Source organism: Ochotona curzoniae, unplaced genomic scaffold, assembly GCF_017591425.1.
Source record: "Ochotona curzoniae isolate NIBS_2020 unplaced genomic scaffold, NIBS_Ocur_1.0 contig_517, whole genome shotgun sequence".
NCBI lineage: Eukaryota > Metazoa > Chordata > Mammalia > Lagomorpha > Ochotonidae > Ochotona > Ochotona curzoniae.
This window is the reverse complement of record NW_024466454.1, coordinates 414,741-558,919: the sequence shown is the minus strand read 5'-3', so window position 1 is coordinate 558,919 and position 144,179 is coordinate 414,741. Positions and strand designations below refer to the sequence as shown.

General features: G+C 48.1%; 2 protein-coding genes across 2 annotated transcripts in view; one reads left to right on the top strand and one right to left on the bottom strand.

The window, feature by feature from the left end:
• The window catches only part of CUNH11orf58 (chromosome unknown C11orf58 homolog), a 14,421-nt gene extending 2,145 nt beyond the window's left edge, over window positions 1-12,276 (top strand). The window contains exons 2-5 of the mRNA XM_040989041.1: window positions 4,065-4,148; window positions 7,435-7,495; window positions 9,349-9,458; window positions 10,298-12,276. Coding sequence (XP_040844975.1) covers window positions 4,065-4,148; window positions 7,435-7,495; window positions 9,349-9,458; window positions 10,298-10,531 — 489 coding nt within the window. The 3' untranslated portion in view covers window positions 10,532-12,276. The remainder of the gene's footprint in view (window positions 1-4,064; window positions 4,149-7,434; window positions 7,496-9,348; window positions 9,459-10,297) is intronic.
• Window positions 12,277-28,993: 16,717 nt separating this feature from the next.
• On the bottom strand, window positions 28,994-97,137 carry PLEKHA7 (pleckstrin homology domain containing A7). The gene is made up of 20 exons (XM_040988935.1): window positions 97,026-97,137; window positions 96,297-96,401; window positions 93,200-93,272; window positions 91,587-91,687; window positions 82,296-82,471; window positions 65,051-65,500; window positions 52,507-53,029; window positions 51,580-51,666; window positions 49,092-49,145; window positions 40,745-40,813; window positions 40,503-40,583; window positions 39,621-39,770; window positions 38,988-39,089; window positions 34,066-34,174; window positions 33,753-33,976; window positions 33,415-33,423; window positions 30,666-30,854; window positions 30,463-30,580; window positions 29,735-29,838; window positions 28,994-29,203 (listed from the first exon to the last, which is right to left on the bottom strand). Exons 1-20 carry the CDS (start codon window positions 97,122-97,124, stop codon window positions 28,994-28,996), a joined length of 3,033 nt encoding a protein of 1,010 aa, XP_040844869.1. The 5' UTR covers window positions 97,125-97,137.
• Between the last annotated feature and the right edge of the window lie 47,042 nt (window positions 97,138-144,179).

Genomic DNA, 144,179 nt, shown 5'->3' with positions numbered 1-144,179 from the left:
GGACCAGCTCACTTACATATGGGCACCGGTTTGAGCTCTTTTCAAAGAAAAAAAAATGCAACTTTTTGAAAGGGGAGGTATGTGCAGGCCTCACAAGCATGTCTTAACTGCTAGGTCAAATGCCCACCCCAAGTACATTTTTATAGTAGATGATACTAAAGATGAAGATAACTTAGTGGTTCCATTGGTTTGATTGGAGTGGAGAAAAGGAAGCTAATTTGTAAGAAGTATAAGGTAATATTGTAATAACTGATACTTCCAATAATGTTTTAGGTTCATGTGTGTTTTCAGAATTCTACTCTTCTGCCAGGTGTTTGGCGTTTGCATGCTGAGGTCTTTGATGGGAATAACCAACCATAAAGACTTAATTATTTTTTAATTACAAGTTGTAAATGACATAGTTACATATAAAGACATTATGAAGACATTTGCTCTGTGTTTTTTGTTTTTTGTTTTTTTTTTTGTAAAGACTGGTGTTTGTTTTCCATCAGTCTCACTCCCCATCTGCTTCAGAGACCACAGATCAGTTTAAGACCATTCAGTGGTTGCTTTTTAGACAATTGTTTTAACTTTGTGTAACTAGTTCATAGACTACTGTCAGTAATCTAATTTTGTCATAAATAATGTAATAAGAGCAGAGGACTTTCGAAGGAAAGGCTTTTTGCCTCAATGTCCTTATTTATTAAATTCACTGTTACAAAGAGCTCTCTACAGAATGTGAATAAAAAGTGATTTGCTGGTTTTGAATTTCAGATTACTTTGGATTTGGGGATATTTAGGCTTGTATAATGAGATATTGTGGGCATGGGATCTAAGCCTAAACATGAAATTCACTTATGTTTCGTATATACTTTATACCATAGCCTGGAGATAATTATATGCAGTATTTCTGGTGTTTGTGCATTTTGATTATAACCCCATCACAAGTTCAGGTGGAGAATTTTCCACTTGTGGTATCATGTCATTACTCAGAAAGTTTTGAACTATTTCAGATTTTCAAGTTAGGGATACTTGTATGTATTACTTTGACACTGTTAAGACAGTCTTTTATAGAAGCTTTTATAGATGTAGATTAAAACTAAGTTCAATGTCAGAAACAGACTCTGAACAAAAGATTTATTCAGAATCAGAACTGAAGCTTCACTGAGACTTTGAATTTGTTTATTTAATTTTTCAAAACCTGATGAGCCAGAAATAGTTAAGAACTAAATTACTTGTAAAAAGACGAGTAGCAACATGGAAATAAGTAGAGATTTGGAATTTAGATAGTAACCAAAATAGAGGGACTACAGCTGAGTCCAGTATGGTACAGATGTTTTAATTTTTGTGTGTCCAGGAGAAATAATTATCATTTTTCATATTCTTTCGGCCTTGAATAATTTTTGGAATAAAGGGGTAGTGAAAAACAACTTTACTAATAGTTTTGATATTATATGTACTCAAAAGTTAGTATTCTCTGAATAAAGGTGATTGCTCATCATCAGCTGTCAAATTCAGAACATTGTAATTTAAGATTTCATATCGATTCTAATAGACATAAGCTTTAATTGTTACTTTTAGTCATTGCATTTGTACCATTAAGATATAATGGAATATTTTTTGAAAGCTTCTGTTATAATTTTGTATGGAAGAGGGGTTTGTTATCTTTGCTCTGTAATTGTACAACATTTTCATTTTTATATTACAAATTCAGATAGGATGATAATGTTTTCATTTCTGTGTTATCATTCTAGTCACCTTTGTATTTGCATCTGCCTTCACCTCTTGTCTGCTAACTGAAGTAGATTTTGGCACATATACATTATAAAAGATGAAATAGACATACATTCCGTTAGAAAAATGTGATAGTCTTGTTTTATTACAAGGAAAATCTTTTCTATTGACTGACTCTTCAATTACAGGTACCGTTTTCCTTTTTCTTTCCTGTGTCTTTCATTGATTCTCAGGTTAGAGAAAATGTCTTCTGGTGCTTCGGCATCCAAAGAATGGTTGTCTGAGATTCTTGCACAAACTGTTGGTGGCACCATCATTAATGTGGAACATAACTTTTATTGTTTTGCATTTGCCTTCTCATTCACATCATGGAAGAGAAGTGAAAAAAACTTTTCATCTGTGTGACATGAAAGCTAAAAGGAGACAACAGAAACCTAGAGGGATATATTTGAATTAGAATATGATGTAAATACTTAAATTACTAAGCAAGAACACTGAACCTGCTTCATATTTAAAAACTGACCGGGGGAAAAAAATTTACAGTTGCAAGTAGACTTAAGTTTTTAGTACTTGTTTTTATGGAAAAAACAATCAAATAAATAAAATGATGTTTTAAGAATCTTTTTTACATTGCATTTGAAATCCAGAAACATACAAACATATCCTGTGTAGGTGGCAGATCTTATAGCTACTGGCTTAAAACATTTGCCACATGCCCGTGATAGCCAGAGTTGGGCTAAGTTGAAGCCAGGCTTCTATAACTCAGTCTGATTCTTCCGCATGAGTGGCAGGCGCCTACATGTTTGAGCCAGTGTCTGCTGCCTCCCGGGGTGGACATTGTCGGGAGGCTGGAAGCAGAGGAGCTGGGGGTCGAAATCATCTTAGTTTCTGTATCAAACATCTGCCCCCTATTTTATTAATATTTTAATCATTTTTAGCATAATAAAAATCAGAATTATAATGAAATTTTAAATTAGTTTCAGGAGATAGGAGAAAATACTATTACTGGGATGTTTCTTAGATTAAAGGATTCTGTGGCCCTGTTTGATAACTGCAAGATAGAATGAGCTTTAGTTTCTTTTAGTACATTTTTATTTGCAAGGCACTGTGACAGAGGAGAGACAGATGAAAAAGCATCTTCTATTCACTGTTTTATTCACCAAATACCCTCAATAGGGATAGGTCAAACCAAAATCAGTAGCCAGGAACCCCCTGTGGGTAGCGGGAACTCATGTACTCGGGCCAGCGGGTACATTGCTGCTCCCCTGGTGCGTCTGCAGGACACTGGACTGGAAGCATGGAGTTGCCCTTGCTCCGATATGGGAAGCAGTCATCCCAAGCGGCAACTTAATGCACTGTGCTACAAAGGCTGTCCCTTTAGTTTATTCTTTTAGAAAACAAATTTTCTTGTCTTTGGGAGACCTTCAAGAAAAATTATGACATTAATCTTCACAATACCTAGAGTTTACTATCTCTGGCAAAAGATACTGAAAAATTGGTTCCAATGCATCTTGATGATATACTGTTCATCAGAGCTTCATGTAATGCCTGAATTCTTAAAATGTTAACAACTGTGACAGCCTTTTGGATTCAAAAGGGACTATTTGCTCTGAATCCCTGCAAGGCTATTGGATACTGGGTATTAAAATGTGGTCCTCACTTCCACAAAGTTAGCATCACTTCTGACTTAGAAATTCACAGCCTTGAGCTCGATCCCAGACCCCATGAAAGTGAAACCCTAGGGCCCGGCAGCATGGCCTAGCGCCTAAAGTCCTCACCTTGAATGTGCCAGACGCCGCTTCTATCCCGGCAGCTCCACTTCCCATCCAGCTCCCTGCTTCTGGCCTGGGAAAGCAGTCGAGGACGGCCCAAAGCCTTGGGACCCTGCACCCGTGTGGGAAACGCGGAAGAGGTTCTGGGTTCCCAGCTTCAGATTGGCGCAGCACCAGCCATTGTGGTCACTTGGGCAGTGAATCATTGGACGGAAGATCTTCCTCTCTGTCTCTCCTCCTCTCTGTATATCTGACTTTGTAACAAGAATAAATAAATCTTTTAAAAAAAATAAAGAAAGTGAAACCCTAGCCCAGTAATAAGTTACTGCCAAGCACTGGAGGTCATTCTGATACATAGGAACTTTGGAGACACTCTGGGAACAACAGGGTTCTGCTGCGTGGAGGTAATAGGGCTGTTTTTGAATCAGAATGTGATGCAAATGCATAGATTACTAAGCAAGAACAGGGAACTTGCTTCATGTTGAAAAACTGACAGGGGAAAGAACTTAGAGTTACAGGTAGACTGGGTTTTTCAGTACTTATTTTTAAGGAAAAACTAATCAATTGATTTCTTTTCAGCTTGGATCTAGCAATTGGGAGACAGCAGACTTAGGTAATGAAGAGAGAAAACAGAAGTTCTTGAGACTTATGGGTGCCGGAAAGGTAAGCATCGGCTGCTTCGCTTTTTTTTTTTTTTTAACATTTCTATGAAAATAATGTGTTTTAAGTGTATGTTAAATGAGAAGAACTGAAATTATAGTAAAAGACATAGAGAAAGCGCCTTTCTGCCGGTTCACTCCCAAAATACCCCTGATGGCTGAGTTTGAGCCACACTGAAGTGGGAACCTGGACTCACTCCAAGTCTCACACAGGTGAGTGGGACTTCACTCTGAACCGTCGCCCAAGGCGTGCTTTAGCAGGACGCTGGAGTTGAGTACAGCCAGGACACAAAGCCAGACACTGCTGCGGATTGCTGGGCTTCCAGATGGCAGCTTGCTTGTTGAGTCAAACACCTGCCCCCATGTTGTGCTATTTCGGACTACTTGGAGAATCCTCACTGCCTCTGGCAATGAGGTTTGGCAACTGCAGAGAAGAGAACTTGGTACAAGGACACTGGGGAAAAGGAGATGAGAAAGCTTTTGATTTGGCATGTTAGACCAATTGATAAAAAGTACTTCTAGGCATGTCAACTAGCAGGAACCTCTGCGTGGAGTCATATGTCTTATAGCTAGAGAATATCCCTTATCAAAAATCTAAATTTTAAAACATTGAATGTATCTTTTTTTTTTTTTTTAAAAAAAAGGATTTATTTTTATTGCAAAGCCAGTTACATAGAGAGAGGAGGAGAGATAGAGGGGAAGATCTTCAGTCTGTTGATTCATTCCCCAAGCGGCCACTATTTGGTTAATACAAGTTACAAAAAATAGATGTAAGGAAAATAACCTATTGGAAAAAATTTTCTCTCACAGATTTGTTTTTACATATAAATTTGAGAGTTTCTAGACAGTTATGTAAGCAGGTAACTTTATTTTCATAGCATTGTCCCAGTAATCCTCTTATAAATTAAATTAAAAAGTAATAGCAAACTCTTTTTTGAAAAAGCTCAAAACAGGGCCTGGCGTGATAGCGTAATAGCTAAAGTCCTTGGTTTGAACATGCCGGGATCCCATATGGGCGCCGGTTCTAATCCCGGCTGCCCTGCTTCCCATTCGCTCCCTGCCTGTGGCCTGGAAAAGCAGTTGAGGATGGCCCAAAGCCTTGGGATCCTGTACCCACGTCGTCCCAAGACTCAGAAGAAGCTCCTGACTCCTGGCTTCAGATTGGTGCAGCACCAGCCATTGCAGCCGCTTGGGAGTAAACCATCAGACGAAAGATCTTCCTCTTTGTCTGTCCTCTCTCTATATCTACTTTCTAATAAAAATAAACAAATGTTTAAAAAAAAAAAGAAAAATCTCAAAATGAAGTTGTACCATTTGTTTATGTTACATACATGAGAATGCATCCATGCCTAAAAGGCATAATTAACTACCTATCACATGCTTAGGTATTGCACTTGGTCCTAGGGGCATGGATTAATAAAATATGTTTGAAGCTATCAAACAGGAAAGTAGCACTACAGAACTATAATTGCTATTAGGTAGCCATGCAGGTAGTGCTGGGGAAACCACAGAAGGGCAGCTGTCTTAGCAGAATAAACAAATGTTCCAGAAACAGAATTGATCAGGTTTTACAAAGATAAGGAGAAGTTAATAAGAGTTTTAACAGTAAACGTTTGAGACATACATATATAGGAAACATCGGTGGAGTATCCCATTGATTTAGATTTCCAATAACTTGTAATTTTTCATAGAAAGTAGTCAAATTTCTCTTTGTTCAAACAAATGCAAAGATGCTAAAATTATGTAAAGTAAGAGTTTAAAGGGCGTGTGCAGCCTAGTAAAATGAAAACAGTTCACAGTGACCATCAGTAAATAGCTGTTCACATACGTCAAATTCTTTGCTGTCCAGTGCTGGTTGAGATTCTCTTCCTATAGGCTGCTTAGTGCTTTTTGCTTGAAGAGGTGAGCAGAAAGCCATGATTTAGAGAATGGGGCTAGTACATACACAGACATGAGTGTGGGCAGAACTCATGAGGGAGGGTTTTATTCTATTTAGATTTATGGTCACAAAGTACAGCTATAATTCAAATCTTGGCCAGCATGCATCATTGCTCACAAGGGAACCAGCTGAGAAAGAATATACCAGTGAGTATCACCAGCCTAAAATAACTCAATACCATTATTTATTTATTTATTGAAAGATTTCTTAAAGGCAGATCCACAGAGACAAGGAGAAACAAAGATGTTGTGTCTATTGGTTCACTTTCCAAGTGGTCACAATAGCTGGAACTGAGTGATCCAAAGCCAGGAGCTTCTTCCAGCTCTCCCACACAGGTGCAGAGTCCCAAGGCCCTGGGCCTTCCTGCTTTCCCAGGCCTCAAGCAGGGAACTAGATGGGAAGTGGAGAGGCCAGGATACAAATGAGTGCCAATAAGGTATCCTGGTGGTTGTAAGGCGAGGATTTAGCCACTAGGCTATTGTGCCAGACCCGATACCATTTATATTCAAGTCGTGTTAATAGGATGTGTGTTTGACAATATAAAATAGCACATTGAATGATTTACTTAAACACTGAATTAGACCCTTTCAGTTACATAATTTTGTATATGGAAAATGTGTCCACCGTTAACAACAGGAAGATATGTTTTATCTTCCCAGATGGTTAAGATTGCTCTGCAAAGGTCCTTTTGATTTTTCCTTTCCCTTGTTTTTACACATGTATTTATCTTCATGTACTTGAAAAGCAGAAAATAGAGAAGATAGCACAGCTCCTGGTTCACTCCCAGAACGTCCACACCAAATGGACCAGACTAAAGCCAAGAGCCTGGCTGTGTCTGTGTTTGTGGCTAGGCACCAAGGGCTTGCATCATCAGCTGCTGCCTCCCAGAATCAGCAGGAAGTTGGATTAGAAGCAGAATTGAGGCACAGATTGATATTCTGATGCGGGATTTGAGTATTGCAAGCTTTTGATTAACCTGCAAAACTCCTCCCTTAACCTGTATTTTAGTTGCTAGACTTTATAAAACTAAACATGAGCCAAAAAGAGTTTATAAATGAAAGTAATTAAGTACCCTCATCAGTTGGTAATCTTGAATCAAGTTTATTTTTATGGGTTTTTGTTTTATTTAATGATACTTACTGTTATCTGACCTACATATTCACTTACGATGACGTTTGTCTGTGCCCACAGCCTGTCACTGCCCTTACTCAGTCGTCAGCTCCATAGAGATCTTAATTTGGTCCTTTGTCTTCTATATTCCAGAAGCCAAGAATAGCTTCTTTCACATCATTGACATAATGATTATGTTAAATTAGTGGTCTCACATTCTTACATTTTCTGCCTCTTGTAGAAAGAACATACTGGTCGTCTTGTCATAGGAGATCACAAATCAACGTCTCACTTCCGAACAGGTAAGAAAGTAAAATGTAATGTAATAAAAAATATATGCATGAAAATACTTAGCAAATGCTGAATTTGGCATATGCAACAATTGTATGTTTTTGGTATATCCAATGTCTTGTACTTTTAATAAAGTATATTGTCAGTATGATATTTTAATAAAAAAAGAAACTTTATAACTTCAGTTTCTATACATCATCTTGCCAACCATGATATGTATGGAATTTTTCTTTAAAGTATGCAACAATTGTCATTTATGTATGTATATATGTTATATTTATTTTGAGTTTGTTCATCAAGTTTTCTGAAAACTGATGAATACAAACTAGTTGGGGTATCTATAAAGAAAGAAACTTTTAAATTGTAAAGGAATAAGCTTTTGAAATGCAAGCCAAAAATGAGTTTGGATTTTAATTCAAATTAAAAATTTTTCTTTTGAGTGAAAGTTGACCCTCATCTTGTACATTATTAGTAACAGGCTGTAATGGCCTAGATTAAGTAAAAAAAAATATTTGTAAGAGTTAGAGAGGAGGAGAGAGTGAAAGATATCTTCATCTACTAGTGCAATGCCTAAATGGCCACAACTTCTGGTGCCAGGAGCTTAACCTGGCCTGGCTGGCATTGTAGAAATTAGTGATTTTTCTGGTGAGTTACTTCAGATTGATTTGCATTGTTACATAAAGAACAAGTATCCCTCTGCTTTACAGAATAGAAAAACATTTCAATAATTGCTGCATTTACTTTTTTTTTTTTTTTTTTTTTTTTTGAGATTCATTTATGTGAAAGGCAGAGAGTTACTGAGACAGAAAAATCTGTCTATTGGTTCACTACCCAGTTGGATGGGCTGGGCTGGGCCAAAGTGAGGAATCAGGAGCTTCATCTGGGTTTTCCAGATTATTAGTAGGGAGCTGGACTGGTGAGATTCAAACCATCACCCAGATGAGATGTTGACACTGCAGGTGGCTTAACCTGTGCCACAGTGTTGGCCCTGCATTCAGTTCTTTTGTTTGTTTTACCTAGGAGGTTCTTTTATTCCACTAAGGTAGGAACTGGAGCAGGAGTGAAGGGAGAGAGAGAGAGAAAGGAAAGCATGGTGGCAGGAGGGGCTAGCAGGATAAGGGACAAGATAAGAAGGAGGAGGATGGGAGAGGGAAGGGAAGCTGTCTCAGGAAGCTGCATCATGCTCAGGGGGAGAGAGAGGAAGTGGAAGTTTGCATTTACTTTTAAAATTGGAGTTTTATGAATAAAAATGCAAACTATCACTGTTGTGGTGCAGTGACAACAACCCAAATGGGCATCAGTTTGAGTCCAGCTGCTGCAAAGTACTGGACACAAGAAGCTCCAGTAGTTATTAGAGCGTTCTCGTTCCTGATGGTAGGTTCATGGGTGATTATATGGTTTTCTACATCATAACTTATGTATAGCAGAATGGATGTATATATGATGTTGGCATGAAATAACATTGATACTGCTTCAGTAAACTAGTATACAAAAGAAGACAAGAGAGAGTCATAATAAAGGTTACTTTATCTATTTTCTGAGAAGGATTGGTTTGTATTTATTTTCTGTTCAAAGATAATGGTTTTGTTAAATTTTTTTAGATGGTGAAACTTATAGGGGAATGATTATTTATTAGACTGCAGGTTTTTTATCTTCCATGTGTGCTTTTGTAGTTTAACAGGTTAGTAATAGTAAATACTTCCTTAGCTTTATTGTGTATTAGGTAACCATATTCAGTATAAGGAAAATAATCACAATTAGAAAATTCAGCCCTGAATATGATAGCATCTTTATAGGTTTTTTGTGTAATCAAATGTTTTTATTAATTTGACTGAAACATAATCAAAGTGCACTGGACATACAGGGGAAGAAGACAAGAAAATTAATGAAGAACTGGAGTCTCAATATCAGCAAAGTATGGACAGTAAATTATCAGGAAGATATCGACGACATTGTGGACTTGGCTTCAGTGAGGTAGTAATTACCTTATTTTCATTGATGGAAAAGACAATTTCAATTTGATATTGATTTCTGTTAGGTTAACCTACCAACCAAGAATTTGAATGTAAAAAGCTGTAATAAAATTACATAAAGCATTTTTATTGCTTAACTGACTCCCTATAAATAATCAGATTTTTTTTTAAGTTTTAAAAGTATTTTCTGATACCAGCTTACTGTAGCTCATGCTTGATCATTATGACCCAGTTTTAGTAGACATAACATGCTCACATGTTAGAAAAAGTGTTTTATCTTATTGGTGGTTTTCCTCCTTTTTTTTTTAAGGTTTATTTATCTTTATTGGAAAGTCAGATATACAGAGCGGAGGAAAGATCTTCCGTCTGATGATTCACTCCCCAAGTGGCCACAACGGCCGGATCTGAGCCAGTCTGAATCCAGCAGCTAGGAGCTTCTTCCTGGTCTCCCACAAGGGTGCAGGGTCCCAAGGCTTTGGGCCAGCCTTGACTGCTTTCTCAGGCCACAAGCAGGGAGCTGGATGGGAAGTGGAGTTGCTAGGATTAGAACCGATGTCCATATGAGATCCTGGTATGTGATGTGCAAGACGAGGACTTTAGGCACTAGGCCACACTGCTGGGCCCTACAGTGGTTTTCAAACTAGGGGAGAAGTCTTCAGAGTCCTAAAATGCTACTCAAGGACCAATGTATGAATTATGTGGAGAAGCCTGAATCCTCAGTCTAGTTCTTTCTTCAGCCTCCTGATGGGCTGTTTTTAAGACTTTGGTAAAAATTAAGGGTCTTTCCTAACTTTACACTGGCTGATTATTTTTAAAGTAGACTGCTAATTGATGTTTTAGGTAGAAGATCAAGATGGAGATGGTGATGTGGCTGGAGATGATGATGATGACGATGATGATTCACCTGACCCCGAAAGTCCCGATGACTCTGAAAGTGATTCCGAGTCAGACAAAGAAGAATCTGCTGAAGAACTCCAAGCAGCTGAGCACCCTGATGAAGTGGAAGACCCCAAAAACAAAAAGGATGCAAAGAGCAATTACAAAATGATGTTTGTTAAATCCAGTGGGTCATAACTCCAATACTTAGTCTTTGTATTAAAAGTAAGCCTTATTGTTATAATGCACAGTGGAGGACTGCTTCTAGAGCACAGACCTTTGTATTATAATTTTTAAAAAGGCCCTTTTAAATAATTACAGAGTGTTTGCTTTCAAATGTCATGGGTTACACTTTTATGGGCATGACTATAACCATTTTTGTAAAGAGTAAGAGTTGTATAAAATAAGAAATAAATACAGTACTCAACTTCCTTTCATATTAGCATCGTCAGTGCTCTTATCTCCCCTTTAAATGCAGTAACAGGGAGATGCTTTTTGTTTATAGTAGCTATTTCGTTGTTTTGGGGCTTTTGTTTGGTTTTGGTTTGGTTTGGTTTGGTTTGGTCCTTCATATTTTTCCTCACAAAAATTTTATACTGTGATGTATTTGTGAAAAAAATATTCTTTAATTTGCTATGGTAGAAATATTCATCATGGATATTTCTGCTGCCAGTCAAAATTAAATTAATGTTGATAGCAGATTAAGTACTTAATTTACTGTTACTGACTCAGCTCTCCTCTGTTGGACCAAAGCAACATGTGAACAAGTACTTTTCATACTTGTCAGGGTGGAATGTTATGATCCCAGGCAGTGTTTATATAATTTGGATTGCATTGTATGTTAGGTTTTTGATAAAATTGGGTCAACTTTTACAGCAGAAATGATTTCTCTGATCATTTAGTCCTCTATTTAGAAATGCGTAAAACTGGATTTTTTTCTTTTCCTCCTTTCTTTTTTTTTTTTTGGATAAAATGTGACCAAAGTTATTTTCTCCTAAAGGTCGAAATAAAGAGAAAGCAGTTTCCCATATTTGGTTGTGATACCTTTATCCTCATTATCTAAAAATGAGGGGCAGGCTTACTGAACAAGAAACTAAAGCAAATTCTGTTCATTTTATCTCAAAGCTGTTATTTTGATTCAGTTACTGAAACTGTTTCCGGTTTTATTGCTGCTTTTGTTAGCATAAGATTGGAATCACTGGACTGCTATCAGGTGGTTATAACACATACTCCATTATGGGCTACTCAGTGCATCTTTGAATAACTGGGTCCAAAATCTTAATATTTCCAAGAAGTTAAAAGGTGTGAGTCAGACCTGTTAGTGAGCTGAACTATTATACATCCAGATATGTGCTATGTGTTTGATGTGCTGAACTTTTCAAAAGCAATTATTCCTTTGTCATTTTGAAATTTAGAATGTTAGAGGAGTATGCCAACTAGAAATGATTTCTGGTTTATAGATTCTTAGAATTGAAGTTTGAAATTTCTAAAAACTGCTCACATTGTTTAAAATAGGTGCTATCCTTATGTAGAATGATTAGCTTGGGCAGTAGACAGTATTGTGACATTTAACAAATACTTGGTTTGAAGAGATTTCAGTTAACAGTTTTAGTTTGACCACTGGTTTTTCAAAACTCCATGCTGTGGGATTTCTTGTTCTAACCACTTTGAAGTAGAAAGTAAAGAGTGATTTCTATTTAAAAATGAAAGTGAGGACCAGTATTATGTTTTAAAAAGTATTTTCATCACTTTGTTGTTTAAGTATGCTGGGTTGTTTTTATAAGTTTTTGTTCTAATGTATAAATTGAAGCACCCTCTTCTGAAATAACTACTGGAGGCCTTTCTTCATCTCCAAATAGAGAAACTTTGGTTTCAGTTCATGATTCATGTATTACTGGGTATTAACAAGATTAAGAATTGGAATAAATTTAGATCTGTTGGTCCATTTGGCGTAGTGTCCCAGCACCACATCTCCATGACTGTCTCTTAAGCATGAATTTACCAGTTGGGCCGGTGGGGGGAGGGGGTTAGAAAGAAACTGATGCCTTGACATCTTGATAAACCTAAAGTTATCGGGTGGAAAAACACAGGTTATTTATAGAATTGAGTGCACTTTTCCGAGGGCTGACCTATACTCAATTGGAGTCTGTACTAGTGACCTAACAGTCCTTATTGTGAAGAATGTTTTCAGAGACACAATCCAGTGGTGTTTCTACTATTCCCAGTTGTCTCTCATAACTACATCTTAGGCACAGGACTATAGAAACATGACTTTGTCTCCACCGTAAGTAGTCACATCTTTGATTAATGTTCAGTATCCAGAAACCACTTTACCTCTGAAGTAACAATGTAGAAATATTTGCTGACTTCATGGCTGTTCCTTTACACCTGTTAAAGTCATGATGAAGTTGTCAACAGCTACGCAGCCCTCATCTAGATGTCAGTTGATCTATCAATTTACTATTAAATTTGTTAGTCTCCTAAAGTACCTTCCCCAGGGTCCTTTGTGGAAGATCCCAGATGGATCCAGTTCCCTCCAGGTTATTTCTGGAGAAATAGCCAAATGGATAAATAGTGGTTAGAAACACTGCATATTTACTTCATCTTTTGTTACTCTCCTTCCATTCTTAAAATGTTTTGAAACTAGTGACTTTAATCTTACATTAAGGAGACCTTCAGGCAGAAATTCTTAGTTTACAACCATGGACAAATGCTCCACTGTGCTGTAGACACATCCAGTTCCATCGTTTCAGTAATAAACAATGACCTTGAGCATAGTCATCTCTCAGTATCCTTATTTTACATACCTTCAGTATGTATACCAAGGAAAACACACAAACCACATGTAACCAGGCACAGAAGGGGGCCCTGACCAAGGGCCTGGTACGGTGAAGTGTGTAGTGTGTGTCAGCCAGTATCAGGGTCTCCTCCAGATGGGGAAACTAGGGCATATTCCTGTTTGCCTCACCCCTGCACCACATCAGGTGCTGGTAGGACAGGAGAACAATAACCTGCAAAGTCGGGTGGTAGAAGGGGTGTTTTCCTGTGAGAGCCCACTCTCCCTGCCTCAGGGTAGGGAGCAGGAGTGTGGGGCAGTGCAGTTTGCTGGAGGCACCTGGGGTCAGGAGTCAGCCCTGCTGGAGCTCAGCTGTCAGACGACCTCCCCGCCTGCCCCATGCGGCTTTGGTGAGAAGACACGCAAGCCCTCTCTAACCAGCCCGCACTTCCTAGAACTTCAATGAAAAGGTCAAGGGAATTCTCCCCTTTAAATGGAACGGATATTTCTTGGGCCCAGAAAGAATTATTTATCAGGTGTTCACGGCACTCCCCATGCCTTTACAGGGCCCAGCCGTGCTCTGAGGCACAACAGACAACTTTCTTCCTGAAAGCTCAGTTTATAGGGCAACTTCAAAGCCCGGGTCCTCGGAGCAGGGTACAAGGCTCTGGTTTTGGGATTGACATCAAAGGGATGTGCACAGGTTGATCTGATGTTAGGTGGACAGCCGCAGGGCTGCAGGAGGAGGTCTCCAAGGACTTGCCTGTCCCGAGCACCTAGCCTGGCAGCAGCCTGTCCTTGCAAGCCCCAACTTCAAAAGCTCCAGGCCATTGCTCTACCCACTGCAGCCAACTGCCTGAAATGATAGGGTTCAAGGAACGAAACACGGGCAAGGGGTACCACATTATCCCAAGCCTGGTTTACCAAGACAGGGAAAGGAAACAGAGTTTGAAAATGACAGAATCGTCTTAGCCCTGATGCTCTCGGCAATCAAGTACAAGGGTGAAGCCAGCACAGTGGACAGCAAACAGGTGTTGCCCCACCAACAGGAGATGCTCTCACACCCCAATTCTCAGGTAAGAAAATCGAAACGTAAGGGAGTGCTGGCACAATTTCACAGAGTGAGTAAGTGGAATGGAGTTCAGCCATCGCTGCTCTTACCTACTGTTCAAGGAACTTACAAAGGAGGAGTCAGGAATCCTTTCTGGGCTCTGCTGTATAAAACATGACAGGCAGGTCATCTGAAAAAGAGAAGGCTCCCTGGCAAGCAGGCACTGAGTTAATTTATTCATCCATTCATCATCTAAGTTCCTTGCTCCTCTGCAGCTGACATTGTCCAGGACACTGGGGATAATTCTGTGGATCTCGCCTGAGATCCTTGCTGTCTCTCAGAAGGGAAACAGGCAAGACGCCAATACATAAATAAGGAATGTGATACATGTTAAGTGACTACAACTTAAATATACAATCTATTTTTTCCTAGAGCTTCCTATGGGACTAGGAACCTCAGAACTTACTATGTATTTACTGAACCCTTACCACAACTCTACTAAGGTAACAGTACAATCCTTACTTGATTGCAGAGGAGCCTGAGGTGTGAGAAGGTAAAGTAACCTTGCCCAGCATCACAGGACTTGATTCCAAGCAGCCTGGCTTCGGAGCCTTGGATCATGAAGTCTGCTCTGAGCTGCCTCCTTTCCACGCTATCAACGCACTGATGGGGGGCTAGCCAGTGATGGCCACATAGAACGGGATGGACCATTTGAAGCTCAGTACCATCTTATTCTGTCTAGAGAGAGGAAACCTTGGCACAGCAGCATGGGCTCAAGATGCCCAAAGAAGCTTGCTCCCTCCTCACCCACGATAAAGCAGTGATCCTTCCCATGGGAAGGGCAGCTGGATTATTCCAGTTTTCCTCCACGTGTCTCCCAAGCCTGATCAGTATGACTGCAGCATGACGTCCCCATCCTAGTGCTCACAAATCTGGTTTCCAAGCTCCAAAGCCCATTTCTATGTCCAGTGTGACTCAGCAGACAATGCTGCCTGCCAGGCCCAGAGGCACTGGGCACTGGGCCCTTCCTGGTGTCCACCAGTAGGGGCAGCCTCAGAGGACACAGCAGGAAAGCCTAAAGGTGACAGCCAGAACAACCTACATGGGACACCTCAATGGATCTCAGAAGAAATTAGAACTGTGGGCAGAGATGGACCCAGAAAACTTTTTTTCCCTATGACTCCCACAGGCCTATAGATCTGGCAAACACACAAGAATAATTGTATAGACACTCAAACCCTTGGTTTTCTCAGACTTGATTGTCCAGTTCCTTCCAGGGACAGTTCTGCCTCTGAGCCCAATTTCTGAATCCAGAAAAGATTTTACCATACCAAAAAGGCTTTCCATACCAAAAAGGCTTCCACAGACAAGAGGGACAAATGACCAACAACGAGCCAACAAGTGAGCCGTGTGCGTCACTGGAGCCTCGCTGAGTCACAGATAAATCCAGGGTCCCAGGCCACGATGGTGAAAAGAACCTGCTGAAACCCCAGCAACCAGCAAAATGTCCAAAGCCAGCAGATCACTTAGGGAGATGCAGCCCAGAGGAAGCCCCTGTGACTGGCTCTCCAGCTCCCAAGTAGGACAGGGACAGGGTGTGTGACAGCGGACTGTTACAGCAGCTATCTGACTTCCGGATCTCAGCTAGGACACCTGGCCACCTTTAATCCACCCCAGCTCTGAGGCAGAGTGGGAGAGACGGGACACAGCAAGCAAAGAGGCCCTTGCCCTGCAGGATACACATCTGCTGCACCAGAAGAGCCCCAGCGAGTACAAAACTCAGCCGTGCAGCCTCTTCCTTGTGGCCCAAGCAGTCCCCAGTAAGTACAGTGGAGTCCCTCCTAGGGCCTGTGTGTGCTGCTCCAAGGCCCCGGCTGAGCCTCTCCTGGGCTGGTCCACACCCTCCACCGCCATCTTCGTCCCCACTCCAGCCTCATCTGCATTTAACATGCCTTGTTGGGCTGTGGCAGAGAATACTCAACAGACTCATATTAAAAATGCCCTTTAAAATTCAAAAGCTTTGAACTGAAGAAATACCTCAAGAAGTTTTCATGGAAAGTTCAGCTGCACCAGTTCAATTCACTACACTTAGATGCACCTTTTCAAATAATAGGGAAAAAATGTAACAGGGTCAGATCCAATCAATACGCTTGTTCAAACAGAATTGCGGGGACTGTGATGTGTGCGCATTTTGTACTCTGCCTTTGTACCCCGCCACTCGCTCTGAAGAAAGGTTTCTTTGCTAGGGGAGCAATGAAAGTGGTAGCCTTTGGAGTGGAGGCGGCAAAGCGACGGCGTGTTTACCGGGTAGGGAGGGGCTGCCAGTTTTCATGTCTTCCCAGCCTGGCCTCTTTGTTCTTTTCATAACAGTGTACAACCCGCACGGGTAAGTCCCCTGCACACCCTGGTGTCTGTTGCCGAGTCGCAAGCAGAGCTCCTGGCACCTGCTTGCCAGGTCTCAGAAATGTGGTTTGTGGATTAGACAAATGATTTGCAGCTTCTTGCCTTGGTGAGAATCCAAAAGGACTTGTCACCGACTACTGTACTGCGGGTGTGGAGAATTCCAAGAGCCCAAAATGAGCTCCTGCCTTGACCAAGTCCCCTAGAGGATGTCTATGGGTCCCCAGATGACTCCCTGACTCTGGACTACCACATAAAACAGCCAGAAAAATTCTAGAGAGCCCAGCTCCCCTGAAGGCAGCCAAGGGGTTTGTGCGTGAAGAAGGACTGGCTGTGACTTACACTCCCACAAACGGACACCAGGACAGGCAGGGCAGTCAACGGTGGGAAGGAACCAAAATGTTTGTTTTTAGTGCTGTCACAAGTCTGGGCACGTCTACTTCACACATATTCATGGCCTGTACAACTATAATCATGTAAATAATCATGGGTCTGTAGCTGAGTCATGATGCTTCCAGATGTTCACATGGGGATTAGGAAAAGTTTTACCCCCAGCTCATCTTCTACCACCAGTTTTTGAAATAGCGATTCTCGCCGGACAGACATCCTGGACAAATAGCTGGACTGGGCTAAAGTCAGAACTGAGGAATGGAGGTCCACAGATGATGCAGGAGTGGCATAGCCCATCCCCTGGCCCATGGCAATCCCACTGCTCAAGGCTGAACTCAGGCCTGTGCTCTCCCGTAAGAAAATGAAATTGGAATCACAGGGCCATGGGGAGCCTCCTAGAGTTGCCCTCATGGCAGGGTGCTGGGACAGCCTAGACTTTCACAGAAGGTTCTGTCTGACCTCAAGGATGCAGGGTCCTCCCAAGGGGCTGGGACTGAGGTTGTCTTGCAAACAGGACCAGATGAACAGGCCTCTTCTGCTCTGGCATGGCCTCTACTAAGTCAAGGCCAAGGGCCTGACACACTCACTGTACATGGAAATTTGGGCCACAGTTTGTATGGGACAAGTCCCATCTCCTTCCCAAGGGAACATTCTGGAAACAGCCACGAGTCAAGAGTTCCCACGTGTCCCCTTAAACAGGACTGGATGTGTGAAATGCAAACTGAGACCAATAGGAAAAAAACAAAAAACAGAAAACCTCTGATGTGTTTTCATGGATAAAATGTCCACAGATGGCTACCCTGTGGGATGGGTATTGCCTGCTGTGCTTTTTATTAGTACTGTTTTGTTTCGGGGCGGGAAGTTGTGGACCTTTGCACTCAGTTATGGAACCATTTGTTTCCCTTTCATCTGTTAGAGAGACAACTCCAAAGAATTACAAACACAGAGGGGCGTTATTTAAAATTCAAAAAAAAAAAAAACCCAGTAGCTAAAAAAGCAACCATATCCCCTGTTAATAATGCCTTGGAATCAACTTTCCGAGTTAAAATAGCTGGAAAGCCACTCCGCACCTCAGCTGCTCCTCTTGGCAACAGACAAAATCTACCATAAAACAGAGCCCTGAACCGAGCTGGCCACTTGCCTTTCGTTTCAAGCATACATCACAAGTCAAAATGAGTTACATCCAAATCCCGTTTGCAATGGTCCGTCCCTAACCCGCTTCCCCGGAATGAGCCAGTGGCGTGTGGGCTGGAAGGAGGCCGGGGCAGTCCCCACGCTATCCAGGATTGGGTTGTCATCTGTCTGCCAAGCCAGCTCCACACCGGAGACCACAGTCCCAGCAGCTTCCCAGCCTGGGAGGGGTGGGGACCACCCCGATGAGTGACAGGAACCCAGCCAAGGACTCCAAAGCAAGATTCCCTGCCCCCAGAGCTCCCACATCAGTCAAGTGTCAAGGAACTGTGGACAGGAGCAGCTTTTCAGACACAAACGCAAGTGGAGCTGAGAGCTAATGGTGGAGAGCTTCCAGAGAAATGGAAAGAATACCAGCACTTGGCCACTCCCCAGAGAACATACTTGGACAGAAACTAGAAACAAGCCAGGTTAATATTTTAATGTGTACATCACGTGTGGGGTATTTTTTTTTGCAAACCTTTACATTGTTATTTAAATTAATTTCTTTTCTTATAAAATATTCATTTCATTTCCCAACAAAATCTTATAAAGGCAAAAATAAAATTTTATTTTGGCAAATGTCATGAAGTCGATACTGGCAGCATATGGAGTTAGTTAAAAATAGACAGCAACTTCTAAATAGAGTTAAGATTTTTTTTTTTCTGAACATAGTCAAAAACACATTTTCATGTAAAATTGGGCTCCACCCAATGCAGTTTGGTTGCTTTTGTTTTTCCTCCGAATACAGAATATCACCAGAAGACTTAAACCAAGGACCACAAACACTGCTCCTGGCTTGGCAGCCTCCTCTGCCCTGCAGGCTGGAAGTCACATCCTGGCACTGTGGCCCTGTGGGTGGCAAGCCAGCAAAGAAGGCAGGGGCACACTGCCTGCCCTCTTGCCACCAGCCCCCAGGCCTAGGAAAGCTGACCTGGTGTTGTGTGAGTGGCAGCAAAAGTCGCCACCACAGGCTGGCTGGATGCTCTGGGTAACTGCCCCCTAGTGTGGAGATTATTGCTATGATCCAATCCAAGTTGCTTCCCTTGATCCCTCCCTTTTTTGCTTTTTCTGGTCTTCAAAGCATATGTCTTAAAACTAAAGCAAACTGAGGCTGTCCTTCCGAGGGCACCTCAGGGATGGGGAACCCAAAGCTCTTGGACACTCTGCTGCCCTGAGCCACACCCAAAGGCCACGGTACCATCTTGGTGGGCATCACCCAGAGCCGGTCATCGGGTGGTGCCAGGGACACCTGCGTTCTGCAGCCAAGCTCCCCCGTCTCCCAGACGGCACACCGATGACCCCAAGATGTTCTCCACTGGTAGTACACTCAAGTCCAAAGGCCACCTGAGTCTGACGAACTTGGCCTGCCCTTCTCCCCCCACCCGCACCCAAATAGTACCTGAATCTATATGTGCAGCTACAAAATCCTGCATCCTCACCTTGCCAGCCAATCGGTCCTTGAGCTGAATGTTAGAAAACATATTCTAAGATACAGTGTGTCAGTATGTTACAGTATCCAAAGTGCTTCTGTCATAGGTGAAAAGGAGTCTGAACTATAACAAGTGGGTGTGTGTGAGGCCCTAGCTCTAGGCAGACTGTCCATTAGTTGGGAGGCTGTTCCTTCCTCCAGCTGGAAGGGATCTCCATGGAGGCAGGAAAGGTTGATCTCCGTGGAGGTTTGTTCCTCTGGGCCCCTGTGCCAGGCTTCTCCTCCGCACGTTAGGTCATGGATCCGTCGCTGCCTGGGCTGGCAAAAAGCACAGCAGACAATGAGAGGCTGGCAGGAGCCCTTCTCACAGCCGGGGAGCCAGCAGTGGGTGCATCTACACACGCACACGTATGACAAGGGATGGCAGCCGGCTAACAGGCGGAGCAGCAGAGCAGGGACCTCGGGCAATGCGGCCGCTGCTGGGGGACACCAGCTTCCAAGATGCATGGACACTGGGCCCTAGCCTTCCTCTAGCCCCTCTTCCACTGCCAGGAAATGCAGCAGACACTTGGGTCCCTGCTTGGGAAGGGCAAAGGGCCTGAACAAAGACGTGATTCAGCTCTGGTCCTGACCCCTTCTTCCACTGAATGACTCCGAGTAAAGGGGCTGGAGGGACCACATGCTAAGGAAGACTGCTGGAGAGCGAGAACCCACACAGGCAGCTCTGAGCTGTACAGACTCCTTTGCATCCCCAGGGTGCCCGCGGAGGTGGGGGTGGGCGAGCAGAGCCTCTTGACTGCCTCACTCTCTTTCGAGCAAACCCCCACACCCCAGCAGGTCCTGGCAAATCCCTGCAGCCTGGAGCATTTTCCTTGGGGCTCCTCAGGCTGGAGAACACCACTCTCTCCCCAAACCCCTCACAAGCCCTCTCCCTCCCCATCCCTCCTTTCACTGTCCTTTGCAGACACTGAGAGCAGCTGGGGTGGTCTTGGGCTCACAACACAGGGGTTTTAAACCCTGAGTTCCTAAGCTGCCCCTGCCCCTAGGCAGGACCCTGAGATCTTGGAAGGTGGGGGGTCTATTCACATGGTTGTGTGAAGCAAAACAGGTGCTTTGCCCAAGGCCTGGCACACAGTAGGCACTCAACAATGCTAAGGATAAAGTAGAAAAACAAAGGTGGGTAGAAGCCTACACCACAGTGAGGTGGAAAGTCACAGAAGGTACTAGACCAAGGCTTCCAGTCCCCTTGTCCAGGTACGGCAACAGCCCCAGGCCAACTAGGCACTCAAGGGACCAAACCCTGGGCCTCCTGCCTTGTGGACCAGGAGCCTTCCCCATCGCACCAGGCTCAGATCACCAGGACTCAGCAAAGCGGATGGATCGTGCAGTGGGGTGCCCCTCCCAAGGCATTCAGTGACCCTCACCCCCCCCACACTCCAATTCTGTGTGACCTGGAGTGACCTCCAACCCTTCCCTGGGGCTCGGTTTTCTTATCCGTAAACTGGGCCTTTTCTGGTCTTACAGCTCTTCAATTTTAGCAGTTCCTTTTCCAGTTCCCACCCCAGGATAGCAGTACCAGCCCCTGGAGTATCAAGGTGAGTGGGGTGCTGTGCTGGCTTCACAGAGTTCAGGGGGCACAGCAGCCTGGATCACAGTTTCCATTGTGTCGGGGCCACTGAACATGGAGTTGGGGAAAAGGCACCACTTCCCCACCTGCCTGCAGTCGCGAAGGTCCCCCCAGCGGCCACTTTGCAAGCAGAAGGAAGGAGGAAGGAAGGGTCAGCAGGTGGCGCTGCACACGCGCGGGGAGCGGCGGGATGGGGCTGCGGGCCATGCTCAGCACCGGGCGAGGGGCACGGCAGGTGGGGGCTCTTACTTGGCAGCTGTTAGACAAAGGTGTAGTGGAGTCCGTTGCTTAAGGGGGGATAAGGTGGCACCGTCCTGGAGGACGGGAGGAGGGCCAGGTGCTGCGCTAGACGGGCACACAGGAATTAAGCGGTGTGTTAGAGTCCCCAGTGACAACCGCGCGGCAAGTGGACAGGGGGTGCAAGTGGTGAGGCCTGGCCTGGGAGGGGGCAGGCTGGGGAACCGGCCCAGATGGGATGGGTCCCTGAGCCAGAAGAGGGAGCCCAGAGTGAGTGAAGACATCCACAGCGAAGGCTGCCTTTGGAGCTGCGAGGGGAAAGGCTGCTGGCTGTGCTGGTTTGTCCTTGAGTCAGCGGGCAGCAAGGAAGCAGAGGCTGGCAGACCCGCAGTCAGGGCAAGCACAGGTGAGAAGGGGTCATCTGTCTGGGGAGGGACCCTGGGCGTGAGGAGGAGCTCCTGAAGCTGCCGACCAGAGCCCCAGGGTGGGGCTCATGTCGCTGGCCACCCATGCCGACCACCTCAGTCCATTCCCTGTGTCCTCGGAGGGCGTGAGGACAGCACGGGTGTCAGGGACTGTGCAGGATCAGGATGCAGGACGGCAAACAGGATTCCTACAGAGACTGTGCCCCTGCCCTCCCCAGCCGGCACAGCCCAGGGCGCTGTGGGCCCCCACGCCCTCACTTCTAGACCTCTGACCAGGTTTGGAGGACTGACAGGGGCTAGGAGCCCACGTAAAGCTCTAGGGCCATGCCGTCAGCGCCACCTGCACGTTCAGTGGCCTCTCCCTGGGGAGGAGCAGGACTGGGTGCACAGGGGCAACAGACTGCCTACACGCAGACACATCCATGCACACATACACACATGCACGTGTGGACACACATGACCCCACCCTATGTAGGAGGCCTTTATTCAACTAGCCAGTTAAGTCCTGGCCTTAGGCACAGGGATACCGACAGTCAACTGTGGCTCTGGCATGGGCAGCCCTGGGAGGGCTATGCAACCTCCACTATCCTCTTCATCGTGCCAGAGACTTGAGCTTGGCACCCGCGCTGAGAAACTGCTTCTCTGCTCCCCATCACAGAGGAAGTCCAAACACCCTCTTCCCCTCTCGGGGACCTCCTGCCCCCCCCCCCATATTGTTGGGCCTCACTGCCCCCAGCCCCACTGTGCTCACACTACCCTCTGGTTAAGAGCACACACTCCCAGCCTTCAGCCAGCAGGCCTGATGCCTGATGTCCCACTGACTCCCTGGCCTGGACCAAGCTGTGCCTGAGCCCCAAGGAGCAGCGTCCACGAGTTGAGGCAGCCCCAGTCTCACCTGCCACCTGCTTACTGCGCTGGGAGGCCTCGGAGGCCAGCGCATAGGAGATGTTGATGATGCGTTCCTGCTCCTGCAGCTGCGAGTCCAGGTCGGCCACACTGCTCCGGTCCTGGCCTGATGGCGGCTGCAAGTTGCACATACTGCAGGGAGAGAGGGTGGGGGGCGGGCCGTGGGTCCTAGGCACCCCTGGGTCCCCAACACCTTGTGAAATAGGACCAGTGGGGTGGGGAGCATGAGGCAGAAATTGTAGGACCTCCTCCCAGATAAAGATGTGCACGTGTTCCCCTCGGTCACCCCAACAATTGTCTCGTTTCCCTTTTCGGAGGGCCACAGGCCTCACATCCAGCTAGAGGATCTGATCGGATTCAGATAGGAAATGGCCAACCCGGCTCTCAAAGAGTGGCTTACACACCAAGGGATTTCAGCTTCCCAAGCCACAGAGGCCTGGGGGGACAGCAAAGCTCCTTCCCAGGACCCCAGGGCAGCTCCCAGGAAGGTGGAAAAGTTTCTGTCCCTGAAAGGACAAGAATGTGGTTCCCTTCCCTTTGTTACTCCCCTAACCCCAGATACAGGGAAAAATGAAAATATTAGTGTGGAAACAATGGTATTACCCACTTTCACCCTGTAGCCCTTCATCCTTTGTACCCTAATCAATTAAGTAACATTATTAAAACATAATTAAAAAAAAAAAAGAATGTGGCTCCCACGTCCAGTCTGATGGTCTGTGCAAGGGAGCATGAACCCCAATGCTGGCATGGCCACAGCTGCTTTCCAACCTTGTCCACGATGTGGGCATGCTTAGCTCCACTGCCCACACTTGCCAGGGCTGCCTGGGGCACAGATGAAGGGAGCAGGTGCTTCCCCAGGGTGCTGGAGCTCACTCACGGGTAACACGCCGGCTACTAGCCTGCTCCCTCCAACCAGGGAACCTGAGGCTGAGGCCTGGCGCCCACCATCTGTCAGCCTGATCCAGGGCCTGCGTGGCGGGGACAGCACTGAGGTTGCGCCCTGGGAGCTATCAAGACTCAGCAGCTGGGGCTGACCTTGACCGGGCGAGGATGTTGCGGATCTTCTCAGCTTTACGATACCGAGCCTGCAGCTCCTCGAGGCTGGGGGGCTCTTCGGGGTCCAGCTCTACATAGCGTTCCGGGATGGAGACCTTCTCCGGTTTGGCCAGCTGGGAAAAGAACCAGCAGGGTTGAGAGGGCGCCAACAGCTTCCACAGAGGTTACGGAACGCGCCCGTACACAACGCTTATCCGTTACGGAGTTGGGATCTGAACCTGGATCTCACTCCAAAGCCTGTGCTCTTTCTGCTACGCCGGAGAATCCTCTAGCAGCCAGCAGGAGGGCTGGCAGACTCCGGGTGCTGTCCCAGAGGTCCCTGAGACATCTCCAGCAGCAGGAACCCAGCAAGGGCTTCCCACAGTGGGGGGGCCCTTGTGCCAACTGCTTCCTATGCCTGGAGTGCACTTTTTAATTGGTGATGTTTTTCTTTGCTTTTAGACGTGTTCTTTATTTGAGAGAAACAGAGAGGGATCTCCCATGCACTGTCTTTTTTTTTTCCTCCCTAAAAGGCTGGAACCAGCAGCTAGAAACTCCATGCAGGCCTCCAACACAGGTGGCAGGAATCCCACTCCTTACGCCACCACTGCTGCCTCCCGGAGTGCCCATTCCCAGGAAGCCGGAACTGGGAGTGGAGCTGGGATCCAGATGCTGGCACTGTAGGATGGGATGTGGCCACAGCCAGGAGCATGTTGGGCGCTGTGTCTAATGTGCACCCCTGGGCGATCTTCCCTGAGTTCAGGTGACTCAGCCCTTCGATGTTCTAAAAGCCTTCTCTGACTTTGTTTTCTCAACCCCGCTGTTCTGTTTCTGGCCACTGATGTCTCTTGTTGTCCACTGCGAGGACATGACACTTACGGATGGATGCTGGACAGAAGGAAGCAACAATGCTTTTTCTCTCTACAGAACTTTACTGATGGAGACAAGAGGGGAACAGGCTGTATCTTCTGCCATTCAGGAAGCCAGGGCCCAAGAGGGCACCTCAGCCATATCTCACTTAAACCCAGCAGCAAACTCAGCTTGGTGAACTTTCGCTTTGGCTGGAGAATGCTGAAGGCAACTTCTACCTGAGTAAACTTTGACCTCCTTCAATTGCTCCTAAAAACAAGCTGAACCCAATCCCAGGGCAAATGCCATCTTAAGATTTAAGCCTCCCAGCCTTTTCCACTAGGCAGCATGATGGCAAGAAATAACTTCTTCTGTTTCATTTCCAATGAGAGAAGATCTAGGGGAAGAAAGATTACATTGTAGCAGGAGGGATTTAGGTTAGAGATAAAGCGGGACTTTTCCCAAGGGCTGGCAGGCCAACAGGGACACTACAGGACCCACTTCCCCTGCCAGGACCGCAGGTGGATGCTTCTCTTGTGGATATGTTTCGGGTGCCAAGAGGACAGGCTGGGGCCTGGCCTGGTGAAGCCCGAAGCCCCAGCAGCCTCCACGGGTGTCTGTGTGCTCACAGCCCAGGGAACTCCAGGTGGGCTGTGTGCACTGCTGGCCAAGCTTGCTGCCTGTGAGTGGACCTGCCCCTCCTCCAGGCGGCCTGGCAGCCTGGCTCCCCTTTGGCACTGGTTCTCACACCAGCCCCATCCGGTTTACTGAGCTCCTACCTACATCTACCTATCACATGAAGACATCTCTGCTCCAGAAGTGACAGGACAGGTCAAGTCCTTGTACCAAGGTTTCTGGAGGGGTGGGCATTTAGCCTAGGGGCTCAAATGCAGATACTGTGTCCTAGTTCTGTATTGCAACACTTGGATTTGATTCCTGGCTGCGGCTCCTGACTCCAGGTTGCAAATACAGACCCTGGGAGGCAATGCTGATGGCTCAGGAAGCCATTTGTGGCCCATCGTGTGATGCATTTAGCATGGGATTCATCAGCACATTTTATGGTGGCCCCAAAGTGTGTGCCAGGCCTGGTGTCAGGCGGCTAGGGATACAAGGGTGAAGCCAGCAGCCACAGCCCTGCGGAGCATACACATAGCTCAATGCAGCCCTCAGGGGACCACCTGGGTCTTGGCCTTGAGTCTTTCGTCCTCGGTTCCCTTTCTCTTCCCTTGCAGGGAGACCTCCAGACAGGTAGAGACCCAGGGTGTCCCTGTTTTCGCGGACTGCCCGTCATGATGCATTTGCACCACCAGAGGGCGCCAGAAGACTTCAGCCCAGAACTGTGCGCAGTGTCCTTGTTCAGTCAGAGTTGGAGGTCTGATTGGTCAAGTCAGCTCCATCAGTCTGCAGGCACCCGGCCCCGGGGGTGTTGCAGGGAACATCTGACAATTACTGCATCACCTTCCACAGGTTTCCCAATCGTGCCTATCCAAAACTGCAGGAACAAGTGGACACAACCCATTTTTCTGGTAAGGACACCAGGGTACAAGAAAGCTCAGTTGACAGCCTGCCCCCAACCCCAGGAGGAGTGCGGAGCCTTCACTGAAACACTGGGGCTCCTTTCACAGCCTCAGAGGGGCCATCTGGGCCCCCTGCGAGCCACGCCTTGTCCCTAGTTGGGAGGGGTGGCAGGCTGGAGAGTCCCCAGGGAAGCCCTCCCTCACCTCTCGGCTGATGTCCAGGTCATAGTCCTGAGGTTCCAGGTCCAGCTCGGTCACAGGCGTGGCCTGCACCTTCAGCCAGCCGTCCTCCTCCTTGTCCTTTCTCTCCCCTTGCACGGCCCGGTCCAGCAGCTGCAGGTCAAACTCCTGCTCACGCTTCCACTGGCAACAGAACAAGAGGGTGAAATGCAGCCCACTTCCTCCCCAGCCCGAGTGTCACTCTGGTCCCGTTTGGACACGCCTTGCCTATGGGTGAAGGGTCTTTGGGAAGAAGGGCCTGGAGTCTGGTGCTGTGGTCTGCTCCAGACGCTGTCTGCTCTCTGGTCTCACCCCAGTCCCCTCACTGAGTTCAACAGGGCATGGATCAGAGACCTCCGACTGCAGGGTCTCAGCAGGCCTAAGAGGGTGGCCCCCGACAGAACCTGAGAACATTAGGGCAGGCACCTGTCCCATCTGCTCAGAGGTGATGGGACAAGCAAGCGCTGGGAGACCCTGCAGAGCAAGTGCAACACCCACTTGCCTTTCTGTGGGGAGTTCCCATCAGGACGCCATGCCAGCCCTGCACCCACTCAGGGTAGGGGAGGACCAGGCAGAAAAACCCAGGGCTGGGCGGCAGACAGAGCCATGGGGGTAAAATAGCATCTTGTTCGAGATGGGTGTTTTCTTGAGGGAAAACCCCAAATTTGCGTAAAATCAAAACACCACACCCAGTGCCGTGGGATCTGTGGCTGTTTGGTAGCAAGTCTCTTTTCCCAAGAGGGAAAACCTAACCCAGGTGTTCCGGGAGATCCAAGCATGGCCGTCCAGCTGCAGGACGGCCCCTTGTTCGCCCAGGGCCTGCGTCTGTCCGCATGAGCCTGGGACTGCTGAGCAGATCACTGGGAAGGGAAGGGCTTCACAGCTTCCTCTTGAGCGGAAGCAAGGCAGACACTGATTGACCAGGGGTCTCCTCGTGGCCCCCATGCCACTCACCACTTGGAACCCCTGCCAACCAAGCAGGACTGCCGCAGGTGCCCTGTCCCCCCAAACCCCAAACCTCTAGCCCAGTAGCACATTCCACCCATTCACGCACAAGCTCTCCGTTCTAACTCCAAACCAATGCATCTGCCCTTTGTTTGCCCAATAATTTGGCAGGATGAGGCAGCTGAAGTTCCAGGCATGAAAAAATGGACTGAAGCACAAAGAAAATGCACATTTTCATCCACGCTCCCAAGTGCTCTGAACAGAGAGGGCCTCTGGGCAAGCCAGCCTGATTGCAGCCACAGACAGGAAAGCTGCCTAGACTCTCCTAGTGAGCCTAGGAAAGAACCACGCCAATCCACAACCATTAAGCAACTCATTTATTGGCGCTGATGCACAGACTTACATGAGCCTTTTTCAAAAAGAAAAAAAAACTGACAATGTATTTAAAGGATGATTCTGCAATAACCTCTACATTGGCGACATCGGGTAGTAAAAGGTGTTACTGCATATGACATTTGGTTACAAAGTTTTAAAGTGAGCAGCTCTGCACCCTTTCATGATAAGAGTGTCCTGGGTCTTATCCCGTGGGTGTCTAACAGCTGCAGAGAAACCCTCTGAAAATCCAGACTACGTTGCTATCTGTTCACATTATTAAATATCAGGAACACACAAGGTTTCCCGTTAAGAAGTGGTGGGATAGGACCGGAGGAATTAAAATCAAACAACCTCAGACTTGGGAGAACTTATTCACACGTGCAAACTCTGAAGTCCGTGTCTACTACTCAGGTATAAGGCATGGATTGGGGTCAACACTCTGTGCCCAGACCTCCGCCAATGACTGTGGTCTCCAGGCAGCGGTTGGGCTCAGGCTTGGGGGACGGCTTTGGGCAGGAGTGAGCAGGCCTGGAGGAGGGCAGCGGAAAGGCAACTCACACACCTGCTTGCTAGGCTAGGGTGACAAAAGCTATGACAAGCCTGGTAATAAGGAGCACCAGCCAGTTAGAGAACGTTAGGTGCACAACGGAAGCGTCTGTAAACACAATCAGGCAGGATTAGAGAGGCAATGAGCGGTCACACTAAAAGCCGAAGAGCTTGTGCCATGAATTAGGGGAAGGACAGTCAGGCTAGAGGTCTAGGAGACACAGGATGTCCAACAACACGGAAGAATCACGTGGAATGTCTCCAAGTGGGATCGCAGGTGATGGGGGGCTGTAGTGCCGGGTCGCACCGCTAGGGGGCAGCACCGACTCCCCCAGCTGGCCCGTCAGCACCACAGGTTGTGGGGCCAGACCCGGCAGCAGGTCGGCTGAGGTTTTGGGAGGCTGGTTGATTCGTTTGCGCTTTTCCTCATCAAATCCTATCCCTGTCTCCCTTCACCGGCTTGCATCCCCACACTGCCCAGTGCTTCATCTCTGCCGATCCCCAGTGCCTGCAGAGATCCCGCTCCTGGCCTGGCTCCGAGAACATGCCAGGTGTGTCCTCAAGGTCTTGGGGGGGTCTCTGCCTTGGGAGCCGCACTCCTGTTCTGGACCCAGGTGATGCTCTGGCCTGGGCCGTGCTGCACAACCGACTCCTGTGGGAGCGTTTGCAGCCAGAACCACCTGTGTCAACCAGCGGCCCATGGCTCGGGCTGTGCTGTCCTGCTCTTGCTCCCCGCCCCAGCCCTGCTGCCTGGCCCCTCCTAACATACTGAGCCCACGTCCCCGGGGAGTGGAGGGCTGAGGTAGCGCGACGCAGATGGGCCCGTCCGCTCTCCGTGGCTCAGCGTCTTCTTGCGCTCGCGGACCAGGGCCTTCTGGTGGCGCTTCATGCGCTCCAGCTGCTCCTCCGCGCTCATGCGGCCCCGCTGCTGGTCCCCTGAGTACAGGCGCTCCAAGGCACTCTTGGGTCTCTGAGGAAGGGGAGAGACACACAGGAGCTGTGCTGGGAATGGGCGGTGGCCACCCTGTGGCCTTGTCCCCATTGTTGTTCGCTTGCTCTTCTCAGGCTGGACCGCTCTCAACCACACGGACCCACCCTCCCTCCAGGCACCAGGGTGCCCTCAGCCGTCCCGGGCTCTCCGGGCAGCACTCCATTCTGCAGATGCGTATGCTGAGGCCCAGGCCTATCCAAGTGGACACACATGGCCAGCAATGAGGCTGCACTCCGGGAGGCAGACCCCTTGGATTCCCTCCCAGGTCCCTGACAGGCAGGCTGAGGGGTGGAAGGTGTTTGTATGGATGAGGGAGGGGTCCCCTGGAAACAGAGAGGGGGCAGTAGGGGACAGGGACCCTACCGGACGAGGGGAGGGTGGGTAAGGTATCAAGGCCACCCCGGATGGCATCCCCATGGCTCGCCGGGTGCATTGGCCACTGTGACTTCAGAACCCCTTCTCTGTGCCTCTGGAGGGGCAGGGAGGCCCTGGCTAAGGCTGGTCACTCACAGGGGAGGGTACCTTGCTGCTTTCGGCGTTGAGGCCCCTCCGGAGCGTGACGTAGGGGGCGATGGTGGATGACTGATGCAGCCGTGATGTGGACCCCGAGAGTCCTTCGCGAGCCGAGGGAGGAGCACAAGCCAATTTATGGTGGGGCGGACGGGATGTTCCCCTTTCTGTCCCCCCTCCCCAATTGGACCCCTGGGGGTGGGAGAGCAAGGCCAGGTGGGGAGGATGGGGGGCGTCTGTCCCCACTGTGGGCTCCCCTGGACTTCTCTTCCTGGCAGACAGGAGCCCAGCACTGCATAGCAGGTGGGCAGCCTGAAGGAGGGGCACGGAATCCTACACATCCCAGCTCGGGCAGGCAGCGACGATGACACCAGTCATGGAACAGCCATGCTGGCTCAGACAGGCCTTGCAGAGCCACAGAAAGGCCAGGGGACAGAGCTGCAGCAGCCAGCAGGAGGCAGTGCCCAGCGGCCCAGCCTGCAGGGGCAGAGGCCCTGCCCTATCCTGAAGGACTGACTGGCAGCTCACCCCCTAACACTATTCTGAACACTAGTGGAAAGTGCTTAACCATTGCCAGGCCAGATGCCTCTGGTCTCACAGCTCCTGCCTACCGTCAGAGGTATAAAACAGGGACAGGACCAGGATGCGGCCCAGAGGCCAGGGCCTCCCTGCCAATGTGGTGAGTGGTGATGGGGCCCTGCAGGACTCCACCCCAGGGCTTGCCTTACCTCTGCCTGGCAGCGTCTGGTACCTGTTGTCTAGGCCCACGAGTCCCAGCGAGGACTGGGCCACATCCCCGCCAAGGGTTGCCAGCTCAGGCTCACTAACGTATGACCGGAGCTCCACCTGTGGGCAGTCCCAGGTTGTCACACCTGTCCAATGTCTCACTCTCTTCCCTCCACCCACACAGCAGGCCACCCTTCCGGCTCACCCTGGAGTCCCCGTTCACACACTGGCCCAGCTCCCGGTCTCGCTTCCTCTCGTCCGACTGCCGCTTGAGGCCCCGCACGGACGTATGCCGGATGATGGTGGCCTCCCTGGGCAGCGGGGGCACAGCTGGCGGCTGGTCCTCAGGGCTGTACAGCTCGGGGAGTGGGGGCCTGGGAGGTGCCTCGTCTTCCTGCTCAGAAAGAGAATCAGAGTCAATGCCCGTGGAGGTGGGTGGGTTAAGTAGCATGGCCACAGTGTACACCCGAGGGCTGGGCCTGGCCACCTCAGGGACCACCTCAGCCAAGGCCACAGACACCTGCCTTGGAGGAGCCATGAAGAGTCAGCATGGGGAACAGCAGGTCCAACCGCCACCTACAACTTGGCATTCCATACCCATTCCGTAATGCACCTGGGGAAGTAGCAGAAGGTGGCTCAAGTGGTTGGGCCCCTGTCGCCCACAGGGGAGAGCTGGAAGAAACGTCTGGCTTTTGACTTCTGCCTGGCCTAGCCCTGGCTGTTGCTGGGGAATGAACCAGAAGGTGGAACATGGATTTCTGTCCCTGTATCTCTTTCTCTCTATAACTTTGCTTTTCAAATAAATAAAAATTTCCCAAGTGCTACCTATATATCCAGTGTTCCCAAATCCAGGACCCAGGCCTTCTGGGTCTGTGCTCTTGGCACTGAAGAAAGCCACCTGCTCCCCTTACTTGGTGCAAAGCAGGGGCAGGGGTTGGAGGGCTGCTCACTGTGCTGATTTCTAAGCGGGTACACACCCCACACACACACATAGAACAGCCATCTCTCCCACTCCATGCACTCAGACGCGGGAGCCCTGGCCCGGCGCACTGGCTCCTGTGGCAGCATCCGCCTCCTCCTGCCCTTCTGATCGGAATGTGCTTGGTGACAACACATTTCCTCCTTCCTGACGCCGCCAGCAGAGGCGGCCAGGACGAGTGACTCACAGCTGCCATGCAGCCCGCTCCCTGGCATGCAGTCATGAAGCTGCTTCCCCCGTCCACAAGGCTCCTGGAAGCCTGCATGTCATTTCACAGCAAGAGTCAGGCACCTTCCCCTGGCTGCCACAAATCGCCCCCACCCCAGGGAGGGGCACTGTACCCCCTCCCGCTTAGCTCTCCTCCTCCCGTCTAATACGGCTTTGCTTTCAGAATCTTGCTCAAAGGCAGGCCAAGTTTGATCAGCATTTTTTAAGGAAACAGTACACTCCACTGAGATGGGACAATGAAGCACCTGCCTGCGGCACCCAGGGCCCAGGAGAGGCCGACAGGACTTTGGCTTCACCACCAGCCAAGCGAATTAGATGGACTGTCTCCAAAGGCAGGAAATGGAATGACAGAGGGAAGGAGGGAGGCATCTTATTATGTACATATGTGTGAGACTATTATCTAATAAAAGATGACATTAAATTCAAGAAGACAAGTCAACAGCTTGCAACAGCATAGGCGAATTTCAAAAAAGAATGTGGAAGAAAAGATGCAAGCTGAAGAAGGACTACAGTCCTCTGTATCGGCAGAGGTGGAAGGGGGCTGGCCTGGTGACACCGCACACTAAGCCTCTGCCTGCAGAGCCGACACCCCATCTGGGTGCGGTTTGAGTCCTGGCAGCTCTACTTCCGATCCAGCTCCTTGCTTGTGGCAGCTGGCAAAGCCCTACTTGTGTTGGTGTAACACAAGTGGGACCCTTTATTATCATTTGTTAAATTATTGTCCTCTGTCCTTTTCCAGGGTGGGCGCTACTGTCTCACAGCTATCAACACTCAAATCCGGCTTCCAGCTCCACAGAACGGTACAACTGATCATCTCACAGGTACTGCCAGTGAGGGCGAGGCAGAGAACCACACGGGACCCTGACTCCATACCAAGTTCAGAAGGTTCTGCCCGAGAGTCCTGGGGGGCCAGGCTGTGTGAGGATGGTCTGTGCAAGAGAAAGCTGGCGAGGGGACCTGCCTGAGGGCACAGTGAGAATGCCAAGGCTGGAATCGGGTGCTCAGCTAACATGTTCTCCCTTTCCTCAACTGGCCCACTTGCCCGCTGGCGGGCACCCTGCCCTGCCTCAGCAGCTGTCTGCCCGTGCCTGCCCCTCCTGTGCTACGGCAAGGCTCCGGTTTGCTGTTCTGATGCAGGGCCGAGAAGAGCGCTGAGATCCTCCAGCTCTGAGCCCTGGGCCCTGGCCGGAAGCAGGTGGATGGCAAGGTCTAGTACATGAACTCACCGGCCTTAACAGAGATCCCGCATCCAGGTGGTGCCCAGGCAAAGCTCCCCAAAGCCCTGCAGAAACCCACCTCCAGGTGCCCTCAGCCACGTACTTGGGCCAGACCCCTTACGTCCTCCAGCTTGGGGACAGGAGCTAGCACGTTTCCTCACCAAAGCTTCCAGGTCCTCAAAGTCTCCTGTGTGACCAGATTGTGCCTCTCAGTGCCAGGCAAGCCAAGGTGTATGGGGCCCTGACAAGCTCTTGGGCCACAGATGTGAGCTGGGGTTGAGGGTCTAAGTAGGCAGTAAAGGGCATGGGCTCCAAGTGGAGATGGCCCACAGGCTGTGGCTAGATTCCCCAACCCTGAGGCCCTCAGCAAATGTCAAGAACTTGGGGTTCCATGCTTCCGTCTGTGGGATCAGGGGCCCTGCCCTCCATATCCATGCGCCATGGTAGGGTTTGGCACAGATCACAAGTGGTTGTCACAGCAAGCACAGGGTGGGGCATGGACACTCTTGGAATTTCCTCACTGCCTGCACACTCTGTGGCTGCAGGAGAGCCCTTGGCAGGTTTGCACAGAGCCCTGCACGGCGACGGCCTCACCCACAGCCACGGACATTTCTGCACGGCAGTCACAAATTCCACCCCATCACCCAGCACAGTCACTTCTCGCTGGGCTCCAATTCTCCCCACTGCAAAATGGGAGGTTTTTGGCTGAGTCATCCCTCAGTGTGTACCCAGTCCTGAGGGTCTGGGCACAGCAGCGGCGGCAGGCAAAGCACACTCAGGCTCCTTAGCCACTCCCGACTCCAATCATCTCCCTTTCCTGACCCAAGCCTTCCAGAGGTACCTGGATACTCACAACGCCATTGCCGGCCTTGGTCTTGGTGGGGGACTGCAAGGGTGACGTCACTTTCCTCAGCTGGGGCGGGTGAGGTCGGTAGGGCACGTAGGTTTGCAGCTGGGGGAAGAGTCGCACCTCCAGAGGGGTCCGCACGGGGCTGGAGGGAGGGCTGGGCTGCGGGGTCGGCTTGCTCTCTGCAGGTGCAGCCGAGAGTGAAGGCACAGGCGGGTGAGGGAACAAAGGCACCGTTTTCCTCTCTAAGGGGCAAGAGGGAAGCAAAGACGGTGTAAAACAGACAGCTCCTTCACCAGAGGACTTCCCCAGGCAGGGAAGTGATCACACTCACCCGGGTTTTTGACCGATTCCACCAGGATTCTGAAGTTCTCTTTATTTGCACTCAGACCTGCAAGGACATCTTCAATCCTCCACAGATCTTTCTGGATCTGTGATTTCTCCTGAGGAAGACAGGTGGATGGTCCATTGGTTTCATGGTAGCCAGCCAGAAGTTTCTTCTGAGCCCCTATCCTAGCATTTCCCAACAAATCCTTGCCTAGGGCAACATTCCCTTCAGAAAGTACACGTGGGTAAGTACAGGCAGGATAAGACCATGGTCTTGGCAAGAATTTCAGAGTGGCTATCACCTATGAAGGTGGCTGTTTCTACTCCCTGTTTAAAAAATGTATTCATTTTTATTGCAAAGTCAGATATACAGAGAGAAAGAGAGGTAGAAAGATCTTCCATCCGATGATTCACTCCCCAAGTGACCACAATGGCTCGAGCTGCACCGATCTGTGCCAGGAACCAGGAACTTCTTCCAGGTCTCCCATGCCGGTGCAGGGTCCCAAAGCTTTGGGCCGTCCTCGATTGCTTTCCCAGGCCACAGGCAGGGAACTGGATGGGAAGTGGAGCTGCCGGGATTAGAACCGGTGCCCATATGGGATCCCAGCGTGTTCAAGCCAAGGAATTTAGCCACTAGCCCACCGTGCCAGACCCTGTTCCTTTATCTTTTTTAATTCATGTATAGGCCCTGGCATTGTGGAACAGCCGGTTAAGCTGCTGTCTGCCATGCTGACATCCCATAAGAGTCCAGGGTCAAGTGCTGGCTGCTCTGCTCCCTGCTAATGTGCCGGAATAGACAGCAGAAGATGGCCTAAGTGCTTAGACTCCTGTCACCCATGTGGGAGACCTGGATGGAGTTCCTGGCTCTCAGCTTAGCCAGGCCCAATCAGGAAAATCGACATCTCTCTAACTCTGCCTTTCAAACAATCTTAAAAAAAAAAAAAAAAAAAGAATCCATGCAGCATTTTTTACCATGCACATTTTGCATGACCCGACTGAAGGAATCCACTTAGATGGGCTATCTTGGGCAATCAGCTCCACAGACATGGACCTGAACAGGGGCTGCCAGAGATGGACGAGAGGGGACCGTCACGTGTGCCGGCCCTAACCCACCTCCAGAGCACTCCCACTCCTGCTGTGGTGTGTTCCTCTAATGCTCCCATGAGTAAGAGAAGAGTGTCAAGACCTGTCTCCACGTCCCTGCCTTCCCACAGGGGAAGGGACCCCAGAGCTCCGTGATGAGTCAAGGGCAGCTGAGGAGGGCACACAGGGGGGGTTTCCTTCTTGTACCCTCATACCACACGGGCAGGGAGGCTCCCACCTGCTGGCATCAGCACAGGCCTACACAGCCTGTCCAGACAGCAGAACACAAATGCCCATCAGTGTCCTGTTCTACCTCTACCTCTTACATGGCTTCCTGGGCGCCCAGGGGTTACAAGATTCTTGGGAAGTAAAGCCACCCTAGTTTAGTAAAAAAGGACTGATTTTCTCACCACTGACCTTGGCCATAGGGAGCTGAGCTGCCAAGTCCTGGGACAGAGAGGCTGCGCGTGGGCCCACGAATGCAGTAGAGGGTTCATGATGCAACGGGGCTCAACCAGCATGCCTGGCCTAGGACTATTTAAGATGTAGTACAGATGGCTCCAAGCACGGCTCTGTCACTTCCCAGGGCACTGAGCACTCGGAAACAGGTGAGCAGTGCCTACGGCTAGGCAGGAATCCAGCCCCAGACTCCTGGCTCTGGGCCAGCCTCTATGCTAGTCAACTGACAGGTGCCAGGCTCAGTCCTCCAGTGACACTGTGGCAGGACCTATGACAGTGCCATGTGCATTTTGGCACACTGGGCTTACTGCACATTAAAGCTCCATGAAATAAGACACAGTGGGAGTACAAGTGGCCACTAGTATTTGGCAAGATGTTTAGGCACTAATCATTAAATCAATGCACATTAAACCTGGATGTTACTTATAAGCCAGGAAACTGGCAAGAACTAACAGACTGGTGGCATGGGCCCAGCATCATAACCTAGTGGCTAAATCCTTGCCTTGCATCCACCATGATCCTGTATGGGCTCTGGTTCGTGTCCTGGATGCTACACTTCCCATCCAGCTCCTTGCTTGTGGCCTGGGAGAGCAGTAGAGGATGGCCCAAAGCCTTGGGATCCTACACCCACGTGAGAGACCTGGAAGAAGCGCCTGACTCCTGGTTTCAGATCAGCTCAGCACTGGCCATTGTGGCCACTTTGGGAATAAACCAGTAGATGGAAGATCTGTTTCTTTGTCTTTCCTTCTCTCTGTAAATCTGTCTTTCCAATAAAAATAAATAAATCTTAAAAAAAAAAGATTGGTGGTATTAATGGCTGGTAAGAGTGTGGGCAAACAGGGCCAGCCCTCCCACTCACTGGGGAGGGAGGATCAATCAGTTTACCCTTCTTGAAGGATCTGGTAGTAGCTGTCATCTCTGAACCCATTTCAACCCTGAGTCCCTCCTCGAAGCCAACCTTGAATAAATGCTTCTCAAGGTTTGAAAAAGCAGCTACCTGGATGCTCACTCCAGCAGCATTTACCAAAGTCACACGTGGAGATACAACTTAAACGTCCATGAAGAGAAATGATTAAATAAATCGGGGAATAACCAGACTATGACACAGTACGTAGTTGGGGTGGCACGGTGACATAGTGGTTGAAGCCAGCATTTGCAGCATCAGCATCCCATATGGACATCTGTTGGGGTCCCAGTTGCTCTACTTCTGATCCAGCTCCCTGACAGCATGCCTGGGAAGCATGCCTGATAGCATGAACAATGGCTTGGGTCCTTGGGCCCCTGTACCCACATGGGAGACCCAGGGGTTACAGGTAGCTCCTGGCTTTGGCCCAGTCTAGCTTTGGCCACTGTGGCCAGCTAAGAAGTCAACCAGTAGATGGAAGATCTCTCTCTCCCTCTGCCTTTCAAATGAATAAATAAATATTTTTAAAATGTACATAGCAGCAGAGAATTAATTGAACTTAATTGACAGGCTGGTGCTGTCCAGCTCTGGGGTTACGGACATTTTGTATAATGTGGGACGTTTGACACAGGAGCCACCAAGTGCATGTGGCTAGCATATACCTGCAGTGCGTCTGGTGGACGAGAGGATCACCTTTTAAATTTTAGCATTCTAAAGATTTATTTTGATTTGAAAGGCAGAGTTATAGAAACAAGTAGAGACAGAGAGAGAAGGAAACTTCCATTGATGGGTTCACTTCTGAAATGACTACAATGAACAGAGCTCAGCTAACCCGAAGCCAGGAATTTCATCTGAGTCTCCCACTGGGTGTAGAAGCCCAAGGACTTGGGGCACCCTCTGTTGCCTTCCCAGGAGCTGGACTGGAAGTGCAGCAGCTGGAACACAAACCGGTGCCCATGTGAAATGCCAACGCCACAGGTGGAAGCTTAATCTACTACGCCACAGCACCAGCCCTTACATTTTAGTTTTAAGTTGTATTTAAACAGTCACTGTGTTAGGTAGCATGAATGGGGGAAGTGGAGGGAGAGGAGAGGAATCTTTTCTGGAAGGATTTCCACAACAGGAAGTCATGATCCAAAAAGAAAGTGAGCAGTTGAAGCCTGGGCATATGGCAGCAGCATCTCATACGGGAACACAGAGTCCCGGCTCTGCCACTTGCGATCCATGCCGGCTAACGTGTCTGGGAAAGCAGCAGAAGGCGCTCCAAGTGTTTGGACTCCTGCTAGCTGTGTGGAAGACCTGGACGGAGTCCCTGGCTCCTGGCTTCCGCCTGGCCCAGACCCAGCCACTGTGGCCATTTGCAGAATAAACCAGTAGATGAAAGATGTCCATGACTCTGCCTTTCAAATAAATAAATCTTTTTTAAAGAAACTAAGTTATAAAACAATGTGTGTGAACCTCTTTAAGCAAGCCCTGCACCTGCTCCCACTTTGATACATGATACAACTCTGTGTGAGTGCTTACTTTCAGAACCCATGAACATGGCGTGGATGAGAACATCGCAGACTGCAAGTACTGATTCTATACAGATGTGGGGGATGGGGGCAGATAGGAAAGAAGAACTTCGATGTTTTGTGTAGATGCTTCTCACTGGACTATTTAGAGAGGTGTTTATATATTATTCACATCATTACAGAAATGTGAAGAATGAATAGATAAAACAAAAATCTAAAAAACAAAAACGAAAAACAAAACAAAAAATCTACTGCTAAAATTCACACAGATCACTAGAGTCCAAGAAATTAGGCATAACAGGAGGAGATGGTTTGGGAGCTGGTACTGACAATGGATAGCTTGAACAATTAGGCTGACAATATGCACCGAGTGTTTTCAAGCCACTGGGTGCAAGACTGGCTGGCTACCCCGATGGAGTAATGAATACTGGGAGGCTGGGGAACCCAATCTGTAAGAGAAACTCCACAGGTGCTGCCATTATCTCACCTTTTGGGGAGAGGAAGCTTTCAGTGGGAGGAGGCTGTTCATCACCCAGCCTGGTAAAGGGCCCAGCAATACAATGACCCTGGAGACCACAGGGGCCTGGCTGGACCGACCTCCCTCCACCTAGCAGGGAAGCACCTGATAGCATTCGCCTTTGGTAACCGCAGGAGGGCAGGTAGTTGGGGGCTGCTGCTGCCTTGTGAGTGATGAGCAGGGAGCCCAAGCTGGAGCCAAGACTCCCAGGCGTACTGAGCCCTCTGGATACCCTGTAAGGCACTTGGGATTGGTGCCTGATCAGAAGTACATTGGCCCCCAAACTTGTAGAGCAGAGAGGCAGCAGGAGTTGGGTAAGGCCCCTTCTTCAGTGTGGCCCCATGGAAGAGCTTGGGGTGTCCTCTTTATAGAGCTGGAGGGTTCAGGCCGAGGGAGAGAAGGCCCCGGCAGAGAAAGCCTCCGAGCTGTGGAGGTGGGAAGAGCTAAGTCACCTGGAAGAAGAAGGCTTTTCTGTGCTGCTCCTGCAGGGCCTGTTTCAGCTGCTCCACATCACGCTCCAGCTTCAGGTATTCGTTCCAGGCATTCTCCATCTCCTGTTGGGCAAGTAAACGCTGCTGGGTCCCTGCCTGCAGGACACCTCCTGGGCACCTATGCTGCTGACCACTGCTGACCCAGCCAGGGGAAGGGGAGAGAAGGGGTAGGGGTGAGGGGATGGAAGGGATGCAGGAGAGGAAGAGGAGGAAGAGGAAGAAGAGACCCAGGAACAGAGGAGGGGAAAGAATACAGGATCTGCTCATTGGTACTCTGGCCACCTGCACACCATCAGATTGACAAATGAACAACTGGACATTCTGACAGCTTAGAACAACCTGCAGAGATCAGGGGAACAGACCTATAGGCTGTTCTGAGAAATCTGGTCCCTTGGGTATCATCAGCTTGGATGGAGACAGCCATGGCCGCTCTGGACAAGCCACTATCAGGACGTGGCCTGGAGGAGCCTCGCTCTTCTGAGACTCCTGTGCTCGGCTGCCAGGTCAGCTGTGGCTTGGGCAATGAGCCAAGTAGTCGCCTGTCCAGCCCATCTGGGAGGGGCAGTGCCTGAGCCCTCTGCACTCTTTACGCACCGTGGACTCCCGGGAGAGCTCAGCTCGGATGTGGACAAGGTCCTCCTGCAGTAACCTCTGCTGGTAGGCAATCTTTTCCAGATGCTGGGGCTGGTCTCGGTACTGCTCCATCTGCCGGTGTAACACCTCCAGCACCGACTCCAGCTGGTCCTGCACCGGGGAAGCCCCAAGAGGAACAGGCTGGGACCAGAGGCCTCCCTCTACCCCGCATGAAGCCAACAAAGCCGCTGGACCTGACCAAGGTGGGGAGGACCAGAGACAAGCTGGAGTTGAGGGGGAAGGCGCTCTGAAGCCAATTCTGACTTAACTCACAGGACAAGTCACCTAACAGCTCAGCCTCACACCCCCACCTAAATCCACAGCCAGTAAAAGATGAGGACAAACCACTGAGTGGGAGGAAAACGCTCTAGGCCCTTGGAAGAAAGGGACAGACTATACTTCTTCAGCAACACAGCCTTGCTGAAATACAAAAAGAGCAAAGAAAGCAAGCACTGGTGGCCCAAAGGCTGTTCCTGCTGTCCTGCTTCCCATCCAGATGTGCTGCCTCCAAGGCCCAGGTCCAGGAGGAAGGAGTTTTGGGAGCTGAGCTGGTTACAGCTGTAGGCACATCTACAGGCAGCCAGGCTCCTTGGGTCCGGCGGCCTGGAGGGCATCATACAAGGGCCTCTCAGGAGAGATGGGCCAGAGGGCGGGCTGAGGGTGGAGCTTCACACAAATGGGCAGGTGGTCCCTAGATCTCCAGGAGTACCTTTTAAACCCAGCGACACTGTCCTACATAAACTACCCCAGGCTGTCCAATGCTAACTCAAAACCAGCCTGTGTCTTAGGAAAGCAGACAAGACATCCCCATCTGCGCTACGCTCTTGCCACACTGAAGCGCACTTTATTCTCCTTGAGAGCCCGGATCTTGTCTTCCAAGTCCTGGAGGATCCTGTCTTGTTCACAGAAGACACTCAGCTTCACCTGGAGGCGGGAAAGGTTGGAGAGGAGCTGAGAGGTTGCTTCGGGTGTGCGACGGGAAAGGCTCTGGCCAGAGCAGCACTGGGGCCTGTCAGAAGCTGCCCGCCCTGGGTCTGGGTTGGGGGTGACGATTGGGGTCCCAGCCTGCCACCCTGCTTACTCACATCAATGTCACTCTCAGCGATCTTCATGGGCTTTAGACTCCGATCCTTGACAAGGTCCCGGCCTGTCATCTGGGAGGTGAACAATGTGAAGGGGATTTAGTCACAGTGTTGAGGGTCAGGACATGGGAAGCTCTACGATGGGTGCATGCCCCAGCAGTGCCAGGTAGGAGCATGGCACAGAAGGGGCAAAAAGGCGAGCAGTAGCTGCTTTCTTTCCTTGCTGATTTCCATTTCAAGGTAAAACCGATACCTTTCTGTGATCCTAGGAGCACTTGTAAGTGTCTCGAGTTAAAGAAAATGCAGACGTTCAATCTACAGGGCCATCAGTTTGGGAAGAATGTTATTTACTCAGAGTGAGTGTGAGAAACCAGCATGAATCTTGGGAGATTTGCCGCTGATAGGATAGAGGTGAGCTCCTGAACCTGGGGACAAGCACAGATCACAGAAGTCCATCACTGCTGCCCAGGGGGAGCGGGTGGACCTGCAGGCCAACTCCGAGCAGCCCACTTTCCCTGGAGGAGCCCTCCTCCCTCCCCCCACCCTTCTAGGGAGAGGTCCTGACCAAGGGGAGAAGACTTGCAGGGTTTTTACTGGATTCTTAAATTGCTGAAGCCGGTACGTACTTACGTAAGTCATAAGTTACTGTGTCTTCTCAAGAAAAAAAAACCACAAAGCAACAGACAAGTCATCCAAACTTAGGGGCCAATGAACTTCACATTTCCCATCCTTCACCTGACCAGGGTGGACAATTTGTCCATCTCACACTGACTCCTAAGTGGCTAAACCAAACTGTCCATTCTATAGGCTCACTTCCCCTAAATCTGCCTCTTACTAAAAGCTGTGTGGAGGTAAAGGGAGGTCACTTTTTAACAGCTCACCCTAATGGCCGAGTGAAGGTCAGGCGTGGCCAGGTCTATAGGGCACTCCATTTCCCTGACCTCCATAGCCAAGACAGGTGGTGTCCATGCTCTGCAGAGGGTCTAAGAGGCGCAGCCAGAGTCTGTGCACTCCCTCCCTTACTCCATTTAGAAGGCCCCGCACATCTGTGAACATGAATCTGGGACGAAAGGCTATTGGCAGACATCCACCTCACAGCTCAAACCAACCATATGCTCATATTCCTTCTCTTTGTGAATCAGCACATGAGCAAAACCAAAGGCCAAAGGTCAGGGAGTATGGCCTCTCCACACCTGGGCTGATGACTGATTTGGGGCTTCAGACATGCCCCACCACTCCCCATACTTCCTGTGGTCCCACAGTAGAGGGCTGGGGTCACGGTCTTACTGATCTTGGTCCTGAACCCAAGGCCTGCATAAGGGAAGGCATTCCATAAATGTTTACTGAACTGCCCATGGGTCAAGGGGAAACACCCTTGGGTCTGGGGAGGAGGGTTCCCGAAGAAATCAGAACTCCAGCCAAATTCTGCTCTTCCAACCAGCAGGTGATGTGTACACATAAGCATACACACAGTACAGGACACACGGGCTCCCACGACAATCCACGGACACTTCTGTGCTGTCCCATACCACGAGAGATGAGGGAGGTGAGGAAAGAGCATGGAATTCACCCTGGTGAACCACACACAGCTGAGCTGCCCAGGTGGGACCTGGGCTTTCAACTCAGGGCAACCCAGAGGAGAAGGCAGGGAAAAGCAGTGAAGCCCTCGTGGTGCTCACATCCAAGGGGAGAACAAGGCGCTCGTCCCCTCTGCAGGAGGGCTGATCCTGGACTCACTGCTTGGATAGAACTGCTTACAAACTAAGATATGCTTTAAGGATTTTGTCTGTCAGTGAAATGTTCCCTGCAGTTCACTAAAGCTTTTTATAGCCGATTATCTCTTTGATACTTAAACAATAAAGCCGGAAATCTACTTGAGCAATGCCCCATTTATCCAGCAACATCAGAAAAGAAGTGAGATGCTCCATACTCCATGCATAAAGACAAAAAAGCTCCATTGGAGAAAACTGAATCACTGAACTGTTCTGGTGGCAAGCTTTCTAAATTACGCCCTTCACTGCCTCCGTAGGATACTGCATGTACACCCCTCCTCTCTCTCTTCCCAAGGATATTATCACTCCCTCTCTTCTAAGACTTCCTCTGGTTCCCTTCAATGTGCTGTTGGGCATCAGAAGCACTGAGAGTTCCGAGACCAGATGCTGACTTAGCTCTCTTGAACTGCCCATCAGCATGTTCCTCCCACGTGTAAGTCAGCCGTGGGCTCAGAAAGGTCATGTGTGTCATCTACTCCGCTCACCCCCAGCAGTCACCTCCCTCAGGGACAGTGGACAGACAATAACGACCTCCCAGCCTGGCCAGGGCCTTGCACCTTGAGGCTGTTTGGCAAATACTTGCCCCAGCAGTTTGTGAGCAGTTGAGACTAAGGGGGCTTGGCTCTGTTTCCCACAGAGTGAAGGCCTCAGGTGTTAGGACCAGACTGTGGGATGCTGTTCATGTAGCTGCTGAGCTCCAGAGAGCTGAGGCTCCTGTGACTTCAAGTAGCTCCAGCAAGATGACGCCACCAAAATTTCCTTTCAGAATTGTGCTCTTTGGATAGCAATGTTTAAAACATGGTGGGTGAGTTGCCCCCAACATCTCTGTCACAAGGCGGGGTGGAGGTGGGGGACATCCATTGATTTGGGGAGGGGACTGTTTTGGTCTAGTCCAGAGACATCCACATCCTGTCCCAAGACAAAGCCACCTGAATCCCAGAACCCTAGTGGGATTCAAGGTAACTAGTAACAGCCACCCCTTCCCAGCTCACGCTCAGCTCTGTCTGGTAATTCCTGGTCATGGAAGCAGACAAGCACAATGGACACACGACATGAGCCGTTGGCAAGCCAGGCAAGCGCTCCCACCCCTTGGCAGCACAGAGAGATGGAGTCACAGGATGCCACAGATGAGGGGCTTGGCCTGCTGCATTGGCTGGAATGCCAGGGAGAGCATCAGTGGAAGGAAAAAAAATCAAAATGACTTGCGGGAAGCCTGGGACGGTCAGGAGAGCGACTGGTTAAGCAAGTGATGGAGTCGGCACTGAGCCAGAAGCAATGGAATGGCCCGCTCCGAGACCCGGATCAGATCATCTTACGCTCCTCCTGGGCCGACAGCCCCGTGCTGACTTCTTCAGCACTTTGTAAAGCACGTTGATCAAAGGCTCATTATTTTTAATCTGTTCCAGACAAAAAAGGCAGATACAACAAAATGTAACAGGTGAGACAGTAAACGACACTTGAAGCAGCCAGAATCTGGGTAACTGATGGGGGACAGGGGATGGGGGGTGCCAGGAGGAAAACATGGAATGAGCACTTCAGACAACCCGTCTGAAACCTGGTGATGCTGCCTCGCAGTGGCCAGCACCTTCATGACCTTCACTGCCCTCCTAGGTCCCATGGGCACTATGCACAGGCTGGCTTTTGTGCGGGTGCCAACCTCAGTACCTGCTTCTTTCCTGGCTCTGCTTCAGGGGCCCAGGCGGCATCACAGAGGAGAGCTTTGCTTCCTGGTTGGTGCTCTCTTGAGTGCAGAGTGGGGCCATGCCCCTCCTCACTCCTGCCCACCGTCTCTTTCACCCCAGGTTCTCTGCATCTCCAACACCTGCAGTGTACCTCAATGATGACATCTTAGCACTGGTTTCAGATGCTTCCAACTCCTTCAGGGACCACAGCCTCCACCCTCTAGGACAGCAGAGTTAACCCTTGGCTGGATACCTGAGTCATCTGGTATGCCCGAGTCCCACTCAAAGAGATTCTGCTGTAATTGGCCTGGGATGGGCATTAGTGTTTTAAAGCCCCAATGGGTGATTCTAACAGGTGCCAGGAAGGTGAACAGCTGCTCCACACAGAGGGTCTCACACTGTAGCAGGTATCAGGATTAACAAAATGGGATCTACCTCTCAAAGTTCCCACTGAACAGGTCTGGTGTGAGACCCAAGATTTTGCATTTCTAACAAATTTCTTGCTTTTGCAGATGTTCCTGGTCTGGGGACCACATCTGAGAATCAAAATAATTCTTACAAAAATATTTATTTGAAAGGCAGGGTGAGGGTGAAAGGAAGAGGAGAAAAGAAGGAGAAAGAGGTAGAGAGACACAAAGAATGAACCTTTTATTTGCTGGTTCACCTTTCCAGATGGCTACAAAGGCTGGGGCTGGCCAGGCACTAGCCAGAAGCCAGAAATTCCATCCTATCTCCCACACGGGTGGCAGCAGCCCACTCGGGCCATCTTCTGCTGCTTTCCTAGGTACATTAGCAAGAAGCTGTATCAGAAGTGGAGTGGTCAGTATCTGAACCAGCACCCATATAGGATGCTGGAACTGCATAGGGTGGCTTAACTGGCTGTGCCATCACACCAATCCCCAAAACAATGTTTCTAAACCTGGTTGCAGACTGGGAACGTCCAAGGCCCTTGCTCTTGTTGCTTTAAGAATAATACCTGAATATGACCAATTGAATCACAGCTTCTAAGTGCTAAAAAAAAAATAAGCATCTATATTTATTTTAAAAGTTCCCCAGTAGTTCAGGGTTCATCTCCAATTCACAGACCTCAAATTTTGCACAAAAATTACCTTATTGCTTGACAAAGAGGCAAAATTCTGGGCACCACAGATTCTAACTCAATAGGGAACTCCAGATCTGCATTAAAAAAAAATTCCTATGTGATCCTATAGGATGTGGGTTCCCAGGTCACAAACTGTCAGTCCCAGCTCCAGAAGCTGACTTAGGAAACTGACAATGGACACAGAATCCCTGACTTTAGATTCAAATAATCAGCAAGATTCAGAGCTCCATGGACCTAGAGCTGCCACGTGATTCTCCAGAGATGACCACTGCCTTCTCCATCTCCCAAGACATCACCTGAGCCTTGGCATCACAGATGCCCTCGTCCACCTCATGCCCCCAGGTATGCTCCCCAGCTATATAAACACAGCTCAGGTGGTCAGCAGCAGTAAACTCCACACCCCACCCTTCTGAGTCTGCTGGCGTGCAGCTTCCACGCCGGGGAACGCGACACCATGAACACAAGTTCAGGGTAGGGCAAAGCACTGGTATGTGGAGCAAGGCAGGTGTGAAGGTGGTCTCTGGTTCAAATCCCAGGTGAGTAACATTGCAGAGGTCACTTCTCTGATTCTTGGGTACCTGGTCTCTAAGTCAGGGAAAATAGTTTCTACTGCTCGGGGTTGCTGGGAGGGTCGAAGGAGACAAATGCACGTCAAGTGCCCAGGTGCTTCCAGGCAGGAACAGAAGCTGAATCCACATGGAACCCTTTGTACTCTGGCACCACCAAGGAAAACTCCAGAGAAGCAAACTTGTTTCCCAAATACACATTAGGCAAGGCAATTTCTAAGAGACTGACAGGCGCCTGGGTATGATTGCTGGGAACCAAGGAAGGAATGCTTCCTCACAGAGAAAAAGTTCCACATTGGGAAGTAATCTTCACTGATTCTGGAAGCTGAGCCAGTTGATCAGATGGGAAGATGGGCTCTGGATCCTTAAGCCCTTGGCCCTTGGGACAGGGACATGGAGAACCCCAAGTCAACATGGCAGGGGTCAGCAGATCAGATGCCAGGTGAGGACATGTTCCATCTTCAGATGCAAGGACTCAGAAGTGAACTCTTGCCAGCAGGTGGCCCCAGAGGGATTATGCTTGGCTCTGCTTCTACTCCCACAGTGGTCCACAGGATCTAGATCTGCACTCAATCATGTCCAGAGGCCCTCTTTTCAGATCACTATCATTTGCCTCACTGGTACACTGAGACAGGCAGTTTACCACACCTGGGGTCCTACCAGAAAAGCCTTTGGGTCCAGCTCGGTGGCGTAGCAAGTAACACTGGCATCTTTATGGATACCAGTTCTATCCCTGACTGCTCCACATCTGATCCAGCTCTCTACTGAGGCACCTGGAAAAGCAGTGGAGAATGGCTCAAGTACTTCAACTCCTGCACCCAAGGGAGAGATAGGAGACCTGGAAGAGGCCCTTGGCTTTGAAACAACCAGCATTGGTCACTGTGACCATTTAGTGAATGAACCAGCCAATGGAAGATATCTCTGTCTCTAACTTTCAAATAAACAAAAGGAAGGAAGGAAGGAAGGGGAGAAGGAAGGGTTGTGTTTCTTGCACTACACTGAAAGCTCTCTGCTTGAGACAGCCATCCACCTGCCTTACCCTCCCTGTGGGCCACACACCACAGCTGGACAGTCTCCGCCTCTCCTGACCTGTCCTTGGCTCCTTCAATCTTCTCTCATGGAGCTTCATTACCTGGTTTGGGTTTCTTTACTCCCTGCAACCTGCTCCTCACTAGGGGACTCTTCCCTCCTGGCACAGGGATGCTGGGGAGAATAGGGGACAATGTTTGTTCTGCAGGAAAGGCAGCAGCAGAAGGTGGCACATCCAGGGAAGTAGAATAGTGACCATGTGGCCTGAGCCCCAAGAATGTAGCTTCTGGCACTGGAAAGCGGCCTGCTCTCCTTTGATTTAGCAGGTAGATTTGGGTAGTGGATACATGTAAGCCATGGGTCTACCAGCCTCCAACACACCTGAGCTGGTTCCAGCCCACCCCTGTTTTGGACCCTGAAGTAGGACACCCATGAGGGAAGCCTGCATCTCAGCTGGGTCCAAGCAGGGCAGAGCAGGCCTCCTCACTGCTGGCAGGTGTATCAGAACTGTGACACACACATACACACACATACAGTGCAACACCTATGCTCCTGTGTGATGCAGGTGTGCCTAGCCTGTGCGGGAGACCAGCCTGCAAGCATGGCTTAAGTAGCAGTGACATTTTGCAGCCGACATAGCTATTTTCCATGAGACACAGCGACTAATTCCACAAAAAAAAAATTCTGAGTGCACACACAGCACCTCGCTGGTCAGATGCAGCCTGTCTCCAGCCTGTCTCCAGCCCACCCAAGCACGCCCCCAGGAAGTACACGGCTTGGGGTCTGCAGCAGAGAAAGCAATATTCCAAGGTCTTGAAGAGCATGGGTTTCTTCTCTCCATGGGGGGGTGAAGAGGACTTGCCTGTCCCTGTAGGATGCAGCAGGGCGGACTGGGCCACCCAGCCATGGGGGAGTCCCGAGTCCTGCAGTCTCATTACCTCCCATTATCCACTTAAGCTGTGTTACTTGGCTAACAAGCAAGCTGGAAGACATCTAGACCCTGAGATAACCTCTTCATCTACCTCACATGCTAAAGCCAGGTGTGCCGTTTTGCTCCCTTCCTGATCCCTAAAGTAGAATTGGGGCCTCCGTGACCCACCTCCACCTTCTCTCCAAGGCCCTAGTTACACTGCCATGTCTGGACTCTCCTTGCCTCCCAGGGTTCCTCCCCTCCCCCTTTAGTTTCAACTGAACTCAGACCTCCGGCTCTTCCAGGCTGGACACTCATGCCCCCTCCTCCCAGAAGCCATCCCGGTGCTCTCACCAACACTGCCTCCCATCATCACAGCTCTGGGAGCTGAGCCGACTTGGCATAAACATGCATGTCTGTCATTTGGGGCTGCTTCCTTTCCCGGCCTGCACTATTTAAGGAACTTTCTAAAGACTAGGGAGCCTTGGTGTTCCTCTGGCATTCCCAACTCCCAGCCCATGGCTTCTGTAGAGCTGGGGACAATGCAAGTGTCCCACAGTTCCCTAACTGAGCTGGCTGACTGGAGCTTCTCCATCTGCTGCTGCCTTGGGGCAGAAAGCTCAGAGCCCTGCTGCCCATCCGTATCCCTGGGGATGCAGGAAGGCCTCTCGGCCCCTCACCCCTGCTCACAGCCACTTCCTTTGGGCCAGCTCACAGGGAAGCCTTCTCACAGTGGGTGTCTGCAGACGGCTGCAATCAGGGAATGGCAGTGGCTCTCTGAGGCAAAAAGCCTCTTGCTGCTACATGAGGCTTCTTGGACCCTCTCTGCTTCCAAGGCTGATTTGGATCTTGGGCCTTATCGGCTACAGGGGTGACCCAGGGTTCATTTGCTGTGACCTAATGGGAAGGGGAGGTGAGAAGCTACTGACAAGGCTCAAAGCCACGCCATCCCAAGTGGACTTTGCTCCCTGAGCAACAGCACCAGAGTCCACCAAGTCATTGTGGTCCAACACGCTGAACCAGCCACATACCCCACCCCCACTGGAGGCCCCTACGATGGGACTGGTCACTTCTGATTCCAACCCCAAGAAGAAGGAACTTGAGATGGTGCATTGTAATCCATGAGCCACCGCAAAGGTCAGAGTTTGAGGCTGTGAGAGAGTGCATGGCTCTGGCTCAGAATGCAGACGCCTTCACCTGGTAGCTGGATCCACCTGCCCTGCCTGGCCTTGGGCAGCACCCTCCAGGGGCACGTGCCCTGGGGAAGCAGGATCCCTGGCCTCACTTACCTTTAGATCCAGGTACTCCAGGTCTTTCTTCAGCTGGAGGTAGGTATCATCAGCCTTTAAAAGAAGCAGAGTGGGGAGGGCAGGAAACTGTTAGGAACACACAGGGTTTGCAGAAGTCAGAGCTCTGTGTGTGATTCAGCGACACTGCACAGCCTTGGGGACAGCAGACCAACACATCACCGGGGCCACGGAGGTGACACACTTATCTTGGCACAGCTTAGCGCCCTTGGCAGCATGGCAGACCCTGCAGGTCACTGTGGGGGAAGCCAGCTGGGCCTCGCATCAGTTGGGCAGGGCAGGGGGAGGGCAGGTAATTATGAGGAGCTGTAGCAGCCATGCAGCTGGGCTCAGAAGATGGAATGAGTAGGTACACTTGGAAACAGCCCTCATATCTGCTCCACCTTGAGAGGGGCACCCTTCATGTGCATGAAGGTGGACGCCTCGATTGGTATGGATGGTGCTTGAAAAGCCCAGGAAGGTGAGTTGGGGGGGCCCCAAAAGGTCCTAGTGTGACAATGGGTTCCAGCAGTTGCTGGAGGGTTCCTGGACTTTTGGCTGTTTTTTTTTTTTTTTGGTTAGCATGGTGCCAGAGTGACCATTTCAGGAGCTACTGCAGAAAGGTTTGGGATCAGCTCTATCCACTGCACAGCCCAGCCAGTCCATCAAGTTCTGTGCCATCACCAGCAACAGCAAAAACTAAGAAAAGCCAGATTTCCTAGAACCCTGCTCCCTCGTGGAGCAGGTTACAGACCCAGTGGGCACAGGAAGGGGCTGCCGAAGTATAAGGACAGCCCAGGCAGCACACCCTCAGTGGACAAAGGGGCTGGGCAGGGCAGGGGGCGTGCTTGCAGCTCTGATGCAAACTAATCCCATAAATGTACTCTGGGAGCAGGAGTGCAGGCAGGGTTTTAGGCATCAGAAAGCCTGTGGCCCACTGTCAGGGACACCTGGTAGCTTGCAAGGACTTACTTCTGTCTCTAAAGGATACCCTAACCCATGCCTATGTACTCAGCCGGCCCAGCCCCTCCACTCTTTGCACGACAGTAAGAAGCACAGAGCCGAGGAACACTACAAGAAATCACCCAACTTTATGCCTTATGGGCATGCACCAGTCCACTCTTCCCGAGTGTCCTGGGTCTCACTAACACAGGACAGACAGTGAAGGAAGTGGCGGTCCTGTCACCCTTGTCACCAACAGGGACCTTCCCTGCCTGAGGACAACAAACCCACTGGGACATCAGTCTACACTGCCCAAGGTCTCCCAGCCTCCCTAAAACCTGCTCTCCCCAGCCCAAGGTCCTAGTCATGACCGAGAACACCAGGCAGGCAGGCAGGCCCTGACTCTGGCTCCAGTCTGTAGGCTTCAGATGTGTGCCCTGCATGTGATCATGGTTCCATCCCTACCTAACTCTGCCCAGGTTCCCATGAACTAGCAGAGCACTGTCTGGAAAAGAGAGAATATCCTGCTTTGTCCATCCAGTCTGCTCAACATTTCCCATGTCCTCAGCATCCCCAGGGAGGCCATAGTGGCCACAGGCGTAACAGCTGCCATAGCCCTCTAGACATGACCGCACAGCCAACCTGGCAGTCACACACACACACACACACACACACACACACACACACACACACACACACACACACACACAAGCCACAGGCCAGGGCTCCCAGCCCCATGCAGCCCCTCCCCAGCTCCACAGCATCTGGCAACAGCAGCCAGAAGCAGACAGGCAGGGGAGGAAGACGACAACAAGGAAGCGAGTGTAGACCAGAGCACAAGAACAAGGGACCACAGGGCTCCCCGACCCGGTCCTGTAAGCCCACTGGCGCTGACCTGGCAGGAGGGCAGGGTCAGCTGGTGTTGCAGTAATTGGCCCACGGCGAAATTCCGCACACTGGCCAGCTTGGCCTGGTGCCGCCGCAGCCGGGCGAGAAGCAGCGAGAGCTCCTCCAGCTGCGAGTGCGCAGACACACGGGGAGGAAGTCGGTCACCATGGGGTCACACCACCGGCACAAGCACACTGCTCACCCTGCACATATTCACCCCGTCATGGGGGCAAGTAACGGGGCTGGTGGGAGGCCATTTTGGTCAGGGAGGCAGTGGCCAGCAGTGCAGCCTCAAGTGGGCTGCAGGCCTTGAATGCAGAGTTAATCAATCCAAGATCCAACCACTGAAGCAGAAAAGGGAAGCACTAAGAGGAGGGAGACACAGAGGCTTCCGGGAAAATACTACTTGGAAAGGGAACACAGGCCCAGTACTCCTCAACGATCCTGCTCTCCACGCCCAAGCCCTTCTAGAATCTGGGACAGACCCTGTGTCAGCCTGGGGACCCTACACACCATGGGACATCTGTGGGCATTAGTGTCCTGCGGTGTCAACAGGTTCACGGCTGCCCTGTGGACTGCGTCTGACAGGGGGAGAGAAAGGCCCTTCCATGTAAGCTGCCCCATGTCTGCTGCCTGAAGGAGAAGATGAGGAACTGCTTACCGATTTGCCATGCAAACTTGGGGCGCTGACGGTATGGGTCATGTAACCCACGGAGGGCATGGAGCGGCGGTCCATGTGAGAGGAGTTCTGCAAGCAGGGACATAACAGGTCACACGGAGCACCAGGTTGGGACCACACGCTCTGCCACCCACACCCAGGGAGCCTCCACCATGTGCCACATCACCTCTCGGACTGCTCCCCATCTGTAGCATGGGAACCCACCCTGCCTCTCTGGGTCAAACCAAGATCAACTGCAGAAGCCCCCTTGGAGAGTTAAAATCTAAACTGAGAGAGGCTGGCACCATGGCATAGTAAGTGAGCCCACCCCTTGCAGTGCCTGCATCCCACATAAATGAGTGTTCAGGTCCCAGCTGCTCTACTTCTAATTTCTCTCCCTGCTTGTGGCCTGGGAAGGCAGTGGAGGGGATGGCCCAAGTATTAGGGCCTCTGTATCCACATGGGAGATCTGGAATAAGCTTCTGGCTTCTAGCTTCAGCCCAGCCCAGCATGGGCGATTGCAGCTATTTTGGAAATTAACCAGCAAGTAGAAGACCTGTCTTACAAATTGGCATTTTAAATCAAGTAAATAAAATCATTAAAAAAAAAAAAAAGACTTAAATTGACTGACTGGATCTTTTCCTGCCTCCCAAGCTGTAAGGAAGCTGATTTGTAGTTGTGTGAACTTGTGTGAGGCACTTGGCTTATCAATACCTCAGAGTTCCAATCTGTGAAATGGGTATAATCTGGAGCTATCTCAAAGGGTTGGGGGAAAAAGTCCAATCTTTAGGACTGCACCTTATACCTAAAAGCACTGCTGAAATATGACCAATCACTATGACCCCAGATTGTTCAAATGCATGTTCAAACAAGATGAGGCTCAGCCTGGCACATGAGCCGGTAGCCTGGGTGGTGCTTCCCAAAGCTCACCTTGCTGGTGTGGCCCCGGGCCTTCCTGGGAGAACTGCCGAGCGAGATGTCCACGCTCCTTCTCTGGTCCGGCGGCTTCACAGTGACCCTCTCCGCTGGTGTGTGTGGCCGCCGGGACGGGAAGGCCTTGGGTGGCCCCGGGGGTGGGATGTCCGAGGGTGAAGGAGGGACGGAGATGGAGCGGGGCACCTCCAGCATGCTTCTGCTCCGGCCCTGGTCAGCGAACTCCGGGGAGCCGGCACAGATGGGTGCTGTGGGGCTGCCGTGGCGGAACTGCTGGCGCTGCTGCCACTCATACAGCTGCCACACGGTGCCATCCCGGTGTGCCCGGCGCTCCTCGCTCGACATCTTCAGGTGGCTGGCTCGGTCCTGGGCATACTTGTAGTCACTGGGCAGGTTGCGGGGAGGAGGCGAGGAGCTCCCCGAGGGGTGGTGGGTGCTCTTGGGGAGAGTCTGGTAGCTTTCTGGGAAGGACAGGGACTGGCTGGGACCCTGGCGAGGAAAAGTCTGGTCCAAAGTCAGGCTGAGGAGAGAGAGGAAGGACGGGTCAGGCAATCAAGCCAGGGCTCAGGCAGGCTATAGGAACACAGCAAGGTGAACACACAGGTCTGGGTATATGGGGAACCCTGGAAAAGCCCTAAATGAATTTGGTGGACATTCAGGGCTACGACCGCATCTCCTCTCGGTAGAACTCCAAAACCCTTTTCTGTGCCAGCCCCATCCTCTCCCAGGCCAGCCCCATCCTCTCCCAGGCCAAGTGACTCCACCTGCTTACTCTCCCTTTGTCTCCTGCCAGCTGTCAGCTCTTCCAACAGACGATCACACAGCTGGGAAAGAGCTGCCAGTTCTGCATGTTACCTCCATGCCCCTCTGCCTGGACTCCCAGCTCCAAGTGCTGGAGGTTCCTACAGATCTTTACTGCATTGGTTCAGAGTTTAACCAACTTTCTCCCCTCAGACAACTCTGAGACCCTCCATTCATTCAGTCCTTTGCCCCAAATATTTCATGCCTTCCAGCTGTTCACAGAATGAAACCTCAGCTCCTTAACCTAGCAGGTTTCTCAGCACTCACCCTCAGCCCGCAGTGCCCTCTGCTGTTCTCTTGCTGCTCTGGCCTATGAGGTCCAGGACTAAGCTGGGGCAAGCCAGGCACCCAGGGCTCCAAATCCAAGGGTGTCCCCATCCTGGGAGGAAAAGGTGTCTCACAAGCATGAAAAGCTCACATCCACGGAGATCTTTCTGCCTGCCTCTCTTCCTCTTCACAAATCTAATCTGCCTTTCCAATAAAGATAAATATTTTAAAATAAAATAACATACATAAATAAAAGGCAAGCTACTGAGATCAGGCCTTCCACAGAAAGACAGGTACTCTCTGATCTTGGCAGGTACATGCAATCTGAGAAAGGAAAACCTATGTAAGCAGAACTCCGCACAGCGGTTACCAGAGGCTGCAGAGTGGAGGATGGGGACACTAGCGGTCCAAGGTGCAAAGGTCAGATGAGAAAAGAGGAATAAATTTTAATGATTTATTTATTTTTATTGGAAAGGCATATTTACAAACAGAAAGATTTTCCATCTGCTTGTTAATTCGCCAAGTGGTCACACCAGCCTGAACTAGCCAATCCAAAGCCAAATAGCCAATTGCACAGGGCCCAGGAATAAGTTTTAAGAGGCTGTCCCATAATGTGGTGACTGTAGTTAAATGCATTGTATATAGCCACTTGACTTTAAATGCTCTTTTTTTTTTAAAGATTTATTTTGTTTTTATTGGAAAGGCAGATATATAGAGAGGAGGAGGGACAGAGAGGAAGATCTTCCATGCGATGATTCACTCCCTAAGTGGCCACAACGGCTGGAGCTGAGCCAATCTGAAGCCAGGAGCCTCTTCCAGGTCTCCCACGCTGGTGCAGGGTCCCAAGGCTTTGGGCCGTCCTTGACTGCTTCCCCCGGCCACAGGCAGGGAGCTGGATGGGAAGTGGGGCTGCTGGGATTAGAACCAGCGCCCATATGGGATCCTGGCACATGCAAGGTGAGGACCTTAACCATTACATCATCATGCCAGGCCCAACTTTAAATGCTCTTAATACAAAAGAAAAGAAGGGGTGGTCATTTGGTATTATGTTTAAGATGCTATATAAGATGCCTACATGGCAAAATGGAGTGCCTCATTCAAATTGGAGTTGCTCTGCATCCAAACCAGCTTCCTGCTAATGTGCACCCTGGGAGGAAGCAGGCAAATGGCTAAAGTACTCAGGCCCTTGCCACCCACATGGCAAACCTGCACGAGTTCTGGGCTCCTAGCTTCAGCCCAGCACACCTCTGGCTATTGTAGGCACTTCGGGAGTGAATCAGAGGATGGTGGATTGTATGTGTGTGTCTGTCTCTGCCTTTAAAACAAAATCAAAATAGTTTTAAGCATTCTTAAAGTAGTTTAAGCGGTAGATATGTTAATTAGCTTACATGCATATACCAGAATATACCACATTTACCCCTTAAATAAGAAAATGACTTATCAGTGAGAGATCACATTCTTGAGATGCAGGTTGTTGGTCTCAGGGTAGACATGCAGAGCTTTAACAAAGCCCTTTGTATGGTTCCAACACTGTGGCTCTCAGACCTAGGGAGCGTCATTTACATCCCGAGTCTTATTCTCCTTACATATATTATGGAGAGAGGAACAACCACTTAAAAGTTGTGGTGAGGATTAGAAACATCTGTCACTCATATATCATAACCTTTGCAATTACAGGAGTACCTGCGATAAGACCCAGCTATTCCACTTCCGGCAATACATCCAAAGGAAATGAAATCTGAATACAAGAAAGGGATCTGCAATCCTATCCTTACAGCAGCACAACCTTCAATAGCAAAGAGATGGAAACACCCCCTTATGCCCGTCCAAAGAGGTATGGATAAAGAAACTCCATGGAACACTACTCCGTCATTACAAAGAATGAAATTCCACCATTTACAACCAAATGGTCCCCACTAGAGACCATTATGTTCAGTGAAACAAGGCAATCCCAAAAGGACAAATATCATAATTCCTCTCTGATATAGGGCAACCTTCATGCAAAATATGAGATCAATAGCCCCGTCAATCCCGTTTGTCTACATCTTAGGAGGTTTGATATTTTTGCTTTTATTTTCACTCACTAGTAAAAGTTTTTGTTTTGTTTTGTTTTTTTTACTAAATTTTGCACTGACTCCTAGGTCATACAATAGCATCTGTTTCAGGAAGGTCTTTGATTCTCATTTCTTCAGGGACACATTGGTCATTCAGTAACATGTTATTTTAACTTCAGGTTGCTGTAAATTTTCTATTTTTCTCTCTGTTACTGATTTTATTTTATGGCTTTTCATTTAAGGGGGTGTATAGTAACTGTGCAGCATAGATTACCACATACAGATGTGAAGATACAATGCAGTGTGCATCTCTACTTCCAAATCAAAGATGGACTCCTAATGAAACTGTTGAATGTGTCTTGACAATAGGATGCTGGACTCTGCCATTACATGCTTACAAAGTCAGGATACAATTAAATAGAATAATGCATTAGGACTGATTGTGAAGGACTACGCTACTGTAACAACATGGGGGAAACTGGGGGGGAGGGGTGTGGGGATTTGGAGAAGGAAGAAGGGAAATTCCGGAGCCTATGGAACTGTATCATGAAATAATAAAATGAATGAATAATTAAACAACAACAACAAAAAAGATCTCAAGCCTTACTCCTCCTGTCTGGCAAGCAGGTTGGCTTGCCACCAGAGGGCAGGCTTTGCCAGTGGTTTTCCTAAGTTACTGAGTGCATGTCTGAGGCAGAGGCAGCATCTGAACCCTTGCTACTGGATCAGGCATAAGGTCAGGCCTTTCCAAGTTCTTGCTCATTCTGCAGCAGCATGGGGCAAGCCGTGCAAGGCACGTCTGAGCTGCACCTTCAACCCTCTGCTCCTCTGTCTCATCTGCAGCCCACTCCTGATGCCTGCACGCACTGTCTAGATGGTCAGGGGACCCCACGGACATGCCCTGAAACCCTGAGCTCACCTCTAACCTGGGTCCTCCACCTGTGCACAGCCTGCCTCAGAAAAACGAGGGCAATGGTGAACCCTGGCTGCAGAGGCTGAGCAGAGCTACCAACCAATGCTGGAGCAGGGACCACGAGAGGGCTGAGGGACTTTCTCACCGCACCCCGCTCAGGGTCCCACCATCATATACCCCGCCTGCACCTGCAGAAGGTGGGAGCTCCCAGGGCAGCTTTGCAGGACAGCCAATCCATTGGTTACCCCCACCCAGTCTTATCCAAAAGGGGTTCTAAGTTTACCTTCACACCCCTGCTCACTGGCCTCGGGCTTCTGTTGTAAAAGGACATTCTGATATAGCTACTTCAGTCATTCATTTACACAACGGAAGCCCACCCCCAACTTTAGATCCACTGAGTAGGATTGCCACTTTTTTTTTTTAACATTTTATTATTAGTATCATTTTATGATACAGTTTCATAGGCTCCTGGCATTTCCCTTATCCCCTCCCCAATTCCCTTCCCCCCACCCTCACCTAGTTCCTCTATATCATTACTAAAATATAGTTCTTCATACACAGACATATGTCCATCATTGTGGGCATGGACAATGACAGAGAATCCAGCATCCTGTTGTCAAGATACAGCACACAGTTTCATTGCAAGTCCATCTTTGGTCTGGAAGTAGAAATGCATACTACATTGTATCCTCACATTTGGATGTTAGTCTCCATTTTACAGCTTATATCCCCTTAAATGAAAAGTCGTAATACAAAATCAACAATAAAAAGAAAAATAGAAATTTACAATGCCATGAAGTTAAATGACATGTTACTAGATATGACAGTCTCCATTACACAGCTACTATACATCTCCTTAAATGAAGAGCCCCCAAACAAAATCAACATCAGCGAGAAAAAAGAAATTGACAACACCATGAAGTTAAATAACATGCTACAAAATGCCTAACGTGTAGCTGAAGAAATGAAAATCAAGAACCTTCTTGAAGAAAATGATGCTGCTGCATGAACTATGAGTCATTGAATGATTTAATCAGAAGAAAGTGTTTTGAAGAGATGAAACCAACAGAAAACAACAAAATCCATGTGATATAGTTTTTGCTGATTTTTGTTGAAGTGTGTCTCTTCTAGACAATAAATAGATGTTGTTTTGTTTTTTAATCCAGTCTATTTTTTTTTTTTTTTTTTTAAAGATTTATTTTTTTATTATTTTTTATTGGAAAGGCGGATATACAGAGAGGAGAGACAGAGAGGAAGATCTTCCATCCGATGATTCACTCCCCAAGTGAGCCGCAACGGGCCGATACTATGCCGATCCGAAGCCAGGAGCCTCCTCCGGGTCTCCCACGCGGGTGCAGGGTCCCAAAGCTTTGGGCCGTCCTCAACTGCTTTCCCAGGCCACAGGCAGGGAGCTGGAAGGGAAGCGGGGCTGCCGGGATTAGAACCGGCGCCCATATGGGATCCCGGGCGTGCAAGGCGAGGACTTAACCACTTGCGCCACCGCGCCGGGCCCAATCCAGTCTATTAATCTATGACATTTGATTGAGCTTAAGCCATTTACATTCAGAGTTTAACATGTATGGATGGTAATTTGGTCCTGTCATTTTAGGAATGGGTTGTTCATTGATTTAGTCTTCTGTTGTCATTTTACTGGGATGTTCTTCCCATTTGCCTTGGGTTTTGGTAGGTGCTATTCCTCTTCTCTGTCAAGAGAACATCTTGAAGTATTATTTGTGGGGCAGGTTTGAAAGAGGCAAGTTCTTTTAAATTTCTTGACTGTGGAAGAATTTTATTTCATTTTCAAAGACAAAAGAAAGCTTTGCTGGATATGTTATCCTAGGCCGACAATTTTTTTTCTTTTAGAATCTGGAATATGTCACTCTATTCTCTTTTTGCCTGTAGAGTTTCCTGTGAGAGATCTCCTGTGGTTTAACTGACATTCCTTTATATGTCATCTGACTTTTTTCACGTGCACACTTAAGGATCTTTTCCTAATGTTCAATTGAAGAGAGCTTGATGACCATGTGTCTTGGCGAAGACCGCTTTTGATCAAGCCTGTTGGGAGTTCTATGCCCATCCTGGATTGTGTTTCCCAATTCTTTCTCCAGATTAGGAAAAATTTCCTTTATTAGTTCATTAAATACATTTGCAAACTCAGCTTCTCTTTCTGCACCTTCTGGGACTCCCATAACTCTTACATTTGGCCTCTTAATAGTCTTTCAATTCTTGAATACTTTTTTTGGCCTGATCCAGCTCTGCTTCCAGCTTTTTGTTTGCTTCCCTCTGAAGACGGGAAATATCTTCCAATTCTGAAATTCGTTCTTCTGCTTGCTTCATTCTATTTTGGAGACTCTCCACTGTACTTTTAATGTGCTCTACTGTGTTCTTAATTTCTGATATATCAGCCTTGATTTGCTTTGTTGCTTGCTTAAATTCTTTGAACTCTTGTATGTGTTTCTCATTTTTGATCAGAAGCTTTAAAATGAGTTTTATGAATTCTGTGTCCCCCATTTTCTTGATGTCTTCCTCAGTTAACTCTGAGATTGACATAGGATTTTGCTACTTTGCAGGGTAGTTTTCAGTAATATTCATTGTGCCTTTGTCTCTTCTTTTGTTCTTGGTCATTGTACTTCTGGTTAGCAGAGTCTTCTCCTTGGGGCAGGTTTCTAAGATGTGTCACCCACAGGTCTACAGTGCGATTTTACTTATTGCAGTTGGCACACAGCTTTTTGCTGGTAGCCACTTGTGCCACAACCTCCAGCGAGTTCCAGGTCTGGGTTCTTATGTTAGATTTCCGCCGTGGTCTCCACAGCCCCAGCTCCTGGCTTACCACTCTCCTCCTCCTGTGATACCATGCTGAGGCTGCACTGTCATCTCTGCAACCTTTCTCCCACTTTCAGTTGGAGCAGGTCCCAGGATATTAGAGAGACACCAGGTGTCCTATATAATTAGGTTGTTCGTGGTGCAGATCTTGTTGGAACCTGTTGGACGTTAGGTCTGGGTGCCACATGGACCTATTTTGACCTGTACGATGCCACAGTCGGTATTATTTTTCTTTGGGACCAGTGCAATTCGCTGAAGTCAGTGAGTTCTCACGAGATCAGCACATGCGCAATTGACTGTTGTCCCCTGCAGTCCTAAACTTTTCCACCTTGTACAAAAGGGCCCCTGACGTACCACTACTAGAATTCTTGATCTGCTGGCCATCAGGTCTGTGGGCTACCCAGACCTGTCTTGGGTGGAACCTGTAGAATGCCACGTTGATGCAGTTCACTGAGTCAGAAATGAGTTCACTCCCAGCTCAGCGCATGCTCAGTCCTTTCCCTTGCCCTTTCCTCCTTATGCAAACTGGCGCCCAATTCAGCTCTAGGGGGTTGACTGGGCTATGAAATCCATCCTGTTCTCACACTGCCTGTCTGTGATCTACTGCTCTGTTTCTGCTCCTGGTCAAATCAAACAGACCAGCAGGACGGACAGTTCCTTGTCTGGGTTCACCTCCCAAGCTCCCAGTGAAAGTCCCTTCCCACCTGGTTGCTGGTGGAGTTCTGGCTGCTGGTGGACTTCAGATTGCTGATTGCTGAATGCCGCTGGAGTATCAGTCACTGCAACACCACACTGCTGTGTCTGCTGCATTCCTGTGTCTGTCAGTCTCCAGGTGCCACTCTGCTGTTGTTCTGTCCTCTCCTATTTCCTTGAATATGTCCTCTCTGCTTCATCCTGATTAAATGTTTTTCTGTCCGTTTAAATGTGTCCTTACCCTATTCTGCCATCTTGATTCTCCATCAGATTGCCACTTTCCACTGTGGTCTTCATTGTAATCTTCAAGTCCTCTCCTCCACCCCCAACTCCCTGTCCCCATGTCTTTTTATCTGGCAAGGATGAAGGGTCAAGGTCACAAAAAATTATGGGGCCTGTCATGATAGCCTAATGGCTAAAGACTTTGCCTTGAACACACCAGGATCCCATACGGGTGCCAGTTCTAATCCCAGCAGCTCCACTTCCCATCCAGCTCCCTGCTTGTGGCCTGGGAAAATAGTAGAGGACAGCCCAAAGCCTTAGGACCCTGCACCTGAGTGGGAGACATGGAAGAAATTCCTGGATCCTGGCTTCGAATCGGCACAGCACTGGCCATTGTGGTCATTTGGGGAGTGAATCATCGGATGGGAGATCTTCCTCTCTGTTTCTCCTGCTCTCTATATATCTGACTTTGCAATAAAAATAAAATAAAATTTTTTAAAATCATGAATTGTGAAGAAAACTACATGTGGATTCCAGACATGCTTGCATCAAAATAAACTTTTAGTTTTATTTTTTTTCCATTAACTTTTTGAAATACCATCATATGCTTTACTTTGGAACACAAGGAGAACTGGAAGGCTAGAGTTTCAAGAGAAGTACCCAGAATGTGTTAACAGTCTAAGTACATATCAGTCAATGCTACAGATCATATTCTGCAAAGATCATATTCTGCAAGGGGTTAAGGATATGAAGTGTAACACACATTTCCAAATATTGAAAGACTGATTCCCTACAGTGAAATTACTTGATGCCACAATTAAGAGACTCCTTGGGATGCCGACATCACATATTGGAGTTCTTGCTACAGAGTCCTGCCTCCATTTCCACCCCAGTTTCCTGTCGATGCACAAGGGGAGACAACGGGTGATAGCTTGGGAACTTGGCCATCATGTTCTAGCCTCCTGGTTTCTGCCTGACCCAACTCTGGCTGTTGTGGGCATTTGAGACATCAACCAGTAAAGGAAAGATCTCTCTGTCTGGCTTCAAAATAAAATGAAAAAAAAAAGTTTTTTTTTAAGAACTTAAGGAAGAATTCCCTGAGCTGAGAAGAATACAGGGCCATACTGCATTCCGAATCACTGTCCTTTCAACATTTCCTTCATAAGTTCTGTGTAATGGGATTAGCACAGTTCTCCATCTTCTACATTTTCAGATTAAAAATGGGGGGATGCCCCTTTATTAAGTAGCCACACTGTTGATTATTTACTGTCAGAGATTACAAACATTATCTTTAAGAAAAGACTGGGAATGAAAGATGCAGCTCTTTTAAGGTACAAATGAGTAAAAAATAAGATACAAATGAAAGATTAGAGAGAGGGCAACACTTGCTCACTCAGACACTGACAGCACTTTCTTTATATTCTGCCACTGATTCTTCATTTTTATCGACTTTTTAGCCCATTGAGATCTACTTCTACCCCCAAACTGGAAATTCTCTCACTGTGTATTCAATGACTCCCACCCCATCCTGCAGACTTGATGTCAGCAATCCCAAATGACTGGAACTCCCACCTCCACCCCATAACATCTAACACCCTCCCCAGCTCCTCCCAGACCTCCCTGATGCACTGACCAAACGCCCACGTTCGAGCCATTATGAATAACAGGTTTGTAGGCTGCCAGAAACTGTTGTGTAGACACATTTAACAACCAAACAATGTAAAACTGCGTAGCATCTGCTCAGTTTTACCAGTCTCTTCTGCACCCTGGCCACACTGCGTTTCTCATCAGCCATGTTATCTTCATGATCTTTCTCGTCCCTCTGCCTCCTGACCTAACTTCAACTTTCTAGTTCTATTCTGGGCTGTCCATGTCAGCCCAGCAAGAAACTCAGGGTAAGAAAAGGTTTCTGCCATTGAACCAAAGACCCAAAGACTAGAAGAGATTTTGATGTTCTGGATTTTCTGTTTTAGGTGCACATCTTAGCACCTAAACTCGGCAGGTGCATCAGTGGGAGAAGTCCTCATTTGTAGCCCCTTGTGCTGTTGACTGAAATCCTCCTAACTGCATCTCCCCACAGAACATGCCAGTTTTTCCTCCTTCATCTCCTGCTCAGCATCCTTTATGGAGATTAGACTTCTGCCTAACACTTGGGCTGAACATTCCCTGGTCCTGTCTTGGTCTTTGGCTACTGTCTACTCTGAGCTGAAGATTCTCAACCCTGATCACATGAGAAGCATCAAGGGAGAAGGGTGGATGAAGGATGTGCTTTTTAAGAGCTCTGATACCTGGTTGCAGCACAGACCAATGGAACTGGGAATGGGATTTAGAGCTTAGTCAATGCTCAATCTCAGCAGGTGATTCCAGCATGCAGTAGAGCCACAGTTTCTCATTATACAGAATATCACCCAGGGAGGTTTGTCAAACACACAGATAGATTTCATGACGTCACCTAAAGGCTTTGGGTTAGGACCTCAAATGGCCAAACTGTAGTCATGGGTAAGAATCACGGCTCCACTGGTGTGTGTTGTGGCACAGCAGGTTAACTGCCTTGGAACACCTGCATTTGCACATTCTGGTATGAGTCCCAGCTTACTCTGCCTTTCTGATCCCACTTCCAGCTAATATACCTGGGAAGCACAAATGATGGCCCAAGGACCTGGATTTCTGCCACACATGCAAGAGACCCAGATGGAGTTCCTGGCTCCAGACTTCAGCCTGGCTCAGCCCTAGCTGTTGTGGGTTTGTAGGTATTGGGGGAGTGAATTAATGGACAGAATACATCTATCTATCTATCTATCTATCTATCTATCTATCTATCTATCTATCTATCTATCTATCTATCTATAGCTTTCTCTATCTCTATCTGCCTTCCAAATACATAAATAACGGTTTTTAAAAATCATGCCTTTGGAGTGGGTACTCAGTTTAGTGGTTAAGATGTACACATCTCACATCAGAGTGGCAGGCTTGACACCAGCACCAGCTTCTGACAGCAGCTCATCTTTCTGAGCTCCGAGCTGCACACACTACCCTGGCACCCTGTAGATGATGTGGATGACAGTTTACTTTCTCTCAGATTAACTAAGTAATTTTTAAAAATCATAGTTCTCAGGGCATCCACTGTAGCCACAGTTAGAGCAGAGCTTTTCAAATTTCCCTCCAGCTTGTTTTGTGCAGCCTATGGGACACCTTTACCCAGACACATCACAGGCACCACACTCCTCAGGCAGCCTGCTCCTCCCTACGGCTTCCCTCCGGTGCCCAGTACCACACCTCCCTACTCACCAAGCCAAGCCTGAGAGGCAGCCCCACCTGATGCCTTTCTCAGAAGTCAGGAATGCAATCCCCCTTCACCTGTTCCTTCCTGAGCCTTCCCATGACTCTTCCTTATCCCCCTTTTCCCTCATCCTGCTGAACTTCTTATATAGCTTCAGCCTCCAAATCCTGCACCATCACAGGGGCCTCTCCTGTTGGGTCCTAGCCTCTTTGTGAAATATGAGTCAGACTGTATCACTCACCAGTGGCTCCCTATACTTTTCCCCACAGGATTCACGTCCCTTAACAGGGAGTATGAGAAGCTGCATAACACAAACTCCGCTGCCTTTGCTCAGCAGGAAGGTCATTTTAGCACCGCTTGCCAGGGGCCTACCTTGATCCACACAATAGCAGCCTCATTCCCCTGTATTTGGGCACATGATTCTGTTTCCAAAAACATACAACATTTGAACAAACAGAGCTGCTGCCTGGTTAATGCCAGGTGGGGCCAAGGAGGTATCATGCCTCTCCTGGCTTGCCCGCACCTACAACACAGAAGGCCTTCCAGTTCTCCTGGCCTGCTGCACAGCGATGTTCATTAGTTGGGTAGGATGTTTTCAACGTGACTTTACCTCTGCCCACCTGGGCCACACTGAAGTAGTTATAGCAACCCTCCTGTGCACACCCCGCCCCTGCCAGATGCCCAGAATCCAGCCCAGGCTACTCCCTGAGAAGCGTTGCTGCCACTCAAGCCCACAAGCTAAAAGTCTGGGCCTTGCCAACATAGAGGACAAAGTGTGGTATTTATCAGGCTGTGGCGCCATGGCTGGGTCAGCCCCTGCAAAGCCTGGATGCAACAGGCTCTGCTGTCTCCTCTGGTCAGTGGCTTGTTTTAGCTGCCCAAGGATGGAGAGAAGAATCTGCTGTGTCTTCATGATCAAGAGGCAGCATGGTGGCTGCTGTGGACTCCAGTTCATAAACATGCCCTAAGGAGTCTGAGGTTGACTCTAAGACACAGGCAGGGCTTTGCAAACCAGTAAGAGATGTATGCCTGGCAAATAAGCAGACACCACTTCTTGAAAGGATGGGTGTGGCCAAGCTCATTCCTCTGTGCTTCTGGGACTAACAAATGGAGCGGGATAATCCTAGTTTGCAGAAGCATTTGTAGGATGCACAGAAGCAGCAAGAGGAGGAGGTCAGCTCTAGCTCCTACAGAGTGCCTCACGCATTCTCTCCATGGCATCTCCTGTGGGTTCTGGGCCTGGACTCTGCCTTGCCACTTTTCTGTGTGCCCCAGGCAGGTTCTTTTCTGCTTGCCCACACCCCAGGTTCCCTGTCTGTAAATGAGGACTATCATTCCCTCCTTAAACGGAAGTTCCAGGGATTTCCAGAGGTTACAGAGGGAATGAGTTCAAAGCCAACGTTTACCCAGCAGGTGCCAGGGAAATGACAGCCTCTATCACTAGCTTATTAAGCATAGTATTAACAGTGAGCTTGGTCTGTTACTGACCTTCTGCTTTCCGCCTTCTGCGCCTTCGCCCAGGACTCCTTTCTCTGGCTGGGCTTCTCAGGGTTGGTCCTGGAAGGATAGGTCCGCTGGTAAGGGCCAGTCCCATTCTGCTCTCCAGGGCCGTAGGAAGCAGGCAGCAGGCCATTCTTCTCTGCACGCTGGGGCTGTGCCTGCTGGCCTCTGGGACCACTGGGTAGATCCATAAACAAGGCATCCTCTTCAGCAGGTGAGTACGGGGACCTGGCCTTGCTCCGGTCTCGCTTGCCCTCCAGCGGCTCCCTCTGGGAACGGTACCGTTCTTCCTCCTGCTCCCGCCTCTCAAAGCCGAAGGAGTCGTCGTGGCCCCGGTGGGGGCAATCCCTTGCGTGTCCAGGGCCTGCACGACCACACTCTCGACAGGACTCTATGTGGTTGGCCTGGGGGACTGCCTGTCGCTCCTTCTCCATATCCCTGCAAAGAAGAGCACATGTTAGGTTCTTCCCAGCACTCACCTCTGCTAGGAACCCCTGTCATGCCTACCCCCTTGCTCTGTGTGCCTACCTGCTTCTGCCTTGGGGCTCTGGCTTAAGTGTCATCTCCTCTAGGAAACACCATGGGGCCATGTATGTCTGCTCTTGCAACTCCCAACTAGACAAGTTCTAGTTCTGCTAAAGTTCATCTGGCAGATTGCAGTAGGCCAGCATGCCTACCATGATGACCAGTCAGGAGTATCAGTGTGTCCTCTATGAACACTACTGAATGAAACAATGAATCCGTGAGACATTCTCAAGAAGGCCATGCCTGAGCTGTCATCTCACTGTTCCTGCTTCCTTTGCTATTTGTCCCGCTGTCTTTCTGGGGCTTGGACAGAAGGCTCCTGAGCCATGGATCTCTTCTGCTAGAATCTAGTGCAGCTGGCAGCACGTCAGATCTTCAGAGAACAGCATCTCTTTATATAACTGCGTGTCTACAGCATCAGGGAACAGCTGAAGCAGAGCACACTTACCTACTTCAGGTAGTGTTACTGTTAGTCAGATGCTAGAGGGAAGGACATGAAGGCCCAGAGATGATCAATGAGCATCCGTCTGGGGCAGAGCAAGCCAGGGCTTCACCCCAGGCAGACTCCAGGGCCCACGTGTGTCTGCTTTTCTGCACTGGTGTGTTTGACCTATGCACATGCAAATCTGGAAACTTAAGAGAAGGAGGCGGGGTCATAGGTCAGGATGTGAACTGAAGCTAGAAGGGGAGCTTCAGGGGACATAGTAGAGGCCTTCTCATTCATGACTGTCCCATTGTAAGTTGCCTCTCTCACTTAGGACAGGATCCAAGTTTATCTCTTGGATCAGTGGTATAGCAGCAGCTCCATAACCTTTGCAGAATCTATGGTGGACAGGCAGGGGGAGCATGCTGCATCCCAGGCAGGCCAGAAACATTACCAGGGACCCGGAGATGGGGCCATCAGTCTAGTTTTACTTCTTGGTAAAAGTCTTCTGGCCTTAAGTTCCACCACAGCTTAAATAGGCCAAGCCTGAGGTGTCCATTTCAACAAGGGAGTATATAACAGAAAAGATACAAATTTCCCTCTCTGGCCATGTCCCAGATGTCCTTGCAATAACCTCAGAACTTCAACCACCAACTAGTAGTACAGACTCAGGTGAATCAGACAGTCTGAAGGTTAGCTGAGTGAATAAAAATATGAATGCCCATGCGAGCTGTGCTTCTTCAGGTGTGCAGGCCTATCTCCCGGCCTTAACTAAATACATGGGCAACTGAGAAAGCAATCCCATTTCTCACTGTCCAAGTACCATGGAAACACTAAGCTTTGTCTATGTAGGGGGTAAGGGTGTGCGACACTTCTTTGGGCATTCTTCCTCCCCACACCCACCCCAAATCCACTGCCACGCTAACAGCAGCATTTCAACTTTCCCGTAAGGATCACCGTGCCTCATTCTCTGGCTTTGTGGTTCTGGTGCAGCTTACTCTGCTACTCCCCATCGAGTTGAGGCTCCAGACCCTCGGTGATTGCTTCAAGGTTTGACACATGAGCCAATCCAGACGAATTAGAATTAGCCTGGGGACTTGGATTGGAGCTAGCCTTGAAGTGATGCAACTATGTGGGCAGATGCTGCTTGAGGGTGAAATAAGCAGCAGAGAAAGAGTCCTAAGCCCTTGGCCTGAGCACCTAGACCCAGTCACACTTGAACCAGACACATCCTCGGACTTTATGATTGTGATCCAACAAATTTCCTATCTCACTTCAGGTAGCTTGAGTCTGATTTCTGTTATTGTTGTTGGAAGGAATCCCATCACACATCGCTTTGTAATGGCACATCAGAATGTTGAGCTCTGAGGGCTTCCTTGACTAATATTCAGTAGGGATCTACCAAAGCATTCAGGGACATAGACTTACATTAGGAAAAGCAGTGTTGCTGTAAGGTTATAAGGACACAGTTCTCGGGGCCACAGTGTGCCCACGATAGGTATTTTAACTGTCCTTCCATTCTGTGTTTAATCTTCCATAACCCCAACCAATAGTCTTCAAAGTTACCCAGGCCATTTATCTTTACCATTCCTCAAGTTCAAGAAGTCCCTCACAGGGCCCAGTGCAGTAGCCTAGCAGCTAAAGTCCTCGCCTTGCACATGCTGGGATCCCATATGGACACCAGTTCTAATCTGGCAGCCCTGCTTCCCATACAAATCCCTGCTTGAGGGCAAGGAAAGCAGTTGAGGATGGCCCAAAGTCTTGGGACCCTGCACCCACATGGGAGACCTGGAAGAGGCTCCAGGCCCCTAGCTTCAGATCAGTGTAGCTCCAGCCATTGATTCAGGGGGTGAATCAATGGACAGAAGATCTTCCTCTCTGTCTCTCCTTCTCTCTGTATATCTGACTTTCCAATAAAAATAGAATAATTCTTAAAAAAGAAATTCCTCATGGGAGTTGTGTTAAGGCTGATGTTGTTTTGACCGAAGCTCTGGGTCTCTGCTCGAGTTGTGGAAGCTTTAGAACCTGGCACACTGCTTTGCTTTCCCTTGCTCTGAAATTTCCAAATGGTTACTCCAACCATGATAGTCAAGTAACTCCATCCTCTTGTTATTCACACCCCAAAGAGAAACAGCACTTTGTCAGAAATACTTGCTGGTGGCCACAAATATGCCCCTGACACGTATAATAAGGGAATGGGAGGGAACAGAGAGCTTCTTGAACTCCACAACCCAAGAAGGAGAGTGTCTCAGCTCAAGCAACCGCAAGTTGACTGTTCCTTCTTATCTAATTAATTACAGTGCATTTACTCAGCCCACATATTCCCCACGGGGATGGGCATTTGGGGCTTAAGAAAATGGCAGAGAAAACTGCCTCTGCTTTCAACCCCAGGCAACTCCAAATCCTAATTTGATGATGGTAGCACTATTTAATGTCATCCTGACCAACTGATCCCCAGTTACAGCAACTGTCACTGTTTCCTAACCTAAAAGCTATCTTTATAGTCAGATTCATAAATCTTAGTCCTTGCCCTGCATATATTTGGTATACACAGTCCCACCCATGCCAGTACTTCCTGGAAATATGTTTAAAAGGGTTTGACAAACCTTTTTCTTTTCTCTCTCTTTTAGATTTATTTATTTTTATTGGAAAGGTGGATCAGATTTCCAGAGAGAAGCAGACAGAGATCTTGCCTCCTATCCACTGATTCACTCCCCAAGTGGCTGCAACAGCTGGAGTTGAGGTCCCTGGTCTTCCACCTCATCTGGATTAAACGTTTAACTCCTGACATTATGAGACTTAAGGACATCAACATTTCCTAGCTCTTGTCCTGTCCTGCATCCCTCACAATTCAACACACAGCTTTTCAAATCAGGAGACTTGTCACAGAGGAGATCTAAGATGCTCGATTTAGCACAATGAAAGAATAAAGCACCCCAGGCCGTCACGACTATGTCATTCAGAGAACCTGGCCATGCAAAGCAGAAATGTTTAGCTAAGGTGACACAAGCCTTTCCCAAGCAGGTCATCGTTGTCACAGAGGACACCTGGAATCAACGACTGGTCAAAAACACAGAGAACTGCTGACGTATAAGGACCATTTTGGCCACAGGCATCACTTTTTGTAAACTACAAATTCAGGGCTTCAGACCAGAAAGATCTAGATTCAAGAGCTGGCTCTGTTATAACCGAGCTTGATGACCCTGGACAACTAACCTTTAATCTCAGGTTCCTCATCTGTGAAATGCAACAGCAGCTGCTACCTCTCTTGGGGTATTGTGAAGATTAAAGGAGGCAAGGCCCACAAATAACACAATACACTGTCTGGCATACAGGATACCCACCAATGCAAAAAATGCTTTGACTGTTCACTATTTAGTCTTGGCTTTCTTTGCCCCAACATTATTAAAGCAGAAACACAGCCTGCAAAAATTTACGTTTTCAGGGAGATGGGGGGCCACTGTTGTAGTACAGTAAGCTAAGCTTCTACCTGCACTGCCTGCATCTCATATGACTGTTGTTTTGAGTCCTGGCTGCTCCACTGCCAATCCCTGCTATTGCACTGGGAAAGCAATGAAAAATGGCAGAAGTGTTTGGACCCCTCCTTCCCTTTCTCTTGCCTTGAACCGTAAGGTGACAAAAGTGAGACTGAATGAATGCCACGTGCTAACATCTGGGTAAATGGCCAGAAACAGTTCGGCTCTCTGATGGCAGCACGGAGTCACTGCACCGGCATGGACTCTCTACTCCAGACCTGTTCTGTGAAAAAGCTAAAGTCCTCCTTCCCCAGGCCACCTGAAGTTGAGTTATTTTATGTAACCAGCAACAAATGCAGTCCCTGATTGACACAAGGGGCTGAGCCCTTCATCGCTGGAATTGGGCTTCTCTATTTTCAGCTCACCACAGGGATGCTATGTGCCTGCTTACAGAACATTCTTGCTTCTCTCTGGTATTGGGAAAATGTGTTTTTTTTTTTTTCTCATTCCTTTTTGTTGTAAGAATAAGGAAGCAAAAAGATCTTGCCAAGAAACTCTGCACCAATTATTACTTAATTCTGCCTTCAAACTCAATGTTACCAGACTCCAAAGAATCATGTTTTTCTCCTACTTAAACCACATTAAATCTCACTCAAAGACAAGGGGACTTGGTCACACTGGCAGATATGGATCCTCTGTTGACACCCCTCCCTGGAAGAATCCTTCCTTGATCTCTTTACCTGCATGACTCAATCAATTGCCCATGAACAAGGGTCAGATCACTGACATTTTTGGCAAATTTGACCTGAGCTGGTCCATGTGGCAGAAGTCCTGTCAGCTCAGCCTGTGTGGACAAGGCCCAAGTCCTCCTAAGTACTGACTTCTTGGGGTAGGGTGGGGCTCAAGACCCCAAATCCATCCTGGAAACAGTCAATAGACTTGTATGAAAGCCTGAAGGTAAAGGGGACCAGAGCAGCCAGGATTGGTTCCTAGCCTCCGAGAAGGAGACAGCTAGGGAGAAAGGACCAGGGGTCGGTTTCATCTTCTCCCCAGAGTTAAATAGGGCAGCTCCCCTGGGACAGGGAAGATATCCGCTTCCTTTCATGCTCTGTCTGCTTGGCCCACATTAACAATGCAGGGCCTGACAGCTCTGACGGTGCACTCCACAGTCCTCCCAGCTGCTTTCCCCCTGAAAAGAGTTTGGCTGCAGAATCAATGAAGTCACCAGGCTGTCAAGCTGAGCTGCGTCTTGCTTCACTGGAGTGACTGTTAGAAAAACTCTTTCTGGGCTGAAAGGATTGACAAATTGGACCAAGTGGAGAGAGATGCTCAGTGGCTCCTGGGTCTCCCCCTTTTGTTCCTGCCTGCTTGGAGAATCCTGCCTTCTCTTTACCTGGGCAAGCTGGACCCCGTCACGGCTCAGCTAGGCTTGTCTGAAGCTCTGGCACTTGTGATGCATACTGACTTTCCATCTCTCTATAGCATTATAGACTGGGTCGTCCGCGTTTGTTTAATGGTTATTGCTTTGTTATTGTTGCCATGGGCTGGGCCTTACTTTGCACCAGGAATTTGACATAGGCCAGTTTTTAGCTCTTAAAACAATTGTTGCAAGAAGCAGATTGTCCAGCACAGAGAGGCTAGGGCACTCACGAGTAACAGATTAGTTACAATAACCTGTCTCTGATGAAGGACTGGGTCATCAACAATGGTAGCAGCAGTCACTGTTAGCTCAGCACTTAATGAATGCAAAACTGTGAGCTAAGCCCTGTATTACCTCTTCTGATCGCACAACCCCACAGAACTAACAACAACGTCTTCCTTATGGGTCATGGTACAGGAATTCAAAGACAGGAACCCACTGGGCCTGAGTCATGCCATCAGTTCAGAAGCTAGACTCAGACCGTAACTGACCCTGCTACTGCAGAGCCTTGCACTGGACTGAAAAACGCATCCACAAATTACCTCTGCTGAGGGCCCCAGAGGCTGGTGCAGCTACACTTCACACTTTCAGGTGGTCAGAGTTTGGAAGCCCAAAGATTTAGTTCTCCAAAAACAGTGCAGATAGCTCAAAATGTGGGGGCTGTTTGGGGCTGATTGCCCCACACGAGTCCCACAACAGTGTTCACATCAGTCCTGGTCGTCCCAAATCACTACAGAACATCTCACAGTTGCTTTGTTTATCCAAACAGCTCCCTTCCTTCCCAGCCAGCCAAACTCCCACCCACCTATCCATTACCTGAGCACTTACTCTGTGCTAGGCACTGAAGTGTAAAGGCTGGTGGGGATGACAATGAGGAAGCACGGCAACATAGCTTTAGCATGAAGGATATAGGATAAAGGGAAGGAGTGCTAAGGAGTGCTAAGACCTGCAAGCCATGGTGGAGTAGTCCTGGTAGAGGGAAAGGGATGGAGCAGAGGAGCAAGGCCAGAGGGAGGCTGGAGCCCCAGGAACCATCACAGTCTTCTCATGCTCACTTTGCCTCGGAGCATCTGTGCATACCATTCCTTGCCCAGAATACTCTTCCTAGAAGATCTGCATATCTGACTTTCTAGGGTCGACCAGGTCCCGCCTCCATATCAGGCCCTAAAAGAGGCCTTCCCATGCCTCCCAGACAAAAGTGACTCTAATCTAGACCCTGGTCCCTCCCTATCTCAGTACTCTGTTTTATTGCTTTGATGCATGTTGGTTAAACTTATGGACCCATCATTCATCTATTTGTGGAGCTGTTTTGTCTCCCTTTTCCAGCATGAAGATGCATAAGGTTTTGCTTCTTTCTCTGAACACTGTTACATTTTCAGCTTCTTTAACACTGACTGACTCACAATATGATTTCAAAAGTATTTGTAGAATAGCAGATGAAATAAGTGAATGCAAGAACAAATGCATCAATTCAAGTTGTTAAAAGAAGTTCAGTAGTACTGAGGCATAGAAAATCATAAACAGGACTGGTGTGATGTAACAGGCAAAGCTACAGTCTGTACAGGCCCTGGTTTGTGTCCTGGCTGCTCCACTTTGATCCAGGGCCCATGAACAGAAAATAACTCAAGAGCTTGGGCCCCTGCAACCTATGTGGCTAACTCAGACGAAGCTCCTGTTTCTTGGCTTCAGACTGGCCCAGCCTCGGCCATGGCAGCCCTCTGGGGAGTGAAAGCAGTAGATGGAAACTCTCTGTCCATCCCTCTTTTAAATAAAAATAAGTAAATAAATAATAACAATCAGAAACAAGCTAGACTGTGGCACAGTGGATTAAGCTACTGCCTGCAAGGCCAGCATCCTATATGGGCACCGATTTGAGACCTGGCTACTGCACTTCCCATCTGGCTCCCTAATGGCCTGGGAAAGCAGCAGATGACTCAAGTGCTCGGGCCCCTGCACAGGAGACACAGATAGAGTTCCAAGCTCCTGCTTTAGCCTGGCCCAGCCTTTGCTGTTGCTGCCATTTGAGGAGTAAAGCAGCAGATGGAAGATCTCTCTTTCAATCTCATTTGCTTTTCAAAATCAATCAATCAATAAATTTTTTTTAAAGGAAGGGAAATCAGGAGTAGCAAGAGATGAATTAAAGGTATATGTAGGGGCAGGCCAACACAGGAGTTCAAAAGTTAGGCTAAGAAAATGAGATTTTTCTCCAAAGCTGATAAGTTTGTGTGTTAATTCAGCCCTGCCAGCATTACAGGTACACTGAAGAAAGACCAGAGAGGCTTGGAAGCTGAGAAACGAGACAAGCTGTCATCTGATACACCCTCTTGCCTGAGTAACCGTGGGGCAGCTTTGCGAGTCCCAAGTGCAAACTGACCCCCGTGGGCAGTGCTCAGGCCTGTCACAGAGGACAAAGTGTCCTTAGGACAGCAGAGGCAATCCAACAAGGCAAGTGGAGAAGCCAGGCTTACAGGAGTCCAGGGTCGGTCAGTCAGGCAGGTGGCAGAACAAGAACAGGCAGGAGAATTCTGAATTATTCAGGGAAGAAGGGACACAGCAGGCTCAGCCACAGCACTCAGTGTCCCCTACAGTGCACAGTAGTAGGCGGGGTCTCCAGCAAGTGATGCTGAACCATGTGCTGGAAACAAGAGGACAGAGACAGCAAGGGCAGCGGGCTCTCAGCTTGGCTCCTGGGCCAGAGGAATGAGGTCAGATGAGGCTAGATGAGAGAGGAGCTGATGAACAGGCGTATAGACAGTGCCGCAGAGAGTCCGGGCTGCCAACCAGAGCTCCCACTCTAGGGACAGGGCACGTCCCAGCAAGCAAGAAGGCACCTGCTGCTCACAGGAGCCTTTTTATTAAGGGGTCTAGAGCATTAATGACGACACTGGAAGGGAGTGAAGAAAAAGAGGCCAATAAAATTATCCCCCAGACTCTGGAAACCAGTATTCCTGACATACAGTATTTACTGCATGTCAGTGTGCTATGTAAGCATGCTACAGGACATTTAAAACGTGAATGGGAAGAGGGCCTGGTGCAATGACTCAATAGCTAAATCCTCACCTTGCAAGCGCTGGGACGCCATATGGGTGCTAGTTCATGACCTGGCTGCTCCACTTACCTTCCAGCTCTCTGCTAATGGCCTGGGAAAGCAGCAGAGGATGGCCCAAGGCCTTGGGACCCTGCAATCACGTGGGCGACCAGAAGCAGCTTCTGGCTCCTGGCTTCAGATGAGCTTAGCTCCAGCCATCGTGGCCATTTGGGGAGTGAACCAGTAAATGGAATATTTTTCTCTTTGTCTCTCCTCTCCATAAATCTGATCTGCATTTCCAATAAAAATAAATAAATCTTTTTTTAAACACTTATTATTATTTTTAATTAGAATGTCAGAAACACAGAGAGGAGAGACAGAGAGGAAGATCTTCTGTCCAATGACTCACTCCTCAGGTGGCTGCAACAGTGGAGCTGGGTCCATCTGAAGCCAGGAGCCTAGAGCTTCCATGGGGTCTCCCACACAACTGCATGGTTCCAATGCTTTGGGCTGTTCTCAACTGTTTTCCCAGGCCACAAGCAGAGAGCTGGATGGGAAGCAGAGCCCCTGGTGTATTAACCAGTGACTATATGGAATCCAGACACATGCAAAGTGAAGACTTTAGCCATTAGGATACTGTGCTAGGCACAAACAAATCTTTTTTTTTTTTTTATAAATGAATGGGGGGGGCGGGGGGACTGTCATCATGCCATGGCAGATAAAATCACTGCCTGCCATCCCATGTGGGCAATGCTTTGTGTGTCCCAGCTCCTTCGCTTCTGATCCAGCTTCCTGAAAATGGCCTGCAGAAGGCAGCAGAAGATGGTACTGGTGTATGGGCCCCTGCTACCCATGTGGGAGACCTGGATGAAGCTTCTGGCTTGAGCCTCGCCCAGCCCTGGCTATTACAGCCACCTAGGAAACAAATCAGCAGAGAGAAGAGCTCTTTCCTTCCTTCCTTCTCCCTTCTCCTCTCTAACTCTGCCTTTCAAATTAATAAACACATCTTTTAACAAAAACACATCTATTAACAGACACTTAAAAATTGTACATAGGTGGGCCCGGTGCGGTGGCACAGTGGTTAAGGTCCTCGTCTTGCACGCCCGGGATCCCATATGGGCGCCGGTTCTAATCCCGGCAGCCCCGCTTCCCTTCCAGCTCCTTGCCTGTGGCCCTGGAAAGCAGTGGAGGACAGCCCAAAGCTTTGGGACTCTGCACCCGCGTGGGAGACCCGGAAGAGGCTCCTGGCTTCGGACCGGCATAGTATAGGCCGTTGCGCTCTCTTGGGGAGTGAATCATCGGACGGAAGATCTTCTTCTCTGTCTCTCCTCTCTATATATCTGCCTTTCCAATAAAAAAATAATAAAAATAAATCTTTAAAAAAAAATTGTACATAGGTGAGGGCCACAGCATGACAAGTACAATGTCAGATGATCAGATCTGGGCAACAGGTGTATACATCACCTCACTTACTCCTTCTCTGGGTTGGCGAACCATGTGAAACCCTCTCTACTAGCTAGCTTGATATATTTAATTAATTATTATCAGTAACAATTAGCCCACTGTGGCATAGACATTAGACATTCTTTGTTCTTCCTATCCAACCACATCCCTGTACTTGCTAACCATCTTCTTGTCCCCCACCACTATAACTACCTGGCTGACAGTTCCCAGATGTACCAGAGACCTAACAAAGAGCTCGATTCTGAATCCAGGGCAGAGTTGGGCAGGGACTGAAGGACTTGTAATGACGCCTGAGCCCTGGACACAGCTGTTTCTGAAGCCAGTTCTATCCTGAATTTTTCAGTGATATCCGCCACCAGCACTCCCCTCCTCTAGCCTGTGAGGTAACTTCGCATCTTCTGTCACCTGTGATGGAGAGTTACAACCCTCCATCTCCATCCACAACAAGAGCATCTGCGTGCGTGAATATGAACAGGAGCATCTGGGTAAAAATCAGAGAGGGAGAGGGGAAACTGCTAGACTGGAGCTACAAGGAGGTTGTCCAATGCAGAACACGACTAAAAGAGAAAGATTCAAGACTGTGTGATGAATAATTTTAACTAACCAAATGTCTGCACATCTTTTGGAAAAACAGACATGTAATAAGTCTGTGCCTGGCTGTGGCTGACAATTTTATGTCTCAGAAAGTTGAAGGATAACACTATTATGTCTATCTTCTGGCTCAGTAGAAGTGGTCATGGTTTTGTTTTCTGTTTTTACAGAAAGGACCTTGGGTATATATTGTTGCTGGAAATTCGACCCAAATCGTTTCTTGTCTCACAGGAAAGATAAATCTTGCAAGGCAAGATTTATTTAAGAAAAGACAAAAGGAGGGCTCCGGTCACAGACACAGGAGGGAGCTCCAAGGGAAAAAGACCCGTGGAAGTGGTGTCTTTTTATGCACCACTTCAGATGGGGCTGGGGGAGGAGGTGACAAAGGGTAGAGATGAAACAAATCATTCACAACAGGCAGCGAAGATGCACCTGATCCAGAACCAAAGGCCATCAGAAGAGTGTCACTGGTGGCTTCCTTCAACAGTTCTGATGAGCTGAAAACCCAGGCACCATTTCTTTGACAGTATCCCAGAGATGGGATTAGCATGGGCTATGTCTTCTTGCTTTGTTGTGATAAAAACTCTAAGAGATGGAAAGTGATATGTTGATTCTGTCTTTCATTTCTCCCTCAAGAGGAGACCATGCTCTTGGAAGAATAAGAGATGGGGAGAAGCATAATTTTGTGTTTTAAAAGGTAGCTTCACCAGGGATCAGAGACCTTAACTACCCATTATCCCATCTGACTCCCCACAACATGACCACACATTTTTTAGAGTCTATGAAGAACACAATAAGAATAAATTTTACTAAGTTCGAGAAAACTAGAGACAATACAACAACCTTTAAAGGAAAAGAATGCTTTCAAAAGCAGCAGCTGAGGGCTAGTTACACATTTTTGGGGTATAAAAAGTAACAAAAAAAATTCCAAAAAGACCCCATAAAGCAAACAAACAAGCAAATAAAACAATAACCCAGATCTTAGCTAATAAATTCATCCTCAAGTTTACGGGCAGTCACCCTTTATCAATCACAGCACCTCCTCCTGGGAAGCCCAACTCCATCCTCAAATTCTTTTATCAGGACCCTAAGCAGCCACAAGGAACTGAGTGAAACTGGGACGTGAGAAGGGATGCAACTGCCAGCTCTGGTGTAACAGCCCAGAGAAGTGGGGGAGCTTGGATCATACAGGCCAGGAAAAAGGAATGGAAGCCAGGGCACAAAATCCAGTGTAAGACACCTAGAGGAACGGGAGCGACACGACAGATGGCACAAGGTGAAGTCTGGAAGCAGCTGAAGTGTTTCTGCAAGCACATTTCATTTTTAAAGCAAAACAAAATGTCTGTTCATCTGAGTATTGAGATAAAAGAGGGAAAGGCTTCAGAGCAGAAACATAGGTTTGTCCATTCAAGGAAGATGAGGATGTAGCATTAAGTAGAGAAAGCTAAACTTCAACCCCTGGGCTGAGTTCTGCATCATTATCAAGAAAAGGGTTCTTGACTGGTAAGAGCAAAACCATCTCAGCTAGAGAGGCTGATTCCAAGACGGGGGAGGAGGGATGTAAAGCTCCAGCCAGGGGTGACCTTGTCACTCGGGATACTTCCATCCCAAATTGGAGCGCCTGTGACTGGATCCTGGCTCCATGCCTGGCTCCAGCTTCCCACCCAATGGGAAGCAACGGGTCACAGCCTACGGAGCTGGATTGCTGCCAACCATGTGGCAGACCAGACTGCCTCCACCTCTGGCCTGGCCCAGTTGTGGATGTTGCACGGGTTTGGGGGAATGAACCAGCAGAAGGAAGATCTTTCACTTCCCTAGCTTTCGATCTATTTTTCAAATAAATAAAAGTGAGTTAAATAAAGGTCCACTTTAACAATATGAGGAACCGAAGGCAGTCTGTGGCTGAGATCCAGACCCAGGCACTAGCACCTTGGGGCTGCCAGGGAACTTGCAGATGGTTTACTGAACCCTCAGGTGAGCTCAGAGCAGCCAGAGAGAACAGGAAGAAGACCAGCCAGAATATTAGAGAATGAGCAACAGCAGCCTGACTTTTAAAGAGGAGAAAAGCCAGTTCCACTCACCATGAGACTAGAGAGCAGCCTGAGTAAGAAACGGAGCTGCAGTGGCCGTCAGGCAGATGTCAGAACATATAGGAAAAGCAGCTCAGAGAGAAGGCAAATAACCCAGCGGAGGACAGAACAATTAAGTGAAAAGCAGACACAACCAGCCAGGAAATACAAAGGCCACCCGGCCTCCATAACAGAAGTGTCCACTCAGTAAAGATAACTGGATACAACTATTAACACAGAAGATCAGTAAAAACCAAAAGACTGGTATCAATTATTAGCCAAGATGTGGGGAAATGACACTCCACTAGTGAATTTACAGCTTTTCTTAAAGAGCGATTTGGTGGTACCAATTAAAATAAAAAACATATTGTATTTTGTCCCAGTGATGTGACACACACACACACACCCCAGCTTATAGAAAGTTTCGCAATAAAAGACTCTATAATAGTAAAGATGAAGAAAACATTGTTTTTATCTGTGCATGATTTGTCACATGCTGAAACATGAAGATACTTCAAAAGGTTCATGAAAAAGTGGAATGAGAGATGAGCAAGGAGAGCAGACATTCTGCACAGCAGGAAAGATGCTGCTTGGGACACCCACACCCCACGTGCGAGGGCCCGGGCAAGTCCTGGCTCTGCTGGCCGCTCCGCTTCCCGCTTGTGCCTATGCACACCTTGGGATGACGGCTCCACAACTTGAGGCTCCTGGCTTCCACCTGGCCTAGACCCAGCTGTTGCGGGTATTTGGGGAGTGAAGCAGCAGATGGGAAATCTTTCCATTTGTCTCTCTTTCAAAGAAAATTAAAATATACCAAAAATTTTAAAAAGATAATTTTGGTGAAAAACAATTTTGAAATTCATACATACACACATATGTATATACACATACACACATATGTACTTTCTTTTCTAAGATTTATTTATTTGAAAAGCAAAGAGAGAGAGATCTTCCATCTGTGACTATGGCCGCAATAGCTGGGACTCAACAGGACCCAGCCAGGAGCTAGGAACTTCGTCCAGGTTTCCTACTTGAGTTGGCCCATCCTCCACTGCTTTCCCAGCACATTAGCAGGGAGCTGGATCGGAAGTAGAACAGTGAAGGCTTGAACTGGCACCCATATGGGATGCTGGCACTACAGGCATGGTTTAACCTCCTAGGCCACAATGCCAGCACCCACAATATGCATTTTTTATGAACTTGTTGAAGATCCCTTGCGCATTCTGACACACTGACACTGTGCAACACTAAACCATGGATAAAATTAAAGAGAATCCATATTCACATGCTATATTGAATGATTAAGATGTTAATATCTATGCTTTAAGAAAGCATTGGAGGGCCCGGCAGCATGGCCTAGCAACTAAAGTCCTTGTCTTGAACGCGCCGGGATCCCATATGGGTGCCAGTTCTAATCCTGGCAGCCCCACTTCCCTTCCAGCTCCCTGTTTGTGGCCTGGGAAAGCAGTCGAGGACGGCCAAAGCTTTGGGACCCTGCACCTGTGTGGGATACCCAGAAGAAGTTCCTGGATCCTGGCTTCAGATCGGCATAGCATTGGCCCGTTGCATGCATTTGGGGAGCAAATCATCGGACGGAAGATCTTCCTCTCTTCTCTCCTCCTCTCTCTATATCTGACTTTCCAATAAATAAATAAATCTTTTAAAAAAGAAAGAAAGAAAGAAAGAAAGAAAGAAAGAAAGAAAGAAAGAAAGAAAGAAAGCAAGCAAGCAAGCAAGCAAGCATTGGAGTGGGCATGTAGTGCAACCGTTAAGATGCTATCTGGGGTGCCCGGCAGCATGGCCTGGCAGCTGAAGTCCTTGCCTTAAATGTGCCAGGATCCCATATGGGCGCCGGTTCTAATCCCAGCAACTCCACTTCCCATCCAGCTCCCTGCTTGTGGCCTGGGAAAGCAGTTGAGGACGGCCCAAAGCTGCACCCACGTGGGGGACCCGGAGGAGGTTCCTGGCTCCTGGCTTCAGATTGGAGCAGCACTGGCCATTGAGGTCACTTGGGGAGAGAATCATTGGATAGAAGATCTTCCTCTCTGTCTCTCCTCCCCTCTGTATATCTGACTTTGCAATAAAAATAAATAAGTCTTTAAAAAAAAAAAGATGCCATCTGGGATGCCCAGATTTCATTTTGGAGCACCTGGGTTCCAGGCCCAGCTCTGTCCCTGATTCTAGCTTCCTGCTAATATACACTGAGGGAGGCAGCAAGTGATGGCCCAAGCAGTTGGGTCACCCACATGTGGAGATCCAAATTGAGTTCCAGATTCTTGGCATCACCTGGCCCAGTCCTGGTTGTTGCAGGCATTTGAGGGGTGGCCATGTTGTCATCCTGGGCACAAAGGCACACTGAGGCAGGATGATATTGCCGGGAGGGAGAGTTGAAATAGACTAAAAGCCTATAGTCTGGAGTTACTGACTCAGGACCCAGGGGAAACTGTTGAACAACATGTGATGTGTCCTGTTCAACATATTCATTCATTCACTTATTCACTGAATCTCTCCCTCACTCACTCAACAGACAACTATTTATTATGCATCAGATATTGTACAGAAGACATAAACATGGTTCCTGCCTGACATCCAAATTGCTCTAGGCAGAAAAGAGAAAAATGCACTGTGACAGACGCCCTGATCCAGGTGTTAGGGAAGCTTGGGAGAGGGACCTGACCCCATCTGTCCTCTTCAAGGTGGTTACTCTCTGTACCCATGGCCTGTCACCTTGAGAGCACAGCATGAAGCTAGGTACTACCACAGTAGGGAAATCAGAAACAAGAGCTAGAAAACTCTGGTAGGCTGTAACGAAGCCATGGAAATCCACTTCCAATTACTAAAACATCCCACCCTTGGGTTGCTGGAGAAGAACCTTCAGTTTTGAGTCTCACTGAAGAACTTTGCCAAAGAGGCCTCTAGCCAGAACCAGGAGTCAGGATAAGAAAAGTGGGGCCCACACCTGAAGATGCCCAGCAAAAGCCATTCTCTGCTTTTCCAGGGCAACCCTGCTCTCTCCCTGAGCCTCCAACCTCACTTATACCCTTCCCTCTGCTTTCTCTCAGACAGCTGTCTGCAGCCAAAGGACATGGGAAGCTCAAGATTCCTGAAGGTAACCTTGGCAGAACCACTCAAGGGAAGGGCCAGATGGAAGATCCCTCCTAGGTGAGCTGCCAGAGGCAGGTGGCCAGTTGGTTTCCTGTTCTCAGCTGACAAGACCTTTCAGGCCTGCTCTCTCCCTGTCCCCAGTGGGTACCCCAAGGCTCTCGTCGTCACCCAGGAGAAAAACCGAGATGCATAGGTCTCCCAGTCCTTGTGACTGTGTGACCCGGGCAGATGTTTCACTCAGTGTTCTACTCTGATTAATGAACAAAGAGACTAGATAAATTCCAAAAGATCTTCCAGCTTTGACAGGTGACACATGTTAGCTGTGTGTGCATGTTCCTCCTGAGAGTGTGCACTGTTAAAAGGGATTTCAAGGAATTAGCATTGCAACACAGCAGTTTAAGCCAACTCTTAGGATGGCAGGACCCCATACTGAAGTGTTGGTTCAAGTCCTGACTGCTCCACTTTCCATCCACCTCCCTGCTAATGCACCTGAGAAGGCATGAGATAACAGCCCAAAATCTTGGGCCCCTGCCACCCGTAGGGAAGACTCAGATAGATTTCCAGGCTTCCTCATGGAAGGCCTGGATATTATGGACATCTGAGGAGCAAACCAGCACATAGAAGATCTATCACTCTGCCATTCAGATCAATCAATCATAAAAAAGTGAACATCTGGGTCCGATATGGTAGCTTAGTGGCTAAGCCCTCGCCTTGCATGCACTGGGATCCCATATGGGAGCTGGTTCATATCAACGCTGCACTTCTCTTCCAGCTCCCTGCTTGTGGCCTCAGAAAGCAGTGGAGGACAGCCCAGAGCCTTGGGACTCTGCATCCCTGTGGGAGACCCGAAAGAAGCTCTTGGCTCCTGGCTTCAGATTGGCTGAGCTCTGGTTGTTGCGGCCACTTGGGGAGGAAGCCAGGGTATGGAAGATCTTTCCCTCTGTCCTTCCTTCTCTTTGTGAATCTGCCTTTACAATAGAAATAAATAAGTATTTTTTTAAAAGTTAACATCTTCATAAAATAAATCATTTCAAAAAGGACAATATAAATGAGCTGATGGTGAAATTTCAGGCGCCAGAGGATTTCCTTGTGTAAGAAGGGTCCTGGAAGGAACCCTCCATTGAGACTGACCTCTTTAATGATGATCGGGACAGCACCTGCGCAGCCTGGTTCATGGCCCGGACCCACGCGTTCATGTCCTCCTGGGTGTCGGCACTGAAGTAGTAGGTCCTCATGCCCGACTGCTCGGCCTGCGAGCCCCCTGCGGAGCTGTTGTAGATGAGTGCTCGCATCCCTGTGTGCACCGCCTGGGAACACAGAGATGGAAATCCAGGTTAGCGCAGGTTGGCTCAGGGCCTAAATGAGGAGGCACTCTGACTGGCATCCTCTCTGTGCACAGCCGAAAAGCTTGCGTAACACCAGCTGGTCCCCCACAACCTGGGAAATGCGCAGGCTATATTCCTCTTCCCACTCCTCACTGTGGAGGCCATGTAGCTATGCCTGCTCCTATTTACCTTCTCCTGCTTAGCGAGGGGCCAAGGTTTCTCACTTTCTCTAGATGCACTCTTGGGAATCGACAATTCGATCCTTCTGTAGCCTGTAATCCCTGCTTTGGCTAGTTCAGAGAAGAACTGAATTGGAGTGGGACGTAGTGCTTGGTTAAGATGACAAACCAAGCACCTGGGTTCAAGTTGCAGCTCCCCTGCTGCCTCATGCCTCCTGCCTCCTGGGGGCAGCCAGTATGGGAGACTCAGATTGAATTCCTGGCTCCAGATTTACCCTGGCCCAGTCCCAGCTGCTGTGAATTTTCTCTATGGCTCCCCTTTTCTTTGTCTTTCAAATAAATAAAGCAACATTGTTTAAGAAAGAAATGAGCCAGCATTGTGGTGTACCAGTTTAAATCACCCTCTCTAATACTGACATGTCATATGGACATGGCTGTGTTTCCTAGCTGTTCCACTTCTGATCCAACTCCCTACTAATGGTCTGGGAATGCACTGAAGGATGGCCCAACTACTTGGGTTCCTGGGTGAATATCAATGGCCCAGAACTGGTCAATTCTGCCATCTGGGTATTAACCAGCAGATGAAAAATCTTTCTCTTTTGCTCTCTCGTAAATAAAACTTTTTTTTTTTAAGAGGAAAAAGAACTGAGTCAAAACCAGCTGGACATCAGGCACCTTGGTGCAGGTGTTGCCTAGTATCACTGTTTGGACATGGCATGTGATTTATGTCCATTGAGGCAGCTGATGTCTCTCCACAAGAGGTATGATGAAATTCAACGGAGCTGATTGACATTTGATTAAGAATTTTTGTTTTAATTAGAAAGGTAGGTTTACAGAGAGGAGATACAGAGAGAAAAATCTTCCATGTGCAGGTCCACTTCCCAAGTGGTCACAATGGCCAGAGTTGAGTCAATCCGAAGCTAGGAGCTACTTCTGAGTCTCCCATGCAGGCTTTGGGCCATCCTTGACTGCTTTCCCAGGCCACAGGGAGGTGGATGGGAAGTGATACAGTTGAGCATGAACCAGCATCTATCAGAGTTCTGGGCACGTGCAAGAGGAGGATTTAGCCACTGAATCATCGTGTTGGGCCCAGTTGACTAAGATTTCTTGTGCATCTCGTGTGGGCTTCTGTTTCAAAGTGCTTTCATGCATAACCTTACAAAGAAGCTGGGAATGGGGTAGGAGGGATGACTACTGAAGACAAACCAGGATGGTTTGTAAACTGGAGGCAACACAGAACAGCTGAGGTCTGTCTAAATTTGCAAAATAAATAAATAAATAAATAAATAAATCTACATAGATGCTGATGTATAAAGAGGAAAATTTATTAAAGGCCTACCATAATATGTCTCCTGGGTACTTCCACATCTCAAATTTCATTTTAATCCCAACAGCGTTGAGAAATTAGCTCTAGAGATACGATCTCTGAGAGGTTAAGTAACTCCCAGGTTTCTACATCTGGCAACAGATTCACCACGGCGCTCACATTTACCTAACGCCATTTCTTTTACACACTTGTCCTCTCTGTGCCTTCTCTCAAGTTTACAAGAACAGGTACTTGTTTTGTTCTAAAGTGTAACCCCAGGAGCAGTACATGGCACATAGTAGATGTTCCATAACTATCTGTTGAATGAATGAAGTATTGGAGCCCAGGCCTGACACTGCGTGCAGACTCCTCTGTGCAGTGCTTCCAGTTCCTACCCAGAAGTGAGAGTGATGCAACAGGGCATTCACTGACCCCCTAAGCTAGAACCAGAAAGAAAGGTAGGTCCCATGCAAGGGCCAGAGGAAGCAAAGTAAGAAACAATTGAAAGCTGGAAAATGACATGCTTTCATAACGGATGGCTGAAAAGCTCTCAGCTGATGCTTCAGCATTTACCCCTGCTCCCCACACTCCTACCACCCAGGTCCAAATGCACAGTAAGAATGGCCGTCTTCCCACATTTACAAACATGAGTCCATCCAGCCCAGTGCCAAGGGAAACTAACCAAATTTTGCCTGCAAAGATTTCTAACAGAAGCCAGTGCAAACAGAATTTCCTTCTCACCATGGAAGGGGGTTCAGTCAGCGTCCCAGGACAGATTCCTCCTATTTTAGTTACATGGAGATGTGGTAATATGAACAGAAAGCGAAGGGACTGTGCACATCTTATGCATCATCAGAAATTCTTGGAAATGTTCCCTTCCACAATGATTTCCGTTAAGATTTCTAACACACTCTTAGCCTGTTCTGCTCAGTTGCAGAGGGTTCTGGAACAAGTGTTGACCCATCAGATATAAACACAAGGAGCCCTTTAATTTGCAACCAAGAAAGTCTCTACTGTGTAAGAACTTGTGGAGCCAAACTGGTCCAGCCATCATCATGGTACATACCTCAACCTTCAGGCCCAGGTTTGCAATTCTGTCTCCAAATGAGTCTGGGAGATAACCACTGTTATAAAAGTTACCAACAGGGCCCAGTGTCTAGTAGCTAAAATCCTCACTTTTTTTTTTTTATTGGAAAGGCAGATATACAGAGAGAAGGAAAGACAGAGAGGAAGGTCTTCCATCTGATTATTCATCCCTCAAGTGACCGCAATGGCTGGAGTTACGCCAATCCAAAATCAGGATGCAGGAACTTCTTACGGGTCTCCCCCACATGCGTATAAAGTCCCAAGGGCTAGGGCCGTCCTTGATGCTTTCCCAGGCCACAAGCAGGGAGCTGGACAGGAAGTGGAGCTGCCGGGATTAGAACCGGTGCCCATAAGAGTTCTCGGCACATTCAAGGCAAGGACTTTAGCTGCTAGGCCACCATGCCGGGCCTAAAATCCTCACTTTGTATAAACCAGAATCCCATATGGGCACCGGTTCATATCCTGGCTGCTCCACCTCCCAGCTGGCTCCCTGCTTGTGACCTGGGAGAGCAGTAGAGGATGGCCCTGTACTTGTGTGGGAGACCTAGAAGAAGCTCCTGGCTCCTGGCTTCAGATCAGACAGCTACAGCCTTTATAGCCACTTGGGGAGTGAACGGGCAGATAGAAGCTCTTTCTCTCTGTTTTTCCTTCTCTCTAGATAACTGGCTTTCCAATAAAAATAATTAAATCTTTTTTAAAAAATCCTTTTATTTACAAAAAGGGTAATTTTTATTTTAAAAATTGAAACCAAGTTATTGCTATAATAGCAAGTACTTAAAAGAGAATAATGGCTTCAATTTGGATGGATCAATATATACATTAGTATGCTTTAAAATTACATGGACATTAAATTGTAATTCACATGGAGAAAACCTTGGTTCTTAGAAGACAGAATAAATTCAATGTTTTATTACCATCAAATATTATTAATTTAGGTAACCTTTTGGTCTAACTAATTTAAAAGATCCTCGTGGGAGACCCAGAAGAAGCTTCTGCACCCTGGGCTTTGGATCAGCTCAGCTCTGGCCATTGCAGCCACTTTGGGGAGTGAGCCAGCAGACGGGGCATCTTACTCTCTGTAAAATCTGATTTCCCACGGCCCGGCGCGACAGTGTAGTAGTTAAAGTCCTCGCTTTGAATGCACTGGGATCCCATACGGGTGCCAGTTCTAATCCCAGCAGCTCCTCTTCTCATCCAGCTCCCTGCTTGTGGCCTGGGAAAGCAGTCAAGGACAGCCCAAAGCCTTGGGACCCTGCACCCGTGTGGGAGACCTGGTAGGAGCTGCTGGCTTCAGACTGGCTCAGCTCCAGCCATTGCGCTCACTTGAAGAGTGAATAATCAGATGGAAGGTCTTCCTCTCTGTCTCTCCTCCTCTCTGTATATATCTGACTTTCCAATAAAAATAAATAAATCTTTTTTTAAAATCCTTTAAAAAAATTACCCATTGTTGCAAATTTATTTATTTTTTCTTCTTCTTCTTCTTCTTTTTTTTAATTTTATGGCACAATTCCACAGGGTCTGGGATTCCCCCTTCCTCAAATTCTCACCCCTGACAGATTTTCCCCATATTATTATGCTATTTAAGTGTGCCCTGATATTGCTGGTACAGACAATGTCAGACAGTCCAGCATCCCATTGTCTAGATATGTCCAACAGCTTCATTGGGAATCCATTCAATTTCAAAGCAGGGATGTACATTGGTTGTATCTTCATATGTGGATACAGTAGTCTCTACTAAGCTATCACTATACATTCCAATTTGCATGATGGCTTCCTTATATTAGAACATATGGTATTTGTCCTTTTGGGATTGACTTCTGAATCATGCAATGGACTGCTGGCAAGTGCCATGTGCTCACTCACTCAGGCCTCTGAAGAACAGGGCTCCATGTCCATTGTGCCTGTGCTTGGTCATAGAAGACATATCAAGTGAGAAGGCAAGGAGTTCCCTTTTCATCTAGCCACATGAAACAAGTCTAAGGTGCCCTGAACCCTAGCAAGACACTGCAGCCACAGTCTCATGTCAGAGATGGCCCCTTCCACCCCGTACTCTGTTCTCCAGTTAACACAATCCCCCTGGGTAACTTGACGTGGACTTTGAATAGAAAGCAGCCTATGCCTAAAGGAAACGAGGTTGTGAGCAAGGAAGAATTTACCTGGAAAACACAGCAGCCCTAGGATTCGACTGTTCTGGTGACTCTGAGAGCTCAGTTTCCGATAACACCACCACTGAAGGCAGCCAGACTCTTCTTACCTCCAAAGTCAGCCATAAGAACGAAGAAACCAAAACGGAAAAATACAGGAGCACCCAAAAGCCAGGGCCCATGAACTGATTCATTCTCCAACTTACTCCTTCTATAACACTGCATCGCTTATTGACTGTTTACTGCGTGAGAGGCATTGCACAGGGAGGTGCAGAGACTTCAGACAGGAGCATGCCTGTTGATAACCAGGTGCATGAGAAAGGCCATGGATAAGCCACTGCAGGTGTTTTCAGGAAAGGCAGGCTGTCATAGGAGGTGACAGTGGTCACATGGCCTAACCTGGAGAGGCACTCAGCTGAGCTGCCATACATACAGTTACTTAAGCAGGAGTGGTGAAGAGGCAGGTAAGGCCCCGAGATAGACAAAAGCACAGGGTGCCTCAAGATGAGGCCAGCATGGGAGAAAGAGAAAGGACGGTGACATGAAGTGAGTTTTCTGAAATGGGCAGCAAGTGACCGACCAGCAGAGCCTTACAGGACATGTTAGCTTTTTGTCTTCATTTGAAAAACTCTGTGAGAAGCTATGAAAAGTGTTCACAGAGAGGTAATGTGATCAGACTCGAGCTGGCTGTGATGGCAGAAGCAGCTGAGGGGAGAGAGGTTGGTAGGCTACTGCAGGACTACAGGTAAGAAATCACAATGTGGGTGTAAACTGAGCATGCACGGAACTATTACATGAGGTCAGCAGAGTTCACGCTCAGGAGGTGAAGGAACGACAGGTGTCAAGGTCAGGGTTTTCAGGTTTGGGCTGACATTATGGTTAACGGATTAAGCTGTCTCCTGCGGTGCCAGCATCCTATGCTGGAGCACCAGTTTCAGTCCGAGATGCTCCACTTCTGACTCATCTCCCTGCTGCTGTGCCTGGGAAAGCAATGAGGAGGGCCCAGGTGCTTGGGCCCTGCCATCCATGCGGGAGATCTTAGTGAAGTTCCAGCTTCCTGACTCTAGCACGGCCCTGTCCCAGTCATTGCAGCCATGTGGGGAATCAACCAGCAGCTCAAGATCGCTCTCTGTTTCTGCCAGTCTGTTTTTCAAATAAATAAAATAAATATTTAACAAAAAAAATCTCAGCTTTTTAAATTTTTTTTGCAAAGATAGAGGTGCTTATTTGTTAAAGTTAAGAAAAGGAACCTTTTGCATCTAGCTTGTGGGCAGACAGCAAACAGCAAAGTGGCAGGGGTAAGAACCTGGGCATTCAGAGTCAGTGAGAAGTCCAAAGTTGGCTCTGCCTCTCACCAACTTGACAAATAATTCAGCTTCCTCATGCCTCTGTTTCCTCATCTTTAAAGTGCCTCTGTGATAGGAGCCCTGTAAGGTGGCATGGCATGAAAAGCTGTTGAGTTTATGTGTGCAGCATCTCACAGCCTGGCACTTGCAAGGCTGAGGTAGACAGGAGTAGTCACTTGAATGACCAAGGGAGTTGGCTGAACAGCTTGCAGTTTACTTTACAACTCTTCTCCTCCCTTCCCCAATGCTGACCGACAGGTGACTACGTACAGAATGCAAGCAAGCCGGAGCCCACTGGACCTTGAACTGTGTAAGCACTGTCATTTTCCACGGCCTCTTTTATGAAGGGCTACAGAATGCCACCTGGAAACCAGTCAGTGGGCCGGCACTTCTGCTCATGTTGAGTATTTATCCACTCTGGGTAAATAAAGTCCCTACTTGACATCAGTGACTCACATCTCTGGAAGTACAGAACAAAGGTACATAACATATGTCCAGAAGTGACCCTACAGGGCAACCTGAAGGACAAGCTGAGGAAAAGGCTTCCAGGCTGTGTCTGAAGCACAAGCAAAGACCTGTGGCAAGAAATGGCCTGAGTCCCAGGTGAGCCCACAGATCACAGAAGGCCAGCTGGTCAGTGCAGAATAGCTGCTTTCACCTCCAGCCTTGCTTGGCTGCTGCCATGGTCCTAGAGAGATCTGGGCCCACTTCCCACCAGCCTCTCTCACAATGGCAGTGGAAAAAGAGTGTAAGGAGAGGTCTGCACTACCCTTCGGGCTGTGCTGATCGTCACAAGCACTTGGAGCGCTTGCACACAAGGTGCAAGAGTAACCAGGGTGCTGGGTAAGGGAGAGCTTCCACCCTGGATTCAGAGAAGAACCAACCCCAGAGGCAGTTACAATGCTCAAGACACAAAACACTGCCATCTCTGACAGACCCAAAGACAAGGCTCAGGGCTGTGCCCCGGGCCCATGCTCCGGTCCTAACAGAATAATGCTATAGTCCAAAGGAAAGGAGGACTTCTAGACTCAGCAATGCCTCCCACCTTTTACAGAACCAGCTCAGTCGCCTGCCACATCTGGCTGCAGAAACTCCCCTTGGCTCTCACAACTCTTAATGACCCAGCAAGCACATGATGCTATCTGCTTCCCAAAGATTTAGGGAACATTCTTGATGAAGTATTTCTAAGGAATGCTAAAAAAAGAAAAGGAAAAAAAAAATCTGAGACATAAAATATGTTTTCCTAGAATCTCTTTTCACACCTCCCAGTAAAGTATCAAGAGGAAATATAGTTACCATAAGTTACTTTGTGAAAGTTTCAAATGCTCTCCCTCTTCCCCCAGCCCTCACCCCAAACTCACACACAACACTATATAACCTAAATGCCCAGTGGGAAATGTTCAACCCCAGCAAGGAGGGATTTCCAACAAAGCCTGGTAGGCTGCAAAAGGCTGGTCTGAAAGTCAATGACACACTATCTTCCAAGAGTGTTCCCAAAATGATACAATGAAGGTCAACACAAACTGCCTCCCACCTGCTGCAACGTGCAGGCAGATGACCCAGAGAAGACATGGAAGAAGAGAAAGGAAGAGAAAGAATTCATCCCCACTGCTTGTAATTCAATGGGAAGAAGACAGAATTCAGGCCCAGGATGTAGGTCTCCACCTCAATGACTCTGGGCAGTTCTTAAACTCCTAAGATCCTCACATCTCTTTTCAATGAAATAACACTAGTAATACTGACCTTACAGGCTAACTATGACCACTCAGTGAGGTGACATGTATCAACTTATTTCACACAGAAACAGTGGAGAAATGCTGGGGAGTACCGAGGGACACACAAGGATGGCTCAGACTGGCCAATGAACAGAACTGAAGCACCAGCTCGGCTCCAAAGTTGAAGCAGGAAGACAATACGACTGACTCTGCCCTGACCCACAGACTCCAGGTCAAGAGGTTGGCCAGGACTGTCACCTTGTGAAAGCCTTCACACACTGAGGACCAACTGCAAACACCACAGACATACAGGGCACTTTCCCTCAACCCTTCCAGCGAGCAGTGGGCATCTTAGCCTTTACTTATCAATGTTCCTCTGCTTACAGCTGGAAAATATGACTGCTCAGCCTGCTTCATCTACTTCCTGTCTCGTCCTCATCTTGTATCCCCAAGCAGCAGAGGTAGTGGAGAAGGGGTCCCAAACCCCAGCTGGAAGTGCACAGCATTGCCCTGCGTTCTCAGCAGCCGTCAGTCTGTGCCCTTGGCTCCTGGCACCAACAGCCACATGCTGCCAGGCTCTCTGGGACCTTCCACTCTGTCTGTAAGGTAGGCTTGCAACCACCAGCCCACCTCACCCTCACCACTACTGGAAGGGAAGGAATCCATGGAGGTCAACAAGGATTCCCCAAGTTGGCCCAAACCAATTCCCAGAGTCTTCCTACCTGACCTCCTAGGTGTCATCATTTAGCAACGACTTCTGTTCACTGTAAATGGGATGGCACCAAGGAAGTAGGAGTTTTACTTGTGGGAATCTTCAACAATCCATAAAATAAATCAACTTTCATTGTAATTGCTTTTTAACAACATTAAGCCAGTGTAGACAAACCAGCACCCCACTTGCACTACCCACCCTCAATATGAGTTTTCATAAACAGTTACTATGAACCTGCCCTGAGGGCTCTTCAATTGTACCAGGTGGTTGGGTAGTACTTAGATTACTCAATTGGTGATTAAAAAGCCCAACAAAGGCCATACTCCTATCAGATACATCATCGCAAGACCAATAGCGACAGCAAAGCAGGAATCTTGATGCTTGAACAGAGCTGGGGGACTTCACAAAGCCCAGATCCAAAAGAAGGTATTGATACGACATTATTGTTTACATAATTTGACCTTTATGAACCCGAGTCTGAAACTCTTGCCTTGTAACTTCTCTCCCACTTCCCCACAGCCCTATTGCAAAGCACTATCTTTTATGGAGACATTTTTGAGAACTCGAGGTTTTGAAGGAAGAGGTGGAACTTCAGAGAAGGGGTGGTACCTTAAAGGAGTACTTGCGACTGATGCGATCCTCAGGTGCCACAGGTGAGATCACATAGCTGGGCAGAGGGATGCTCCCCAGGACAGCTTCTTCTCGGCTATCTTTGAGTGGAAAAGCACATTAGAACCAGCATCAGGCTCCCTCTGTCCACCCAGCACTACAGCAGCTCCCTCTTCACCAATCACTTAGTGCTCTCTGGGCATCTTCATGCCAATGCTGGAATTACAAGGGTGTTTCGGGGGGGACCATCTCCCAGAGGACACGTGCTGGCATGTCAACACACTTAGCCGCTGACTCAGCAAGTGCTGAGGGCACACACAGGCAAGAGTGGCACACAGCCTGGGCAAGTCAAGAAGGCTGCAGAGGAGGTGGACACTTGGGGTAGTGGTTAAGACAGCAGGTGAGACACTCACATCCCACCTTGGAACCACCTGGGATTGAGCTCCTGTCCTGATTCCAGGTTTCTATTGCTGTGCACTGTGGGAGGCAGCAGGTGATAGCCCAAGTGGTTGGGTCCCCATCACCCACATGATGGACCCAGACTGAGTTCCCAACTCCTGGCTTCAACCTATCTTGGCCCTGTCCATTGTGGATATTTTGGAACTGAACCAACTGATGGAGGCTCCCTCCATCTGTCTGTCTTTCTGTCTGCAAAGTAAAAGAAACACATTAATAAATAATTTTTAAAAGTAAAGGAGGTAATGGGATGGAGAAAGAAATTCTGGGTGGGGCAAATCTAAAAAGCGACTCCTACTTTGTACTTCTGTCCATCCTCAAAGCCATTCTCATGACAGTAACCACTTAATATACAAAGGCAGTGCTTGCTGATTTCTTCACTGGACACAAAACAAAGTGTAAATTCTCCTGCTTATCTGTGGCAGCCCTTTCATTTCAGCTCTCTCACCTCCCAAGCCTTATCTCCTAGGAAAAAAATCCTCCATGCAAGACCCACCTGCCATTCCATCTTTCGCCTGTAGAACTTAACTAACATCCACACTGGCAAAACTAATTCATGCTTAAAAGGCCAAGCCAAACCCTCTCTCTTCTAAGAAGTCTCCCTAGATTTCTCAGAATGGGATTCACTTCTTCCTCTCCATGAACTCTGTAAGCATTTTGAATGTCTTCTAAAATCCCTATAACTGTCTAGCCTTGTCTTAAGAGCAAGTCATCTGACTCTCTCAATGTCTGAGATATCTTCTAACCAGTGCAAGGCCCTAGCTTTACTACTGGGCTTCATAAAATCAGCTGCCCTTCCAGACCCATACAGGGATAAATCCAAAAGACAGATTACAGGTTGCAATGATTTGCCCACACTTCCTGCTTCTCTAAATTGCCTCAAAGGTGAGTGCCTACAAGTGTGTCAGAAGCTGAGTCGACTATGAATCATAGGACTCTAAGTAGTGAGTGAACTGGATTCTAACTCAGCGGATTAAGCATTCAATGCCAGGACCAATAAAACACAAGTCCCCAACTGTCCACATGTATTAAGGTGACTATTTTGACAAGGAAATAGGCTATTGGTCCAATGACTGGATCTAAGAAGACCATTATTTGTGTCCCTTTACCACCCTCTCCAGCATAAGGAACCCTTGGTAGCCTGAGCCTCAACTCACCTTTATAGTAAAATAAGCAGTAATCAGCAAGCACAAACCACCTCCTTTTCCACAGCCTCATCCCAGAACTGTCCTGCAAAGTAAAGAAAACTGCTTAGGACCATTTCAGAATAGACTGCTCCACCACCCCCGTAACATGCCAACCGGACCTAGGCAACAAACTTGCTCATATTTTTATTTACTGAGTCTTCCTCTTAAACATCAGTGAATGTTTTATTGATATCTATTCAATGATGAAAGTTTTTTTGGTTAGTTTTTCCTTTTTTTGGTTTTTGTCTCCTAGAAGCAAATTAATATAATATACCTTCTGTTAGAAAGGAAAATGTGAGCTAAAAAAAAAAACTCATTGAAAAAGGAATCAATTCTTAACTAAAAGAGTTATTGTTTTAAAGATTTATTTATTTATTTGAAAGTCAGCAAGAGAAAGAAGGAGAGAGAGAACCCATTGATTCACTGACCAAACCAAAATGGCTACAACAGCCAAAGTTGGGCTAGGATAAAGCCAGGAGCCAGGAGCTTGGCAGAGTTTGTTTGCTTGTTTGTTTGTTTTTAAAGAAACAAAGGTGTTGTGCTATACCGTTTCTTCATTATTGCAGATAGAAACACTGAAGTTATGTGCTACTGAACACATTTTAAACTGGCTAATTAAGTAAGACAAAGTTCTCATTTCACTGAACCTCGTTCTCTTCCATCAGGGACTTTACTGTGTTTTCTTGCAACAACCTGTGAAGAGATCTTCTGCTCTGAATTTTTTAAAAAAAAATTATTTATTTATTTTTATTGGAAAGGAAGATCAGATTTATGAAGAGAAGGAGAGACAGAAAGACCTTCCATTTGCTGGCTCACCCCTGCAGTGGCCTCAACAGCTGGAGCTGAGCCAATCTGAAGCCAGGAGCCTCTTCCGGGTCTCCCACATGGGTGCAGAGTCCTAAGACTTTGAGCCATCCTCTACAGTTTTCCCAGGCCACAAGCAGGGAGGCAGAAGGAAAGTGGAGCAGCTGGGACACAAACTGCTGCCCACAAGGGATCCCAGCCCTTGTGCAGTGGAGGATTAGTCAACTGAACCATCAGGTCAGGCCCTCTAAATTGTCTCATAACAATAATCCGTATTTATTCACCTGCAAAGGACATCTTCATGTTTCTGAATAATATTCTAGGCAGGTATGGTGGCACAGCAGTTTGAGCCACCCCTTGAGATATATCCACATTCCATATTGGAATGGCTGGGATTGGGTTTCCACTTTTGATCCAGCTTCTTGCTAATGCACATTCTTAGAGACAGCCCAGTGGCTTAAGAGCTTGGGTCCCTGCCATCCACATGGGAAAACTAGATTGAAGTTCCTGGTCCATCTATAGCTATTGTAGGCATTTGGGTACTGAAACAGTAGATAGAAGATGTGTCTATTTCTCTCCCATTATCTTGTCCTGCCTTTCAAATACATACATAAATAAACTTCTTTAAAAATAACATTTTAAATAACTGTGAAAATTCAAACACCAAGGCCAAGGTGGGAAAACAGTAACAAAATGAGGTCAGTGTTGTCCCAAACCTAGATGTTCTGAACCAGCAGAGATAGCTGCTAAAAATGGTCTCCCTTCTACAGAAGTTTTTGACATAGCTTGAGTTTTTAAAAAAAAGAAAAAAAGAAAATAAGAAAGGAAAATTTCTAAACTGACACATGAAGTTTATTTATACTTCATTTCACTAAAATGATTTTATTCATTCATCAATCTTATTGAATGCAAACCGACCAGATGATTTCTATGGTCTTGGCATATGTTATTTGCATCATTCAGAGAACCCATATCCACCTGCCACATCTGGTTCAGACATCACTTCCTGTGGGGAGTCTCTCTGGGCTTCCCAGGCACAGCCACACCCCACCGTGTGCCTGCAGCACCCTATTCCACACAGCCCCCAGTTACAGCACACAGAAGGGCCTGGGCTGGTGGGAGAGAGTTCTTTGCAATCTCTAGCCTCTCCCTTCACAGTTCAAAGGAACATCCTTCATGGGACAGGGGTGCAAATGGAAGAAGTAAATGAAATTATGTGAGATGAGCAGAGAGGAAAGGAGAATAAAAGAGCCATGAAGGAAATCAGTAGCGCAAGAGAGGGTGTTGCCCAAGAAACACCTGATAGATGAGAACAAGGGTTGTGGGAGGTACCACGGGGAGCAGAAGAGTGGTGTGGGTATTTGTGTTAATGCCCTTCTCTGCCTTTCCATAAGGACCTTACTAACACTGATATCATTGCTCTTGATTTATTATGATGTGTATTTGTGAGGGTAGGGATTTTATAACATTTTGGTTTCTGGGTTGAGTGACTTTGTGACAGGAAGGGAGGGTGGAAACCATATACTATTCATCTCTTTAAACCTGCTGTGGGAGCACTGAGGACAGGGCAGACACTTGGGGAAGGGATAAATGGATAGCAAGGGAAGAAGGAAGGCAACAAGAGATGAGGTCTCCGGCATAGGGAGCTAACATCTTGGCTATGGCCAGATGACCAAAGGCATCAACTGGAGGTGCCACTGGCCCCAGGACAGAGAAGGTGGTCCTGGGTGGGTAAGGACATAGGAGGAGCTGGCCATGGTGCTGAGGAGCCTCCATTACTCCGATGAAGAACAAGCTGCATGGGGGGTGGGGAAAGGGGAAGACCACGGAGGAGGGGAGACAATGATCTGAGTCTGGCCAGCCTGGTATGTGAGGTGCTGTGGAGCTAGATGCGTGTGCAAGACAAAGGCCAGAGGAAAGGACAGCATTTTTTCAGCCCAGTGACAACAAAGACTCTTTTTCATCAGAAAGGCAAGAGCTGGCAGAGAACTAGCAGTAAGGCTGGATTTATACTATCTACCCACTGAGGCCTGTGCCACTGACAGCATCAGAAGCTAAGAGGGTCAAGTGGGTTTGGGGATAGAAACTGTAATAATTGAGCACACCATCTACTTAGAACTACAAACAGCAGACCCCTGAGCACACAGGGCAGAATCCACATGCCTAAGGCAAACTCAGCAGCAAGGCTTGCATGCCTGGTCCCAGCCTAAGTGGAAGGGGCAAAGAACAGCCTCAACAGGGCCAGTCCCCTCAGCCTCCTCACCTGTTTGTGCAGCCAGCCCCGCACCACCACTGGAACACTGAGGTTTCTTCGAATGGCCTGTTCTCTCTTCCCGAAGCTGTGTACTTTATTGCTGGACTTTATGATCTAGGAAGAAGCAGACTTCAACTTCAGCAGCGGCAGGGAGGGGAACACACACAAAGCACTGGTACATGAGGAGGGATGCTAGCTGCTCTGCTTTGCTATAAGCACCCTCTGATCAGAAGCACAGCAGAGAGACAGAGAATGATGGGCTCATGGCCATAGCACTCTAATTAAAAGGCAAGTCCGAGACTTGGCAAGTCTCCTGGTCTGGTCACAAGGGAAAAAATATTGAAAGCATTTTTCAATTGACTTCTACCACCTACTAGATAACTTTCTGGAGTAAAGCCACTGCGTATTTCCAGGTATAGATCCCTTCTCTCTGGGTTTATTCCTCAGTACCCTCCTCCCCTGATTCTCTAACAATCATCCACAATGCAAGCCAGGAAAGGGGAGAACTTGCCAAAGGACCTACACACCAGTCCTGATTCTGCCAACAGCCATCTGTTTTCTGGAGCAAGGGAAGAGTCCTTCTTGGTCTTAATTTTCTCATCTGTCATTTGGGGAGAACACCTCTTACAGGTCTCTCCCACAAAGCTATGGTGGAGATCAAATGGGTTTCTGGCTAGAAAGGGGATCTGACAAAAACAGAAATGAGGGCGTAGACAGAAAGAGCAGTCAGCAGCTTACCTTGGGTCCAGGCTTGGCCTCCAGGGTGGACGTGGTCCCAGCCGTGGATGTCTCGCTGACCATGCTGGACGGTCTTTGGTTTCTCTCTTGCTTTGACATGTGTGGGTTTGGCCTGTGAGGAGAGAAAGGGGAATCCTGAGAGCAAGTGCCAAGCAGTAGGGTGGGAAGCGGAATCTGACAGTTGTGCCATGTTGGAACCAGTTTGGGCCCTTAGAACAAACCAGGTGCAATCTTCTGGAGACCACCCACGACCCAGAGTGCAGCCCCTGTGCTTCCAGGACTCCATGCGGGGACATGCCCACTAACAGGTCTGGCTCTTGTTCTCGCCTGTTTTCCTAAGGTCCTTATGCTCACTCTGCCACTTGAGTCCTGTGACAACTGCTCCATGACAGAATGGGCAATCACAGTCAAAACACTCTACACAACGAGAGTAATGCAGACCTTCGCACGACACACTCACACACCCCTCCATTCCCATGGCTCCCTAAAGAAGCTGCTTATAATTAGTAGCAAGAAACCACTTGCACACACATCCACACCCACAGATACACAGAGAATGCTTACATAAACACCAGTGGGGCTTGCCTCCCAAAATAGACTACTCAACAAAGAATCCTATTCTGGGAACACTCCAGTTGCCCCAAAATAGAGGCATCTGAGATATTAACCCCTTGTGCTAAGTTTGGAGAGTGAGAAGAAAGAAACAAAGCAAGCATTAGGTTCCCAGGAGGATCCCGGGACTTCCCTAACAGCATTCCAGAGCTGCCCACCAAGGAGCTACCCCAGGACAGCTAGCACTCTGGGAACATCTTGGTAGCAACATAAAAGACATGGCCCCATGGCCTCACCTTCCTCCGCTGAGTCCCAGCATTCATGTATCTTTCAAAGCAACAGTGGCCAATCTCTTCACACAAACTCAACACCTGTCCCCAAACAGCTCAAGGCCTGACCCCAAGCCTCTGCCAGCTCTGGGATCGGCAAGCTTTTCTTGAAGTCCAAGTCTCACACTTCAGAAGCTGAATTCCGCCTGCTTTTCTGACAAACAGAACCCCAGAAGACTTGGCTGACTGCAGTAAGGTGAGGCTGTTTGCCTTGGGAGCAGAGAACACCCGCTTTGGGAGGCGAGGGCAGGAGCCAGAGGAGATGGAACTGGGGAGTTCCAGCAGTCCACGGCTGAGGACTCAGCACACCAGGTGTCGGTCTCCAGATTCACTTTCAGAGACGTACAACGGAGAAAATTTGTGTCCTTCAAAAGACTGAGGGATCCTTTCTGTGCCCTCGGCCTTGGTGCGACAGCTCACCCAAGGAGGAAGTTCACTGCTGAGCTCTGAGCAGTGCCAACAACGGGACCTAAAAAGCAAGTACCAGCTCACTGAGGGGCAGGGCTTAAGCAGGATGCTCAGCAACTGGAGGTGCAAGCCTCACCAGCCAGGAAGATGGCTGGCCTCTTATCAGCCCAGGCACTTGCTCCAGATCTCCCACCCTGGCTTGCCTCCACCCCAGCCAGATTTCTGAGGCCGCTTCTCCTTGGAAGGAAGAATGTCATGTGTGCCCGCTCATTGCTGGCACAGGCTGTGTGCAGCTCACCCGGAGGTGGGAAGGCGCCCGGAGAGGCTGCCTTTTCCGTTCCCTGCCTCTAGGCAAGGGAACATCCAAAACAGAGGAATTTTGAGGGAGAAGAGTTCTTGAATGGCCCACTTGGAATAATTTCATCCCTATGCTAACATTCAGGACATGCAGTCCAACCAGAAGAAAACGTTTGTTTGGGATTTCATCAAACTTAATTGGTTCCGCTTAAACTACTAAAAGAGTTTTATTATAGAGTTTTTGAGAAACATCAGAAAAAGTTGAAAGGGGAGAAAAAAATTACTCTTGGTCCAGTATTTTTATTCCTATATAATTGTGATTCACACTATTTTCATCCATTTCACCTAACATCTTGATTTTTAAAATATATCATAAGGGACTGGCATTGGCATAGTAGGTTACGTCTGCCTGTGACATTGGCATTTCATATGGGAACTGGCTCAAGAGTCAGGTGTTCCACTTCTGACCTAGCTCCCTAACACTGTGCCTAGGCCACCAGCAGCAGATGACCCAAGCTCCCAAGCTTAGGAACTAGATCCATGTAGGAGACCCAGAAGTAGACATGGGCTCCTAGCTTTGACCTGTCCCAGTCCTAGCTGCTGTGGCTATTTGGGGGGGGGAGGGGTGAATCAACCAATAGATGGAAGATCCATCTCTCTCTCTCTAACTCTGCCTTTCAAAAAGTAAATGAAACATCATGAACATTTTTCCTGTTATTTTAAATTCATGCACATCATTTGAAATAACTACATACTATCCCATCGTTAGATACTTCATTCCTTCTCTGCAGGACAAAGATTGAATTTGTGATTGGCCCATGATGTCCTAGAAAAAGGACATTATGGCATGTTGCAGTCACAAGGCCCATAACTTTGTTTCCCCTTAACTTCTGCATTCCAAGCTCATGTCCCCTAGCTCTACCTCAGTGCTTAGCCAAGGAGCCCCTCCTAGCCAAGAGCATGGAAAGAAAGATGACTGTCCTGTATCCTTGGGGTCCCATGACCACCTGGGAGACTACTGTGAACAGATTTTGGCTAGAGAAGGAATGGCTGTGTCCTCAGCAGGGGACATTGGAAAAGGATGATGGTGAGCAGGTAGGCAAGAAAAGCAAGGAACAAAGGCAAGTGCATTCCTCATGCCCTGCACTGCTTAGCTTCACCTCTAGCAAGCTGGTCAAAAGATGCACCTAAAGCATTAACTGAATCTGCCACAGCAAGGGGGCTGTGCTGTCTTCACAAATAAGGAGCATGCCCTTGACAAGTACACCATGGACCGCTGGAACAACACCCAACTAAAGCAACACTCAACTATTACCTGGCCCAGCCCTGACCTGGCGTTTTGAAAGAGCAAGGCACACTACACTGTCCGTTTGTCCAAGTAATAAGATCTGCCTTCATGGGATGCAACTCTGAATCTGCCCAACCTGGGTCACCATCTCTCAGGACTTCTGAGGCAAGTACAACCTTGGGAAGTGACCCAGAATTACAACTGGTTTAAAAAAAACATGATGGTGACACTTGGAAATACCACTAGCTGTCAAAAAATAAGGATACAAAAATGTCTTATGAACAATTTTCTCACTTGGCTGAGAAGCTGGCTCCAAAAGAAATTTCTAGGGGGTAGTTGACCCAGTCGTGTGAGCAACAAGTAGGCAGCCTCCTTAAGAGAATGCACGAAAGCCTGGACACAGACATTGTGGTTCCCATGTCTCAGTACTTCTGAGCATGAGCCCTACACACTGGTTTCTTAATTTCTCAGACTGAGTGTGCTCTCCTGACAGTTTCCCCGTTAACCACGCCCCACCCTAGAGAAGATCCAAGCCTTCCCTACTCCAAGTTGAATGACTGTAAAAGGCTGGGCTCCCTACCAGCAGACCCCCAGGCACGCTGACTCACTCAGATCCCAAGGAATGGGTGGGACAAGGAACCTGCACAGCAGACTCTTAGTGCTGTTTAACAAAATCCATTAACTCAAATGCCTAGGAGCCAGGTTTCTGTGCTATCTGGATTCCCCAAGAACAGTGGGATGATTGGAACAAAGACCTCCCTCTCCTTGGCTTGGGCTTCATGAATGCTGACTATTTTGCTGGAGGGGTGTGGGCTGAAGTTCAACACAGTGAGCTAGAGCTTCAACTTGCCAGCTTCCCATCTGAAACAAAGGGAGGGATTAGCACTAGACACAACTGGCTGTGAAACCACTGGATTCCACCCTGAACTCCAGCGTGGAGGTGTCAGATGAGACTGGCCAGGAAGTCACTTTGTCCATCCCTCCATTTCCTTATCAATAAGAGGAGCTGGACTTGCTTCCTGCATACCCAGAGTGCAGTGCTTATGACACTGTCAGGTGCAGAAAAGAAAGTGAGGTTATAAACACAGAAGCCATTCTGCCTAAGTCTGATTCATGGTATCCATGGCCTTCTCTCTATCCACAGTGACAGCTAGAACAGACTGAAGTCAGAATACAGCCAGACCATTCTCTATCCTGTAGGTCACAATAAGTAGGTCACCAGCCAAGGGTTGTCAACAGTCAGGGATAGGTACACAAGGTTAAGTGAGCAGAGAGACTGAGCTGCATCTGCTGGACACACACACACACACTGGGCTAGGCACTGTGCCTGCACCATCTCAGCCCTGTAGACTTCATCTCTGTTTCACAGACATTGAGAGGGAAGTGGAAGTAACAATTTGCCTCCACTCCAAAGCTGCACTCCCCAACCTGGGCTCTGCCATCAAGAAATCTGCTCACAGCAAGTCCCCCAGGTCTGAGAAAGAAATGAGTTATTCTTAACCCCAAGGTGTACCCTGAGTCCAGGAGATCTTGGGGTGGAGGAAAGGACTAGGGTCTACAATAACTGGGTGTGGGTCACACGCCGTCAAGTCCCAGGGGTTCTCTGGATCTTAGCTTCCATTTTTGCAAAATGGAATGAAAACTGCTTCTCATCTTACAAGGTAGGTAGGTGGTTTGAAAGGACATTGAGAAAACCATAAAGTGAAATGCATTATGTGTGCCTGCTACCAGCAGAGACCCCCAACATTTAAATCCCAGCTGCACTTTGCATCAGAGGCACTCCTCTCCAGAATCCTTCAGATGCCAACCCATTGACCTCTAAGAACCATCGTTTCATATCAACACTCCTACAAAGGTTTCACCTGGCACTTTTCAAAGGTGACCCTCATGACCATGACAAGGGTCTTCTCTCTCCAGGACCACAGCGATGTCAAGGCTAGGAGGAGGGTGTTAGAAAGCTGGGGAAACAGGACTCTTGTGCTGCAAAGACTTCATTAAACCACAACCATACCCTGTAGATTTCTGGGAAAAAAGGAGGCCACAATCCATGCTCTGCCCTTGAGTATTTAACAGAGAGCTAACGAGCTCAGCTAACACCTGTGGTAGGAGGCTGGGGCAACAGGATAGCCTTGCTTCCAACTGCAGACTCTTCCAAGAGCCGGCACCCACTGACCAAGAGGTAGGGAAAAGCCATGCACAACAAAAGTGAGAAAAGAAAAAAAAGAAAGAAAGAAAGAAAGAAAAAAGAAGCTTTTGTTGCCAACAAGCAGCCACCTCCACAGCCCGTCTTCCCAGAAAAAGAGACACACACAGACTGCCAACGCGTGCGGTTAACTCCCAACACCCTGGGGGGAGGCCGTCTGACACCGGCTTCCATTCAGCTGCTGAGGCCTCATTACTCAACAGTGGCTTTCTGCGTTCCTCTCCCTCCCCCTCAATGCCTCTCTTACACACAGGCTCCGGGCCTCACCCATCCCCAACAGCATCCCATTACCTGGAAGGAGAAAATCCTAATAAGACTTGAGACTTCCCAGCCAGCACCGGAGCCCTGAACTTAGCAGACGCTCAGCTCTGTGGATGACCCTGGGCCACTACCTCCCTCCGTCCAGGTTCCGTGCTTCTGTCTGTGTAGAGGGAGAACCTTATCTCCACTGCTCCTTCTGTCGCTGCTGTGTTCCATCTCCAGGATGCTACGATCCTGATCTCACCACCAGGGAGCCTCTTTCTAGCCTACCTGCTCCTCCTGCCCAGCCAAGCACCATCTCATTTGACAACGTCATTTTCTCAGAGACCTGAGTGCTTCCAAGTCAGGGGAAGAGAGGGGATGTCACAGGACAACAGAAAATTGCAGTCTGCAAGCAGCAGCCTCCCTCCTCCCTCCCTCATACAGCAAAGCCTCCACTGCATCATCTCCTCCCCACCTCCCCAAGCACAAAGCCGAGGCCATGGGTGCTGGGTGGCAGTGCCAATGCACTGCGAAAGGTCTGCAGCACAGCCAAGCCAGCACCTATGTGTACAAATAAACTAAAGGCCTCATCACCACCTAGCTCTTCCCCTACCTGAGAATGGTCACACAAGCCGTCTCCTGGTCTAGGGAGGAAAAAAACTGGACAATCAAGTTTCTGCATCCGCTTGTCAGGTGTTTCCATTTCCCCCCATTTCTTCTGCTGCCATGGCAACCAAATGCAACAGGCAAAGCTAGCCCAAGACTGCCAGTGTCTAGAGACAAGGTGCTGGCCGCATGAATGGCAGAGACACACGACAGCCTCCAAGCTCCAGCCTCAGCAGATGGACAACATGACAGACTCCCTTAGGAGCTCAGGACACCTCCCTTTCAGCTTTCAGCAACTTGCAGCTGCAGGAGGAGCAGGAGATACTCCACCTGTGGACCTATCCTGGGCACCTGCCTTAGGGGAGCCTGGCCCTGCGATCTGCAGAACAAATCTCCCTGAGCCTGGTGGTCAAGGGCCAGGAATGGGATGACACTTACCTTCAGCAAAACAGTATCTTCTTAAATCCTATTTTCCAAAAGCCACTCATCACACTCTAGGCAATCCCAACTTGTATTTTCCCCCCCAATAATCCAAAGGAAAAGCTTAAGGTGGCCCAAATCCCAATACAAGGAACCAGCCAAACCCAATAGGATGCCCAGAAGGGCAGACCAGCCAGATGGAGTACTTCCCCAGTTGGAAACCTCCAAGGTGACGCTGCACGGCTTGCAGCTGCCTTCTCAGCACAACAGTGGCTTCTAAACTTGCAAAGTGCGGTCTCTCTCATCATAGGCCCCACCACAGAGTGAAATGCTTGACAGAGCCTGGGGATCAGTGGACACAGCCTGCTGTCAGTCAGCTGCCAGCGTCACTGCTCAGGAATGCTTCTCTTGTCTTCCCCGGAGCTGCAGAGGCGGCTGCTAGCAACTTCCTAGGTAGCCCAGCACAGAGGGGAAAACACTTGTGTACATGAGCACCAAACAGCAAAGCCACACCTCTGGAAGTTCCCTGTACCAAGGTCTGCTCCGGAGCAGGGCCCTTCTTTGAGGTACAAAGAACCTGGCTTCAAGCTCATAATTCCAGAAAGTCACTGAGAAACAGGAAAGAGGCTTGACAAGAGTACACATGATCCAACCACTAGAAACCAGGCTATATAATAATAATAATAATAATAATAATAATATTACCAAAAAAAACCCTGGGGACCAGACAGAGGGTGAGTAGGTGCTGGTTTTAGGTGCAAGAATTAAGATGCTGGTTGTAGAGGCAGGGCTGTGGTGCATCTGGTTAGGCTGCTATGTGCGTTCCCATATTACAGCAAAAATTCAAGTCCTGGCTGCTCAAGTTCCATTTGTTTGTTTTGAAAATTTATTTATTTGTTTGAAAGAGTTAGAGAGGGAGACATACACACACCTACACAGAGAGAGGTAGATTATCTATCTACTAGTTCATTCCCTCAAGTGGCAACAGCCAGGGCTGAGCCAGGCCAAAGCTAGGAGCCCAAAACTTCATCCTGGTCTCCGTATAGGGGCAGGGGTATAAACAACTGTGTTATCATTCACTGCTTTCCCAGGCATGTGAGGAGGGAGCTGGTTGGGAAATGGAACAGCTGGGATACAAATCACTGCCCATAAGGAATGCAGGTGTTGCAGATAGCAGCTTTACCTGATACATTACAATGCTAGCCCTGCTGCTCCATCGTGACCCAGCTCCCTGCTAATGTGCCTAGCAAGGCAGCAGAAGTTGGCTTAACTACTTGAGCCTGTGCTACCCACACAGGAAGCTAGGATAGTGTCTGGCCCCTGGCTTTGGCCTGGCCTAGCCCTGGATATTGCCACCATTAGGGATGTGAACCCAAATGGAATGGAAGATCTCCTCCTCTGTCATTCTACCTTTCAAACAAATAAATGTTAGAACAAGCAAAGAAACAACCAAACAATGCCAGAAACCAAGAACTCTGCATCTCATGTCTGGTGTGAGTTCCAGCTGTAATTCTAACTTCCTGCTAATGCAGATGAAGGATGCAATGGTGATGGCTCAAGTAACTTGGGAGCCTGCCAGTCATGTAAAGAGACCTGCATGAAGTTCCTGGCTCCTGGTTTTTGCACAATCCAGCCCAAGCTGACGGGCATTTGGGGATTGAAGCAGAAGATGGAAATGTCTCTGTCTCTCACTCTCTGTACCCCCTTTCTCTTTCTATCTTGCAAAAAATTTTAATAAATTTGAAAATTGGGAACATTTTCTTGAGAAATCTCCATGCACTAGATGCTTACTCAATTGGCACACTGCTTGAGTATGGCCAACGGAGAAGATTGGCCCCTGAGGAGCAGGGCATTGTATTTACAAACACAACATCTGGAGCTAAATTACCTGGATTCAAATCCTGAAATCGGTCACTTACTAGCTGTTTGTCCTCTAACAAGACTCTTAACCTCTCTGTGGTTTAAGATTTAGTGTCCATAATAACAACAGCATCTTCCTTGTACAGGACTGTTTTGTAAAGTAAATTTGTGTATGTGTGTATAAACATATCACTTTGAAAAATATTCGGTAATAAAATGTAACAAATAATAAATGATTATTATTAAGGGGAAAAGTCAATTCTTACTCTAAGAGGTAGATATTAAAGATATCATTATATTATGATGTCTTAGGTTAAAGATGAAATTCTATGGGGTCAGAGATGTGGCACAGAAAGTTAAGCCATTAGCAGCGGAGCCAGAATTCCATACAGGCACTTCTCAGAGATCTGGTTGCTCCACTTCTGATCCAGCTCCCTGCTAATGTTCTTGGGAAAGCAGTGGAGGATGGCCCAAGTCCTGGGCACCTGCACACAAGTGAATGGTCCCGAAGAAGCTCCTGACTTCTCTCCGGCCCAGCCCTAGTCACTGAGGTCATTTGCAAAATGAACTAGAGGATGAAGACTGATTTCTTTAACTCTATCTTTCAAATAAAATAAGCCTCCTTTTTAGAAGATTACGATGTAAATTCTAACATAATAGGTGCTAGAAAATGTCTTTCCCAGAAAATTATGGATGAAGACGACATTTTCCCACCCATTTTCACTCACTGAACTCATACCGCCTTTGGGAGCCTCATGACAACATGAAACACATACCCCAACAAGCTGCCAGTGCCTGTGGAATTTTTTTGCTGTATCCTCCTTCACCTACTCTCCTGCAGAGGGTATAGACACTTCAAGAAAGTCTTTCCTTTCTTTCATTTCATAAGAGTCAACTAGTCACCCAATGCTGTCCACTTCACTTCCCTCAAGGATCTCCAGAATCCATCTGATGCTCTTTGTTTTTTGCTCCAGCACAACCGGATGCTTTACTCATTGTCCCCTGGTTCTCGTCCAGGAGATTCAGTTCCATTGGATAGAATTCAGCTGAAATACCTAACCCTTCCTGGGATGGGGAGGCTGTCTGTGGCCCTAACCCAAGGGACAGCCCTTCGTCATCAACTTGCCCTGAACCCTTGGCTTCCCCTTTCAAGACCACTCACCAAATTTGTGGCCTTTTGCATCATCTGCTCTCCCTGCTCATCTGTCGCTCCTCACCCACAGGTTCCTAGGCATCTTATTTGCTGCTGTACCTGCAGAGTCCAGCCTGGTCCTGGACACAGGAGGCACTCCCTAGGTACTAGCGCTCTTCCCTTCCCCTTAATGCCTACAAAACATTCTGTGTAATCTCTGACTACACAGTGCCACCACCAACGGAGACAAGCAAACCGTTCCATGACACCCAGGAAATGGCTTTCTCTTGGGGGTGGGGGCTGGCGAAAGAGACTCGTGAAAACAAGCAGCAACTTTTATCTGGGAAGTGAATGGAGCTGAGGTTAGTACATTCAAGTAAAAGAAAATATGTTACCTTCTCCAAAGTAGTCTGAGGATGGTCTTCTGTTAAGAATGAGAGCCAAGGGGCTGGCAAGCTGCCATAATGGGTTAGCTGCCACTTGCAACGCTGACATTTCATCAGGGCCAGTTTGAGTCCTGACTGCTCTACTTCTGATCCAGCTCCCTGTTAACGTGCCTGGGAAAGCACTGGAAGACGGCCCAAGTGATTGGACCTCTGCCACCCACATGGGAAACCTGGAAGAAGCCTCTAGCTTTCGCCTAGAGCAGCCCTGGCCATTGAACCCATTGGGGAGTGAACAGGAGATAGAATATCTGTCTCTTCCACCTCCCTGTAACTCTGCCTTTTAAATAAATAAAATTGAAAGAAAGAAAAGAAGTATGTGTGACACAAGAGTTCAGTGATGGAAAACCTGTATTTAAGTCTGTAATTTCCCACGCTAAAGGTCCCAATGAATTCAAGAACCTCAACAAGGACAGGCGGCTCTGTTTCAAACGGGATGGAACTAGCTGACCCCCAAGAGCTCTGACCTTCAGGGTGCTATAAACAAACTCACGATGGGGAATTTGGAGAATCCACATTCCAGCTCACAGCACTTCTTTTTTCAATCTAGGAGACAAGACAATCTTTAACTTCTATTACTGTCTCTCTCTGCCAGCAGTAATGGTTCTGAAATCAGACCCTCAGTCCTATCTGAAGGACCATTAGCCTCAGAATGCAGCAGCAGCAGCCTCTGACTAGAGTGGGCTTGGACTTGAGCAGAAAGAACACAACACAAAGGCAGCCCAGCTCCCAAAGCTCGGCCACCCTGGGATGGCCTCTTAGCACTCTGCTTTGGGCCACATGACTTGAGGCAAGTGATTCTGAGCCACAGCTTCTCTGCCCTGAACATGCCACAGCTGACCTATTGCACAGGTTACTGTATGGAGATACACATGCAAAGCCCCTGGTGCAGAGTACATGTGCAAGATGTGGCAGAGTTACCATCATTACGAATCTCCAGTTTTCAAAGTTCTGCATGATAGTGATTCTCAGCTGAAAATATTACAGAGATGAAATGATACACTTGGAATTTATTTCAAAATAACCCAAGGGGTGACGGGGAGGGTATAAGCAAAACAAAATTAACGTGTTTTGGAAATCATTGAAAATAGGCGATGACGAGTACTTTGGATTTATTACTGTATCTGTCTACTTTTACAAGGGCTGAGGGAGGGAAGTGCTATAAAAATATAACTGCTGATCACTTAAGATCCTATTTAGTCTAAGTGACTGAACAGAGGGAAAATGACTTCAAGAAAACTTGAAGCTGATATCCCGTGACTTTTCTTCAAACAGAACCCACTCCGCTGAGCACAGTCACATGCTCACATGTTGCCTTCACTGTTGGGAGGAGCAGACACCCGGCCTGGACTGCATGTGCAGTATTCAACAACAATAAAAAAGGTCCTGCGTGGCAGCAGCCACCCCTGCTGACACTGGGTTGGGTGGCAGGCAAGTCCCCATGTTGGGCTAAGTGGAGAAAGAAACCAAGAGTTCAGGGGCTTGGCGCAGGAGGTGAGGGAATCACACCTGCACCCCAACTGTTTTCACCTCAGTAAGCAGGCCCCCCGAGAGCACAGCTAGCATAGTAGCAGATGTCTTGGGCCACGGGGATCATACAGCGACAAGGGAGCTCTGAAGAGGCTCTGACGATCCCAACCACAGCACCTCCCTGTACCACCTCTCTGCTTGCACATCTTCCCACGGACAGGAGGCTGGCTGTTGCCAAACGCAGTTCCCCCTGCATTTCACCGTGAATCAGCCAGGCATGGCGAGTCCCCGTGCCTGATGGAGAAAACAGTCCAGCAAGCTTCAGTTTAAGCCTTCCAGACTACTTGGACAAGAAGAAGGTACGAAAATACTTACTCTTCTTGAAGAATGAATTCACTATTTTCAGGAGAAAACTGCCCAGTCACAGGATGCCTGAACGCTGTAGTCTGCTGGTTATGGCTGGAAAAAAAAAGGGGGGGGGGTTAGATGAGAAAATCCTGTGAGTGGAGAGGATTTGCACATATTACCACAGGCCAGCAGTGCCTGGGCCTCCTGAGCCCCGAGAGTCTCCCAGGGTGAGGAAGGTCAGAAGGAGTTTTCCTCCAAGAAATGCCCAGCTGCATCAGAAAACCAAGAATTTCCAGTTCAGGTGCCAAAGTCCAGCTAACAGGCAGGCACTTCCACTGTCATGAGGTCATGACTCAGGAGAATTCTGAATCTCAAGATGCATAGCATGAAGTTCTCACTGTAAGATGACCCAGGATAACATAAGAGTAAAGAAACGCAGAAGCCACTCTCCACACCACCTCAAAAACCAAGAACCAGGGAAAGAATTCTAAGAATTAACCACCCACCTAGAAAAGTCTCTCTTCTTCCAAATCTGCTCCCTTACTACCAGATGTCTTCACTCTGGGGATGGGATGTAAGCGTATGGGCATGTCTCTGCAACAGGACCGACAGCACCTCAACACAGCAGAGTTTCTATCACCCTTTTGAAGTCTGGAGGGCTCAGCCTCCACATCACGCTGACACAATCCCAGTGTGTAGGTGTTCTGTGTAGTGACACAGCAGCCAAGCTCTTGAAAAAGGAGGAGGAGCAGGCTCCGGAGCCTGCTGGCTTTCTCCACAAATAAACTAAATGACTGGCCATCTTATTAATTTTTTAAAGGGAGAAAAAGATATGTATAGAGACAGAGTTCTCATCCACAGGTTCACTCCCCAGATGGCTGCTAAAGCCAGGCTGGGCCGGGCACCTCCTGTGTTGGCATAGAACTGGAATCAAGAGCCAGAGCCATGTGTCAAATTCAGACACAGGCTTCCTAACTGCTAGGCAAAACAGCCACGTCCCACTCTTCCACCCCTGCTGAATTCTTTCTAAAACAATAAGATTTGCTGAAAAATTTTCCCAATCATAAAATCATTATAATTTTTTACATTTTAGAAAACAAAAAAGGGGGCTGGTGTTGTAGTATAGCGAGTAAGATCACTGCACCTGTGACACCAGCATCCCTGTGGGCACAGGTGCAGATGCCGACTGCTCCACTCCCAAGCCAGCTCCCTGCTAACAACCTGAGACAGCAGCAGATGTGGGCCTCTGTATTCACGCAGAACACCTGGATGAAGCTCCTTGCTCCTGGATTGCTCTGGCACAGCCCTGCCCATTACGGTCATCTGGGGAGTGAACCAGCAGATAGAAGATTCTCTCTGTCTAATGCTTTCAAATAACTCAATAAACAAATCAGAAAAAAGAGAAGAAAAACCATCACCCACGATTTTACCACCAAGATATCTTTCTTCTTCCAATTTTTTTCTCTAGTCTTTTTCTTTTTTCTTAGTCTTGTTTTTTAAAGATGTATTTCTTTTCATTGGAAAGTTAGATTTACCGAGAGAAGAAGATACAGAGAGAAAAGATTTTCCTTCTGCTGGTTTACTTTCCTAGTGGCTACAACAGCCAGAGCTGATCTAATCTGAAGCCCAGAACCAGGAGTCTCCTCTGGGTCTCCCATGCAGGTGCAGGGTCCCAAGGCTTTGGGCCATCCTCGACTGCTTTCCCAGGCCACAAGCAGGAAGCTGGATGGGAAGTGGAGCAGTTGGGACACGAACTGGCATCCATATGGGACCCTATATGCAAGGCGAGGACTTTATCCACTATTGCATTGGGCCTTTTTTCTTTTTTTTTTACTTTTCTAAATATGTGATTTTACTGCATATACAAATAGTCTACTTGTTTTAATACCCTATTTACGTAGACAATGTTATCCTATGTCATTATGACATTTTCACCTAAAATACTAAAAATAGCCTCATCATATGTATGTAGGCTCTTCCCATGTAACTGTTCAAAAACGGTTTCCTAGGTACCTGGTGCCAGACATTGCTTTAGGAGCTGGAGAATACAGTGAACAAAGAAACACTTGCCCCATGGAGCCGACATGCTAGAAAGATCAATGGTCATTTTAGATGCTTCCTGCCCCCACCCCACTATTACAGTCAATATATATTTATCTACAATTCAAACTATTTCCTTGGCATAAAGCCCCCGAGGTAAAATTATCTAGTCAAAGGGTATGGTCATCTTTAAAGACTTTTAATATAGATGATGAAAATACTTTCACTGTCAGAGTTGACAGATCTTCTCCATTTGGTATCCGCCCCATCCCCAAAATGGAGTCCTGAGACTCCCTGGGGATGAGAAAGTCTGAATCAACAGAGCAGAAGCAAAACAAAAGCTACCTAAGGCTTAGCAAGCTTTCCTTACTCTTCTCTGGGGCCTGGTCAAGGCCGCAGGGGTCCTGGTGCGCAGCATGAGCTGGGCACTGAGATGAGAACAGCCTAAATGTTTATAGCCAAATGTGAAGCAAGCACAACCATTAGGTAGGCTGCTCCCCACACGGTACACTTACCACACCTCACCCTTCCTAACCACAGCCAGCCCCTCACTCCCCAGCTCCCAGGCAGCCCGTGGAATTCTATGACCTCATCTGGCAGGCAGCAGTCCTGTCTTCCCGACAAGGCCAAGTTCAGGAATAAGCACCAAAGATAAGAAGCAACAGGACTCCTTAGCATCTGTTTCCAAATCCTGCACCACACTCAAACGCCAGGCTCTGTTTGCAGGCAGCTCTCTTTCCAGAGAAGAAATTCAAAAGCACAAACTGTAATCTCAGGCTATCTCATTCCCACCTGGAGAAAAACCATACCCTGCTCACGATCAGCGTGACAACACACCATACCACCACTACCCACCACTGCCTTGCAAGGGCTTTACGGTCCACAAAGCCTTCCCACACACCTCTGCTATTAACAACATAGATCTGTTTATGAATGAGGAAACTGGCTCTAGAGGTTCAGTGATTGGTGTAAGATGACCTAGTCAATGAAAGATAACACTGGTCACAAATTCAGGCCCTCTCCAAATTCTATAACCTCCATGTGATGACCTACTGGCTCCTTCCCTTAAGGGTCTGTGGACTGGCAGCTCCTTGGCAGTGATGAGAGCCCTAAAGACAAGGCATCAGAAACACAGCACCACCCACCATTGCTCCCACACTCCCATTCCTTGTGTCCAGGGCCAAAGTTATGAATGATAATCCTCAGGTGGCAGTGAGAGGCTGCCAAGTAGCCTTTGTTCTCACAAGACCAGCTAGCAGTCTCTGACAGATGAGGGCAAAGAGCAAATAGTCTGCATGCCTGGGGCAGATCCAGCCGCCAGCACTTCACACACGATGTACAACCTTAAGAGCAGCTCCTGGAACCCCAACCCCAGCTGGACCAACTTAAAGCATCTTGAATTGGATGAATTTTGCATTTTAACACTGGAAGAAAGGTCATTTTTTTATTATTTATTATTTATTTGTATTAAAGTCAGATATACAGAGAGGAAGATCTTCAGTCCGATGATTCACTTCCCGCAACGGCCAGTGCTGCGCCAATCCGAAGCCAGGAGCCAGGAACTTCTTCCAGGTCTCCCACACGGCTGCAGGGTCCCAAAGCTTTGGGCCGTCCTCGACTGCCTTCCCAGGCCACAGGCAGGGAGCTAGATGGGAAGTGGAGCTGCCGGGATTAGAACTGGCACTCATATGGGATCTTGGCGTGTTCAAGGCAAGGACTTTAGCCACTAGGCCACACCGCCGGGCCAAAGAAAGGTAATTTTTAAAAGTTGACAAAAATTAGCCATTAGAGCCAGAGGCACTTCCCCCAAACTCTCTAACTCTCTCCCCAAAAGTGAGGACTGCTCTCTTCACTCAATGTTTCTGGCTACAGCAGCCCCACCACCACTTCCCACTCTTCAGGCTCAAAGCTGTAAGTGTGCTCTCACATTTGCAGCTTTGACCCTCCCAACTAGCTGCTGAGGCAGGAAGCACAAATATTTATATCCCCAAGTTACACATAAGGAAACTGAGGCTCTACATTACAGAATGTTATTCAACACTAAATTTAAAACAAAAAAAGAAGGACTGGGTCAGGGCAATGGCTCAGTTGGCTGGTCCTCCTCCTTCAGGTGCCAGGATCCCATATGGATGCTGATTTGTGTACTGGCTGCACCACTTCCCCATCTATCTCCCTGCCTGTGGCCTGGGAAAGCAGTAAAGAATGGCTCAAGAGGACCTGGAAAGAAGTTCCTGACTCCTGGCTTTGGATCAGCTCAGCTTTGGCTGTTGCGGCCACTTGGGGAATGAGACAGTGGATGGAAGGTCTTTCTGTCCCTCCTTCTCTCTATAATCTCACTTGCAATAATAAATAAATAAATCTTTTTAAAAAGAAGAAGAAAGAAGGATTGATATGTTGGGAGGAGACGAACCAGATTAATGTGTCATTGTTGTGGACCATGTGCGTGGCAGAGCCTCTGGTTTAGCCCTCTTAGGGCCACGGGATGTGAATCCAGGGCTGGTCCACTCAGTCTCTCCACATATCCAATAGTATGGGTTATGCATCACCACACCAGGCCACAGGTGAGGAAAGTGAGGCCCAGAAAGAGTCTAGGGTTTATGCACAACCACAGTCCTCTCCTGTTTGCTCCAGCCTGGCTCCCTTCCATGCCTCTGGATTCATCTCCACTGATTGAAGGTTGCCTCTTCAACCTGCCTTCTCATCCTGAAGATGAGGTCCTCTGAGCTTTCCAGCTGACCCTGACCCTGAAGTCCTGAAGCCCTGAATCCCTGGAGTCTGCTCTGTTTTCTGTTTCTAAAGCCTGCAGAACCTTATTCAGCTCACCCTGTCTTAAGAAGCATTTAGCACGCACAGGCACATCCCCTGAAAGACCTGTTCTTGAACCTGAATTGCCACCTGGCTCCTTGGTAGGCGAGAGAGTACAGAAACAATCCTGCACACAGGGACTGCTGTGTCTCTCTGGGCCACTGGGAGGGTTGTGCGATAAATGAGTAAAACACAGTCTTGTGGTCGTGTTCAGTCCCCATGCTCACTCCTGGAAGCTGGATGGCAGCCAGTCTCACGTGGGAGAGAGCCAGGGAGCACAGGTCGAAGGTGGCGGGGCAGGATGGCAGCTGTGAAGGCAAGTCTGGGGTAGCCATCCATGTCAACAACGTGTCTCCACATGCACCAGAGGCCAGGAAGGATGTGTGGCAGGCCCCCAGACATGCGACAGCAAACACACAAGACAATGAAGTGAGAACCAAGGGGATAGAACCCCCAGACCACAATAGACAAAAATCAGACCCCACAGTTCTTCGCAACATTTTTGCAAGATTAATTTCCCACTCAAAGATTCTGACTGTCATGCCAACAGTAACTATGGCTGCCGAACCTAAGTTGCCCATGGTTCAGCAAAGCATGTTTCTGGTCTCAGACACAAGTGCTGCGGTTATGTGAGTGAGGACGAACTGGGGAGCTCTGAGAGTCCTGCTGCACTGTGCTCTGTTAGTACGGGCACTGGTGTGCTGAGCGGGTGACAGACACACTCCATCAGCACCAGTGCTTATCCTGTCCTGACCAAAAAAGAAGTAGCAGCAGTTTGCAGGGTTAAAAAAAAAAAGTAGCCAGCCCAGGGCTCTCTCTCAAGGACCTACCCATCAGTATGCCAGGCAGTATCTGGCTTCCTGGATGTCTGGCTCCCAGAACACTGTCCGAGGAGGCCCTGCAGGCTAAAGCCACGCTCAGCACAGTCTCAGAGCTTGCTAAGGCACCAGGCTATCTTTATTCTAAGTCTCAATGCCTCAGGATGCTGGGTCACCTGATAATGCTCTAAGTCCCCAAATTCCAAGGACAGAAGAGATCGCCCTGCTCATTTAAGTTTCCCCAATAAAGCAATGATAATCAAGAGCTGAAGCAGTGCCTCTGTATTTCCTCACTTTTTCTTAAACTCCTTTAGGTTTATTTTACTTAGCACTTTTTGCAACATTGCTCATTTAGTGCAGAGTCACTGATTTTTTTTTTTAAGATTTATTTATTTTCATTGGAAAGTGAGATTTATAGAGAGAAGGAGAGATAGAAAGATCTTCCATCTGCTGGTTCATTCTCCAAGTGGTCACAATGGCCAGAGCTGAGCTGATCCAAAGCCAGGAGCTTCTTCTGGGTTTCCCACATGGGTGCAGGGTCCCAAGGCTTTGGGCTGTCCTCTACTGCTTCCCCAGGCTCCAAGCAGGGAGCTGAATGGGAAGTGGAGCACCCAGGACACAGACTGGTATCCTAATGGGATCTTGGCACATACAAGATAAGCATTTAGCTACTAGGCTATCACACCAGGCCTAGTGCGACCTTATGTGGTCTTTCAAGAAAGCTGACAGACTTTCTGCAATGGTCTTTTGAGCTTGTGCTATGTTGAAAACATCAAGATTTACAGCAGTTCAATGCACACAGGCATTCCTCAAACTGGCCCTCTTGCCAGGCACAAGAGGATCAGGCCTTGAAGAGCCTACGTCTGGCTCCCTTCCCCCTACCAGCAGAAGCTGTCATCACAGCACTGAGCAGCTTCCCAACATCAACCTCAGCCACGAGTCGGCTCAGAGGAGCCTGGGTCAGGAGATGCTCAAATCAGAGCATGCCACCTTCCCTTCTTCGAGTGTTAGTTCTTTATTTCCATCTGCAAAGGGTAGATGAAAATGTCCCTTCAAAAGGTTGTTGTGAGAATAAGAGCCTTGCATGAGGCCTGGCATATAAAAAGGACTCTAAAAAAAGAAAAAACATATATGCAACAGCCAGGGCTGGCTGAAAGCAGTAACTGGGAACCCAGTCTTGGTCTTACACATGAGTGCCAAGGATCCAAATATCAAAGCTATTCCCCCACTGCCTCCCAGCGTGCACAGTAGTAGGGAGCTGAAATTGGGAACAGAGGCAGCACTCAAATCCAGACATTCCCATATGGAAAGCGGGCATTCCATGCAGTAACCTAGGGAATACAACAACCCTCTCTTTTCTTTAACTCCAATTACCACTAGCAAGTCTTATGCTTCTAGACATAAACACACTCTGAATTCATTCCCTACTTCCCATCCCTTCGGCTGACACCCTCATCTCTCGCCTAGATACAGCAACAGCCTGCTCACAGCCCTTCTGCATCAAGTGTGACCCCTGTACCACCTCTTCTCCTTCCTTGGAACCTACGGGGTCTTTTCAAATACAAATTAGGCCATGTTATGATTCCCCAGCAAACCTTATAGCATCACATGCAGAATAAAAATGAGCCCCTCACCTGGGTAGCTCAGTCTCTGCTTGGCTCCATCTTCAGCATGCACTTTTCTCCCCTTGACCAGCTCCACTGGCCTCCTTGCTGTTCTTCCTGCCCACCTAACAGGCTTATCCTTGCTGTCCTCTGTGTGCTCTTTCTCCTACCCCTCAGCTGGTCCTTGTCACTCAGACATTGTCAGCTCTTCCCAACAGTCATCCTATGTTCATCCTCCCCAGCCATCATGTCCTTTCTGTGGATGTGTTTGACAATTGTCAGTCTGACTAGCATGTGAACTCCATGTGAGCAAACACCCTGCTTGTCTGTTCACTACTGCACCTGCTACTATACACACTATTATGCATAAGAAGTACTCAGACTACACCTGCTGAAGAACGAATGAATGAGTGATGGCTAAGGAGGTTCTTGGGTTAGAGGCTGTGCCCACCAATGAGCTGGGTAACCCTACAGAAATGCATACTTGGGTAACAAGGAGATAAGAACCTAATCACCAACAGCCATCAGAAGGCGATTTGCTTTCTATGTTTATTACCAGAGCCCGAAAGAGTGAGCCACCAACATGCCACAAATGCTCTCTCAGAATAGCATGACAAAGTAATTTGAAGAAATGAACCCCATCCCTGCAACAGCCCCCAACTCCTGTGAAGGAAGGGTTAAAACACTCAACAGAGAGAGCCAGAGAATGGACCACAAACACCCAAGAGGAAGTTGCTGAATCGTTAAAAACATACAGGGGGGTGAATGGGATTGGTATGTGGAGCGAAACCTACAACCTGGTGACTAGTCTACTCCAAGAATTCCTCCCTATGTATTTCACGTGTGTTTAGACTCCTCCCTGTTCTCTTTATATTCAGGTCAGGCTTTAAGTTCTTAAAGTGGAGGCATGGGAAGGGCCATAGACTTGAGCTCCAGCTGGAGAGCCTGAACACCCCAGCACTCATCCATTGGCCTCAGACAGAGGTCTGTAGAGCCAATCTCAGCAGCTTACTGCATCGCAGAGCCAAGGAAGCAGAGCAGGCAGGTTCCAGGGCCCCTGCCGAAGCATCTGATATTGGGGGCTGGGAGACTCGCCAGCCTGGGGAGCACAGGGTAAACCACAGCAGAGCCTTCCCCACACCTACTCTGGCCCACCCAGCAGGTGCTTCACACCAGCCTAGGCAGCAGCAGGAAAAGCAGTCCCCCAGACCCAACACCGGAGCAACAGTCATGGCTCTCCCCGCCCAAAGGTATAAAAGAGACAGAGCTGGGCCTAAAGCATACAACCAACAGGGTAAATGAAGTTCTCAGACCTGCAAAGATGGAAGTCAGACAGACCATCCTTTGCAGGTTTTGCTCTTAACAGACATGAAGCCTCCAGCACAATCTGCGAAGCTCACTAGAGCTTTCCCATTCACCCCAGACCCCCAGCCAACACACATCGCCAAGTGTCACCTCTGACCCAGGAGCCCACCCTGCAAACCTCTCTGCTTGCAACTCTTCACACACAGGTTGTTGCTAACTGGTGAGTGGAAGATTTTTCAGCCTGGCTTCACAGGATCTCAATGACTATGAAAGTCTTGAAGCCCACCTCCTTCTAAAACGAGAGAATCAAATCCAGGGAGCCCTCCCCTAACTTCTCTTCTTTACAGTAAGTGGACAGAGAGACAACCCAATAGGAGCTGTGCTAACGACACTGCTGCCCCTAACCAGCTCCACAGCCCAAGCCAACTACTTAACCTGTCTGGGCCTCAATTTCCTCATCTGCAAAACGGGCAGGTCAGAGTCTCTACTTGCAGAAACCACAAGAGGCTTGCATGAGTCCCAGCTGGGGTTCTAAATCCCAGCTCTGCCCTGTGCAAGGCTTGGTACCAAGCAGACTGTGAATGAGTTAGTGACCTTAAGGAAGGAAGATAACTCCAGCCCTGCCAGAGTGTGGAGTGGCACTAGCATGTCCCACCTGCAGCGACTTGTTACGGCTTTTTCTTGTTTGCTCTAAACTACGCTCCAAGTCTTTTTCTCTTTTTCTGTGTCCCAGACTCCAGAGACCAGAGTCTGCCATTGCCTGGAGGCCAGCACACGCTTTTCTTCCCTCGGAGTGAAGGCACAGCACCAGCTTTTCCTTCGGTTTCTATTTAAAGAGCCCGCCTACCAGGCAAGGTGGTTTAAGATCAACAGGTGCTTTCTTATTCAGTGGCACTTGTGTCCCTTACAGGGCTAGGACCTATGTATAGCTCAAGAACATCTTGCCTCCCCAGCAGGACACTCATCCTACAGAAGTTTAGAAACTTTGGAGAAACACTGCCAACCTCAGAACACCCAGTCTGATGTTTCTGTGTAGCGCTTTTAAATCAGCTTCCCCAGGTGTCAAATGAGACGACTGAGCCAGGTGTCTTAGACAACTTCCCCCTCCCACTTCTCCCCCTCCGCACCCCACTGTAAGGTCCTGAGGTTCATCTCAAGCTACGGTCATCCACAGAGCAACAAGCCACCTCCATACACACCGTGACAGACCGAAATGTAACATCACCACACACCAGGGAAACCCAGGCTCAGGAAGTAGAGAAGCCGGCCGTGGCTGCACTCGCCAAGAGAAAATTCTCTGTAATAGCATCAGAGAGGTGCAGACAACGACACTTGCGCCCTGTGTATTCCCGATGAAACTGGGTCTTTTTTTTTTTTTTAATTGAACCGCCAGCACTCCCAACCGTTGATAATTCCTCTCACTCATTACGAAGCTTTCATGAATCAGAATTAATCACAGCAAATGGAACCCTAGGGAAACCACTACAGGACTAACCTGCGTTCTCGACCTTGCTGGAAAAGCTGGATACACACTCACTCTCTCTTCAGGCTCCATGCTCGGAACTGTCTTCCCTGGCCCTCGGCTTGGGTCACGCAGGGAGGAAGCGCCGCCCAGCTCGCCTGCAGAATCTTGGATCTTGAGCGGCTGCCTCCCCCAAGGTGTTACAAATCCAGCAGCCACTTGCTCCTGCTCATTCATTCTCCTTCCTCTCCACCCACCTCGGGCAGTCAGGCAGGAACAGAGCTGCAGCTGAGTCACCGAGGCCAGGGACAGCACTGGGTGGCGTAAACACGGAGGCGGGCACCTCGTGCCTCTGGAACCCAACTCATCTGTTCTTTTGGAACTGTGGGACTGTTTGCCTCTCTCCAGCCAGGAAGCCAGAAACACCGCCCTCCCTCCCTCCCCACTAGCTGGTGTTAGAAGAAATCGCTCACTGCATTTTGCCCTGAAATCAGTCCGAGAACAGAGCCCATCTTTGGCAGAGGAACCAGAGCACTGGTGTCCATGTCTCACCCCAGGCAGGCAACAGCCAGGCAGCCACCGCCTCCACTCTTTCCTCATCTGCTAAGTACCACTTTTCAAGTATTTTTATTTATTTTTGTCTTATTTGAAAGGTTGCAATGATCAAGTTGGGCCAGGCTGAAACCAGAAGCCAGGAATTCACCTGAGTTTCCACAGTGGGTGGCAGGGGTCCAAGTACTTGGGTTGTCAGCCTCTGCTTTCGCAGATATATCAGCAGGAAGCTAGACCAGAAGCAGAGTGACCTGGACATGAATGGGTGCTCCGATATGGGATACCAGCACTGCAAGTGTTAACTTCATGTGCTATGCCACAACGGCCAGCCCCTCTCAAACAAAAAGCTTTTTTTTTTTTTAAAGATTTATTTTATTATTTTTTTTTTTTATTGGAAAGGCGGATATACAGAGAGGAGAGACAGAGAGGAAGATCTTCCGTCCGATGATTCACTCCCCAAGTGAGCACAACAGTCGATGCGAAGCCAGGAGCCTCTTCCGGGTCTCCCATGCGGGTGCAGGGTCCCAAAGCTTTGGGCTGTCCTCGACTGCCTTCCCGGGCCACAGGCAGGGAGCTGGAAGGGAAGTTGGGCTGCCGGGATTAGAACCGGCACCCATATGGGATCCCGGGCGTGCTAGACGAGGACCTTAACCACTTGCGCCACCGCGCCGGGCCCACAAAAAGCTTTTTAAAAAGAAATCTCCATACTCTTCTTTTCTCATACAGCCTCTAGTCAATGCTCTATAAATCTTGGTAAGGGGAGATTATTGTGAAACTGCCAAAGCTCAAGCTGTAGGCCTCTCACTTTCACAAATCCCCTCCAAGCCCCTAGAAAGAGCTCTATCAATGTGTTTACATGTTTTTCTGCAATCTCGTGTATTTTTAAAGGCTGCACAAACTATATAAATATTATCTTGCCCTAGTAAAAAGAAGTAATGGTGTGTTACACTGCTGCCTATAGGGCTGACATCCCATCTTGGCATCAGTCTGAGTTCTGGCTGTTCCACTTCTGATCTAGCTCCCTCCTAACGGCCTGGGAAAGCAGCGGAAGATGGCCCATGTGCTTGGGCCTCTCCTACCCACATGGGAGCTCCAGAAGAAGCTCCTGGCTTCAGCCTGACCACTGTAATCATCTGGGGAGTGAACCAATGGATGGAAGATCTCTGTCTCTCCTTCTCGGTCACTCTGTCTTTTAAAAAAGGAAAAAGAACAATTCACAAGCCATCTTCACCAATCATCCTAACAGGAGTCCTGGCTTTGACTAAAATTGTTTTCATTCTAATCAATCACAATTTAGCAGCTGCAAAAATTGGATTAGGTTAAAGAGCACAAACTTCATTCATTGGGTACTTAGCCCGAATTTGTGCTTGGCACTCTGCTTTAGGAGAGAAATAAAAAAACCCACAATGATTTCACCATTATTACCTCCACTGAATAGACGCTTACATCGCACAGAACAAACAGGTTGTCAGAAATAGATATCCACATTATACCACACAGACACAAGTCACCATTGGTTCCCTAAAAGAGAAATGTAATGCACACCTACTTAGGTACCCACCCGTCAGGTACAACAATCCTAGAAGGTAAACTGACCTCTCTCCATCTCGCCAGTGAGACCTCAAGGAGTCAACGGCCCTTCCAGTTCACATAAACAGTAAGAGGCAAGGTCAATCTTCAAACCCACATGTGCCTAAGTCCGAAGTGTGGGCCTGTCCTCAGTGGCCATGCTTCAATCAGTAGTCAGAGGTTCTCCAGACCCTCTAAAACAGCTGTGGAAAATGCTCACCTGAAAGTGGGAACCACTCGAGACACAGGCAGAGGTCAGCTCACGCTGCAAAGGGGCGTGGAGGAACGGGAAGTGCCACAGCTTACTCACGAGGAGCAGAGTATATCATTGGCTCACCAAGACACACCCTAACAAGGCTCGATGACAACTCTCTGGGAGTGAACAGAGGCCACAGAGAGGCTGCAGCCCTTTGGCCCTGCCTCCAGATCCCTTCCTTGTTGCTACATCATCTCGCGGAAGCCCAGCTCTCCTTTCACTGTCTTCCTCTACACACCCTCCTTGGCTCCTCAGTGCTGATGCTTCCTTATTGCTCAACACTTCCCAATACTCTTGACATGTACAATGCTCACCCGTCCACCTGCTCCTTTCCTATCCCTGGACTTAGGGCTCCGGCTGTCCTCCTCCCTATGTGCCCACCTTTCAATGCCCTTTCTCTTCTAAGCAGCCCGCGCTGACCACAGCTGGTCACTTGGTTCTTCTTGTCTCAATTCTCTCATCACTGAAGACTCATACTTCTCTTATAGCAATGACACTTCCCAACATGTCTTTGCATCTTTTGCAAAAATCACTGAAGTGTTGCAGTGTTATGGAACAATACAAACCAAAAGCCAGTTCATCTCCTCCAATGCAGCATCAATACCAGAGGCCACTTGAGCAGTTTCCTGTACACCCTTTCTGGTGTCTGCATTTATGTTATTTCATGCAGAAGATGACACTGTGGTACACCGGGTGGCATTCCATACAGGAGTACTGTGTTATTTATTTACTTATTTTAAGATTTATTAACCTTTATTGTAAAGGCAGATATACAGAGACGAGGAGCGACAGAGGAAGATCCTCCATCAATGGTTCACTCCCCAAGAGGCTGCAATGGCTGGAGCTGAGTCAATCTGAAGCCAGGAGCCAGGAACTTCTTCTAGGTCTCCCACACAGGTGCAGGGTCCCAAGGCTTTGGGCCATCCTCGACTGCTTTCCCAGGCCACAAGCAAGGAGCTGGATGGGAAGTGGGGCCACCGGGATTAGAACCGGCGCACATATGGGATCCTGGTGCGTTCAAGGCAAGGACTTAGGCACCAGGCCACCGTGCTGGGCCCATGGAGTACTGGGTTTAAGTCCTAGCTGCTCTGATCCAGCTCCCTACTAATGCACTGAGGAGTGTAGCAAAGAATGGCCCAAGTGCTTGGGCCCCTAAGCCCATGTGGGAAACCTGGAGGAAGCTCCTGACTTTGTATTGGTCCAGCTCCACCACTGTGGCCATTTGGGGAGTGAATCAGTGGATGAAAAATCTTTGTGTCTCCTCTCTTGGTAATTGGGCCTTTCAAATAAAAATAAAATAAATCTTCCAAAAAAAATGTTTTAAAGTATGCACACATCTTTTTATTTAAAGATGTATGTATTTTTATTGGAAAGTCAGATATACAGAGAGGAAGACCTTCTGTCCGCTGATTCACTCCCCAAGTGACCACAATGGCCAGAGCTGAACCAATCTGAAGCCAGGAGCCAGGAGCTTCTTCTGGGTCTCCCATGTGGGTGCAGGGTTTCAAGGCTTTGAGCCATTCTCGACTGCTTTCCCAGGTCACAAGCAGGGAGCTGGATGGGATATGGGGCTCTGGGATTAGAACCAGTGCCCAAATGGAATCCCAGCGTGTGCAAGATGAAGACTTTAGCCACTAGCTTACCATGTCGAGCCAATGCACATATCACTTTGGAAAAATTTTAAATACAATGAAATTGCATGTGTAATCTACATTTACATGTCTTGGTCTTCTCCATATTTACAGGCAAGTATGACAGAGGCAGCCTGTTCCATACACAACTCCCCCTAAAATTCCTAGACCAGCCCTTTGAGATAACCCAGAAGTCCATGCCCTGTGCCAATATGCCAATTGCCCTAATCTGTACCTGAGATTTTAAATGAATGACTTGGAAACCATTGTGTCTCAAAAACTAAATTTATTTGTGCTACACAGATTTTAGAAATTCAGTTAACATTTACAAATAGAAAAAAAAAATCATTTTAAAAATCCAGTTCATCTTAGAAACACAAACTATGCGGCAGCACTAGGCCCCCTAGTCCCCACCACTCCCTACTGATTCCCAGAGTTGAGAGGGAATGTCTGATGGTATTTGTCAGCACCCCCACGTTTCTAATTTTTTTTTTTTTTTACATTAGAGAAATCCCTTTGTATCCATGTTTCAGCCAGGATAGTGAAAACAAAAGATAAACAGAGGAGTCTGGCTGTTTCAAAAAACACATCAGAGAGCGTAAACACAGGCTGCTTTCTTGCTATCTGGTAAGTATCTGCAGACATCTGAGGCTGCAGCCCTGGTCTTGTACCAACACCACTATTCTGGAGAAGACCTATCTTTTGGAAGATTTTTTTGTTTTAAATTAAGAGAATGATTGAAAGAGAGTGCATGACATTAGTACTTGCTCACTCATGTAGTAAATATTTGAGAGCTAACTGCATGCCAAGCCCACAGCGTCTCACACCTGGAAGGTGAGAAACCAGGAAGAGGGAGAGATGTGCAGCAGCTTAGTCTGTACCCCTCAAAGGTAAACGACAGGACAGGGTTTTTTTTTTTCAGATTTTGAGATCTGTGAATGGCAGCGATTCTTTGAAGCAAGAGTCATATCTATTTTGTCTCAATCTATTATGTCAGCTTGAGATCTGTTTTAACACCGAGGATAACTTTTGCTTTCCAGAAATCACAGCATGAAGTTTTAAGGGTGGCCATGTGATGTGACTGTTAAAAGTCATTGGAACACTACATCCTCCACAGAGAGCCTGTGTTCAAGTCCCGGTGCTGCTTCTGACCCCGTTTCCCACTAATGCGCTCCCTGAAAGGACAGCTCAAGTACTTGGTCTTTGCCACCCACACAGGGGATTTGAACCGAGTTCTAAGCTGCTGGCTTCAGCCTGTCCTAGTCCCAACTGTTGCCAACATTTGGGGAGTGAACCAGTGGACTGAAGGTATCTCTGTTCGCCTAAGCTTCTCTATCTCCCTTTCAAATAAACAAGAATAAATACTTATTTTAAAAAGAGTTCTAGGGTTGGAACCAGAGCCAGTGTCATGACGCAGTGAGGTAAGCTGTTGCTTGTAACAACAACACCCCAGATCGGAGCACCAGGTTGAGTTTTGGTTGTTCCACTCCTGATCTAGCTCCCTACCAAGTCAACTGAAGAAGCAGCAGAAGACGTCCAATGCTTGAGTTCTTGACACCCTAGATGGAATTCTTGTCTCTTGCTTTCATTCTAGCCCAAGCCCAGTTATTGCAGACATTTGGGGAGTGAATTAGCAAGCAAGCAGATGGAGATTCTCTCTCTCTCTCTCTCTCTCTCTCTCTCTCCTTCTTTCTGCTGTCTCTCATCTCTCTATCACTCTGCGTTTCAAATCAATAAAATGAATTTTTTTTTAAAGTCTCAGGGCTGAAAGATGAGACAACTGAGACCTAAGAGAAGTTAAAGAGTTAAGAGAATTGCTTAAAGTCATTGAAACATGAATTAACACTAGGTTCCTGAAAACAAAGATTAAAAAATGAAAAAAACTCATATTGTTTTAACTTATATTTCCTGTCTTAAACAAAATCCATCTTCCCACGTGACTAATTTCACAAACATGAAAACATGGGAATTCCTGTGTGCTGTCAAAAGACATTACAAAATAATCCAGTAATATTAGCCTGGGCTTGAGTAGTGTATGAAAATCCACATAGGAGAAGAGGCCATGTGAAGATTCATACTGAGCTGGAGAGCCAGTGATGCACCTGAAGGCCACCTATACCCAAAACTGCTGGCACAGGCAAGTGTGGTGATGCAGCTGGTGGAGTTACTGCTGGGGTGCCAGCATCCTCTACTGGAATTCCTTGGAGTTCCTACCTCTGCTTCCAACTCAGCTTCCTGCTAATGCACACCCTTGGAGGCAGCAAATGATGGTTCTAGTTACTTGGGTCCATGTCATCTATTTGAGAAACCCAGATGATGGGAATTCCTGGCTCCTGGTCCAGCCTAGCTGTCTGGGCATTTGGGTTATGAACCAGTGATAAAAGATAGATCTTTCTCTCATTTGGCCTTTTAAATATATAAAAATAAGTTCATAGAAAATGTATGATATCTTTATTAAAAAAAAAAAATCAAACAAGTAGAGCTGCTGGCAGCCACCAGAAAGGAAAAAATGGGGAAGACATAGAATGGAAACAACCCTGCTGACATCCTGATTTTGGACTTCAGACTGCCAGAATTTTGAGAGAATAAGTTTCTTTAATTTTAAACCATTAAATTTTGTTATGATAACTCCAGAAAAATCCTGTTAGTTTAGCAGCTTTGGCTGACTACCAAGCCAATTAGTCAATAGGGTGAGGAAGCTCTAGAGACTGCTGGGTACTTAAGCCTCAGTAGCAGAGAGCCCAAGACAAGGGAGGTAAAATAATTTTCAATTTTGGGCCTATCAGTGCCCATCAAGATATTGTGACCACTTCTGGGAACCAGCCCTGCAGGCCAAAGCAGAAGGCTGGGCAAAGCCTAAGAGAGGCAGGCCAGCCCAGCCAAACATTTCTCAGGCACCAAGCCATATCACTAGAGGAACCAGAATGCTGCAGGCTGGGGAGACTCCAGGCAACCAGCGCATTCATCCCTGAAGGACTACCAAGAAGCAGAGGGATCTCACTTGTCCCCGGAGGGCCAGGATGGGCTAAGTTCAGTGGTGGAGGCACGTGTTTCGTGGAACCAAGCATGAACAAGGTCACAGAAGGGTCTGTGACGACGTCAACCTGGTTGGATGTTTCCTGTTGGTACAAATCCTCAGGCTTGGGTCAAAAGAAAAACATCTGGCAGGAATCCAGGTAATAAAAAAATGCAAAGGCAAGGCCAGCAATCTGCCAAGATAACAACTGTATGCTGCTCTCTAACTCTGCCAGCCTGGAGATCCATGAAACACCATTTAGCGACTATGCGAGTCAAAAGAGGCCTGGGTTACTTGGGTAGGATGAACAGCTCCTGGACCAAGGCCCTGACCAGCGTGACTGCTGGCTATGATAATTATATAAATGCGTGACTGAGAGCCTGTGGCTGTCTCCCTAGTACCTGGCACAAAATGAGGCTGGTTTAGGTCCTAAAAGACCTTTATATGAGTGAAGCGGTAAAGCTTAGAGTGGATGCTTACCCTAGCAGTGAAGACACACATCCCACATCAGAGTGCCCGGTTCCCTCCACAGCTCTAGCCCACTGCTTCCCAGTACAGCCCAGGGAGGTAGTGGTGCTTGACACCCACGTGGAATATCCAGACTCAACTCCAAGCTCCTGACTCGGGCCCTACTGCAGTAAGCATTCAGAGAGTAATCCAGCAGAAGCGAGTTCCTCTCTATCTGTATACCTGTCTGTTTTTCTCTTTCTCACCCTCATATATTTTTGCCTATCAAAATTATTTTAAAGTTTATTTTGGTGCAAAAAATTTGAAAGCCATACAGTCTTTTCCATATCAAGCATTTTTCATAAACTTGTGTTTTCTTTTATTGTTTTTTTTAATTATTAAGGACTTATTTATATTTATTGGAAAGGCAGATTTACAGAGAGGACGGCCAGAGAGAAAGAGCTTCCATCTGCTGATTCACTCCCCAAATGGTTACAACAGCCAGAGCTGAGCCGATCCAAAACCAGGAGGTAGGAGCCTCTTTGGGTCTCCCACATGCACACAGAGTCCCAAGGCTTTGGGCCATCCTCCACTGCTTTCCCAGGTCACAAGCAGGCAGCTGGGTGGAAAAGGAGTAGCCAGGACACAAATTGGTGGCCTATGAGATCCCAGAGCTTGCGAAGAGAGGATTAGCCAATTAAGCTACGGGGCTGGGTCTGTTTTTATAATTATTAAGTAACACATGCACTCCTCAGTTAGACACCTTGGAAGTCCAGGAGCAAGACACTGGCAGACCTGATGTTTGCTGAGGGCTGATTCTCTCAGGTGACACCACCAAGCTGCATCCTCACACGATGGGAGGGGCAAATAAGCACCCTCAAGCCTCTTTCATGAGGACACTGCCCTACCCAGGAAGACTCTGCTCCTCAAGCTTCCTCCCCTCAACATAATGTCCACTGAGGCCAGTGTCCCTTAACACACCATTGGACTCTAGGAAAAACACAGTCATCATTTCCTGCCTTTCTCCTGCTGTAACTGCTCAAGATGTTTGCAGGTACCAGCAGGACCTCTAACATTGCTATACCATCAACACAAGGTACTATCATCGTAGGAAACTGAATCCTAGGAAAGGTTTGTCCAAATCCATGCATTACAGAGAGATGCAGGATTCCTCTCTGAGCCTCAACAACTGCATCTGTGAAATGGAGAAAGGTTGAAGCTGACATCATTCCAGCTCTGACATCCCACAGATGGAGGTTACTAGATCCTTTGTTCTCAGTATCACCCTCCACACAAACAAGTGGTAAGCAGGGAGGCTGGGGACTCTCTAGTCTCAGCACAGGGATGACACAGCTGGTAACTTTGCCACAGTACAAGGTAGGAAATGCCAAAGGAGGAAGCCAAGAGCAGGACCAAGATTGGCACATGAGCTCATTCACAGGTGTGCGGTGAGGGGTGAGTGGCCAACATATACTTGACTTAGCATTTTACTCCATAACCTGAGACATGCCTGCTGTGCCCAGAGGCCAGGGGTATCCAAGCATGAGGGAGGGCAGTTGAGTGGCTCAGTCACATTCCAAAGGGAGGGGCCTCCCTTCAACCGTACCCCACCAGGGTCTCCCGAAGAGCAAAGCCCCTTGATGGCCCTCCCCTTCCTTGAGTCCTCTGGCCATAGGCCTAAGAACCCAGGGATTCCGGGGCCCAACAGCTCAGTGATGCAGAGGCTGCCAGGGGCCCGATGGACTCAGTTCTTCCCCAGCCCAGCACCCTCCACAGCCCAGATCAGGGAACCACATCACCACCTTGCTGCGGACAGGACTCGGGACACTCAGTCAGGGTGGGGCTCTCTGCCTACCTCATCTCTAGAATAGGGCAACCTGGCATGGCTTTGGGAACCTCCACCCAAACAAGCTTCCTCTTCAATTTCCTCGCAATGCCCATTCAGGAAGGGAGGCCAGTGCAGGGACCAGACAGGAAGAATGTACCTGACCCCGGTGCCCCAGGCCTGGGCTTTCCAGTAAGTACATCACTGACTGCAGGGTCTGCCTTTACTCTAGCATTGTCCTCTTCAGTTCGGTGCAAGCACAGTAAGACAGGAGAGAGGAGGAGACAGAGAAAGGCCACAGCAACCTCAGCAAGAAGAGTGTTGAGTTGGGAGTCAGACTGGGTGTCAATCGAACACTGGCAGTGTGGCTCTATCAAATGCCTTCTGCATGGTGCCAATGTCATGGGGGTGGGTAAATGGGGCAGATGCTTTGATTCAGCTTCCTTCTCTCAAGAAACCATGCAGCTCCTCGCCTCCCCAATAAAGGGACCCCCTGTACCAGCTGCCAGACTTCTGCAAAGCTGGGAAGTGGGTAGTGAGCCACATAAAGGGGAGGCATCCATAACATGAACGCTGACGAACTGACGACACATCACATCATGTCACATGACATTGCAGGCACTCTGCAGACATTAGCTCATACCTTATTACAGTCCCAGCAGGTATTATTATTTTCACTTTACATAGGGGCTTAGGTAAATTAAGGCTACAAGCTGGGTATGGATGGAATCAAAGGCTGGATCATGGAGCAGGCAATGTAGTATAGTGAGTAAAGCCACTCTCAGCAACACGAACATCCCATATTGGCACTGGCTTGGTTTCTGGCTGCCCTACTTCCAATTTGGCTCCATGCTAATGCTCCTGGGAAAGCAGTGGAGGATGATCCAAGTCCTTGGATCCCTGCACTCACGTGGGAGGCGGAGCTGAAGCTCCTGCATCATGGGTTCCACCTGGCTCAGCCATGGCTGTTGTGGTCATTTTGAGAAATAAACTAGAAGATGGGAAATCTCTAACTCTGCTTTTCAAATAAATCTTTAAAAAGAAAAGGTTAGATCATTCTCCCTGAAGACAACATGCCCAAATCAATTCTTTACATTTCCAAGGCAAGAAGAAAACTTGGGACAGAGGATGAGAGCTTAAGAGTACAGGCTATTTTTATTAGGGTCTCCATCCTCTAAAAGTAAGTCAGCAGTTCTCCTCTCAAGGCTCAGGACTCTGGCATGGGCATTGGCTGGAAACCAGCACGCTGCTTGTTATCTTTACCCCAGAACGCCTCCTACCTTTGTAGAAGGTCATGAAGGGAAAAAGGGGGAGGGGGTAAAGCCTCCTGACCATGCACCAGCCACCTCTCTCCAGCTCCTCCTGCTCTGGAGATGGCTGCACACCATTGGCTCCAAATTACACACTGAAACTGCTATTCTTGATTCACACTCAATTCCCCAGCACCAAATCATGTCAGTGGGGAGACACGCAGGCAGCAGGGAGCGTGCTCAGTGAGTCCTTTTCTCTGCATGTGATGGTATCTGATGCATGCTAAATGCCTCCCTGCAATTCCTCAAGCGTCCATTAATCAGTGAACCAGGAGCGCAGAGGGCACCAGGGGAAAAACTGCCAGTGCAGGGGGGGAAGAAATCAAACTGGGTACGGCCTCCTTAGGAACGCAACAAGGCAGCAGGAGTAACAAACCCGGTCACTGAGACTCTAGGTTCACTGAACACAAAGGAAGATATTCAAAGGGCCTTTACCTCAAAAGGAGCAAAATCCACTTCTCCTCAGCCTCATATGGAACTCCGGCTGGGCCAAAAAGAATTAACAGAGAAACTTGGAAACATCATTTGCCCTTGGCAAGCAGCAGTTCCCCCTTCCTGCTCTGCACTCTGACCAGCCCTTCCCGAGTTTACAAGATCAAACAGGACACTGGCCAGTCCCCAAGGTTCTGCAGCCTCTTGGACCTTTTCTTGCAAACACGCAGACATGCTCGTTGGGGGAAGCTCACGCCCAGGGCTGCCTCTCCAGTGCTGCCCCACTCCCTGAGGCCCTAACTCCAACAACCTGTAGGACATCATCCTCCAAGTACCATTGAATCAGCGCCTTCCAAGATGAAACTCTTTCTACCCTCCCATCTCAGTAGCCCCCACATAGCAGTTTTAAATCAGGGGCATATAGAAAAGTGGCAGTAGAATTTCTGTTGTTACAACAGCTGAAGGGGACAGGCCATGACTGAGCGCCAAGCCCAGGAGACTTAATAACACTGTGCTGCCTGAGGAAACCCTGTCCCTCCCAAAATGCCAACAGCAATCCCATTTGCAATGCTGATAGTCATCCTACCTCTTTACCCCACTCCCCATGGGACCTGATCCAGTATACTTCTCATGTCACAGTCAATCCCATCTTTTCACCCCATAGCCACTCTCAATGGGATACCAACATTTGTCCCCAAGATCATTCTACCATCCCCGAACCTAGCCAGACATTCCCAATTCATTTTCCACAATCCCACCCACCCCACAGCCACCTGTAAGTCACAAACTTACAAATTCTGCTGCTCCTTGCCTTAAAATCCTCCACAAGCTGCCCACATCTGCTGGATAACGACTAAGCAAAGCACTGCAAACACTGCCTTTTATCCACCTCGACTCAGGGTACACCAGCCCCACAGCACCCCCATGCTCCAAGTGTGTCTCAGCACCCTTGCACGTTGTCCTCTCTTCCTGAAGGCTATGACTCTCTTCGGCTAATTTCTAATTATCCTTTACGAGAAGTGTTGCCTCCTCCTAGAAGCCTTCCTTGACACAGGGCTGAGTTTGCTCATGCCCACTGGCATCACAACACTGATTGCTTCATTCTGATAGATGTGCTGTCTTGCCTCACCATGGGCTCTGATTCTCCAGTACAGGGCCTGGTACACCAGAAGGACTCAATGAAGAGCCAAATGAATTCAAATTAAAGCTTATAAAGCACTGACATCTGGCAAAGCATCATCTCACACCACACAATGGCCTAAAGAGATCAACATTATTACTGTCATTTGATGGCAGAAGCCAAATCTCTCACTCGGGTTAAAGGGGAGTAGGAAGGAGCACAGCCGGGTTCTCAGATGGCAAATGTGTCACTATTTGTCACTACGTCACTCTACATGAAAGGTCATAGAACAATCATCCAGGGTGGGGGTGGCAGCCATCATCCTGTCATCTCTCGACTCACCAGCAGACAGAGCTCTGAAAATCCAAAGCACATCACCCAGGAACGCAACATCATTCTCTCTGCCCCCAATCATGCCATGCAGAAACCCCGAAGCCAGGCACAGAGCCTGGTTGGCTGTGCTGTCATGGAAGCAGGCATGCTTGGCTCCAGCACACTGGTGGGGTGCAGGGGGAGGGCTGGGGGTGAACGGTGGCATCCACGGTTGCCACGCATTAAGTACACACTGCAGCTTTCAATGGGCCGCCCCCAGAGAAGGTGGATCAGGCAAAGCTCTGGTGTGCCTGTGAACGGGAGGCGCTGGCACGCAGTCACACTGTGCCCGGTGAAAGGCTGATAGTTCCTAATTACTTTCCAAGAGTTTTCACAAGCACCTCACAGATGCCATTGTGATTGGAGAACACAAAGCCATTAGAAACAGGTTTCAGGCTTTATGACTCTTGCCCGTGCGTTCCTGTGCGCAAGCACATTTGGCTCAAATGCACGTTTTAAGGCATTTAAGGAAACGTGCAGTTGAGTGCGGCAAGCCTCATGGGGAGTACAGGGAGGAGAAAGATGATAAATGCTCATTTCAAGGCTGGGGTGCCAATCACTACCCACTTCTATGTGTGTTCAGACGTCACCATGACAACGACCCAAAGACTTCCTTCCTCTCTGGCAAAGACAATAGAAATTTTGATTAGGATCATTCATTTCTTCCCCCTGACCAATGAAAGGAAAACACCCATGAAATGTTACCCAAAAATCATACGTGAGGACCACTTTCAGAGCTCACCAATATTTTGGCTCCATTCCGTGGAGCCATGAGATCTGTCCTGATACTCTCAAAGCCCACCCTTGCGGCCTCTCATCAATGCCACACACTCCTCTGGAGCTTTCATCAAGCAGCACAGAACTAGGTAAAGATGCCAAGTCGATTTTGACTGTGATCAAGAACAGGATTTTAGTCATTTTTATTTCGGTCATAAAATTCAAAAAGTCAGATTCATTTTCATCAAGTGCTTTTAACAAACTCCAGGATGGCGTAAGTTCAGACTTGCGTCTACCGTGGTCTTTGTACTCCTGTGTGACTTTGCGTTAGTGACTCAACCTCTCAGATTTCGTTTCCTCACTTGGGAACAGAAGTCACAAGGCCTACTTTGGGAGCATTCTGAGCAGCAATGATGGCTGTAACATAGCTACAGCAAAGCCATCAATAACAGCAGCGAGTATTATTACTCTGCCTTACTTTTCACTGAAAGAATTAAGCGGAGTCCTGGCGTGACAGTCTAGCACCTAAAGTCCTCACCCTGAAAGTGCCAGGATCCCATATGGGCACCAGTTTTAATCCCGGCAGCCCCGCTTCCCATCCAGCTCCCTGCCTGTGGCCTGGGAAAGCAGTCGAGGACAGATCAAAGCCTTGGGACCCTGCACCCTCACATGGGAGACCTGGAAGAGGCTCTGGGCTCCTGGTTTCAGATCGGCTCAGCTCTGGCCATTGTGGCCACTTAAGGGAGTGAACCAGAGGACAGAAGATCTTCTTCTATGTCTCTCCTCCTCTCTAAACATCTGGCAATAGAAATAAATAAAACTTAAAAAAAAAAAAAAAGAATTAAGGATGGAAGGAGCAGATGTTTGGAGCAGCAGTTAAGATGTCACTTGGGACATCTGCACCCAATACTGGCATGCCTGGTACCAGTCCCTGTTCCCTTTCTAATTTTAGCTTCCTGCAAACTCACACCTAGAGAAGTAGCAGGTGATGGCTCAAGTACTTGGGTCCCTGTCCCTCATGTGGGCGATCTGGATGGAGTCTGGCTCCTGGCTTGGGTCTGGCCCAGCCCCAGTCATTTTAGGCATTTGAAGACTCAACCAGTGAAAATGACAGTGTCTGTCTCTCTTTTGACTTTTAAATAAATTAAACACAAATGGAAAAACAAGAAATAACAAGGCCCTGTCTACCTGCCCATGAAATGTGTCGGGCACACACTGGCTCCTCTCCCTCCCCACCTCCAGCTGGCCTCCTTGCTTCCTGATTCAGCTCTGCCTGTCACAGTCGTCAGGATCACCCAAAGGATATCCTAATGTCTAAGCTTTGCTAGGCCCTGACCTGCATGAACTCCTCCAGGGGAAAAAAATATACAAAACTCCAGCACTTTTAAAGGCCAACACAGAAGAAGAGCTAGAAAGCACCAACTTGTAAAGCCGTCAACTCTGAATCTCTAAACGCATTGTGAAGCCAATCACGACCTCGGTCTTTGTGAACTGATATGAATTTCTAAACGGAGGAACAAAAGGACGAGAACAGCCAAGAAACTTTCACCAGTGCACGAATTTCTATCGCAGTGTTCATCTGGAGTAGATGATTTTTTTGTTTGTTTCAGAGGGTTTTGCTCAATCCAGAATTCTTTATTCAGCATAAAAATAGGTGGAGGAAAAATATTTGAATAAAAATACAAACAGGTGGTTTCTGACTGGGAGTAGGAAAAGCTGGATGATTTCCCCAGCTAACCCAGTATAGGAATCAGGTCTAGGAGAGGGGCCACAAAGGGGAAAAGAGGCCTAGGGAAGAGTGATGACTTTTGCCAAGGGCTGGAGAAGTCTCAAGCTCCGTACTTTCTGTAGGCCTTTCAATCTATGGTCATCAGTAGCGTGTAAAGATAGTAACATTTGTGTTGTGGATTAGGACACCTTCGAAGATGTTTAACTTTACTTGACAGGCAACATAACAGAAAGAGAGACAAGAAAGAGAATGTTCCATCCACTTTCACTCCCCAAATAGTTGCAATGGCTAGGCCTGGGCCAGGCTGAAGCCAGAAGCCTGGAATCCCATCCCAGTCTTGGACATGTGTGCAGGGATCCAAGCACATGGGCGGTATTATGCTGATTTCCCAGGCACATTAGCAGGGAGCTGGATTGAAAATGGAGCACCTGAGCCTTGCCAGCACCCATACGAGATGCTGGGCACTATACATAGTGGCTTAATCCAACAGGCCAGAGTGTTGATCCCTAGGAAACTCCTAAGAGGGCTCAGTGCTCCCCAAAGGTAGAGCCCTTGTGAGAAGAGCAGGCAGTGAACCCTGCTCTCTGGGATTCCTCTCTCTACCATGGTTACCAGGCTGCTCCAGGCCTGCTCTTATCAGTCCCAGGTGATAGTAGGGAGATGGCATGTAAGCTCTTGAGGTGGGGCAGGAACTTAGTGGGGCTGCTCCTTCCTTCACTCCCCACTGGCCCCTGCAGTGGGGAGGGACCCGGACCCTCCTTGCAGGCAAACACACTCCCTGAGAGTACACAGGCAGGGCTTGAAGCCACCTGCCAGCCCAGTGAAATCCAGGCCACACTCTGAGTTGCCAACTTAATGTATAATGGGGAAAAAAAAAAAACTCGCTTAGTTTAAGCCGCTCACAGGTTGTAAATCCTCAGCTTTCTTCTGATTGCACGACAGCCAATTCTGCCTTGAAGCATGCAGCTGGATCTCAATAAATTTCACTTTGCTGATGTTTAAATGCTGTTAGAAAAAACATATGCATGGTCCAGAGTGCTCTTAGCACAGGTAGAAGAAGGGAGTTAGAGTGAGATCTCATTTTGCTAAGGTCTGTAACTTTCATGAGGTGTTTTACTAGGTTTCAAGCGAACTATGAAATGCTGACATAAGCAATTATATCTGGACAATAAAATGGAACACATTACCTAAGAACACAGACATTCCACCGCATGGCTTCTTTCCACTCCTATTTGACTTGACACAACTACATCTCACCATCCCAAATCACCTTGCCTTAGTAAATAAAGTTGCACATACCACTGTGATCATCAATAACCTGGTGGTCCTGGGACAGTCCCAGGTGGCAAGAAAGAAGCAAGAGGCTAACAGCAGGAGGCTTCAAGGATTGGCTCGGTTTTGACATTAGCTCAGTCCATGGACAAACACCTGTAACCTAACTCACTTCCCAGCCCCACACACTGTTTTTCTAACAAGTGGCATAACACATGCACATGATGATGGTTATTGCACATAACCCATCAGAATACATATTTTATGAAATAGTTTATTTTTGGCTCCCTACTTATACCAAAAGCAATGCATATCCCTCAGTGACATATGGGGGGAGGGGGTGGAGAGCAGACAGCTGATGGGAAAAAATCACTTCCAGAAATCACTTCCAGCTCCACCAACCAATCAACTGGGAACTAAATATTTAATTTTGTGCTAAATTTAATCCATTTAATTTGAGTGAGAACAAGCTAATATAAGCCAAAAGTGTACAAAACCTATATGGGGTTAATCTATTCTCCTCTAAATTCTACCATTAGCAATTCATTTCTTTGAGTAAACAAGGCCCTCCCAGCATGTGTTTTGCAGGGAGGGAAAAGGTGGTAATAGCTTTATTGAAACAGAACTTCCAAACAATTTACCCATTTAAAGTGCATAATGCAGTGATCTTTGGGATATTCAGAGTTAATTATCATTCCAACAAATTCCAGAACACTTTCATTGCCCTAAAAAAGCAACTCCATACCCTTCAGTCATCACCTCCCACACCCCAAGCCAGCCTTCTATCTCCACAGATTTTCCTATTCTGGACACTCCACATCATTGGAACATCACATTCGAACTGGCTCGTTTCACTTAGCATGTTTTCTTTCTTTCTTTTTTGGTAGATCTATTTATTCTACTTGAAACAGTTAAAGAATTACAGAGAGAGTGATAAAGAAAGATCTCCGTCCACCGGTTCACTCCCCCAAATGGCCATAACGGCCAGAGCTTGGTTGGTTTGAGCCACCAGTCAGGAGCTTCATCTCCCACATAGGTGCAAGGGCCCAAGGACTTGAACCATCTTCTGCTGCTTTCCTAGGCAATTAGCAGAGAGGTGGATCAGAAGAGGAGCAGCTGGGAGTAGAATCAGCACCCATTTGGGATGCCAGGATCACAGGGAGAAGATTGGCCTGCTCTGTGACTGTGCCAGCCCTTAGCATGTTTTCAATGCACATCCTTGTTATACCACATGTCAATAATGCTTTCTTCTTTATTGCCAGACGATGTTCCGTTGTGTGAAAGTTATTTGCTCTTCAGGTATATTATGAAAATTGCTATGGCCATTTCTATGCAAGTTTCTGTGTGGACATATGTTTTCTGCTCTCATGCATTTGTGCCTAGAAGTGAAATTCATGAGTAATATGGTAATTCTGTTTAAAACTTTGAAAACTCACAAACTAGTTTTCAAAGTGGCTCTACTAGTTTGTATTCCTAAATGTAATCAGTTAGTGTTGTGACTTCATCACATCCACACTGGCCCTTGTTCATTCCAGCTTTTTCCTCCTTAGCCACGATTTTGTTTTCTGCAATTTCAGACACTCACTATCAACCACAGTCTGAAAAACACTAAGTGGTAAGTTTCAAACAGCTGCTAAGTGTATGTGTCCTGTTGTAGACAGTGAGATGAGCCACAGCACCATGCTGCTCCACCACACTGCGAATCATTCCTATGAGCAGTGCATCCACATTGTGGGTCCATTAGTCACTGAGCAGCCATTTCAGTCATCAGTTGGACTGTCCTGTCATTATAGTGCTTATGTTCTATGCCCTGGTGCTTTGAACATAGAATGGAACAGTTCTGGTACTTGGAGGAATCCCTCCAGACATCCAAGAACCAAAAGGATCTATAGGACTTTATGCACCTGCTGGGTTCTACATAGATCTTGTAATGTGTGTGATGCTGCACCTCATCATGCCTCCAATGTGCATTTCTTTGAGCTGTAGTGACCATGTGTGTGCATCTTGTTTGGACCAGCTTGTCTTGTAAACCACAGTCAACCCTGAATGGACACCACCTGAATTTAAATGTGGTTTATGAGCTGAACTGTCTGGGCAAGTCACTTAACCTTTACCAGCTTTAGTTCTCTTATCTGCAATATGGAGATAATTATACTACCTATTAGAGGAAGTGAGAATCGAGATAAGTCATATAAATATCTGAACTCAAAGTAAACAATTAGCTGGACTTTGATGATTAACACTTCATAGTCCCTGAATTCACTGACATTATTATTCCCATAAGATGAGAATCTAATATTTAGAATTGAGAAGTTGGGAGCAGGGGTAAGAAGAGTTCAAAACAGAGGTAGGAAAATGAAAAAAAGAAAAAAGCTATTAGTTTCACAGTCTTGTTTTAGCTGTCTTTGTCAAAAGCCAGCTTAGGTTCAGGGAATTGACATAGTGGTTAAGACCCTGATTGAAAAGTCCCTGCCTTCTATCAGAGTGTCTGGGAGTATTCCAGCATTGGAAGAGCAGACATTTGCCACAGTGGTTAAGATGCCACTTGGGGAGCCTGCATCCCATCTGGGAGTGGCTGGATTGGAGTTCCATCTGTTTCCAATCAGGCTTCCTACTAACACAAACCCTGGGAAGTAGTAGGTGATAGCTCAAGTAGTTGTCTCCCTGTAACCCACACAGGAGACCCGGGATTGAGTTTCCAGATGCAGTTTAGTGCAGACCCAGTGGCTGTAGGCATTCGGGAGTGAACCAGTGAATGGGAGCCCTGTGTCTCTATCATACATGAACGAATGAATGAAAGCCTAAAGCCTGCTGCTCTACTTTTCCAATACTGATGTAAGCCACTAATTCATGGGGTTAGACCCCTCTATTTTCAGATTGGCTAACTGTTCACGACTACAACTGCAGCCTAAACAGGAATGAAGTGGGGCTCAGTCTCACTCTATTACTGTAGACTGAACACTGCAGGGCACGGAATGTTAGGGGATCAATAGTTGAAGTGAGTCAAATGGAATGAATGCATGAAAGAGTGAATACAATGAACAAACGGACAAAGGACACGTTTGGGATGTATGCCACAGGCACTGAGTGAGGGACCTCTTCCCCAGAGCGCCCTGCTAAGAACCGAAAGCCAGACTGGGCCTGGCAGCTCAGCAGTTTGGTGACTCTTCACAACCCATCGACACCACACAGACATCAGCATGAGAACATTTTTCATTTTTCTGTTGCCAACGCTCAAGGATTAGTGCCTCTGAAAAAATGCTGCTTTCCTTTCTTTCTGTGTAGGCTGTGGGTGAGAAGGTAGAAAGGCCTGGGTTTGTGCTTCTTGTCACATAAATAGTTCACAGCGGAAGGAATGGGGACGTCAACAACTTCAAATTCAAAGACAGGCTGTTCTGAAAAGGTCCAGGTGGAAACAGAGAATCAAGCCAAGCACACCCCTCCAGCCTTCCACCAATTAAATTGGTTTTGGCATCCATTTACTTGGGCGGCGCAGCATCAGCCAACACACAACCAGTGCTTCAGGATTTTGCCCTTCCTGCTCCGGCATTCAGGGCCTAGAAAGATACTGCTGCTGTTCTAAGCCTCACGCTGGGACAAAGATGGGGTGTTGCTACATCCCTGCTGTCCAGCTTTCTCAGCCAAAATGACAGAACCCTCCAAAACACGTTTGGACTGTGTAACTCATTTTGGGGTCTCTCAACAGGTCTTTGCTGCCTTGAAATGTTCCTTTTTCTTTCATGTCACCACTTACTGAAATCACCTCTTTACTCACATCCTTCCACTCACTGACCACAAACAACTGCTGAGTGCCTACACTGTACTCATTCCTGGGAAATACAGTGTCTTTAAACTCTGGTTTGCTTTTTTTCCCCCCCAAGATAGACACTAAAATGTTATTTTCTAAATTGTTCATCACGGCATTATTTTTACAGTGAAAAACTGGAAATTACCTAATTGTCTAACTATCAGGGAATGGTTAAGCAAAATACGGTATTTCTGCTTGATTGAATATTGCACAGCCCTTAAGAATGGAGCTTCCAAAGAGTCTGAGCTTAATGAAAGCTTGTGTTGCATGGAAACCAGGCAAGCGCCCCTTTGTATAGATAACAGAATCTCAACGATGTTTGTAAAATGCCAAGGAATGCAACACTTAAGAAAAAAATAAGTGCTAATTTTAACATTTCAGATTTTTTTCGGGAAATTTCCCCAAGCAGTTCTCATTTGAAGAAAATTTAGAAGTTAAAGAAAAGCATATAAAATAAAAATCATCTGTTATATGTTACAATTATCACTAATTTCATATTTTGCTCTCCCTTATATAGGGCTCAAAATTCATAAATCTATTTTACATATAATGCTTGCAAAAAACTTTTAAACCTTCTGAAACAACATATACATGTCTAGACATGTAAAGATAATGCAATTTTACTGAGAAAGTTAAAATCAGGGCTGGCATTGTGGTGTAGCAGGCAAGCCATTGTCTTCTGATGCCAGCATGCCAAATGGGTACCAATTTGAGTCTCAACTGCTCCACTTCTGATCAGTTTCCTGCTAATGCACCTGGGAAAACAACAGAGAATGGTCAATCCTTGGGCCCCTCATCCACAAGAGTGAGATCCATGAAGCTACTGGCTTCGAATTGTCCCAACTCCAGCAGTTGTGGCCATTTGGGGAATGAACTGGTGAATGGAAGACATTGTCTCTTTCATTCTCTCTCTCTTTCTCTTTTCCTCTCTTTCTCTCTCTCTCCCCTTCCTTCTTCCCTCCAAGTTAAGATTATGTATACAATACGACTAAAAGCACTAAAGATTAAAAGATTTATCACTGTTTTGGACCCTGTTCAATTTGTGTTGAGTTATGCACACTTATCTAAAATAAACATAAATTATTCCCTGCTGCCTCAAAAATATTCAAAAAATTAATTAAGGTGCAATAAATACAGGTACCCCCTGTTTTCTATCACCCTTTGATGTAATGCAGTTGTACTACCTTCATGGTAAGGGAAATAATTTGGAAAAAGTCTGTGCCTCCGTAAAGATCACAGTAACCTAGAAAACAGACCCAGCAATTTCCCTGTTAGCCACCTGAGCCACATCACTCCCCAACACTGAGCTGCCTTCTCCAACACACAGCTCCACGGAACAGTAGGGTGGAGCTAGCTGCTGAAGACCTGCAGGACGGGACCTGTGGGAACCTCTGTCCTCCCCATCCATACGTGGAGTATTTCCTCCACAGGGTGGCAGGGGCAAGAGGGTGGGGGACAGAAACTCATCCCCACACAGCACAGGAAGGTGAGCCCAGGGGCGAGAAGGCCTTGACAAATACTGGCAAGGGAGATGAGCTTGTTTTCTTCTTGCAGCTGTCTGCAGCTTGTTCCCCAGGCTCTCCTCGCTCTTCCCTGCAATCATGAGGCTGATGGATTAGGCATGGAGTCATTATTAGTCTCAGAACCCACCTGAATTCAAGAGTTAAACTGCTTTGATTGCAAGCATTCTGTTCAGGCAGAACCTGAAGCTAAGATGCTTGTGGGATCCATTGACAATCATGCTCTGAACTGTGGGAGTCTGGGAGGATGTCATCCATAAACTACCTAACAGAGAGCATTTCTCAAGGCCTACACACACACCTCCAGGAAAGGGAAGGCAGCACCCTGGTCACAGTGGGGCCTGCTCCACACGCCCAGGTGGCAGCTTGGACAGGCACAGAGAGCAGGCCAAAGGGTGCAGTGTGGGCAAGGCCATGCTTACTCTCACTCTCATGGGCAGCATCCCGACGTGAGCCCTCTCTTGACTCAGTTTCCCCAACAGCACACCAAAGCTTCTCATATCCCAAGTCATGCTATGGCAATGAGCTCAGAGTTTTCTTGCTTCTCCAAATTCACCTGTGTGTTTCTTTCGGCTCCACGACCAGAATTGAAACCCTCAACACCTTCCTGGATGCCGGGAGTGAGGCAAAGGAAGGTGTGACTTTGCTTTACATAAGCTATCTGACAGTCTTTCAGAAAGCTCACCATAGAAAAAAACTGGCTCTTGCTAGTCAGAGCTGATGACCTAACAACCAATCGTGCAGAGGGAATGGACCAGAAGAAATATTGCTATGGCCACCAAGAAGCGGGACATTAAATTTAAAGTGAGAGAGGGGAAGATTAACTTTATGGGCAGCAAGATGACAGAGGCAATCTACTTGGCTCAACACAATTCTAGGATGGCTGTGCTGAGTTCTGCACTTGGAATTTGAGAAATCTCAAGTGCTGGTAATTAGACCTGTGTCTTATCATCACCACTTAATACATGAGCAATGTTTTATAAACACTTCCACATGCAAGGTGTCACTTAATTCTCACAACAAACATCTCTGTCGTGTTCACATGAGGAAAGGAGCAGGAGAGAGGGAAGCGTTCCACCTAAGACCATAGAGCTGGGAAGCAGGGGGCCTGGCAAGCCGACGTGGCCTGGGGGGGTCAACATCCATGGTCTCCCCAGCTTATTGATGCTTTCTCTGTGCAGGCCAATCAGAGATGAAGACAGGGCTTATATTTAGTGGGACTTCATTTATAAGTATGTGTGATCCAGCATACTAGCCAAGCTGGGAAGAAGCCAGCTATGCAAATGTTAAGAGGGAAGTCCCCAAAAATAAAAATACAAATGCAGGATGCCAGGAGGGAACACTCTTGAAATAATTCAGCTTCTCTCTCTCTCTAAGTAGGGAGTCTCAGCTGGGCCCTTCTGGCCCCTCAGCCTCACCCTCAGGCACACTGGGCAGTGCGTGAGGACACTTCTGATTGTCACACCTGGAAGGTGCTGGTCGGTATGCAGAGGACAGAGCCAAACATGCTACTAGACAGGCCATGAGACACAGGGCAGCACCCAAGCCCCTACCCCCACAGGAAAGAAGAATCTGATTCAACATCCTTGATGACACTTTCCACCTTAGCACAACAAAGTTCTATACAAGTGGTAGGGTGGGAGGCACGGGAGGAGTAACTTTCAGGACTTGAATCCAGGTTTTTCCAGGCTTTGCCCCAGCTCCAACTTACCATGTGACCCTGGGTGAGTCTCATAACCGCTCTGTGTTCCATTTCTACATTGTGGCATTAGGGGGTGGGAAGTGCTGACAGCATGAACAGTGTTGCGGCACAATGGGTTAAGCTGCCATCTGTGGTGCCAGCATCCCACATGGGCACAGGTTCAAGCTCCAGTTCTGATTCAGTTCCCTGATAATGCACATAGCAAAGCACTGAAGGACAGCCCAAGTCCTCAGGTCCCTATATCCATGTGGAATACCTAGAAGAAACTACTGGCTTCAGCTCAACCCAGCCTCAGCCATGGTAGCCATCTGGGGAGTGAACCAGTGCATAGAAGAGCTATCTCTTCCTCTATCTGAAACTCTGCCTAAACAAATCTTTTTTAAAAAAATGTTGTTGTTAATAACACCCACATAGCTTTTTGCAAGCAGCATTTTAAAGTCTGGACAATGGTATCACCAGCATCCAAGGGGCTGCCCAAGAGGCCACAGAATCTCTCAAGGAAGACTGAACTTCCTAGCCCAGCTAGGAGCAGGTGCAACTACCAAAACAGCTGAAAGACCACTCATGCTGCTAAACCAAGCAGCACCCACAATCACTCCTGGAGAGTAAGAGCATCAGGTGGGTCTTAGGTGCACTGGCCAGGGAGCACAAGCATTCTTGAATTATGAAAAGGAACACACATGTAAACTCAAACACAGGGACCAGGGGATGGGCCAACCGTGGTGGGAACTCGTGTCTTATTAGCTACTCTGGGAAAAAGCACTGATGAGCAAACTGCCAAAGGGAAGCCTCGGGGACCCCAGCTTGGGGTAACAAAAGCACACAAGTTTGTACTTTGACCTACCTGACCACCAGGTGTACATGAAAAGCCATCTCCTGACACCTGCTCACACTCCTGTCCCCAGGTCTCCCACCTTGCTGCAGAGAAGAGACACCAAGCCCTGGCTGATGGGTCAAATTAAGCAGCCTCATATCCTGTTTTTTCCTTTTTATCTTTCATCGTAACTATAGCATCCTCATCCTGTCCCATCTGCTTAATGGCTAGGTAGAGCGCACAGCCAGCTCATACCCTGGTAACGGAAGCAGTGCATGGTACACCTGCAGAGGCTGCTGGCACTTGCCCTGGAGCCAAGACCTCTCCGGGAAGGCCTGGCATGAGGACTGCTCTCACTTGCACTTCACCTTTTCTGCCTGCAAGAGGGATGTGGAGCAAGCTCCTGCTACAGCTACACGGGCTCCAAACAAATCCGATGGGACACAGCAGATACATCTTACTCCTGGTTGTAGAACCACTGAACATTAGAGTCAGGTGTAAATTTTTTATTAATAATTATTTTTATTGAAAAGGCAGATATACAGAGAGGAGGAGAGACAGAGAGGAAGATCTTCTGTCCAATGATTCACTCCCCAAGTGGCTGCAACGGCCAGTGCTGTGCCAATCCGAAGCCAGGAGCCAGGAACTTCTTTCTGGGTCTCCTAAGTGGGTGCAGGATCCCAAGGCTTTGGACCATCCTCGACTGCTTTTCCAGGCCATAAGCAGGGAGCTGGATGAGAAGTGGAGCTACTGGGATTAAAACCGGTACCCATATGGGATCCCGGTGCGTTCAAGGCAAGGACCTTAACCATTACACTATTACATCGGGTCCAGGTGTAAATGTTTTTAAACTGATGTCAGAGCCCCGGTCCAGAGCAAATTAATCAGGATCACTGATACTGGGTCTTTGGTATAGATTTTTTGTTTTATTTTAAAGCTCCCCAGAGGATTCTAACGTGCAGCCAGGGATGGCATCCACTGGGCTGAGGCCTTGTAGTGGGGACCCTAGGCTCTGATCCCATTTCAGGAAGCTAGAAGTTGCCAGTGCCATTCAGCACTAAAGAGAACAGGGGCTGTCAACAAAGAGGCAGACCAGGCTTCCCTCAAAGGACAGAGAGCACCCTGACACAGATCAGTTAAACACCAGCTAAAGAGCAGGAAACTCTGCTTTACGGAGTGCATAAAACCACTGCCTCAATGCATTCAAGGACTGCAGTGTGCTAGGCACTAAAGGCAAGAGTAGCAATGTATCCAGCGAGGCACCTCCCTAGTGGGTCACCCTGGTGGTACCAAGCAGCTACTTTTGGGTCAGAAACCCCCCCCCTACTCACCGCTGTGAATGGAGGGGAGATCAGCCAGGCTGGGCTGAGGCCCAGGGAAACTTCACGCTCCACCCCAGGGCCAGATACTCCCACAGGTGCAGCGAGGA

Excerpts from the sequence above, each read along its gene's own strand:
- PLEKHA7 (XM_040988935.1), bottom strand. The coding sequence starts at position 97,124 with ATGTCAAAGCAAGAGAGAAACCAAAGACCGTCCAGCATGGTCAGCGAG. Across the intron at positions 93,273-96,296 it reads GGGGCTGGCTGCACAAACAG|GACAGTTCTGGGATGAGGCT; the intron begins GTGAGGAGGCTG and ends TTTACTTTGCAG. Across the intron at positions 53,030-65,050 it reads CAGAAGGCGGAAAGCAGAAG|CCTGACTTTGGACCAGACTT; the intron begins GTCAGTAACAGA and ends CTCTCTCCTCAG.